This window comes from Leptodactylus fuscus, chromosome 1, assembly GCF_031893055.1.
Source record: "Leptodactylus fuscus isolate aLepFus1 chromosome 1, aLepFus1.hap2, whole genome shotgun sequence".
NCBI lineage: Eukaryota > Metazoa > Chordata > Amphibia > Anura > Leptodactylidae > Leptodactylus > Leptodactylus fuscus.
Genome location: NC_134265.1, coordinates 297342168 through 297486346, shown reverse-complemented (window position 1 = coordinate 297486346; position 144179 = coordinate 297342168). Strand labels below are relative to the sequence as shown.

General features: G+C 40.1%; 3 protein-coding genes across 3 annotated transcripts; 1 reads left to right on the top strand and 2 right to left on the bottom strand.

The window, feature by feature from the left end:
- Positions 1-20469: 20469 nt before the first annotated feature.
- Positions 20470-23083, top strand: HAND2 (heart and neural crest derivatives expressed 2). Its single transcript, XM_075265815.1, has 2 exons — positions 20470-21024; positions 22910-23083. Exons 1-2 carry the CDS (start codon positions 20491-20493, stop codon positions 23006-23008), a joined length of 633 nt encoding a protein of 210 aa, XP_075121916.1. The 5' UTR covers positions 20470-20490; the 3' UTR covers positions 23009-23083.
- Positions 23084-45516: 22433 nt separating this feature from the next.
- LOC142182736 (T-cell ecto-ADP-ribosyltransferase 1-like) lies at positions 45517-98030 on the bottom strand. The gene is made up of 3 exons (XM_075262703.1): positions 97947-98030; positions 93073-93757; positions 45517-45707 (listed from the first exon to the last, which is right to left on the bottom strand). Exons 1-3 carry the CDS (start codon positions 98010-98012, stop codon positions 45517-45519), a joined length of 942 nt encoding a protein of 313 aa, XP_075118804.1. The 5' UTR covers positions 98013-98030.
- Positions 98031-102557: 4527 nt separating this feature from the next.
- Positions 102558-111176, bottom strand: LOC142195774 (T-cell ecto-ADP-ribosyltransferase 1-like). Its single transcript, XM_075265803.1, has 4 exons — positions 111121-111176; positions 109593-109667; positions 104547-105228; positions 102558-102704 (listed from the first exon to the last, which is right to left on the bottom strand). The coding sequence occupies exons 2-4, from the start codon at positions 109656-109658 to the stop codon at positions 102691-102693; spliced, it is 762 nt and encodes a 253-aa protein (XP_075121904.1). The 5' UTR covers positions 109659-109667; positions 111121-111176; the 3' UTR covers positions 102558-102690.
- Positions 111177-144179: the final 33003 nt, after the last annotated feature.

Below are 144179 nucleotides of genomic sequence, written 5' to 3'. Positions count from 1 at the left end.
TTGAACTTCATAGCCAGATGTATCCAATCATGAGAAAAGGTATTTAAGGTGGCCAATTGCAAGTTGTTCTACTATTTGAATCTCCTCTGAAGAGTGGCATCATGGGCTACTCAAAACAACTCTCAAATGATCTGAAAACAAAGATTGTTCAACATAGTTGTTCAGGGGAAGGATACAAAAAGTTGTCTCAGAGATTTAACCTGTCAGTTTCCACTGTGAGGAACATAGTAAGGAAATGGAAGACCACAGGGACAGTTCTTGTTAAGCCCAGAAGTGGCAGGCCAAGAAAAATATCAGAAAGGCAGAGAAGAAGAATGGTGAAAACAGTCAAGGACAATCCACAGACCACCTCCAAAGAGCTGCAGCATCATCTTGCTGCAGATGGTGTCACTGTGCATCGGTCAACTATACAGCGCACTTTGCACAAATAGAAGCTGTATGGGAGAGTGATGAGAAAGAAGCCGTTTCTGCACGTACGCCACAAATAGAGTTGCCTGAGGTACGAAAAAGCACATTTGGACAAGGCAGCTTCATTTTGGAAACAAAAATTGAGTTGTTTGGTTATAAAAAAAAGGCGTTATGCATGGCGTCCAAAAAGAAACAGCATTCCAAGAAAAACACATGCTACCCACTGTAAAATTTGGTGGAGGTTCCATCATGCTTTGGGGCTGTGTGGCCAATGCCGGCATCGGGAATCTTGTTAAAGTTGAGGGTCGCATGGATTCCACTCAGTATCAGCAGATTCTTGAGAATAATGTTCAAGAATCAGTGACGAAGTTGAAGTTACGCCGGGGATGGATATTTCAGCAAGACAATGATCCAAAACACCGCTCCAAATCCTCAGGCATTCATGCAGAGGAACAATTACAATGTTCTGGAATGGCCATCCCAGTCCCCAGACCTGAATATCATTGAACATCTGTGGGATGATTTGAAGCGGGCTGTCCATGCTCGGCGACCATCTAACTTAACAGAACTTGAATTGTTTGTCCAAAATACCTTTATCCAGGAACTGATTAAAAGCTACAGGAAGCTCTTTGCAAAAGGAGGATGTACTAAATATTAATGTCACTTTTCTGTTGAGGTGCCCATACTTTTGCACCGGTCAAATTTTGGTTTAATGCATATTGCGCATTTTCTGTTAGTACAATAAACCTCATTTCAATCCTGAAATATTACTGTGTCCATCAGTTATTAGATATATCAAACTGAAATGGCTGTTGCAAATACCAAAATATTTAGAACTAAAAATGATTAAGATCAATAAGGGTGCCCAAACTTTTTCATAGGACTGTATAAAACACTTACCATTGATGCTGAGACTATGGGATGTGTTCTTAATGGAAAAACCTCTTTTCTAACTGTTGAATTCAATTATTATTCTACATTTAAAATTAGCAATTGACAGAAACTGAAAACGATGCCAAGCAGAGAAAGATTGTTTTATTTCCAAGAAATATGAAAATCATAACTCACGCACCCACTTATCGTATACCATTATTGCATTAGTTCATACTTCACACATCTGAATATCTGAAAGATAAATAGACAGACTCACATTCCTTTTTCCCATAATTGGTCAACTATCTCAAGTCTTCCAATGCTAAAATATGTTGCTTTAGGGAAAATCTTGAGATAACAAGTTTTGACCTCTCTGAACTCTTATTAGTTTACATTTTAGGTTTTCACATTAATGGCATTACAAAACAGTTAAAAAATATTTTTCAAACATTTTGTGTGAAATGCGTGAACCAAATGAGTCTGTTATTTAGTTCCCCACACATATCTACTATTCCTCTTATAGGCTTGTCATGTTTTGCATTATTAGGTTTATTATAACATAGGATATTACATGAAGACTTGTAACTTTAGTTTGCGCTCCTTTTGTGCAGTCCATTAAGTTCTGTATACAAAAATCTAATTTCACTCATGTTCTCCCTTAACAGTAATACTACATGTGCTAAGTACAGTACATTGCAGGCAACATCTTCTAAAACAGAGACTTGTGTGACGACAATAGGCAATGAGTACCCAGTATTGTAAAATGCACTCATGGGCATAACTACCAGGCTAGCAGAAATAGAAGCTGCTATGGGCCCTACAAGTAATCAGACCTAAGATGCAATTAGTCATAACTATGGATGATGTAAGGGGATGTGGAGAACACAGTGCACCTTAATTACTTTAGTGGAACATAATTCATAAAGTCCAAGAGAGAAAAAAAGTTTGGAGCTCACCGTGTGTGTTCTAATATTCCAACCGGGGTGCACGATCAGCCTTCCGGGCAAAAAGGCAAATTGAATGGAATATAAACAAGGATGAAGATCAGCATCACTCAGAGGAAGACGTAGAAAAATTCTTTATTCCATTTCCAGCGTAAAAAACATATAACAATGAAGAAAAAGTGATGACAAAAAACACATTAAAAAACGCCGACGCGTTTCGGAACACACAGTTCCTTAGTCATGGCTTTTTTAAACTGAGCACAACCATGCTAGTATATATATGCTAGAGACTAACAGCAAGATTCATTTCACATCGGTTAGCAATAAAGACAAATTAAGTACAAGTGTGTGTTGGTCTGATATTTATGCACCACCCACTATGCAAATCTCACATAATTATTTTTACAAAAAATACACGTACAAACATCCTATATCCATCTTATTCGTGTTGTATTCTTCCTCTTTTATGCACTTTTCCTTTTGAATCATCCTACATGTTCACAGACTCTAAAGTATAGGACATTGCTTCTTCGGACATTTCCCGGTCACGTGTTGTAAACGGACCAATTAGATCACAATTGTGAATCCATTCATAAAAAGAAAGGAGTAAGACAGAGAGGAACTGAATCACGTGATGTAAACGAGCCAATCAGCATTATATCTACAACACAAAGAAGAGAGTCACCATATATTACTACAAACATATTGGATAAAGAATAACACAAGTTTATTATCATGAACAAACTCCGATCACGTGTCACAAAAGGACCAATCGAACCCCTCTGTGTATAGGGAACTACTGCAATGTCTGGCTGCCTCCAAGGACGTGAATCCATCCAGACTATTGATATACCCATAAAAGACGATGGCCACAGGTAAGTATAACTCTCAGATGGTAAATATCTACATTAATATATAAATGTTAAGTCAGATTTCATATTCATACCTTGGGGGGCCCTGGAATTAAACTGTAAAATCCAAAACGCCTCCCTTAAAAGTAAATTTTTTCTCCAGTCACCACCCCTACGAGGTTTCTTAACCATTTCTACACCACAAAATTTCATAGAGTCTAAGACTCCTCCATGTGCCGTGGAAAAATGTTTCGAAGCCCCCGATGAGTTTTCTAGGCACTTATTACTGTCGGAAATGTGTTCCGAAATCCGTGTTTTGACTGATCTGATAGTGCAACCAATGTAATCCACCTGGCACATGGTACATTTTATACAATAGACTAAATGATGCGTATCGCAATTCATATGATTATTGATGTTAACTATGCAGTCTGATGCATAGCTTTTTATCTGTTTGGTTTTATAAACATATTTACACACCATGCAACGTTTCTTTCCACACATAAAAAAACCCTTTTGATCTAACCAATTATTTTTATCGCAAGTTGGATTAGATTGAAAAAAACTAGGGGACAACAAATCATTAAGAGATCTTCCTTTTTTGGCTACAAAGGAAACACCTTTTTCTAAGATCTTATCAGTAATGTCATCAGTGCATAATATAGGCATGTTTTTTTGAATGATTGTAACAATATCTTTATATTGGGTACTATAAGGTGTAGAAAAGACCACATCAGGAGTAACTTTTTGTTCACATCTAGATACCGCATTCAAAAGTGAACAACGATCTCTATCTGCCACTAAATTTTCCGCTCTATCTAACATCCATTGAGGATAATTTCTAGTTTTTAGTCTTTGGAAAGTCTCATTTTTAGTGACCTCATAATCTTCTGGATGAGAGCAAGATCTTTTAGCTCTTACAAGTTCACCAATAGGGATAGCCCTAGCTGTATGTGGGGGATGGCAACTATCTTTTCTCAAAATAGTATTACCTGCAGTTTTTTTACGAAATAATTTGGTCACAACCTTACCTGTATGAACATCCCCCCGCAAAGTAATATCTAAAAAATCAACAGAAACAAAATCAAAGGCGTGTGTGAACTTTAAATTAAACAAATTATCATTCAAATAAACCAAAAATTCTGGTATGGGCGCTACATCTCCATACCAAACGATTAGTATATCATCGATGTAGCGCCCATACCAGAAAAGGGAGGAATGAAAGGGGTTGGTAACTGAAAAAATAAACTGCTCCTCCCAAAATGCCATGTACAGGCACGCTAAAGAGGGGGAGAAAGGGGCACCCATAGGTGCCCCACAAATTTGTACAAAAAACTGGTTGTCAAACATAAAAAAATTATGTTCCAAAAGGTATTTTGTGACAGCAAGTATATATTCACAAACAGGTTCTGTAAAGTTACCGTATTTATATAGGTGGTATGCCAAGGCTTCTATCGCCTGATTGTGAGGAATACTGGGATATAACGCGACAACGTCGCATGTGATCCAAGACAAATTACTATTCCATGTAAAGTTATCAAAACATCTCACCACCTCCCTACTGTCCTTAATAAAACCAGGCAATCTAGAAACGAAGGGTTGGAGTATACTGTCAAGCCATATGGCCAATTTCTCGTTCATAGAATTATTGCCTGAAATTATAGGACGCAGGGGAGGTGGAACGATGCCTTTGTGTAGCTTAGGCAAGCCATATATAATGGGTATGTTAGGATTTTGATTCATTAAATGTCTAGATTCATGCTCAGTAAAAATTCCTAAAGCTACTCCTTCAGTTATTAAATTTTCTAACAATGGATAATAAGTAAGAGATGGATCACCAGGTAAACATTTGTAAGTTTTAGAGTCATTTAATATATCAAGAATACTTCTCTTATAATCCTCCTTGTTTAGTACCACAACCTTCCCCCCCTTGTCTGCTTTCTTTATCACAATATTTTTATTTCTTTTTAATTCATTCAATGCTGCCCTTTCTTTACGGGACAAATTGTCTTTGTTTCTCTTTGATTCTCTAGTTCTACTATCCAATTGTGCCAATTCCAATTCCACCTTGTGTTGAAACGCTGAAAAATTGTTACCTCTAGAACTAATAGGGTAAAAGGAAGGATTGGAAGTGGAGACATTAATTGTTTCTATAGATCTCTCTGGCACAATTTGTTGATATTCAAGTTCTTTCAACGTATTCAGTGCTACATGTTCACTAAATTTAAGGTCTAAAGATGACCCACCATCATCAAGAAATATAGAACTATTACTAGCTGTTTTACAAGAATCCCCAAAATCCTCCTTATAAAAATGTTTTTTTACCGTGACAGCACGCATAAATCTGTTTACATCAAGTAACGTCTGAAACAAGTTGAATTGTGAAGTAGGCACAAAATTCATTCCCTTTTCAAGAAGACTAATTTGATATTCATTCAAAGTTACAGAAGATAAATTCACAACACTGGAATTATGTTCTATGGTTCCTATTGTTTTCTCCTTGTCATGTATTGCGATTTCACCAATCTCTTGGATCTTCTTTCCATGCCGTCTACCGGCTCTTCTACCCCGTTTTTTGAGGATGGAAACTTTTTCTTATTATTCGGTGCTCCTATGTCCGAGTTCAAAGAAGTATCAAAATGTAGCGCCCATACCAGAATTTTTGGTTTATTTGAATGATAATTTGTTTAATTTAAAGTTCACACACGCCTTTGATTTTGTTTCTGTTGATTTTTTAGATATTACTTTGCGGGGGGATGTTCATACAGGTAAGGTTGTGACCAAATTATTTCGTAAAAAAACTGCAGGTAATACTATTTTGAGAAAAGATAGTTGCCATCCCCCACATACAGCTAGGGCTATCCCTATTGGTGAACTTGTAAGAGCTAAAAGATCTTGCTCTCATCCAGAAGATTATGAGGTCACTAAAAATGAGACTTTCCAAAGACTAAAAACTAGAAATTATCCTCAATGGATGTTAGATAGAGCGGAAAATTTAGTGGCAGATAGAGATCGTTGTTCACTTTTGAATGCGGTATCTAGATGTGAACAAAAAGTTACTCCTGATGTGGTCTTTTCTACACCTTATAGTACCCAATATAAAGATATTGTTACAATCATTCAAAAAAACATGCCTATATTATGCACTGATGACATTACTGATAAGATCTTAGAAAAAGGTGTTTCCTTTGTAGCCAAAAAAGGAAGATCTCTTAATGATTTGTTGTCCCCTAGTTTTTTTCAATCTAATCCAACTTGCGATAAAAATAATTGGTTAGATCAAAAGGGTTTTTTTATGTGTGGAAAGAAACGTTGCATGGTGTGTAAATATGTTTATAAAACCAAACAGATAAAAAGCTATGCATCAGACTGCATAGTTAACATCAATAATCATATGAATTGCGATACGCATCATTTAGTCTATTGTATAAAATGTACCATGTGCCAGGTGGATTACATTGGTTGCACTATCAGATCAGTCAAAACACGGATTTCGGAACACATTTCCGACAGTAATAAGTGCCTAGAAAACTCATCGGGGGCTTCGAAACATTTTTCCACGGCACATGGAGGAGTCTTAGACTCTATGAAATTTTGTGGTGTAGAAATGGTTAAGAAACCTCGTAGGGGTGGTGACTGGAGAAAAAATTTACTTTTAAGGGAGGCGTTTTGGATTTTACAGTTTAATTCCAGGGCCCCCCAAGGTATGAATATGAAATCTGACTTAACATTTATATATTAATGTAGATATTTACCATCTGAGAGTTATACTTACCTGTGGCCATCGTCTTTTATGGGTATATCAATAGTCTGGATGGATTCACGTCCTTGGAGGCAGCCAGACATTGCAGTAGTTCCCTATACACAGAGGGGTTCGATTGGTCCTTTTGTGACACGTGATCGGAGTTTGTTCATGATAATAAACTTGTGTTATTCTTTATCCAATATGTTTGTAGTAATATATGGTGACTCTCTTCTTTGTGTTGTAGATATAATGCTGATTGGCTCGTTTACATCACGTGATTCAGTTCCTCTCTGTCTTACTCCTTTCTTTTTATGAATGGATTCACAATTGTGATCTAATTGGTCCGTTTACAACACGTGACCGGGAAATGTCCGAAGAAGCAATGTCCTATACTTTAGAGTCTGTGAACATGTAGGATGATTCAAAAGGAAAAGTGCATAAAAGAGGAAGAATACAACACGAATAAGATGGATATAGGATGTTTGTACGTGTATTTTTTGTAAAAATAATTATGTGAGATTTGCATAGTGGGTGGTGCATAAATATCAGACCAACACACACTTGTACTTAATTTGTCTTTATTGTTAACCGATGTGAAATGAATCTTGCTGTTAGTCTCTAGCATATATATACTAGCATGGTTGTGCTCAGTTTAAAAAAGCCATGACTAAGGAACTGTGTGTTCCGAAACGCGTCGGCGTTTTTTAATGTGTTTTTTGTCATCACTTTTTCTTCATTGTTATATGTTTTTTACGCTGGAAATGGAATAAAGAACATAATTCATGTATGTGACATCATTATAACTCCTTTCTTCACAGTGTACACAGTGATCTCCTTGTGTGTGCTTTATCCCTCTGATATGATGTCATGGTTGGCATTAGCCCTGTACTATGACACTGATGTGTGCATTATCCCTGTACTGTGACATCACTGTGTATTTCATCCTAGTACTGTGACATCACTGTGTGCATTATCCCTGTACTGTGACATCACTATGTACATTATCCCTGTACTGTCACATCACTGTGTATTTCATCCTAGTACTGTGACATCACTGTGTGCATTATCCCTGTACTGTGACATCACTATGTACATTATCCTAGTACTGTGACATCACTGTGTATTTTATCCTTGTACTGTAATATCACTTTGTGCATTATCCCTATATTGTGACATCACTATGTACAATATCCCAGTACTGTGCCATCACTATGTGCATTATCCTAGTACTGTGACATCACTGTGTACAATATCGCAGTACTGTGCCATCACTATGTACATTATCCTAGTACTGTGACATCACTGTGTGCATTATCCTAGTACTGTGACATCACTGTGTGCATTATCCTAGTACTGTGACATCACTGTGTGCATTATCCTAGTACTGTGACATCACTGTGTGCATTAAACTAGTACTCTGACATCACTGTGTGCATTATCCTAGTATTGTGACATCACTATGTACATTATCCTAGTACTGTGACATCACTGTGTGCATTATCCTAGTACTGTGACATCACTGTGTACATTATCCTAGTACTGTGACATCACTGTGTGCATTAAACTAGTACTGTGACATCACTGTGTACATTATCCTAGTACTGTGACATCACTGTGTGCATTAAACTAGTACTGTGACATCACTGTGTGCATTATCCTAGTACTGTGACATCACTATGTACATTATCCTAGTACTGTGACAACACTGTGTGCATTATCCTAGTACTGTGACATCACTATGTACATTATCCTAGTACTGTGACAACACTGTGTGCATTAAACTAGTACCATGACATCACTGTGTATATTATTCTAGTACTGTGACAGCACTATGTGCATTTCCTTTGTACTGTGATATCACTGTGTTTATTATCTCTGTACTGTAACATAATTGTGTGCATTATCTAAGATAAGATAAGATAATCCTTTAATAGTCCCACAGTGGGGGAAATTTCAGCCATGTTACAGCAGCATAGCGTGTTTCCACAAAAATAAGACAGTGTCTTATATTAAATCTTTGTCCTAAATATAGGACCTGTCTTATTTTCGGGGGGGCTTATTACAATCGGCAGTCATGCCGACACTTCCTTAGCGGAGCGTCAGAATAACTGCCGGTTGTAGGTAGTGTAGGGGAGGGGGGGAAGGTATCCTACTTACCTTTCCCATCTTCCTAGCAGCGCTGGTGCTGCTGTTCATCCTGGAAGTGGTGGGTGGGGCTTAGCGGAGCTTTCGTGGGCGGGGCTTAGCGATCCCCACTTCACTGACACAGCAGCCGTGCTCTGTGCTCCGTGTGCACAGCAAAGCCGGCTGCTGCCTCTTCTGTATGCTAGCTGCTGCTTCTGGGATGAGCTGGGAGAGCTCATCCTACAGCAGCAGGGACAGTGGGCACAACAGCAGAGGCAGCGGCACAGCACAGCAGCCCTTGCTGCACACACTGAGATGCAGCAGAGCTGAGTGTGCAGCAGGGTTCAGCGCATCTCTGATGCAGCAGAGCTGAGTGTGCAGAAGGGTTCAGTGCATCTCTGAGGCAGCAGAGCTGAGTGTGCAGCAGGGATCACATCTCCTGTGCAGCAGTGCTGGCCGTGCGCTCAGCTCAGCTGCATCTCCGGTGTAGCCGAGCTGAGCGCACGGCCAGCACTGCTACATCTCCGCATAGGAATACATTGACCAGCATTGATTGGCTGAATGCCATACAGAGTACAGCATTTGGCCAATCAACGCTGGTTCCTGGGGTGTCATAGTGGACTTGGTGACCCTCCTGAGTCGAATAGTGGTTTCCCCCTAAACGAGTATTTTTTCCCCATAGACTTTAATGGGGTTCGATGTTCGATTGAACAGTCGAGTATTGAGCGGCTACTCGAATCGAACTTTGAACTTCGAACATTTCACTGTTCGCTCATCTCTATTCATAATCATAATCATTAGTTTTCTGTGCGGAGTGATCTTCGCTTGGACTTATGTAGATTATACAGTTTCATCGCGGTTGAAAGGAAGGACTTCCGATAGCGCTCCTTCTCACACTTGGGGTGAAGCAGACGGTCACTTACAGTGCTGCTAAGTCCCATCAAGGTCCCATACATGGGGTGGGATTTGTTCTCCCGCATGGAGGTCACCACGGACAGTATCCTGTCACCCACCACCTGTACTGGGTCTGTGTGGGCTCCCCAGGACAGAGCTGGCCCTTCTGATCAGCCTGTCAAGTCTATTTCTGTCCCTGGTTGATATACTGCTTCCCCAGCAGGCCACACCGAAAAAGATGGCTGAAGCAACCACAGAGTTGAAAAAGGCCCTAAGAAGTGTCCCCTGGACTCCGAAGGCCCTCAGCCTCCTGAGCAGGTAGAGTCTGCTGTGGCCCTTTCTGTGCAGCGCCTCCAGGTGATCAGCCCAGTCTAGTTTATTATTGAGCGGCACACCCAGATATTTATAGGTCCTGACTATCTCATTACATGTCCCTTTGCTCTCCACCAGGGTCAGAGGACTTCTCTGTTTACTAAAGTCCACCACCATCTCCTGGGTCTTCCCAGCATTAATCCTGAGGTGTTTCTGCTGGCACCATTCAACAAAGTCCCGGTTTAAGTCTCTGTATTTATCTCTGTATCTATACTGTAACATCACTGTGTGCTTTTCCCTGGTACAGTAGCATCACTGTGTGCATATCTGTACTGTAACATTGCTGTGTACATTATCTGTACTATAACATCACTGTGTGCATTTCCCTGTTACAGCGGCATCACTGTGTGCATTATCCACGTATGTAGGAGACCAAAATATTTCATACACTTTTCAAGTTGTAAATCTGCTGCTTAAAGCGACATGGTCCAGTGATGCCCCATTCCAAGTTTTGCTTGTTATACCCCCTGCACTCAGATTTCAGCCAGGAGTCCATCGGTAGTGTAGTGAAGTTTGGGGTTCAAATCGTTTATCTAAACTTTTAAACCTTTGTTCATAAACAGGTTTTTTATAGTTTTAATGTAATAGTTACAACTACGAACAAAACCTAACATGTATAGCAAGCTTGTGGCACAATGACAGCCGGTGATTTTTATAGCAAAGAGCACCAACACTTTTCCATTGGTTGTCTACACACAACACTACATCTAAAAGCAATTTTACCATATGGAATATGTAACAGTACAATATCAAATGGAATAATATGCCACAATTCTGTGAGGAAACACATGGTCTACAGTATAACAACCAAATCAATGTTTATCTATATAATATTTATCAGTATATATAACACAGAACAGCCAATGGCCATATGAGCTCAAGATCTTCATGTTAGGAAACATGAGCATTCCATGGAATCCATTCCTGGAATGGTGAGCAATGGAGTTGAATCTACTGCGATGAAACGTATATGTATGAAACGTATGAAACGTTTCACTAAAATCATAATCTGTAGATCTTCATAGCAGCTATCACCTCTACCAAAAAAATTCTTTAGCTGCAAATAAAATTTGCATTACTTTTAGGAAGAAATTTAGGACCATTCCTCCATGCAAATGTGTTTCTGGTCATCAATATTTCTGGGATAACTTGTGCGCTTTTCTTAGTGTGCATTGTATTCTCTAATTGTATCACCCGACATCTCTTCATCTTGAAGTCATGGGCTGTTGTCAGTACACTTCCTGTATGTTTTGATACACCCTAGAATTCATTGTTACCACAGTGATTGCAAAGGCACCCAGGCCTTGAGGAAGAGCAGCCCCAGATGATCCATCCACCAGGCTTAACAGTTGGCATAAGTTTTTGGATTTGATGTCTATTTTTCTGTTTCTTCCAAACGTAGCATAGTGAATTTTCACTAAAAAGTTATATTTTTTCTTTTCTGTCCATAGAACATTTTCCCAAAAGCAATGTGCAACATCCAAGTGACCTCAGAAAGAGCTGCAATGGTTTAAATGGACACAACAATAACTTCCTTTGTGGTGAACTATAAGTAACACCATTACTATTCAGCATTTATCTAATAGTAGATACATGAACAGAGGTTTTTGCAGTTTGTAGAATCTTTAGTAGGTCACTTGGTACTTTTGAATTCTTTCTCATCTATTTCAGTGTTGACCATTGTGGTCTTGGAGTAAATTTAAGAAAACACTGCTGCTTGCAGATGATTTGGTTTGTCATAGATTTGTGTACACTTATATAATGGGCAAAACACCTATGGAACCCACATTTCCATTCTCCCTAATCACCTTTGCCAATTAGCTCCTATAGAAATCATTAACATAGGCATTTACATTTTACTTGTAGATGTTTACTTAGATGGGTTTTCTGTAAATTTATTATTGATGACCTCTCCTTAGGATAGGTCAACAAAATCAGATCAGGTTCAACTTTGGGGACCCCCATTGATCAGCTGTTTGATGAGACCACAGGGTTTGGGCAAGTGCTGCACTCTGTACCCTGAGTACCAAGCACAGTGCTGTACATTGCATTGCTGCTGTGCTTGGTATTGCAGCTCACAGGCCTTATGATATTGTGAATGTGATGTCACTAGCCCATGAAGTGGAAGTGGTAGTCACCTAAGCATCAATGTAGCTTTAAGCAACTGATCTGCGGGGGCCACCGTATAAGATTCTGAAAGATATCTATTCTAAGGATAGATGACCAATATTTAGTTCCTGGAAAATCTTGTTAATGTGATCAATTAGCTTAGCTGAATTATTAATAATCAGATCACATTTGATCACCAATGAATGCAGAAATCCAGGTAATTCACAAGGGTTCACTTACTTGCAATTGTAAAAAGCAAATGAACAATAAAAAAAGACAGTGGCAAAGTGTCCATAGCCTTTAAGCCACATACAGACATTTAGAAAAACAAAGAGATCTGAATATATATAACCCAAGCATTGCTAAACCATATATTCAGACTACTGCTTAGGAAAGAGCGGGGTCAGTGAGAGACCCCAAGAAAGGACCATTAAATATTCTGAATTATTATTATGCAAACTACATGCTATTAATCAGCAATCAGCAATGCTGCCCATTCTCCTATCAGATATACTTCATAGAATAAACTAACCTCTATAGAAGTTGTGATCTCACTCTTTGGTTAAAAAGTTATGTATGTTATGAAGCCGAAATATTTTATATTGTGATCATCGGATGACGTGCTCTGAGTAGTCCACCTAAAAGATTAAGGATTGCCAACAGCATCATCAGATGCCTTACACACATACATAGCCTTAGTGAGATTGTACTAGATCAGCCTAAACAACATGCCACAATGCCTTAATGTTCTGCACTCCTAGTCCCATCACATACATTTGAGTGATATATCATCAGGCACAGACATAAACTAAACATATATGACCAGGAAACTGAAGTGAACAGCAATGTGGTTCTGAATTTATTTTTTCTTCCTTAAACAGTTTTTAAGAGGATTTAAACAAGAGAGAACAAGAAAAAGGCAGCTGTGGAAAAAGCAACAAATCATGGTAGTAGTCACACGCAGGGAAAATATGGCCGGGTACTTGGGCCTAATCATGCATTAAACTATGGTAATGGAGGTGCTTGAGCTGAAGTGTGTTAAAGTTAAGTCTGTAACTGCCACTAATACTGGGGATGAGGTAAATAAGAAACATGACTGCATTGGAAAGCTGCACTCCTATACATCACTGGAGAAAAATGTCGGATTTTCCCAAGCCTGTGCCATAGCTTGACCATAATGCTCAGGAGGAAAACAGCCAAGGCACTGTACAAATGGGAGACTTGCCCCCATGACTCTGCAGCCACAAGCCAACCTGTAATTACAAAGCAAACACGGATGAAATATTGGATTGGTTTCACTAGTGACAAGATCTACGGTTTTTGCCGCCAATTTGTTTGTGCAGCACTATTTAAGGGCACTTGATTGAGGAAATGTTGAAAATAGCAGTTAGGGTTTCCCTAATGAGACCTCTAGAGGAAACTAAGAAACATTGAAGGCTCAAGGAAGATGAAGAGCCAAAGAAGGGGGGTATTAACCCCTTCCACCCTTCAGGACTGCAGCACCAACCGTTCACCTTATAGCATATACACATATGTATTCCAGTATACATAATAATGTGCGACAACTAAAAGAAATAGAAATCCAATAATAATCATTATTATAATAATAGGTCAGTTTATTGCTTCTGTGTACAAAATAGACAATTCAGGTTTTATACTTAAAAAGCAAATTAAAATAGTTTAATATTAAAATGATCAGAAATAATAGTATTTAAGACACTTTTTATGGCATTATACATTGTAATAAAGAAATCACAAAGCATATACAAAAGGACCATCAAAAGTTAGTACAGTATACAACATAAATACAATGTAAAGCAAGAAGTAGAATCCTGTAAATAGAAGTATAGAATATAATGAAGTAGAGAAAGTATAGAAATGCACATTTTTAATGTTATATTGTATATGATCCCAAAATAATGCTGAAATGTAAATAGTGACTGCTTTATAACTTGTAACCTAAGGTTTTCCAGGAAAGTCAAGTTATTGAATTATTAGGAAGATAAATAAGTATATAGCTGTGCAACAGGGAGAGAGAGATAGATATGCAATACATAAATAGATAGATAGATATGCAATACATAGATAGATAGATAGATAGATAGATAGATAGATAGATAGATAGATATGCAATAGATAGATAGATATGCAATACATAGTAGATAGATAGATAGATAGATAGATAGATAGATAGATAGATAGATATGCTATAGATAGATAGATAGATAGATAGATAGATAGATAGATAGATAGATATGCTATAGATAGATAGATAGATAGATATGCGATAGATAGATAGATAGATAGATAGATAGATAGATAGATAGATAGATATGCAATACATAGACAGGTAGAAAAGCAATAGACAGATACACAGATATCTCCTTGTTTTGTTATATTTTGGAAGATACTCTTTACAGATTTTTTCTACTATTTTATCATATTTTACATTAGATTTACTATACTATTGATTGCAGTTTTCTGTGTCTCTCCTTCTAAGACTATCCATCTAAAGATAATATTTAGAATTTTCTCTTTTTATTCATAAGTTTGATGTTCAGCATTTTATATGTATCAGCAAATATTATATAAGTAGTATTCGTTTATGTACATAGAAGATATACAATGTATTGTGAAGGTGACAAACAAAACAGGTTGTATAAAGTCTTCATATATAATAAAGCCCAGACTATGAGGGAGGCAAAGATACAAATACAATATGGGAAAGGAAAATGTATAGTAAGTATAGAAGAGAATAAATGGTTGAGGTAACAAATAACCCAAGTATTATATTTAGTAAGGTTATAAAATATACATCGCAAAGTGAATCTTTCAGTCTGCACCTAATACAGTATGTGAGCAGCCAGATTGTACAGATACAAAGAACTTACATACTATGGAAATGTATTGCTGGATTTAGGCAATCCTGTCATATATTGACTGCAGTCTGTCTACAATCTTTAATATCACATTTGATTTAATATTTTATTATAGAAGTCAATAAAATTGCTATCAATCTCTGGTCTTTGTTACCCGAGCAGTCTCCTCTCATACAAGACTCTGGAGTGGAATACATCCTAGAGGGCGTTATTGGTACTGCAGTTTTCTGAAGTATACACAGCAGTCAAATAGTATATGGGCACAATTCTTTTAGATGCTTTAGTTGATTTTTTTTTAATTCGATCTGAATTATTATTTATCCAAATATATAAAAAAAAATGTAGTAAAACATTTATCTATCAATATTTCTCTGTAAACATTTCTTATAAAGTCACACAATATCAGAGCAGAACGGTAGGGACTACAATATATGATGAAACATTTACGTTCCAGGTAACTCATGAATATTATCACAATGATATGTGGCAATACTATTATTGTGGGATCAGTGGATGGCAAAAAAACAAAAGCAACAATTCCTAAGAATTTTCTATTCCAGCAACCCTCTGCTGACGACTTACATTACCCCGACAGATAGATGTGCAACTCTATGTTCTCTATTGACAGAGCAAGTCTATAAACTGGAAAAATATGTAAACACAAATGAGGATGCATGTGATGCCAGATGCTAAAATCTGCTCCTCTACCCATGTAATAAACTGCAAGGAGTACACTTAGACTTCCAGTAAGTATATTGTGTGTCCCCTGGTTATGTTCTAGTAGTCCTGTCCTCACTTGTTTTATTGCTGTGTATGGCACATAACAATACCCAGAGTGTGGCTGTTTGGTTCACAAAGACAACATGTATTTTTTGTAAGATTTTTGGTAATTTATAACATTGAAGCTGTGAAGCTGGCTGGCCCATTACCCCCATGCACTGGAGAACTTAGCCCTGTCTTACTTTATTTGTATGGCTGAAATGCAGCTTGAAAGGAGATCAGAGGGTGCAGGAGGCCTGGTAACAGGAGAGTGACCAAATGACCTATTGGCTGATTATATGTCATTAACTGGAGACTCCACATATCTAAATTACCAGGAGGACCTCACTCAGCCGGGTCAATTATCCTTCATACACCCAGCACAGGCCCTACTGCTAAAAATACTCTGTACTGCTCTAACTTACCATGTGGCACCCATGGCCAGCACCAGGGTCGGCTCTACTCTGATTTGTGGCAACAAGAAAGAAAAAATAGATGAATTGTAGAATCCTTGTCATATACACAGCACAACGACAAAGCCATTATCATCAATTCATTTCATATACAACCAGATAAAGTGTCTACTAAAATAATATAACAAACATTATAATATCATCAAATAAATAAAGGAAATCACTGACCAGAGACATTGATGGATAGATAGATAGATAGATAGATAGATAGATAGATAGATAGATCCGAGATGATAGATAGATAGATAGATAGATAGATAGATAGATAGATAGATAGGAGATTATAGATATGATAGAATAATATAGAGAGATAGATAGATAGACAGATAGATAAGAGGTGATAGATATATGTCTTGTATTATGCTTAGGAACACATTGTTTTTTCAAATTTTGGTTTCTTCATATTTTTTTTATTACTTTTGTTCTATTTAATGTATCCACCCTAATTTACCTAGAAAAACAGACAGTATGGAAAACATTAAAAAGGCATAAATTACGATGAATCTTTTGTCCTTTATATTAGGATATGTTTTTGCAAACAAACATTATAGCTTATAAATATATAATAGATATTAACAGCATGTTCTTGACATATTGTAGTATTAATATTGCAGCGCATAGATGTTGTAATTGTTATAATTAATAATAAAAACATAACTAATACCCAGTAGTACTAGTAGTAATAATCGAAGCAGTAATAGAAGTAGTAGTAATGGTGGTATGCTGGTAGTAAATGCTGGGGTATTGCGGCTTTGATACGTTTATTATAAAGTCTTATAGACAAGAGATTACACCTGGTCAGTAATAATGGCGGATGGTCACTATTCCACACCATAAAACCGACATGTAGCACCTGATGTGCACTTTATATGTCTATGGGAGCTGTGGAATAAATGAGATACATTAACTATATGAAATGTTTTGTATTAGTAGATAAAAATACATATGACGGACTGTAAGATATAAGAGCTGTATGAGATATATGGGATACCTACAAATATATGTGCTGCATTTCATATATGGGATGCCTGCAGTACATAGGATATACCGGGCTTTCACTGGCCTGCAGACCCATTTCTTTTCTTGTTCCTGGTGATATGTATGCACTGATATTGATGTTTCATTGATAAGGACTTGTCCTAGCAGACATAGGTGTATATATAATAAGTGTATATATAAGGCTCACAGCTTCAGCTGCAGGTTTCATGCCACAGATCTGCGTCTTTGAAGTATTGGCAGTGTACAGACTACAAAGTGACACATTTATCACTCAGACTGACGAGCTGACTGTCCATCAGAAATATATCACCTACAAGAAGATTTTATCCTCGGATAATACATTCACATGTTTGTAAACCTCAATGCCCTTAGCTTGGAAGATGTATGTATGTAATGTGGAATAACAAGAACTCTGCATTGAGATTGTCTGCTGGACACTCTAAATAAATGTGTGTGTGTGTATGTGTATATATATATATATATATATATATATATATATATATATATATATATACATATATATATATATACATTGTATGTGTTGTAAATTTCTAATGAATAGAACCACATTTGATAACATACTGTATACACTTATCCTTATCTAAAAGTAGGATTGATCAATAGATTGTTAAAGAGGTGGATAGTTCCATGTCCAGTCCAGGGGATACTTCTCATGATATGACAGGTTGCAGGATCGGCTGCCATTATTTTATAGGGGTGGATACAGCGTGACATAATATGTGAGTCCTATATAACATATAATGATTATAGCGGATAATGGAGAGGTTCCACTACTAAGGCTTTTATGGCCGGTTACAGGCGGCTGCTGTTCTCATTTCTCTCCTTGCAGTAGATCTTATCTGGACCTTGTGGTTTATTAGATAGAAAAGCTTTGCCGCAAGAAAGGAGAGAGCCCAGGTCTACATCTATACACTGAGGATATTCTGTTACCTGCCCTGCAGAAGCTTCTCTATACCAGATATTAATTCATGTATACACTGTACTCACTACAATAACTAATATCCAATAACTAAAGTGACCAGTGACAAGACATCCTTGTATTACACTATTCATATTCACATATCTAACATCTATTAATTTACTTATTATTCTATTACAGAAAAGAATCTAGATAGATAGATAGATAGATAGATAGATAGATAGATAGATAGATAGATAGGTGATTTTGTATAGTTTAATGTGTTGTCACTGGTAATCTAAGTTATCGGATATTGGCTATATAGTATATATGAATTAATATTTGGTATAGAAAAGCTTCTGCAGGGGTGACAGCAGAATATCCTCAATGTGTTGGATGTGAACCTGGACTCTCACCATTTTTGCGGCAAAGCTTTTCTTTCTAAGCAACTAAAAGCTCCACATAAAACCATTTGTTTTGCATATTGCTTCAGGATAGTTTTTTTGCAATTTGGGATTATTCCTATTTTATGATTACATTTCTTCTATTTACTCACTATTGTCAATTTCTTTTCTTCAAATATTTCTCCCTGTAATATCAAGTTGATCTTTGTTACAATTGTAATATTATTTTTATAAAATCCATAAAAGATATATTAACCGCAAATAGTCCCCGAGTCCTTGTTTGTGTGTTGTGATGGATAAATAATTCCTCTGCTTCCTCTTCTTGTTGTATTAAACATGATATTTCATAAGAGGCCAAAATACTGTTCACACAAATTGCTGCTATGCTTCAGGAATACACATAGAAAAACTGATAGATAAAATCTTTCCACATATGCATAAATATAATGTCTGCAATACCTATACATATATAAGACATAGATAAAGCAATTTATATAGATAGATAGATAGATAGATAGATAGATAGATAGATAGAATAAGTAGTAATACAGTGAGGCAATGGGATTTATAAAGAAATTGTATGACATGATATTAACATGTACACCAGAATATTGCATATACATATATATATATATATATATATATATATATATATATACACACACATATATATATATACATATATATATATATATATATATATATATATATAACAGATACACAATAATTTAAGTTAAGCTATATAAAAAAGTACTAGATACATTTTTTCCAAAAATAAGGTCCTGTCTACTGTATATGCTGTACATAGAGAGACTTACAACACAATTCCTGTGTCACTATAACAATACATTTATACATTGCCAATATCTCTGAACGAGTAGGCTCGAGTCATCTGATCATTCATGAAGTATTCATTCCATTATCTCTAGCCATATAATACAGTGAATCAACTATGACTGCTGCATTAAGCCCCCACCCATGCAGAATACTGTACCTTTCCTGCAGTGCTGTATACACATATATACATATACAGTGTAAAGCATGTGCAGCACTCTTGCATTAACCTCTGTGCCATGAAGGATTTTTTTCTTGTCCTAATGATATTATGGTTATGCTGGGACAGCCAATCCTGGGAGAGCAGGCTCACAATTAGCAAAGTGAACATCAAAAAGGTTCATTGCTGCCTATGAAAGAGCCCTCCCCCCTTGTGCCCGGATTGGCTGGGACAGCCTCTGACGACATATATTAACCCAAGCTTCCCTAAAGATGTAGCTGTACATGGAGATCCTACATGGAAATAGTGCCTGTATGCAGAGCTATGGAGTGCAGAGAGGATCCTTGGAGATATTTGGGGAGCAGATGCTGAGAGCCCTGGCACTGGCATGAGTATTGCCTCTGGATTGAGCAGGAAATGGATGCCAGCTCACAGTGAGAAGCCTGTATGCTGCTGCACCATCCCATTGGGGACTATGGACAAGATCTGCTGTAAGTAACACATGCAGCTGCTATATGGGAGGATTGCACTGAGCCTGGACAGCACCCATGACTTTCCCAATGCCCTATAATACTTGAAGGATCGTCCACCCTGAACATAGATTGTGTCTATTCTCATTACTGTGCATATGGAGAGCTGGAGCTAGACAATCCATACACCCCCTGTATAAACCTATTTATAGAGCCAGAACTGCTGTGATAGCAGCCCCCCAGGAGAAAGACTTGGACAAAGGTGCAGCTGCTATGAGCTTGGTTGGAGGCTTCCCCCACCACCCAGTGGTGCACCATGATGGTTACCCTTTTGCCGCTGCTGCAGCTGCCGCCGCTAGTCGCTGCCATGAAGAGAACCCCTACTTCCATGGCTGGCTTATCAGTCACCCCGAAATGTCTCCCCCCGACTACAGCATGGCACCGTCCTATAGTCCGGAGTACGCCAATGGTGCGGCTGGCCTGGACCACTCCCATTACGGGGGTGTCCCGGGAAGCGGGGCCGGAGGTTTAATGCAAAGGCCTGTGAAACGGAGGGGCACAGCAAACCGTAAGGAAAGGCGCAGGACTCAGAGTATCAACAGCGCCTTCGCCGAGCTGCGGGAGTGTATCCCCAATGTACCGGCAGACACCAAACTCTCCAAGATCAAGACATTGCGCCTGGCTACCAGCTACATCGCCTACCTCATGGACCTGCTGGCCAAAGACGACCAGAACGGGGAGACCGAGGCCTTCAAGGCGGAGATCAAGAAGACAGATGTCAAGGAGGAGAAGAGGAAGAAGGAACTGGTCAGTACAGACATGGCCTTCTGTATATCTGCCAGAAAAGAAGCGTGAGATAGATAGATAGATAGATAGATAGATAGATAGATAGATAGATAGATAGATAGATAGATAGATATGATACAAATAAATATGGCATAAATATAACATAAAAGATGAGAGCAGTAGATAAATAGGCAGATAGATAGATAGATAGATAGATAGATAGATAGATAGATAGATAAATAGATAGGAGATAGATAAACATAAGACAGGTTTTTTTTTTACAATCTGGGTTTAATAATATTTTATAAATTATGAAAGACAGATATAGATATCAGTTACACAGATAAATAATAGATAGATAGATAGATATGATATATATATTTATGTATCTCCTATATATATATATATATATATATATAGGAGATGCATAAATATTTCAAGCCTATTTTTCTAGTAGAGTACAGTAGACATATACACAGCTAAGGTAATAAAATAATATGTAGACATTTTATAGTAATGTGTGCAATAATAAGAATGTTACAACATTGCAAACCCCAATACACATATTAAAAGGTAAACAGTAATGTAACCAATATTTAGGTTTATTTCTAAACAAGAAACACCGGTATAAAATGTACAATTTTTCTCGAATGTCAAAATATAAGAAATAATGATAGGACATGTAAACATATTTAACAATGTATCTGACATAAGGTTCGGAATGCGATAATAATTCAGCATTAATACAAATGATACTGAGCTAAACGTATTTCTGATATGTTATATATATATATATATATATATATATATATATATATATATAACAATATGTACATTTTGATCAGCGAAATGTGACAGAAGAGAATAGATATTTAATACATTGCTATCGCTGGAGACTGTAGCAATAAAATATGACTTTGCTGAAAATGTAAAGAATATTTACTATAATTACAGTTTAGTTCTACAAATATTATAGCAAGGACAGGAATGTGTTTATTGGCAGAGTATATAGATTTATGTCCCAACAATCTCCTTATACATAAGTGTGTATACAATGTTTAACATAAATTGCTGATGCCATCCATCATATAGCGATATGAGTACTGAGTAACTACTCTGCTTATAGCATATACCCTTAGGTATATACAGTATATTGAACTGGGACTCCAGACCCTCCAAATATTTACAATATTTTATTCCACCTAGACTAAAATTAATTTTAAGCAGAATTTAAGAGGTCATATATTGTAGATAGATGGTTAGTGGTAGATAGATAGATAGATAGATAGATAGATAGATAGATAGATAGATAGATAGATCTATGATGATAGTTAGATAGATAGATAGATAGATAGATAGATAGATAGATAGATAGAGGAGATAGATAGAGGAGATAGATAGATGATAGATAGATAGATAGATAGATAGATAGATAGGAGATAGATAGATAGATAGATAGATAGATAGATAGATAGGAGATAGATAGATAGATAGATAGATAGATAGATAGATAGATAGATATGAATAAATAAATAAATGACATAGATACTGCTTTGTCTGCAGGTAGCTTTTATAGTACAATTCTGTGTATTAAATATTGTTCAAAATATAAGGAAAGAGTCAATTATTTTTATTGTATGATGATCATGATTATTATTACCATCATCATCATTATCCTTATTATTATTTTGTAGTTTTTAGATTAGACTGTAATGTTACTTTGACTATGGGTCATTCGATGTAATTTTGGTATAAGGCCAGGTGAGGCCCAGGATCACCACTCAAGCATAACATATAATATAACAACACAGTTTGATATTTTTCAGGAATACATTGTTACAGAAACCTATATAAATTTTTTTTTCTTTTTTCTTTTTCTTTTTTTTTTTGTCTAATCTCATAACAGAATGAACTCTTGAAAAACACAGTTAGTAGCAACGATAAGAAAACTAAAGGAAGGACTGGCTGGCCCCAGCATGTATGGGCCCTGGAACTTAAACAATGATCCTATGAACTGCAGGACTGAATGAAGACTCTATAAATAGACAATAAACTATGTATGGAATGGTCCAGTTTATTTATGTGCAATCCCCCTTCCCTCCTCAATGCAACCCTCATTGTGGATGTGTGCAGAAAAGCATTCCATTATATGAAGAGGAATAATCTACAGGTTGGTAATAGCAGGGGGCCCTGTAGCTCGTGTATTACGGTCTGTACATAGAACACATGACTCCCTGGCCATGGCTCCTATCTATGTTTGTCTGTGAAGTGTACTTGCCCCATGGAATTATTAGAAGTGAATATACCGACAGGATATTGGGTATATTAACCGTGTCAGTGCCAGGCCTGGCTGCAGTGCAGTGTGAGCTGTGGGCCCTCTGACAACAGGGAAGACACCATTGTAACGTTGTTGTCAGAGTTGTTCTTGTTGTTGTCCTTGTGCTTGTGTAACATTTGAAGGTGTTTCAACTATTTGTTATTGTGCACTTCTGTCCAGAAATGTGGAGTATAATTAATATTTGAAGGTGTAAAACATTGTAAGTGATCAATAAACCACTGAGTGTCTTTTTTGTATATCTTCTGTTAATTCATGTGTGTACATAGGCCTGGGAATAACGCATAGGTCAGTGTCCCGCATGTGTGGGTATATTCACATGTACTTGTATCTGCTCCTATATTTAAGAAGTAGCTGTAAATATAGCACACAAATATGTATATTCGTATTTATGTAGATGTATATACATATTTATATATATTTATATGTAATGTAACATATATTATATGTATACATGTTAATAATCACAATCTTCTAGCTGCACATGCAATACATTTACATCTGTACATGTAGTCTAGTAAATGCACATATGGATTTATTCACATGCAGCTTTAGATACGTGTTGGTAAATAGTATAAATAGTTCATCCAACCAATGCATATATGTAACTATTCATGTTTAGCTTTAGATCTAATATATAATATTCACATGTAGCTGTAACTGTATCATATGTACACATATTATTATTTATTTTACTATAGTTGTTCATACATGTCCATGTAAATATTCATCTATAGGTTTCTGTGGATATATTAAATATATTCATGTAACTATTCATATGAAGCTGTAGAGAAATATCTATATAATGCATATAGCAAATGCATATACGTAACTATATTTAGCTGTGAATCTGTTACATGTAGCGGTACAAATTTTGCATGTGCACTGGATATATTTGCGTGCAAAATAATTCTGTCCACATATATATCATGGACTTCTACAACACAAATGCTGTAATACAGATCAAATTAGAGAAGCAAAAATCATATATCATATAAAAAATAATATAAAATAAGTCTAAAACCAGCATCCCCTTATAGGAAGAGCCTGTGACACTTGGTTTGTTTACTTTCCTGGTCCTGGTAGTCTCCTTTTAAAGCTCGTGTGTAGATTTGCAGCAAGCCATAAAAAGATAAGAGGGGCCTAGCACCAGGTCCACATGTGTAGGTTGAAGGGTTAGAACAACTCCAGCAGTGAGCTGTGCCCTTTGCTGTCAGGGGTCAGGGGCCGGTGCTATGGACTTGTGTGCAGGGAGACACTTGCTTGTATGTACCAATGTTTTCTCTGTGTTTTCTCGCAGTGCTATTTGCATCTTGTGCAGGATATGTACATTGGATTCTGGCTATCTATAATAAACATACGGACAGAAATATAGATAGATATATAAGGAACAGATGATGGCTAAATATAAAAATGACATAGTTTTCTGTATATTTATGTACGTTATAATCGCCATATTTCACATAGTATTTCTTCCATGTCGGTGTCTAGATATTAGTTCCCACTTGTTTTTACAATGACTCATGTGTAGTTAGTGAGCAGCGCATCATTACTAATGAAGTGACCATTTATTTGGTCTTTTACCAGTATAACCAGCAATGTTATATGGAGCTTATGCTCCAGTCCCATGCTCTAGTATAGGATCCAGCTGTGGATAGGAATGAAAAGCTCAGGGTTGCTGTAGTAGTAGTTGCAGTGACTTTGGCAGCTGAGGAAATCTTTATAATTACTGGCTAAATGTGGATGTAGCCTTGTGTAGAGAGTAATCACTCTCAGAGCAAAATCTCAAGAGCCCTAGACAGGCCGGAGCCAACAAAAATGCAGCTTTTGACGTTAAAAGCTAAATGGTGCAGCAGCTCTGCATAGAGGGATTGATGGCTGGTGTGGTGTCAGTGCTGTGGCCTCTGCTAGCCTGCTAAAGCTGGCCCATAGCCTGATAAGAGGAAGCCCCACTATCTCACACTAATCCCTGCCTTCACTTCCACCACACTCGGGAGGCTTGTGCAATATACTATACACAGTATATACAATGTTTGGACTGTATTCACTCTGCTGCATAGGGAAATGTCAGGATTATCATAGAGGAATTTAACCAGAACTATTACAACATGTAAAAGTAGATAAACCAATAATAAAAAGAAATAAATGCAGGGTTTTGCCCAAAAATAAATAGTACAGTATATATAGAATAAGAATAAGATTTACCCTAGTTAACGCTATGTTGTTATTGTTATTCCGTTATTTTATTATACATCTATGCACTTTATAATTTATTTTATGTACTTTGATTAGATTGTTATGTTAAGTTAAACAGAAATTAATTTATTTCAGAACTACAAAATATCATATCAGGAAGGTTAGGTTAGCCTAAATTATTTCACAACTATATGATATGAATATATATTGATAAGTATATTTATATTTTATAAACTCTCTCTCTCTATAGATAGCTAGATAGATAGATAGATAGATAGATAGATAGATAGATCTATATCTCTATACATAATATAGGTGTATTTATATTGATAGATATATCTCTATCTAGCTATATACAAATCTATATCATAGATATATATATATATATATATATATAGAGAGAGAGAGAGAGAGAGAGAGAGAGAGAGAGAGAGAGAGCGATCTATCTATCTTTCTTTCTATATACCTATATTATATATACAGACGTAGATATCTATGTATATCTATACGCATAGATAGATTAAATATATAGAAATATCTCTCTCTCTCTCTCTCTCTCTCTCTCTCTATATATATATATATATATATATATTTATATATACAAATACATAGATAGATAGATAGATAGATAGATAGATAGATAGATAGATACATATAGAGAGATAGATAGAATGAACAACATACAACATGTAAATATATATACAGTATATATATATATATATATATATATATATATATATATATATATATATATATATACATATATAACCACTAAAACGTTCTGGGAAAGAAGTGTTTTGGGAAAATGAGGCAGGCATGACTGGAAAAGCATGATTTCATGAGTTTATTCTAGGGTGATAAGACATGTTATCGGCTTCCCTAAACAGAGCCTGTAATGTTATGTGAGCCCAGTTCCAGGCTGATAGAGCTCCGGGTCACTGGAGGAGTGACTGCTGCTCTCTCCTAAATGTGTCTTCTGCTAATAGCTGAGGTTGTCACGGGCCTCTTAAGATGAGGGCTGCAGCATACAGACTGAGAAACAAGGGAAGAACCGGTTTGTACATATTTCAGACTGCCCCATGCCCCCTGGAGTGGGTAATTATTGTTAATTTGTTATTATTGTCAAGATCAGGTCAAAGATAGATCTAATGAGTGTGTCCTATTAAAGAAGAACACAGGTAAAAGTCTCTTCTGTCCTGCGGGCTAGAAAAAAATACTTAAATATAATTGACCAAAAATGCAAAGAAAACAGAAGTCCAATCATCATAAGACACAGTTCAATACCGGGAACTCCAGATACTAATTGTATATGGAAGAGGAAACAGGGGAGAACTAGCCATTCCAGAAAAGCTTAGCCTTTATTTGCTCTGCAGATTGATACACTCTATTGTTCTCTGATATCTGATAAAAAGGATCCTTCACAGGAAGTGGAGAAAAAATGTATCCCCCCCCCCCCCATAGTGTTATTAATTCATCTCACATGTATACAGTACTGGCAATACCTTTAAGTACATGTGTGTGAACGATGGTAGTAAGTCCTTTATATACATTTGCACTATAAGTTTTATCTATATGTATTTATCTTTCTTTGTACCTACTGGGCTTATCCCATAACAATAACAATTAACGGTATTATACTTCTTAGTTACCTCATACTTACAACAGATGTAGCAGAGATGAATTTGTGGTTTGGACATACACCTTGTGCTTTCTGTGTTGTAGGCAACAACCATAACAGCCATAACCATGGTAAAAAAATAAAAAAAAAAAAAGATTCAGCCCTCAGAAGTGAAATACAAAGTTTGCTCCATCTGTATCAGGAAAAAATCACTGTCCTGTTATGGATGTATTTGTTCCTCTGATGTATGAAGCTGAATCAGTACAACACAGTTCATAGAATATTGGGGCTCAATGCTAAATATAAATAGATATAAATCAAAAACACTGTAAAACAGGACTAATAATAATAATAATAATAATAATAATAATAATAATAATAATATTATTATTATTATTATTATTATTATTATTATTATTATTATTATTATTATTATTATTCCACCACAGGCTTTCCTGGCATATCAATCAATTTATTCTGGATTCTTTTTTCCAGTCTTTTTATGATGCATAATAATATTTCCATTATTATGATGGAACTCTCTGTATGATATATATTTATATATAATATAAAATGTGATGTAGATCTTCCCACATATATACTGTGAGTGCCATATATATAAATATATATATATATATATATATATATATATATATATATGTACACACTTGTATAGTATGAGTGCCATCTGGGAGTGATTAGAGGCCACAGCCCTCCCCTCCTCCTCCTGTATCTGTAGTCAGGGCCTATAGACAAGCTGACGTCATATCAGACGGCCAGGAGCCATCCTGCTCTTGACTTGGTGTAATCATCAGCTCTCTGCTCTTGTCCATCCTATTCCTCCAGCTGGAATGCGGATACTGTGCCACCATATGTAACATAGGGTTCTGCTTTCACAGGTTTGCAGCCAACATATATACATTCCCCTCATCCCAGCATCAATCCCAGGGGAATACATCATTCCTTACTGTAGTGAAAATAAACAGTAAGCCTTGTATCTTACAGGCCCCCTCTTTATATAGATCCCAATGAGTGGCCAGGATCCAAGGTAAACACAGGGCCCTCTAATAACTAACTGCAAACTATTCAATAAAGAGAGACTTTTATGCTAATTCCTGTGTAGGGAAGATGTGTTTCTTATCATCACACAGCTAATCTCTACTGACAATAACCAAGCTGCAGATTTCATGGGAAGCTGCTGAGAAATGTGCAGTGTATTAGGGAGGCCACTCAGCTCAGTGCACCTGCTCCAGGTACATGTTACTGTCCACAAGCCCAAAAGGAAGCCATATAGGCAAAAATATAGAAACTAAGCAGTATAGTGAAATAGCAAGGTCCAGACCTTTAGATAAAAAATGGCCACTGACAGCATTAAGCAATCTCTGTGATCTATAGTAACCTTAAAATAAATATTACTTCCATATAAACATGTAAAAACCTTGGGAATTTTATGGTCATCTCTAAGACTGCAGGCACACAATGAGGCCAATGTATTATTTATTTATTTTGCATGCATATATAGCACCAACATGTTCCACATTGGTATTGCCATCTCTTACTGTCCCTAGTAGAGCTCAAAATCTAAACTACCTATTAGTATATATTTGCAGTGTGGAAAACCAACACAAAAATGAGGGGAACAGACAAACCCCAAGAAGATGTATTTACACATGTATTATTGGCCGTGAACACGGGACAAAACTCAAGAAATGTCCTAGTCCATGTAGGTATTATAGAAAGCTCTGCAAAATCACAATTGAAAACACAGTGGAAAAAATGCGCTTTTTGTGGCTGCGTCTCACTATGTGGAGCCTTTTTCCTAAGCTAAATGCTATTTTTTTGTTGTTGCAAATTTTGCAAAGTCATGAGTGGATTGAGCAGAAGGTAAAAATGTGAAAGCTTCCTATATATCTCCCATTCCTTTTGTACCCATTCTTGGTTTTGGCTAAAAATAAAAAAGCAGCAAAATCTGCAACAAAAAAAGCTGCTTTTCCGCAACATTCCCATATATGCTCCAGTGCATTTCTTTTTCCTCCAGAACAGTAGTGATTACTGTAATCACTGTATACATTATCCCTCTATAGTGACATCATAGTATACATAATCCTTCTATAGTGACATCACTGTATAAATTACCCCTCTATAGTGAAATCACTGTATACATTTTCCCTCTATAGTGACATCACTGTATACATTATCCCTATACTGTGATATCGGTGTGCACATTATTCTTGTACTGTGACATCTGTGCAAATTATCTCTGTTCTGTCACATCACTCACATAGTGTGTTATACCTATGTACATTATCCCTGTACACCATGCTCATTATTTCTATACTGTGATGTTAACATGTACTTTACGCCTATACTGCAATATCAGTGCATACATTATCCTTGCACTGTGACATCAATGTGTTCATTATCTCCATACTGGTATAAGGAAAAGGTAGGTAAGTTTTTTTTGTTTTTTTTTAATATCTCCATACTGTGATATTAACATGTACATTAGCTTTGTGCTGTAATATACATGTGTACATTATCTCTGTACTGTGACATCACTTATTAGATTATTTCTATACTGTGACATCACCATGTATATTATCTCTGTACTATGACATCACTTATTAGATTATTTCTATACTGTGACATCACCATGTATATTATATCTGTACTATGGCATCACTTATTAGATTATTTCTATGCTGTGACATCACCATGTATATTATCTCTGTACTATGACATCACTTATTAGATTATTTCTATACTGTGACATCACCATGTATATTATCACTGTACTATGACATCACTTATTAGATTATTTCTATACTGTGACATTACCATGTATATTATCTCTATACTGTGACATCACTTTGTATATTATCTCTGTACTGTGACATCACTTAGTACACTATTCTGTGACATCACTGAATTCTACATTATCTTTGCATTGTTACATCATTGTGTTCGTTATCACTCTAGTGTGACATTACTGTGCCCATTATCCTTGTATTGTGTCATCCCTTTACTGTGACATCAGGGGCATTATCCAGGTAATGCATAACAGTGTTTAAAGAAAACTAATGGACTCTAATGCAAGTCAGTCATTTTGTCTTTATTTGGACTGCAGGTGCCTGAGCAATGGTCACTTTGATAGTTCAGAAACATACTAGCCCAATATCGCCAGCAACACATACCTGCTTACCCAGAGAGGTGTGCTGCCAATGGTCGAGCATCTAAAAATCGACCAACAAACAAATTGCTCACTTTTTTGTCAACAGATTGGGAAAATTACACAAGACAGTTATTGGGTATGACTGTTCCTAGAAGAGGCCCCATAATAGGCCAGGGTAAGAGGACGTTACGTGATTCATCTTTTTTTGTGATATCACTCTTTGTATTATTACTATAATGTACAGTTACTTTCTGCTATCTCTGTACTCTGACTTCACAGTGTATATTATCCTTGTGTATTAAGAGGACCAAAATAATCAGAAATATTTTGTGTTCTGAAGTTGTTATGGTATGGTTGAGAGGGGCCAAAATCAAAGTTAACCATGAGGCCCCCTGTCCTAGCACAGGGACACTCAACTGGTGAACCACAGTCCAAACAGACTATGGCCGCCACTTGTCTGAATCCCTTTCACTATGACAGTAGCCAAGAGAAACATTCATCTGCCACCGGCTCTCTGCATCTCTTACAATAATAGCAGCATGGATCGGTAAGTTAGAGTTCCTTTACTAAAAGTAGCCCAGTCCTAGTATATTACACATAACTTTACATTTTAGATGGCCATGAACATGCTATTATCATACTAAGCTAGGTGGAAAATGATCCATATAAAGAAAAAAAAACCATTGTACACATAGGGGTTGGCTTACTGAGACCGGTGCTTTGTGCGCAGGTCTTAATCCATTTGTATGTACCAAGATTATTAAGGCTGAAACCCCACATTGTGAAAATGCAGCTTTTTTGTCGCAGGTTTTGCTGGGTTTCTGCAACTTGGGGCTTCAGCCTTAATATTTCCCATTCTTTTTGTAGTCATTCTTGGCTTTGGCTCACAAAAACACAGCAAAATCTACAACAAAAAAGCTGCATTTCTGCAACGTGGGGCCTCAACCTAAGAGGCAATGAAAATAATTTTGCTGTGTCTCATGAGATCCCGAGCAGCAAAAATGAAACCTACACCATCTGTGGGTGTCACCGTCCTGACCTGCCTTGATCCATACATCCTTTGACAATCTGACTACACATATCTGTACCCTGACAACCAATACCAGGATGCAGAACGTCATCTCACCAGTCCGCACTCCAATCTGATGATAATAATAATAGTCACAATAACAGAAGAACACTAGGGAGCTGTATAGCAGTGAACTGGATCCAGTGTATCCCAACGCAGAGTCCTCTAATCCTCAGTACTTAACAATATCCATGGATTTATTGAGTGAGAGATAAATCCCAATCTGAGACCTGCAGGAATATTAATGTCTCGGTTGCCAGGAACAAGTTTGTCATCAAATTTATAAACTGCAAACTACAAAGATGCAGATGGTAAAGTAAACTGATAGGTCATCTCACAGCAGCACAGAGCACACAGCATTCTGATGTACATTGTTACCTATATATTATCATACCACAAATTTCTGCATGTGATGTCCTTTGCTGTAGAGAAGACAACATGAGCGCTATTATAGTCTGCAATGCAGCGTATTGAGGCCTGTGGTACTCAACGCTAAAATATAGTTCACACTACTGAATAATGACTGATCACAATGGAGAACAATATAGGGAATCTGTCACCAAGAATATGCAGATTTGCACTTTGCATGTGTATATAGTGTATATGTGTATATAGTTTTGTGGGAATATATTTTATGCAGCTGAACAGTTTTTAACGTAAAACTCATTTTGGGTTTGGGAGTCCAGAGAGCGGATGTACCAGTAATCACCTATAGTGACAGCTATCTCTATAAGTACAGCCATAGAGGGAAGGCTGTCAATCACCAGTAGTAGGACCACCCACTGGACTCTTAAAGCCAGAATTAGTAGAGGTTTATTATATGACACTATATGACAAGTTATATATATCTTATGCTAACTAAGGGGTCCTAGTGTAAGGCAAAGGGATAAGTAGCAGGCTAATACGAAAGAAATAGGAGGCAGGTAATATTTTTCTTTAGCTATATAATGGGCCTCCAGACACACCAGTCCGGCAATGGAAGAAATAATCAATGTTTCCTGACAGGGCAGCACCATTTTTATGGATTCCTCAAAGACTTGAGTCTATAGTGAATTATGACAAACGTCAAAAATAGGACATGTCCTTTTTTGATGTTTAATCCAACAAATGTGTGAATCCACCTATAGATTTTCATTATTTTGATAATGACATGTGGGAATAAAGTTCTTAGGGGTTGGGGCTCATACTCATAGGATTTACAGCTTATTGCCGCCCTGCACTTGGGTTTGCCATTGTTTCAAGTTCCAAGTCCAGCAATTGGTGTGAAAGGGTTTGTCCAGTTTCAGCAAATAAATGTTATCGTTTGTATAAGGCATTTTATTATAAAACATATGTAAACAGACAATATGTGTGATACTTAGATTTATTTTGTTTACAAAAAAACTATATTCATCAATATATAGGGCTCCCTATGTCAGTATCTGACATAAAAAATATTGAGTGTAGAAACACAGACAGTTAGGCCGGGCCCCATTTTGTGAAAATGCATAGTTTTAACTGTGGCAGAAAGGCCACCGCAAAAAAACACTGTGTTTTACAGTACCTGCAAAATGGATGGGATTGTGGCTAATCCTATCCATACATTGCAGAAAAAAAAAAAAATCAACAGTGGAAAAGCTGCATTTTCAAAAACGTCCACATTTTTTGTAAATTGTCATGTTTACTAGAAACAAGAGTTCCTATGAAGCTTTGATCCTGATAATTGGCCCTATAATCGTTATACTTGTGCTCAGATTTACTATTGTGGTTATGACTAGACAACGGTGTAAACATGGCGCAGTGTGAAGCATCTCTGGTGAAAAGTGGCCACTCTCTGGTGCATCTTGGTTGGTGCATCTATTTTGGGCTAATTGGTATACTAGATAGGAGAGTGTGAAATCTCAGAAAAAGGGGATGTGGCTGAAATGTGCTACTATGTGCCAACATTGAGCCTAATAGTGTTGAAAATATTCAGCCAAAAAGTAAGTCAACTACAAGGTGGCAGACCAGACAGTCTAAAGATACGCCAGATTTATCACCCAGCGTCAGTCACTGATAAATCTGTTGTGTTTTTTCAGACTGCTTGTGTAAGTTTGCATTGCCTAAGTATTAGTAATTCTGGGCTTCTGTGTACACTCCATTGGCATCAGATGATGGGAACAGCTGATCAGAGGGGGCAAAGCCACATAAAGGACATAAACAAAGAGATGATTTGACCTAATATCACAAGGATAGCTCTTATATCACCTCTTGTTTTTATCATGTTGTACCCCCACCTATAGTACATACACACACATATACAGTATATGCACACACACAGTACATACACGTACACTGCATACACACACAGACATACAATACATAAACACACATACAATACATATATACATACACTCTTGTTGGTTCAGTGACTTTGTATTGCCATCGCTGTCTATATCTTGATAACATGTTCTAAAGGGATCATTATATTGTGTTGTTCTGCTGTTTTCCCCATATTTCTCTTTATCGCTCACTTATAGGGATATGTTTTTGGGGAGTGGTTGCTGACTTTTGCATCAGTATCTTTGTTTAGTACCAAGCATTATATTTCTTTTCAATAATTTTTCCTTGTCTTCTATTTTATTTCCTTTTACATACTATGGAAGAGTTCCCATTTGATAAAATCAAACACCGTTTAAGGGCCAGTTCACACGGCGTTAACGCGCCTCACATTCTGGCATGTATACACGTGTTAGAATGTGAGCACTCAAAACAGATCCCATTCATTTCAAGATTGCGTAACTTTGCGTAATTTTGCGTTATACGCCTGTAACGACCCATTGAAATGAATGGGATCTGTTTTGAGTGCTCACATTCTGACATGTGTATACGTGCCAGAATGCGAGCGCGTTAACTCCGTGTGAACTGGCCCTGACCATCAGAATATTGGTCATGTGAATAGCCCCCATTCACAGACATTGAAATCAATGTGGCCATGTGACGGCTATTGAAAAACAGCTGTCACACAACCAATTTTCACATCTTGTAAATATTGCTTGAGGCCGGGGCCCCACATTGAAAGAACATGGTGGTAAAAAATGTTGCAACTTACATTACCTGCAAAGTGGATAGGATTCTGGCTAATCCAGAACATTGCAGAAAAAAAATCTACAGCAGAAATGATGCAATTTCAAAAAAGGTTGCATTTTTGCTAATCGCAGCATATTGATTATACCTATGAAATGCTGGGGTTTCCCACATAGGTATAATAGAAGCAGAGAGTCTGCAGAGTTTTCTTCTGTGAAAAAAACCGCAATGTGTTTCTGCCGCGGTCTTTTCAGCAGCGTTTTTTTTTTTTTGCTGCTGCTCGCACCAGGGTTGATAAATCTCTCACACATACCCAGCACTTATGGCTATAAAATGTAATACAACAATGATACATTACAGATTTTGCAGCTGGATAGCCCCCTCATTTTATAAGGTATATATGTTACTATTAGGGAGCCTTCACACGGAGTAAACGCACGTGTATTTTTGCAAAATGAGACTCCCATTGACTTCAATTATATTTTTTACATGTGTAAAAATACGCCTGTAAAATGTCATTGAAGTCAATGGGAGTCTTATTTTTACACGTGTATTTTGCAAAAAATACACACGCGTTTACTCCATGTGAAGGCTCCCTCAGAAGGCAGTATCAGTGGTATATCTCCAACAGGCTGTTTGAGTAGACTTTGTATCATCGGGGGAGAGGGGGCACAGCAACTTCTAAATCAGTTCTCTCAAACTATGATAAAAGAAAAAAAAAATGATGCAAAACACATAAGCAGATCGTTCCCAACCCGTCCTCCATTGATCCATGGCCACCGTATGCAATTTTTTTTTTCTGGGGCAAAAAAAAAGAATTTGGCAATAAAAAAAAATTTTTTGTCACTTTTGCTTTAAAATACAATCATATTAAAAACAAGGGAATCTCTTTAGACATAAACCAAGAAGGAAATAAACCCAACCTAATCTAGCTACACATAGAATCAGAGGTCTGGTTAATTTATGGTCATGGTCAGTCTCATCTCACAACATACAGGCCATTATACCGTGTGGGGTATGGAAGCTTGTAGGCAATATACTGGGTGGGACCACAGGGGGGCGCGTTATACTGTGCATGAGGGTTCTAAGTGGGACATTATACTATGAGGAGAGCATTATAGCCCCATCCAGTCTGCAGTGTTCCACATCCCACACTACCACCAACACTAATTCTGTCCCTTTTACCACTGAGTGCATAAGATTTCTTATGTGCTTGTGCCTTTGAAGGTCTTTACACAAGGCTTGTCACAATGGTTATCTGTGGTAACACTTTACAAATCATTTACAATGTGCGCTTTACTGCACCCCAGTAAATAGGTAGCCAAAAATGCCAAACATATCAGTCAATGATGTAATTACAATCACAATTTTCATAAGGTGAATTTTAGTAAATAAGATGCATGGAATGCCAAGGCATAAAAAGAGTCCATACCAAAAAAAAGAGACGGAAACCCAGCAGTCAGTGTCCGCCCATGAGCATCTTCTGGTCTCCGCGGCGAAACAGTTTTTTTTTTTAACCGGACACAAAGTCCTGCATGTCCGACTTTCTGTCTGGTTAAAAAAAAAAAAAAAAGTGTTTCGCTGCGGAGAGACAGAATATGCTCATGGGCGGACACTTTTCAAAGACATTCAAGTGAATGGGTTTGAAAACTGACTGCCAGTTTCCGTCTCCTGTCCAGTTTCTCGGGCAGAAGACGGAAACCTGCAAAGCGGAGATCGGGCGAAGGTGTGAACCCGACCTAAGGCTGGGTTCACATCAACACGAGTGTCTCTTTTGGAGACCAAAAATCAACAAAAATCAGCAGAGAAAAGTCTTGCACAAAGCACATTATAGTCAATTGGGTCCACAAGGTGTTCACGTGTAACTGCTGCCTTAGTGGTCTGGCTGTCCATCTTTCGGATCCCGGATGGACCTGAATGATAGAGAGCCCGGCACAGATACAAACCTAGTGTGTGCACTAATTCAGCATTTAAAGTTGGATAGAAATACATTACATGCAATAATTTTATGTCTACCAATTTTGTATGTGTGATATAGTGAGCGGTGTATAATTACAATATAAGGCTCTGTTCACACTGGGGCCTAGATTTACTATTGTGGTTACAACTAGACACTGGCATAAACATGAGACAACTTTGAAGCAATCTAGTGACTCTTTGGTGCCATGTGGCCCAATGGTGAATCTAGAAATATACTAGAAATATGGGTGTGGATTCTCAGTAGGTGACATTGCGTAAATGGGTCATAATGCACCAAAAAAGCGCCAATATTGTTTTATCAAATGCTCTCAAACTAAGCCAACTAAAAGGTGGTATAAAAATAGACAAGACAGCCCAAAGATACACCAGATTTATCATACAGCATCAGCCACTGTGATAAATCAGACATATTTCCAGGCTGACTGTCAAATTTTCCACTGTCTATTATTAAATCTGGGCCTTTGTTTCTTGCTTATATCAGAAGATCAGGAATAATCCCCTACATATACCTCTCTAAGAGAAGTCTGGGGTATCTGGTGGATGTGTGATGCAGTAGACTGTGTGAGTAGTCAGGGTTCTTTAGGAGTACATAGTGGTGTAGTGTGAGTAGTGTATGTGTGATACTGCAGGTTGTGGTGTGAGTAGTGTATGTGTGATACTGCAGCCTGTGGTGTGCGCAGTGTATGTGTGATACTGCAGGCTGTGGTGTGAGTAGTGTATGTGTGATGCTGCAGGCTGTGATGTGAGTAGTGTATGTGTGATACTGCAGGCTGTGGTGTGAGTAGTGTATGTGTGATACTGCAGGCTGTGATGTGAGTAGTGTATGTGTGATACTGCAGGCTGTGGTGTGAGTAGTGTATGTGTGATACTGCAGGCTGTGGTGTGCGCAGTGTATGTGTGATGCTGCAGGTTGTGGTTTGAGTAGTGTATGTGTGATACCGCAGGCTGTGGTGTGAGTAGTGTATGTGTGATACTGCAGGCTGTGGTGTGAGTAGTGTATGTGTGATACTGCAGGCTGTGGTGTGAGTAGTGTATGTGTGATACTGCAGGCTGTGGTGTGAGTAGTGTATGTGTGATACTGCAGGCTGTGGTGTGAGTAGTGTATGTGTGATACTACAGGTTGTGGTGTGAGTAGTGTATGTGTGATACTGCAGGCTGTGGTGTGAGTAGTATATGTGTGATACTGCAGGCTGTGGTGTGAGTAGTGTATGTGTGATACTGAAGGCTGTTTGAGTAGTGTATGTGTGATGGTGCAGGCTGTGGTGTGAGTAGTGTATGTGTGATACTGCAGGCTGTGGTGTGAGTAGTATATGTGTGATACTGCAGGCTGTGGTGTGAGTAGTGTATGTGTGATACTGAAGGCTGTTTGAGTAGTGTATGTGTGATGGTGCAGGCTGTGGTGTGAGTAGTGTATGTGTGATACTGCAGGCTGTGGTGTGAGTAGTGTTTGTGTGATACTGCAGGCTGTGGTGTGAGCAGTGTATGTGTGATGCTGCAGGCTGTGGTTTGAGTAGTGTATGTGTGATGCTGCAGGCTGTGGTTTGAGTAGTGTATGTGTGATACTGCAGGCTGTGGTGTGCGCAGTGTATGTGTGATACTGCAGGCTGTGGTGTGAGTAGTGTATGTGTGATGCTGCAGGCTGTGGTTTGAGTAGTGTATGTGTGATACTGCAGGCTGTGGTGTGAGTAGTGTATGTGTGATACTGCAGGCTGTGGTGTGAGTAGTGTATGTGTGATACTGCATGCTGTATGAGTAGTTAGAGTTATTTAGTTGTACATAGTGTTGAGGTGTGAGCAGTGAATGTGTGATACTGCAGGTTGTGGTGTGAGCAGAATATGTGTAATGCTGCAAGCTGTGGTTTGAGTAGTGTATGTGTGATGCTGCAAGCTGTGGTTTGAGTAGTGTATGTGTGATGCTGCAAGCTGTGGTTTGAGTAGTGTATGTGTGATGTTGCAGGCTGTGGTGTGAGTAGTGTATGTGTGATGCTGCAGGCTGTATGAGTAGTCAGGGTTCTTTAGCTGTACATAGTGCTGTGTTGAAGATCCTGTCTGTGCCCTGTGGTGCTGTCAGGAGTGACAGATCCCAGATGGAACAGCTACTGTATGTGAGATTGAGTTTCTCAGCAGAAAAGTCTTTGCCTGCCTTCTAAACGTCTTCAAAAAGCTCCTCTAGATGCTCCTGATCACTGCTACACAATGATAACTCTGTAACACACTGCTTGTACAATTCCTCTATTAATAAAGCCATTTACTGGCTGAGCGATGTGAGGATCAACATGGAACCACCTGAAGTTCAGTCAATGAGACCTGGAGCTCCAAGATCCGAAAATAAGGAATCTTCCGGGAAGCTGGTAAGTCACTCAGTCTCCATATGAGTAATGAGCCCATTCAGGCTATTATTTTCTCATTGTCCATCCATAGTCCTCATCAATGCTAATAGCAGTATATAGTATACGGGATAGTACGATAGTATTCTCCACTGCGATTGGGCTCACAGAGGTTATATGAACTAGAATATATATTTCCTTATTAACAGAACTTATATAAATAGCATACATGTACATAATGATATATATATATATATATATATATATATATATATATATATATATATATACATGTTAAACAAAGCCACATAATCAATGACCACAGAAAAATTATATTTCTTTCCTATGTATACTTTCGTCTACTATATATATATATATATATATATATATATATATATATATATATATACATATATGAAGAGAGATAGTTTTATATATATATATATATATATATATATTTTATTTTATTTTATTTTTTTTACAGACACTTTTATATATTCTTCAGAGATACACACATACATAGACACAAACTTCACAACATGCATTCCCATACACTGTTACACATAAGCACATATCCACAGTCTTACCATACACACATACAATCCATGTACTCACATATACATGCAGAGACCAGACACACAGACTTGTACATGGAGCTGCCTGTAGCTGGGCCTGATGCTCTGCAGTGTTACTCACATCATTACTGCACATTTCCTTACAAGACATTTTTGTTTTGAGAAGCAACCACGTAAAAGTCCTTCCCATAATAAAGAACACACGAGGATCCAGTGATCCTGTGCCAGGCCAGTAGATCTAAGGTCAGCTTGTATGAGATGTGCTGTGCCCTCCTATAGTCTAGGACACGGTGACCCTGTGCCGCATGCAGGGACTTCTCCTGGCAGAGACCTCATTTATACAATGTGCTTGTTTCTAGCGCAGAGTCTGTGTGAACACTGGCCAGCCTCACAGGACATGGCAGCCTGTATGAGAGGCCTAATTATCAGCCTGCTGTGTGTGTATGGGGACAGACCTCCCAAGTGGCCGGGGTCTGAGGGTCGCAGGCAGGGGCTCTGTCTTCTGCCCTCTGCTCCATGGATTTACTGCGGATTATACACAATGCAACCCTTACTCATATATTCATTCATCTCATCATCAGCTTGTAAGATCAGACATTCTCCTCCAGGAACCATCGAAAGAAGCAAATCAGATGCAAAATGAAGACAATTCTTTCATGGAGATTTTTCTAACACAGAAATGCTAACTCCGAATAATGGATGAAACTATTTAGGTTACAAAAATGATACTTTATTTTCACGTATGAACATTTACTTCCGATATATATATATATATATATATATATATATATATTCCAGAGTGCTGTATATTTGTGAAGGGATTTACATAGTACAAGAAAACAAGTGCAATAAACACAAAACTAGCCAGATGACCAACAAGATCCAAGAAGGAAAGGAGCCCCAGCCCCAGATTTACCATTTATATAATTGAATTTTTGGGGCATCGAGACAATACACATACAATTGGATAATATACATATTCTCATCGATCATCATTACCATTAAAATTTCAATTCAGTAAATTCTTTATTATTATAGAACTGAAAATATTTATTCTTATTCGCAGATTACATTTATTGTTATAGGGCTGATATTTATTGTTATTGGCAGATTACATTTATTGTTATAGGACTGATAATATTTATTATTATTCTCAGATTAGATTTATTATAGAGCTGATAATATTTATTAGGAACTTATTTAATATGGTGACTATACTAAACATTTTAATTCCGATTATTTTCCACATTATATTGTGATGGTATAAGGATCGAATGTTTTCTTCCCGCTACAAATAATGTGAATTAGATGTAATTTTTTCTCAGGCTGAAAGTCATTTTAGATTTCTTAAATATTTGTAAATATCCTGTGTAATAACGCATGGTGTGAGCGGTGATGTCTACATGAGATAATATACATGCTAGTCACATAAACACAATGCAGGATATGACACCATGTAATAGCAAATTATAGAACAGGCTCCCTGGCTCCAGGTAATAACTATAATGGGCTGTTATTTTTGTTGATCGCTGAGGTCTGACATCCAGTGACCTCTGACTCAATTAAAATCATTTTGTATCATCCATGAAGGGGAGAATAAAGGGGAACTCTCCCCACCTATGTGATGGATGGTTTATCAGTGCAGATCGCACATATAGCACGGATACTTTATAGACAGAGCCCTGGACTCATCAGGTCATTGCTGCAATCCTAATCTATCCACATCTATCCATAGGATACAATAAGTACATTGTAGCTGTGTCATAATAAGACATAGACATTGCTGGCACCTAATAAAGCAACGACACCGGCTGGAGCACAAGATATGTTATTATACAGGGGCTGCAGACAGAAACCTGGCGACTGTGGGGGCAAAATCTACTCTACATATAGGAGCCTCATAGGAACTCACCTCCCTGATACTGTGCATAATATATAATGTATACCATCGACCAGTACTTTATATATTATTATTATTATTATTATTATTATTATTATTATTATTATTACATGATTAGCATTCCTACAACATAATACTTTGTTATTGCTAATGTGTATACTATATATTTCTAATTTAGGTTTCTGTTTATTGAACTGTACACACAGTAAGAGGTTATGATATATAACAAAATAATACCAAATAATAATAATAATAATAATAATAATAATAAATGAAATATACAATTCATATAAAGGCAAATAATTTAGACCGTAATATTAATATATCTACAAAAAGTCTTGTTTCCGCCATATATTAATCTACTTTGTAAATATAGTCTATATTTGTTAGTTTTATAATCGGATATAGAATGATTTCAGTGTAGAAAAGATTTATTATTATTATTATTATTATTTAATGACGAATGGATTTATTGCACTTGGTTGCATCTCTCTCTCTCTCTCTCTCTCTCTCTCTCTCTCTCTCTCTCTCTCTCTCTCTCTCTATATATATATATATATATATATATATATATTTGTGTGTGTCCAAAATGAAAATAAGAAACGCTAATGTAAATTAATATATATAATCTATCCATCTAATTATTCCATATCTGTCTAACATCGATCCAACTATACATAGATACATAATCGGAGAAGAAAGGAAGGACCGATAAACAGAAGGATAGATAAAAGGAAAGAGAAAAAAAATGAAAGAAAGAAAGAAAAAGAAAGGGAACAATATGAAGACAGATACAATGTCACACTTACGATAATAATAATAGCCTTTTTTGCCTTATTTGCTTTACATAAGGTAATTCTTCCATTGTCAATATTTCCAGCCTTTGCTGTTGTTTCCCAGTATAGGAATTCTTACCGCCTTATTTATCTACATAAATGCTGCCACATTACAGAATATTCCCCATTCTATCTTAAAACTTCCGAAACATTTCACCAAGCATAAATACATTTAAGAACATTTATGGAGATTTTGGTAATAATTGAAATGACATAATATAACTATATATATATATATATATATATATATATATATATATATATATATATTAACAATTGGCGTCTATAGCTTTTGCGTATGGAGGATTTCTTTCTGACCCAGATCCCCCTCCCCCACCAGAATATATCAGAATCTAGTAGAATATAATCCAGGTTTGCATTGGTAATGTAACCCCTGTATTATTGATCCAAACATATTAAAATGGTCTAATAAGATTAATTGTATATGGAATATGGGATTTGCACAGTGAGATGACAAAGCAGGACTGTAATCTGGGGTTTGAGATTAGGGTCTGTGTTGTTTGCCCCCACAATGTCGCCCATTCCTCCATTTCTCTGAGCCAGGTTCCTCTCTAGGGACATCACTTTGTGTAACCTAAAGCTGCACCCAGTAATGCCAGCAGCCTGCTAGGTGACACCATAATACACAGTCATGTCAGGGAATAATAGAGAAATATGTCCTCCTTCCATCCCCTTGTAATAGGATCATCACAGGCAACAAGTGCTCTATTCTCCTGCTAATAATTTACTAGCAGTTAATATTAATTCGCATAAAAGTTCAGCAGGGGAGTTAATCATAATAAACACTCTGGGGGATTAACAGTAACAAGACACGTGGAAATAAAAATATAGGAAAGAATTCGTGGCTGTGGAGAATTCTCATCTTCCTTAATATATAGCATTGCACACACAGGGCTCACACCGGTCACACTTATCTCCTGCCTGCACCGCTATACTGTGCGCTCTGGCGCCACCTGCCGGCTACTGGCGGGATAATGCTCAGGTTAAGGGCATTTCTAGGAAGGAAGCTGTAGGTTAGGGTGCAGGATTATCACAGAATTAGCCCTCTTTCATGAGAAACACATCCATGATACAGAAGAAGGACTGTTATTGGAAGTCTGTTACTACACTTGCATTTATTTACATGTAATATACAAAATAAAAACAGATACCTAAAAAAACCTAAACGGATCAGATGGCCAATGTGAACCAGATACAATCCCAATGAAGTGGGATACAAGTTCCTGATGACCAAAGCCAGTTAACCATCCTACAGTACAACCTTTGCCACAACTATCTCCTTGTGTAACAGAAAAGTGATGAATGTTGGCCAAATAATGAATTAATATATAGTAATAAATAATCTTAAAAGTATTAATGTTGGCTATTTTTAAATTTATTGCTAATGATAATAATACTAATACCACTAAAAATAATATCTATTATTATTATTATTATTATTATTATTATTATTATTATTATTATTATTATTGTTGTTGTTGTTGTTGTTGTTGTTGTTGCTAAAATATTAATATCTGCCAAACTGCCACATAAGATCCGATAGGAAAGTATACAAGTATAGAAGGTGTCGGTGATGTGTTATATATATTATAGAGGTAATATATTATAGCAATGCTATACCAGATCCATATACAGTCTACAACTATCCCTAACTATTCATATATTTGGTCTTTTAAAGATACAATGAACATGATCCCATGACATCCATCTATGTCTATAGGATTCCCAGCAGCAAGACAATAATATCCCTGCATATTGTCTCACAAAAAAACCTGTTCATCTGAGAAGAGACTTGAGACTGACATTGACCCCAGCAGTGTCACAATTAAGATAGTATAGGATCCATGAATAATATTGGTGTCTCAGGTCCCCTGTAGCCATATAGCCTGCAGCCAGCAAAGCACTGCTGCCTGTTACAGCTGACATACTAAGAGTTATAAATAATAATGTACACATGTATATGGATGTTTAACAGATTTGTCGTTTTCCATCTTTATAGTCACAACATGCTTAATAGATAATATATGTATAAAATAAATAATAATTATAATGACATAATAATGCATTAATGCCGGGATTAGGACATTTTTACCATATAAACTGGATTTCGGCTTGAAATGAGTGAAGAAACCTGCTTTTATCTGCTTTATATTCGTAGTTTTCTTGTATTCCTTCTATCTTGGAATAATGTTTTTGTAGAGATAACTCCCTGCACTTCCAGACATGCCTGGTAAATGGGCTCCTTATCCCGATATTCTTGGAGTCTTCCAGGGACCATCGATCAGCATTGACTACATCTGTACTGACTGGTCTGGAGATTACATCTTCTATTCTGCCCGATGACATAACATATGTGGACAGATATTGGTCGTGTTCACACTAGGGGCTGCTGAATGTTTCTTTCTAGGGGTGTATTTTACGGATATTGGGGAACTGACGCATAAAATATATCAGTCTTCATTTTTTTTATAATTTTTTTTATTTGTCGAACTGTTTAACTTGTCTGGGTACAAACATTTTTTTGGGACGTGAAAAGTCAGAGGAAGAATTATATATTATTAATTGTATATGTTTCTTCATCTCTAATGTATAGATCCATCTATCTCTCTCTCCTATCTATCTATTTATCTATCTATCTATCTCCTATCTATCTATCTGTTGTCTGTCTGTCTGTCTGTCTGTCTATCTATCTGTATATATGTAAAAATGTACAAAGAAATTTTTAGGACATTCAAGTGACCCTTTTCGGCTCCTTGCGGTTTTTGCAGTATGTTTCTGTGAATAAAAAGAGCCTATAATGACTTATCACCTTACATCTTCTATATATTCCTATGACAAAGTGCATCAGTTTGCTACAGCCAAATAACATATTGCAAAATACAATGGTCCCTATGCAGCAAGCTACACCTTTTGCGGTTTTGGTGCAATTTCAGGATTTGGATATATTGCGTACTCATCATTTATTATGTGAACGAAAAAGAATAATTCTTTATAGGAGTCACCTTGTGATGTCATGTTTGTGGACAAGGGATAGTTATGGGTACTGGTTATAGTATTCAGTATTTCTGTATGTTGTATATCCAATACTAAACCAAGAACACTTCACCTACTCCTATAACAAATGGAAGAAATGTAACAAATTGAATGTGACAGCAAAAGTAAACTGCAAGAAAAAAATCTTAAGACATAGACACATATATATGTATATATTTTATACATGTGGACAATATGTGTGTGAAAAATACATCACAATAAAAAAATGTGAATGGATTGAAGCTGATAGTATCCATGCACCAAATGTGCCATCAGTTTGTATCAATAAATAAGCACAAAAGTAACTAAGATGTGGCAGAAATCCCCTTGTGTCCCCCTTCCCTATATAGGGTGTATTTGCAGGGTCTCCTGGTAAACACATATAGTCCAGGCTTTGTTAATGATACTTAGGAATGTGCTGAAGATAAAGCTCTGACTGCAGCCGGGTAATGGCCTGTAAGGCTGCCCTGTTTATGATCCACTGATATAGAAAACAAGCCTGATATTTGCTGTTTGTTGATTTTAGGAATCACAAAGAAGTTTAACACTTGTAGATATTTCACATTCCAATTCTGATCTGTCATCTGTGGATCATGGTCTGTGGGAAGAAATAAAGAATATGATTATTGCGTGGGGCTGAACAAACACAGATTTCCAAGGTTCATGTAAGGTGAATTATTATCATAAGAATCCAAGATTCAAGATGCGTTCACATTTACAATTGTCTTCTGAGTATTAAATATATATATATAGAGAGAGAGAGAGAGAGAGAGAGAGAGAGAGAGAGAGAGATACTATATATATGTATATATATATATATATATATATATATATATATATATATATATAAATATAAATATACATAGATATTGATATACCTATAAAGAGACATAGATGGCCAAAAATAAAAATATTCAGTGGTTCATTTACCAATACCATTTTGTTTCTATAGGATGGAAAAATGGTCAAACATTCATTGTTATTTATCCAACCAATTCTGGGAGTATTACTCTTTTTTTTTTTTTTTTTTTTCTTTTTTTATTAAAGAAGACCTATCAACTCCTCTGTCTGTTCTAGTAAATATTTCTATCCTTTGTGTAATAATAATAATAATAATAATAATACATTCTATTTATATAGATACAACATATTCCGCAGTGCTGTACAATTTGTAGGGTTCATAATTCTGGAGCAGCTTATTTCTTAGCTCTGTATTGTGCCCTAACTCTTTTTTTAGGCTTAGTTCACACGTAAATTACGTGTGGCTTATTTTGGCACTGGAAAAAAACACTTTCTAATTAGGATGCCACGTTTTTTGGAGCTTTTTTTGGAGTGTTTTTTTGTAAAAACCACTTTAAAAAACGCTAGGCTTTTTTCCCCTCCCGTAAAGTGAATGGGCTGAAAAAAAAGTGTGTTTTTTGCCTCCCATTCACTTCTATTGCTTTCTTCAGGTGGAAAACGCCTGAAGAAAGGTCATGTAACTTTTTTTTTTTCTGCTAGCAGAAAAATCTGCTAGCAGAAAAAAAAAAGCTAGCAATCTACATAGACCACTATTGTAAAGGGGCAGAATATGAAGCAAAATCCGTTGTCAAAATAAGCCTCTTTGCCCCCGTGTGAAAAAGCCCTTAGGCTAAGGCCAACATTACAGATACGCAGCATTTTTGGCTGCTGTGGATAAAAAGGTGATGTGTTTTTTATTTAATTTTTTCCATAGCTTTTTTTTTAGCTGTGGTTCACTACGTGGGGCCTTAGGGTAAAGCCCCATGGTGTTGAAATGCAGCTTTTTTTTGTTGTAGATTTTATTTCATTTTTTGAGCCAAAGCCAATAGTGGATTGAGCAGCAGGTAGAAGTGTAAGATCTTCTTGTATATTTCCCATTTCTTTTGTAGCCATTCTTGGCTTTGGCTCAAAAAAAAAACCTGCAACAAAATAATCTGCATTTCTGCAACATGGGGTTTTAGCCTAAGGCTAAAGCCCCACATTGTAGAAACACAGCTTTTTTGTTGCAGATTTTGCTGCATTTTTTTTTTTAGTCAAAGCCAAGAGTGGATTGAGAAGAAGGGAGAAATATAAGAACTTCCTATATTTTTCCATTCCTTTTGAAGCCATTCTTTGTTTTTCTGTCTTAAAAAAAAACGCAACAAAATCTGCAACCAAAAAAGCTGTGTTTCCGCAATGTGGGGCTTTAACTTTATTCTTCCAGAATGTTCAGTACTTAATTGACAACCAGATATTACCATTTTCCTTGTCAGAGGCATTGTGTCCCCTCAGGGTCTGGCAGTGTCAGCACTGATTGGGGAGTCTTCGCCTCCACAGATACACCCCCCCCCCCCTCTGGCAAAACCCAGTTGTCAATTTGTTTATAAATGTATAGGAGGAATAATAAAGTGATGGTACAACATGGCACTATCAGAAAATATGGAATGCAATATTTTACTTAAGGAGACATGTCAGGAGAGCTGACAGGTCCTCTGTAACTGATAGCAATACAGATGTATAATGTGAGGTTTCGGGTTAGTTTTTGGGTTTAGTATTATTTTTAAGACCTAAAGTTGTAGCATTGGCTCTGTATACACAGAAATTTCTATTTCTAGTTTTGAACTGACTCACTTTGTCACCACTTTTAGTGTCACAGACATAGTGGGAGAACGTGTAGGATACTTTTGGAGGTCAGTTTTCCTGGATCAAGGTGTGATGCTGAATCACAAAAAAAAAAAAAAAAAAAGTTGATTTTTCTTAACTTTTTACACCAATTTTTTTGTACAAACTTTTTGAGACATATAAAAAAAATGGAATTCATAATTATGTTTATTTCCTGGCCAAGCAATGAGCCTTGCCCACTTTTCACTTTACTTTTACAAACTGGCATGTATGGCACATGTAGGGCCCATTATCACTCCATTTGTACCTGAACATGTTTTAATGTTTTAGTGACTTTTTTCTTCATTGCACCACATGTATCATATTTATGCACCAGTTTTATAGGTCTCTGTGCCTAAGGCGCCTTTTTTCAAAACTACCTGTAGTACTGGTACATAGATGATCATTATTATTATTATTTATACATATAGCACCATTAATTCCATGGTGCTTTGCATTTGAGGGTTTACATATGGTAATATTGTTATTATTATTATTATTATTTATTTATATAGCACCATTAATTCCATGGTGCTATACATTATTATATTAATTCCATGATGCTATACATTATTATATTAATTCTACGGCGCTGTACATTATTATGTTAATTCCATGGTGCTGTACATTATTATATTAATTCCATGGTGCTGTACATTATTATATTAATTCTATGGCTCTGTACATTATTATATTAATTCAATGGTGCTGTACATTATTATGTTAATTCCATGGTGCTGTACATTATTATATTAATTCTATGGCTCTGTACATTATTATATTAATTCAATGGTGCTGTACATTATTATGTTAATTCCATGGTGCTGTACATTATTATATTAATTCTATGGTTCTTTACATTTGAGGATTTACTTACGGTATACAAAATATAAAAAACAAATATAATACTAGCAGTGACCAACTGGCACAGAGGGAAGGAGGGCCTGTCCGCAAGGACTTACAGTCTATGAGATATAAGCCTAATTTATATATTTGTAACTTTTTAAAAAGTCCCAATTTTTTTGTGCAAACACACTTCATTTCTAACTATGCTTAAAAATGTAGCAGAAATCCTTACAGAACTCTGACACCCCTCTGAATTATTTAATCCAGACTTAGTATAAGAATGCTTAAAGGAAACGGATGACAAACATGTCCTATAGCTTCTTATGTGGTCAGATTTGTGTCTGGAGACATCAGGTTTGTCACCAGACATCTCCCTGAGCTGGACACAGAAGTGTATGCAATGATGATGATTGGTTAGTTTCAGAAATATATGCTCCAAAAATATAATAGATATTAAACATGATAATAATGATGATGATGATAATGAAGATGATGAAGATTGTAAAAATGTTTTCTATAAAATATAGCATGAGAATACCCAACTCTAATCCTTTGATGCTCTTTATTTCAGTTCAATATTTCCTCTCCTTATTTTGTTATATATTTCCTCCTTTACCCTGGTATATATTTCCTCTTTACCTTGGTATATAGTTCCTCCTTTACCTTGGTATATAGTTCCTCCTTTACCTTGGTATATATTTCCTCTTTACCTTGGTATATATTTCCTCCTTTACCTTGGTATATAGTTCCTCCTTTACCTTGGTATATAGTTCCTCCTTTACCTTGGTATATATTTCCTCTTTACCTTGGTATATATTTCCTCTTTACCTTGGTATATATTTCCTCTTTACCTTGGTATATATTTCCTCCTTTACCTTGGTGTATATTTCCTCCTTTACCTAGGTATATAGTTCCTCCTTTACCCTGGTGTACATTTCCTCTCCTTTACCCTTCTCCTTAGTCTAAGCATTGTTTATTCCAGTACTATAAATCATTATATTATACTATAGGGTAGGAATCTTTTCCTCTAGGAAATCCCATTCCTGTTCTCTTTGTACTACTGTTTCAATACTAGTGATTTTAGCATCAGGTCAAGACATTTTCCATTTCCCATTACTACTCTTTGATCCTGTTATATGGAAAATGAGAAACCGAAGATTCTTTAGCCTTTCCAAAAAATCTAAAATAAAAAAGTCCTGAATAGGTCACATGTTTTATATTGAGGAGCAAGCTTTGTACAATATTGGGGGGGTGTTACTATGTATGTGAATGTTATACAATGTCATGTATATGCAGCTTATATAGTGTATTGTAGGAGTTGTCACTTTATAAATATATAACAGACAATATTTCTGACAGTAAGTCCAGAAGCAGCCAATGGAGAGTGCTTGGAGGACCACTGACTGTAGGTTGTAGTAATGAATATATGGAGTAATCTGGGCTTATCTTTCTCATTTATTTGCAATTACCTTCCATGTAAAACATTATAGTTTAATAATATGGCTCAGGTTTACACTGGGGGTGGAAGTGCTGACTTTCATCAAGTTGTGTCCCATTGACCTTTATAGACTGGATGCAATGATGGGAAGGACACTTTCACTAAGAAGCTTACAGAATGGTGTCATTAAGTGAATATCAACAAAGGGATCTTTGTGTTAAGATATCAGGACAGGTTTTATGAGCTAACAGTTACAGACAGCAAACCAGTCTCACACTGTGCACACAACACTGCCAGCAATACACAGGAGGGGAGAACTTATATCAAGATAGACTTATAATAATACAACAAAGCAATATTATAATATCACCTCTAGAAGATTGGTCTTCTGTAGCCTACCCTACAATGAAAGCTTCTTTTAGGGAACAATATGAAATATTCATCAAATATTCAATTAAATACATCTGACAAGGCCTGGCATCTAGTCATTGATTTTATTGTAACCATTTTATTATTTTATTACACTCTAATAAGTTATCTTTACAGTTCTGAAAACGTGTCTACTATATATATATATATATATATATATATATATATATATATATGTATATGAAATGTAAAATCCAAACTTCTATATAGTGATCTAAGAGTAATTTACAATTTTGTAACACAATTTGCTGCAGGATTACAACAATTGTCACAATATGATTTTGGATGTAAATAAAAAGTAAATAATTAATAAAAAAAACTATATATTAATTTTTTTTCCCAAAACCCAAGCAATACAACATGATACATTTTTAATTAATATTAAGCATTATTGCAATATGAGACAGTTCTTTTTTTGTTTCTTTTTTTTTTTTGCACATCTATGGTGGTTTTCTTTCATTAAAAATTTTATTTAATTTGTCTATCTTTTACCTATTATTTAATTCATTCTTATTTTTTTTACTCTAGAAGTATTTTCAGGAAATGGTCTGTGGTTGTTTTTACATTAGAGTTTATTTTCCTTTTCGAAAAGGCCAATCAGAAGTGTTTATATAAAAAGATACTCAATATAATTTTTGCATGTTTAATTTTTTTTAGAGATAAAGCATATTCACACTAGCAACCTTTTTGTCACAGTGATGGCACATGAATAAGCGTTACAGTATCAGTTGTTCAAAGCCCTACAATGACCTTAATGTGAAATAAATGTGCATATTTCTCAAAATAAATAATTAGTGTTTTTTTTATTTTTTTTTTATTTATTCTGCTTAAAATACATCCACTGCTCAATACATTGAATATATAATTTTTTTTAACTTTTACTATAATTTTATAACAAAAGAAAATGGTTCTTGTAAATATAATTAATTTCCAGAATCAGAAAAATTGACAAAAAAATTATTATTTTGTCAATGCTTATCTGACTTGGTGTTTTAAACCATTCCAATTATTTTCTTGGCGTTTTTGTTATATATGTATATGTTATATATATATATGTTATATGTATATGAGATATATATATATATATATATATATATATATATATATATATATATAAAACTACTTATATATCAGTGTCAGAATAACAGAAAAATTAAATAAAATTTGTAAAAACAAACAAACAATGAAATTAAAATAAAAGGAAAATAACATCTTAAAATAAGTCAGGTGTTCCACATGCACAACTGTAATGAAGTGTTGACCAAAACATTGGCAAATAGGATATGAAATACAAATGGCTATTTTTATATTAAAATTAATATAAAGTAATGTATTATGCTACTATTTAATTTTTTTTAGTTTTTGAGTTGTTCATTCAGGTTGAAAAATGTCTATTTATATCTCTATTTTTCCCATATTGTTGATGCAAATATTGGATCATATTATATGGTCATGATATAATTACCTATTATGGTAATAGGAATACAGTTAATGGGTATGTGTCTGCCAGACACCCTGCATATTTAATGCAAGAAGTAACACATTTGACTGAACTCTTTATTTTCAGGTTTCTATGAACATTTTATTGAACACATAACAATACACCTTCTCATGTCTATAATTCCATAGTAAATATGCACAGTCTATAAACTGAAGGACAAGTATAAATAAAATGCATGGAATATTAAACAGGTCAATTGTTTATTGCTTTGTTTCCTATTTCAGGGTAAATCTTAGGCTACAAGTGTTTAGTATATAGTTTTTTTTTCAAGTTTTTCCTTCACCTTTAATAACTTATGAAGAAAGCCAACTGTACTGTAGAGAAAAAAAATATATTCTTAAGATTTTTCTTTAGGATTCAAATACTGAAGCAATTACATCATGGGTATCATAGATTGCTGCTTTGGTTCTGGTATCCCCTTATAAATATACCCCTCTTACCTATTGGCGGCCATGTGGTCATTACACATAAATAGTGGCCAGTCCTCCTGAGAAATTCAGTGTGTTATTGGTAGACTTGGCAATGTAAATGTGAGGCTATCTAATGTGTCTGATATCTATAAGAAGATTACGGATGTCACATTGATCTGCACTTCCCAGGATTCTCTGTCTATAAAGTTATTGAGTAATGACAAAAACATGTAAAAAAATATGGCCGACAATGGTAGCGGAGTAACATATGTATGACTCGGCTTATAGGGCATTGAATACATCTGCCATAAAAGAAGATATCTGGTAAAGTACTAACATAGATGTATAGTAAATAGGCTAGGGTAACCAAACCTCCAGCTCTGGGAGTACAACGGGAAAAAGTTACTAAATACGTCAGACCGTGTCTATTTGCAACAAAAACTGGCCTATATACTGTCCACCCCATTTATTACGTGTTTGTGGCAAAGGTCACACGTGGCGCAAAGGCTACAGTATAATAGCTGAGAAAAAGCAACAAAAAACACAGGCTAAAATCACACCAAAATTGCAGGTTTTGGTGTATGAGGTTTTAACATGGGGGCAAAACAGGCAACAGAAAAGCAGCTTGTCTACAGATAAAAGTAACATAATACTGTTATTTTCCGCAAGGTATGGAAGACGCAAAATCTCATGCTTTTTGGTGGGACTGTAAAATGCAACCTGAGGCCTTAATCTCATCCAGTTTATTTGCCTTGTGCCCGACAACAAGAGAGGGGCTAAGTGAAAAAGGGGACATGGCGATGTGACAACATGAGATCACATGTACCAGAAGTTTTAGTGTAAAAAGTAAAGCAACTAACTTATATAAGTCAGTCTAAGGCCTGGGACACATAGACAGTGCTCACATCATGTAAGTTGCCTCAAACTAACCAGGTCCGATATACATTAGCAGAATAATGACTGTGGCAAACTAACCCTGCCAATCCCTATGGCGATCCCTGCAATAGTGCAGTAATTTTTTTCTTTAGTTGCAGGGACTTTTATGGAATCAAAAAGTTTATCATGGAAATTCAGCCACGTGTATCCCCAGCCTAACACATCTGTCCTAAGATGCAATTGAATATAATATCTTTTATATTGTGGTAAAATCACTTGTTGCTAATATATTAGAGAGATTTCTGGGACGCTCCCAATTCAGATGAATAAGGCTTGCAAATATCCATGCACAAGCTGCAGAGCAACCCCGGTCAGATATATGGAATAGATTTTCAATTGCACAAATTGCTGCAACAAATATGTGTGAAAACATCTGTAACATTGCTACAGTATTATTATAAATTCCTACTATTATGGAACTGTTTTACTTGTCTTTACCACAAGGAGGTGCTATTGGTAATCTAGCAGCCAAAGAGTTAAATGCTCCATCCTTTCTCATTTCAATAAGTCTTAAGTTTTCCCTTTCATGACAAACACCTCATTACACGTACAACGCAGGGTGTCCCCCTCCTCTGTACACATTTCTCTGTTTATACAATGCTGCAGGTGGCTGGGGTTGAGTGATAATGTTAAATAAATCACACTATATTTTACCCAGAGTCAAAGATTTAACATACTCTTGTTACTTCATGTTAATATAAGGATCAAGTGCATGTAAATGTTTGCACCAGTTGGCCAAGCACCAAACATAATCCCTTGTCCCTTTGTTTTTTCACCCCAACATCAGGACATAGTGGGGGGAGATGCAAGAATAGTGTGTTGGGGGAGGGTGACGTGACTGTCGACATCTTGTATGTATTTTCAGAGCAGATATAGAAGATCATGTTACAAAATAATTCTGTCTAATGGACATAGAGTAAAAAAGATTCCAAATTTACATGACTATATGTTTGTATCTCCTTTTCTAGAAAAAGGTATTCACGTGTTTGTTGTCTGTTATTTGTATAGAGCTGACATATTGTGTGCACAGAGAATATATTCATTTACCCACAGTAAACAAACACTAACCCTCTTTCTTTCCCTCTCTCTGTCCCCTTCCTCTACCTAGTCTCTCTAAGCAGTGCTTAAATTGGGCTGGAACACGCAGGAACTCAGTTCCGGCAAAATTACAAAACATTTTCCAGCGTTCCAGTATAAATAAAAGTGTCTAACGTAGAACATAAAAAACACAGTTACTTACCTCTCCTGAGCTCCGGAAGACTTCAGGCCTACTTGGTGACTTCCCAGACGTCACATGGGCCATGCGTTGCGATGCAAGCTCCTTGCTCAAGTGACGTCCCACACATCATTGAAGATAGCCAATCCAGGGAGCAGTAAATAACAGTGTTTTTATGTTTGTATCTTCTCCTGGGTTTCCAATTATTATACTCTGGGGTCTGAAAAGACCTCAGAGTATAATAATTGTTCATGGGTATCCACAAAGGGGCATAATACTGTGTGCAAGGGCACTATGGGGGATAATACTGTGTGCAGGGGCCACTAAGGGACATAATACTGTGTGCAGGGGACACTATGGGGGATAATATTGTGTGCAGGGGCCACTATGGGGGATAATACTGTGTGCAGGGGCCACTAAGGGACATAATACTGTGTGCAGGGGACACTATGGGGCATAATACTGTGTGCAGGGGCCACTATGGGGCATTTCACTGTGTGCAGTGGCCAATATGGGGCCATAATACTGTGTGCAGGGGCCACTATGAAGCATAAAAGTGTGTGGGGAATGTGGGAGGGGGGAGATGGTTCATTGTCTTTGATAATTTAGGGATCTTCTTTATTTGCATGTACCTTACCATATGTTAATTGAATTACTACAATGGCCTATATGTATGTAACTCTGATGAGCCCTAGCAGGTACTTGTGCATATACTGGCAATTCATGCATAAGCCATACTAGGTCTACAGCACCTACTGTATGTGGACCTATGTATCTGTGACATTGAATTTAATGCTGTCTTATGACATCCATTATTGACTGTCATGTGCATATATCTTTATAGGAGATGGATGGAAATGTGTATGACTGCAGGTGCAGACTACACTGAATTTGCTTCTTGCATGTTATCATGAACAAATAGGGATGATTTATCAAGAACAGCGCTTTCTATATCAGTCTTGATATCCCCTGCACCAACAGAGGATGCTCTCAAATTCTAACAAGCCACATAAAGTCTATTTACTCTAGGTTCACTTGCATTGGGGTTTCCGTTCCTCGGGTCTTGTAGAGCTTTTCTCTCATTCAAGAGCAGGTGTGAAACTAGTCTTACACTAAGCACATCTTGAGGCTCGATTGAAATCAGCATTCGGGTTTCCATTCGGAGACTCGCCAAACATAAACCTATATGCATTAAAAAGCGGTTACCTTCAGGAAACCCACAGACCCCATAGACTATAATGGGGTCCGTGTGGTTTCTTCTCGGTGTCTGCATGAAACATACGGAGAGAAAAGGGCTGCCTGCAACCACTTTTTAATGCTTTTAGTTTTCTGTTCTGTTCTGGGGGTCCCCAACTGACTCCCCAAACGGAAACCCAAATGATGATGTGTACTGGGCCTTAAACAAGAAAACTCCCCTAAATGTTGATAAATGTGGGGGATAAATCCAGCCCACAGCACCTTCCCGTCACGCTCCCAATATAAGCATAGAAACACTTTTTAATGTCAGGGTTGCAGACTTTCTTGTCTTTACAATGCAGGTGCACTTAAGCAATAAACAACATAGCTGCATAGATGTTGATAAGTTTTAATGTTAAGTTTTGTTTCTAATGTTTGATAAATTAATTTGTGTAGTAGTCTGTAAAAATGATTCAGATTTTTCTCCTGCTCTGTTCCTCCTCTGATTTATGCTAATAGATAAGCAGCACAGTGTGGACCATATTACCTACAATGTGCCTAACTGGAATATACACTATGGTACTGTTTAATACCTCTATATACCAGTGTCAGCTAGCGTATTGTGTGTCAAAAAACAAAACAAAACAGTAGTTGTAAATGATATGTAATGGACTTTGCTAAATTAAAATCAGAAAATCTGACATTTAACCCATTTCTACATTTTCCAAGCCCTATCATCATTGGTGTTGTATTAACATCAGGGTCAATTATGTGACGGATAGAATTTTCCATTAAATCTATCCGGTTTCCATTTCCTTTGGATATAACACAGAACAATCAATCTACAGTGTGTGAAATCCATAAAAAGTGACTTAGTGACAATAGTTTTTTTGTATGTTTGTGTGTTTGTGTGTTTGTTACTGTTTAATGCAAAAATTAATGAAATGTCACATCTGTGACTATTTACAAGAGTAGACATAGCCTGACCATGCTGTCCAACAATTTTTGGATATTCAGTAGTGCACATGCATTTATAAATGTAGAAATACATTGTAATAGGTTTGAATGGAGTCTGTCAGCATGAAAATTGGTATTAGACTAATGATAGTGCCTTGTAGGGCGGCCTCTAAGCTTTCCAAATGTGCCTTTCCTATTCTGTATTGCTGCTCCATTTTCATTAAAAACAGCTTTTTATTCTTAGGAAAATTATCTGAAAGGGATTTAGGGGCATTTCTTCTCCTGCTTCAATGTGACTTGATTCCTTTGGAGAGTCAGGTCATTTGAAAATTTGACACATTATTTAAGCAGGTTTTTATTTATTTAAAAAAAAATCCAAAAAACCCCAAAGATTTACCAAAAAATAAACCTTTTGGGTGAAACAGACAAAAATATTAAATTAAAAATAGAAATTATTAGCATGTCCTATTACATGTCCAGAAGTCAATGCACAGGGAAGGATAGAAGGGAATAACAAACAGGGGCATAAGTTGAGGAGGTGCAGAGGGTACAGTTGCACCGGGCCCAGGAGCATCAGGGGGCCCATAAGCACTGGTATCATATTGAGATTGCAGCTTCCATCTGGTCCATAAGCCAAGGAGATCCACAGATTACCCTAAACACACTAAAGTTTATTAAACCTTCTCCTACCTTTTGTTGTCTTCTCCGCGCCGCCGTTCGCCTGATATCCAGGTTTTTGTCGGTATGCAAATTAGTTCTCTTGCAGCACTGGGGGCATCCCCAGTGCTGCAAGAGAACTCTACAGCGCTGCCTCCATCTTCGTCAGCAACGGCCTCTTCATCTTCTTCTTCTGGCGCGCAGTGGGTCAAAATTCAACGCATGCGCAAGTCGTCTCTGCCAGCGGGCCTCGGGCAGAGCTGACTTCACATGCGGGTGGCCATTTTTTTGTGGCCGCTTACGCGAGCAGGCACAGTACACTCCTGTAGTTCTATGGAGTTCTTACTGCACCTGCTCACGTAAGCGGCCACAAAATAATGTCCGCCTGCATGAGAAGTCGGCTCTGCCCGAGGCCTACAGGCAGAGCCAACTTGCGCATGTGTTGAATTTTGACCCACCGTGCACTGGAAGAAGAAGATGAAGAGGCTGTTGCTGACAAAGATGGAGGCGGCGCTGGAGAGAGTTCTCTCGCAGCATTGGGGGCGCACCCGGTGCTGTTTGAGTGCTGGGGCCCGCCCCCAGTGCTGCAAGAGAACTCATTTGCATATCGACAAAAAACGAGATTTCAGGCTAATGGCGTCGCGGAGAAAACAACGAAAGGTAGGAGAAGAATAGCCTTTCTTAAGGCTATTCCGACGTGTTAGTAATAAAAAAAATGCGTTTGAATGATAGGATCCCTTTAAATTCTTTAGTACCCGTAACCATCACTATCAAGAATTCACTGTAGGGAAGGAGCCCCGGACAAAAGATTGCACCGGGGCCCACAAGACTTTAGTTACACCACTGGAAACAAGTGTCCATTACCTATTGTCAATTGTGGATCCTATGTTATCTATGCACTGCTTTATAATAGAGATATAACTTTCCTTTGTGATCTTGCCCTTTGGTAGCAATAACATAACCACTGACCCTGCCCAGTGTACACAGCACAGGTTGGAAAGTTATCTATACAATACAGTCATGTTCAATTTTTTTTACGGTTTTATAGACCAATGAAGTGAAAATGTCTATTTATTTTTCATACTTATAATATTTAGGCAACGTGACTTTAAATATTTTTTAAGACTTAAAGCCATCCAAAGAACATACATTTCAATGTGTACTGAAAAAATATGAAGTAATCTCTCTATGCATGGGTCTGCTCCTTATGATACAATCTGTTTAGCGCAGGCCTTGAAATAACATACACATAATAACAGTGATTTTTGCTTCCTGTAACACATCCATGTAATATGGTACATTCATTTTATGTGGCTAGAGTGTTGATGGGACATTAAATGTAGTGTAGTGTGGATGTGAAATTGCTCAAACCATGTAAAAGTGCATTTTATTTGGCTATATAATCTCCCTTTTGGCAGGCTCACATCTCAGTCCAGCCTTTAGATCGCATATATTAAAGCCTATCCAAATTCTGTATGGCTCCCAAAAGCTACAGCTGGGGAAATCACAAACTAAACTTTTCACACCAGTTAGTCAGCGACCAATATCCTCAATATTGCTTGTCAAAAAGCCCTTTTAGTGCAGAATCGTGTTTGACTTGCTCTGGGTGTGAGGGAGGATAAACATAGCATTAAAAATGATGCTTTCCTCGCACTTGCATTAAATAGTGGCGAGCTCTTCTTTATTTATATGCTACATAAACACCATTTAGTGGCGTTTATTTTGCCTGGGCTTCTGCATGTTGGAGAGGTTTGCTAAATAAGGTTGGTAATTTAGTAATGTAAGAAGGTGGAGCAGGAGCTAAGAGCCCAAACAGAAATCTGTGTATACAGAGACGTGTTCTCCTGTAATGAATTTATATTTAAGGTCTATAAATAAATCCCCATGGTGAACTTAATATATATTGAATGTAGAAATGAAAAGAACAAGAAAAACAACTGGTTACTTGGATACAGGGAATGTGCGAGCTGCGTCTGACCCCGCTCACCTCCATCTCTTCCAGGCTGCAGTATTTGCCTTTAGAATAATTTACATGACCTGGACTGTAGGGTTTGCGGTTTTCCTGGATTAAAGATGCTAAAGCAGATGTGGAATCATTGCTATCACTGAGCATTCAACCCTGGAAGTAGTCATGAATTCTTACCAATATTTACACTGCTGGAATAGGGATGTTGAAGTCCCACCAATGGACGGTTTCTGGGGCTGCCCCGAACTGTATGGGACTGACCACTTTTTAGTGTAAGCTGCATCTTCTTCCAAATGCCTGACTGTGGCAGATTGTTTCTAAAAACTTGGGACTATCCCTACAAATTCAAGGAGAGATGGCATCTATGTACAAAATCTGCACCATCAGTAGGGATGTATTCACAATACTATAATATCATTCTTATATTCATGGTAGTAAAATCTGATAACAATGTGAGAAGTGTTATACCTGTCTAAGTATGGATCGCAGAGCTCAACGACGGAGCAAATATCTCAGTTAATATGGTCGGCACCTAAGACGTCATGTCTCAATGTCAAATTTTTAAAGGCCCTTTTTTCCCTTTTCCTGACTCAAAAAAAAAGTTTATGTGACAGATTTACTTTTTCTTCCTGGAATAGTGAAGGTGAACAAAATATTTTCTTCTTCATCATTTTGCTTTCCCTTTATGCTATTCTTCTAAATCTATATTTTCTTATTTTATATTCTTTTATTTCCCCTTTATGTACAATATGGACAATTTTTTCATTTCTTCACCCCCTCAGGGTGAAAAAAAAAAAAGAACCCAACTGTTCGTATTATAGTCAATGGGGTCCTTTGCGTTCATTTGTGTTCACCATTTCCCTATTCCATTGCTGATCTACAACAGACCGGAAGAACAGATAGGACTGCACAGATGTGAACATTACTACTATTTTGTAAATAGACTCCGGCCATCTTCAAGATTATCGATGCATTTTTAAAAGAAATTATCAATTTTTATTTATTTATTTTTTAATCTACTGCTATTTTTACATCTAGTCAAGGTAAGTTCTGCTCCACAATGATGTGGACCCTTTGGCAATAAAGTCACCGTGGGCCCCCTTATTCCTAAAGTTCTTCCATCCATCACATACAGAATATTATACACATTATACACCAACCATGGCATCATGTTTATTGTTGAAATTTATTTTTTGGTAAAATGACATAAATATCTATTCCTTTCATGTATAGCAAAGAACACTAAAACACAGAAGGTGTAAACTGAATGTATAAAGATAGCTGCAGACTATACAGTTTTACTTTTACTGGTGGACATTTAAGAGCTGTGCTTTTTCAGAAGGCCATAAAATAATTTTTGTTTTGGGCCTTTCCAAATTTATAGACATAACTTTTATTTTCACATCAACATATGGCTAAGGTTCCACATTGCAAGCTATGGAAAGGACAGCAGTGTTTTTGTAATCGCAGCATTGACGCTATGGATTTTTGCATGGCTGGGATTAACCAGAATCCCATCTACTTTGCAGGTACTGTAATATGTGGCATTTATTTCTACAGAATTCCACAGCAGCAAAAGTGCCACGTTTTTGCAACATGGTGCCTCGGCCTTCACGTTCTGTGGATAGTGGCTATAGGGCAATAATATATATTTTCAATATAATTCACATATAGGCAGAGTCTAAACGTAAACTAGCCATGCACATTAGAGTGAAGTTGCTCAAACCAAAGATTTTGGCTAGACTGGAAGAAAATATAATGTGTATTAGGCAGTCTGACAGTTGCCTGACATTTGCTGCTGGGATAGAAGGATTGCATATGCATCTTAGACTTCAAATCAAGTGGTTTTCTGAAGGTCATAAAGCTAAGAGTACTAGACTAGTTGACATATACACATAGAGATATTCCAGAGGTTACACAGCTGACGCAAGGCAATCCATGAAGGTATTAGCAATACACAATGGCTTTACTGCTTCGAATACAGAGATGCATAGCGCATTAATATTCAAAATAAGTGATGTCATGTTAAAAATCACAGCTGAACCCTCCCCGGGGAGAAAAGTTGTCTTTGGAGAACCAGCAAAACTTTTCCTTCCAAACAAGAACAATTGTTAGGAATCAAGTATTTACACATTCTAAGCATTTAATGCAGGTTTAAGGAAGGAATGTATCTACGGCCAAAGAGATCAAAGAATATTACATCTGATGTATGGATCACAGATGTTTTCAGTGTCTTTTCCTGCCAAAATCTGTTTTTATAGAAATGTTTATGCTTATAGTAGTGTGTTAAGTAGACGGCATGTAGCTCTAACTGTATCCTTTTACATGCTGGGGAGCTTTACTGGAATATGTTACAATGAAATATCTCAGTACGCAATTAGTAAAAAATAAAAATGAGAACAAACTTTAACTAGAGGATTACTAAGAGTGAGCTTGTGCCTAGACAGAGCTCTGAAGACCGCCGATCATCCAACCTAATGTGTAAAAGCTTTTTTATTTGATAAAAAGACTTGTCTGTTTCAGTAAATACTTATATCCTACTAATATTATAAGTGTGAAAGTTTGTGTGTTTGGATGTTTGGATGTTTGTGAGTTTGGATGTTTGTTCCTCAATCACGCTAAAACGCCTGGACGGATTTGCATGCAATTTTCCACAAACATAGTTTTCCCTTAGGATTGAGTCACAGGCTACTTTTGGTGCCACTAAACAACATGGCTTCCTAGCAGGAGACTCACAAAAGCAGGACTCCAAGCCCCAGCTATAGACTCACACACACTGCCTGGCATTTCCTGCCTCAACTTGCCTGCACACTCCTTACTGTCACCTCAGGAGTAGCCCTCACTCTACTCACTCACATTTACATATAGCTTTCCACTATATAACAGATCACATTGTCTGTATTACTACATACACAATATAACACATCACATTGTCTGTATTACTACATACACAATATAACACATCACATTGTATTACTACATACACAATATAACACATCACATTGTCTGTATTACTACATACACAATATAACACATCACATTGTCTGTATCACTACATACACAATATAACACATCACATTCACATTGTCTGTATCACATCAGCTATAGACTCACACACACTGCCTGGCATTTCCTGCCTCAACCTGCCTGCACACTCCTTACTGTCACCTCAGGAGTAGCCCTCACTCTACTCACTCACATCACAATATAACACATCACATTGTCTGTATCACTACATACGCAATATAACACATCACATTGTCTGTATCACTACATACACAATATAACACATCACATTGTCTGTATCACTACATACACAATATAACACATCATATTGTCTGTATCACTACATACACAATATAACACATCACATTGTCTGTATCACTACATACACAATATAACACATCACATTGTCTGTATCACTACATACACAATATAACACATCACATTTGCTATCCCACCAAACTTTTTAAAGCACTTTTACAGTTTCACACGTCTGTGTCCGCCCAATTCTCAAATCACCGCAGACGAAGTCGCGGGTAAAAGCTAGTTCCCCATAAAATAACAATTCTAGAATATTTTTTTTCCCATAACGCTACATTGTGCCTTTCTTCTGCCCTCATTTCTCCTAGAAATGTATAAAAAAAATTGACAACTTAATTGTTATCATTGTCCTTGTCAAAGGGTTGTGACCTTGTCCGGTCTGAACTGGTAGCACTGATAGGATAGCGTCATAATGTGTCGGGTCAGAACCCTAACTAGTCCCACCAATTTATACATTTCTCAGAGGGATAACAGATGAATGGCATACCTGCCCTTCATATATGATGGTACGTGGCTTTAATCCGCACCATTGTAAGGTTTAATCAAGTTTTATTAAAGGTTTTCAAATGTATAACATCAAGAACTAACAAAGGATGGAACAAAGTGTACACTAAGACAGAAAGCTGTGTAGTGCCATACTGCAAGGCTAACAAGGGCCCCACGCCCAAAAAACAAGACAGTCAGGAAGGTGTAGTTCAGGCTCTCGCAATAACATGATAAACAAAAGAGAGAAGGGGCTAGAGACTAGAAGGGGGGCTTTCTGAGAACTATTGCTCCCATGAGAGCAGAGATGAAGAGGATCAGGGAACAGAAAGACACATAGACGAGGGGGACAACAAAGGAGAGAAACGGAGGGAATAAGTGGTCACTAACTCTTCAAACAACTTAGGGCCCCTTCACACGGCGTATACGCTCACTGCTTTGGAGCGTGTAAACGTTCCGTAGCAGCGGCGTCTAAAGCACTTCCCATTGATTTCTATGGGAGCCGGCAGACGCGCGCTCCCCATAGAAATGAATGGAAAAAGCAGCCCATTCATTTCTATGGCGAGCGCGCGTATGCCGGCTCCCATAGAAATCAATGCGATCTGCTTTTAGACGCCGCTGCTACGGAACGTTTACACGCTCCAAAGCAGTGAGCGTATACGCCGTGTGAAGGGGCCCTTAGTCTTATTTAATATGCCATGTGATTCTTAACCAAAATTTAATATTTCTTCTTCTTCTTTTTTTTAAAATGTTTTCTGCCTGAAAAATTTCCCTAAAGTTGCCACCACTAGGTGTATCTCTTTAGTAATTTGCTGTTTACTCTATGTTAATTGGGAAAATCTGTGTTTAGAAAAATAGGGGCTTAGTCTCAAGAGAGAACAGCGGAAGTGGATGAGGGAGGGAGAGGTCTATTTTTACAGGCTGGCTCCAACTCAGAAGCCTCTGCATGTCTGTGCTCTCTTCCTCTGCACTGCTCAGAGAGAAGTCCGCCATGCCATAGCCTCAGCAGCTCTACAGTGGTGAGCATCTACTTGATATGGCAAATGACTGACTAGCTATTGTTGTGTTGTTGCTGATAGCTTACCTTATTGTGTTCAGATCTCTGTAAGGACCTGTGGCACATAGCCAGGTGTGCAATCTGAAGGGGCTTCTGTTCTGTTGATTATAGAGTAGGTCCTATTCTACTCTGTGACATCATAACAGAACCCCCATTGAAATCAATGTGGGACAGAAGGCACTCGAATGTCATCCAAGTGCCTTTCGCTATAAAATTGCCCCTTTGGCCTATGAAACCAATAATAGTAATAATGGTTTGGGAGGGGCTCATAAGAGCAGGAGACATTGTATAGAACAACAGAGAATACACACTTTTCTATGTATAAGAAGTGATTTATTTCTTTAGAGGGGCTGCAAAGCATCATGGGAAATTAGGAAGTGTGGAGCAGTAAACTTCTGGTAAGCTTCTCTGTAATGTACATGCTCCCTGCCTTAGAAAGAAATGGAAAATGTGTTGCTGCCATAATGGGACTATTAGAATCATAAAAACTCATAGGAAACCACTAGTGTAGCCTATTACACCCAGAGAACAGATTGCCAAGTAAGAACCTGTAGATCTTTCAAGTTTTGATGAAAACTTAGGGAATGTATCACTAGAAGCCGATTGTATAAACCAATTTTTAATATTACCTGTTGGTTTTTGTGCTTCCTAATAGGCTTTCTGTTCTGTAAAGATTAGTCTTCAGCAGTTGTTTCATTCTCACCATAGGCAGTAATACAAGGAGATGGAACACCGGTTTATTAACAGCTATATAACACCTAACATCTATAATAGGTGGTGTCTTATCGCTCCTCTCTTTGTCTGCGCTTATCAGAGTTCATGTCTAGAATGGCCTACCATCAGTTAGTCTTTTCCAGTAAACAGTTGTCTATAGCCCATATGCCGGATGTAAGACATACCTCTGAATGCTATTAACCATGGCAAAGGGAAAATGGCAGTCAACCCCAACAAAAATGTACAGAAAATAGAATAAAAAATTATAATAAGGTATTAACAGATTAGAAACATAAATATGTATCGCTATCTTTAATCATCAGTTAAAATATTGCAGATCCATTCGATACATAAATGATATTACAATGAGGTGGTATTGTCTGTGTATTTATTTCCTAGCTCATACAGAATGAGTCTTGTGTCACTGTATCATCATATTTCGTGATTAGATTAGTCACTTGTGGGTGTTAATAATGGCTTTGTACTTCAGCCTTCTGATGTAACCATCTATAAACAGAATGATAGGAGTTACTACAGGCTGAATCCAACATAATGAAACGCAACATAATTAAATCATTTTTGCATGTTGGTTGTGTAGTTTCTTCTCATGTTCTGCCAACATTTTTTTCCTATTTAAATTGCCATAAATTTACATCATGAACAGATTTGTGGTGTCTATAGCGTACCAGATTAACTGACATAAAAGTGTTTCCTACATTTGATGCAGACAAAAGGAGAATAAGGAAACCCAGATACTATGAACTGTATTTCTATGATTACTCAATCCGTGATTGGTCTCTTAAGATCACAGATAGAAACTTACACTGTAAAAGATGTTTCCGAAGCACAACAGCTAAATTACAGTATCATTAAGCAGCTTTAATGGTAAGCTCCAGGTTAATGGACCAATGGTGAACCAACAGTGATATGTTAATCTACCATATAAACAGCAATTCCATAGTTACAGCACTGTGCAAAGGTTAAGGCAGGTGTGGAAAAATACTAAAGAAAAGGAAATATAAATCAAATCAATATTTGGTGTGAATACCCTTAGGAAGAGGAGTCCTGGAAATGATACTATGGCCCCACAAAGCCCTGATCTCAACATCATCCAGTCTGTCTGGGATCACAAGAAGAAAACAGGAATGTGAACAAGACAAAAGAACTGTGCTTAGTTATCTAAGGCCCGATTAACATCTACATTCGGTATTCTGTATTGAGAGTCCACTTGGGGACCCCCGGAATGGAAACCTATACACATTAAAAAGTGGTTAGCTAAGACACCACAACGACCCCATAGACTATAATGGGATCCGTCTGGTTTCTGCTCGGTTTCCACACGAAACATGCGGAGAGAAAAGTGCCGCTAGTACTAGTAGTACTATGGAGACATATTGCCTAAAAAATATTTCTCCATAGAACTACTCAATTATGATTTCTACATAACAGGCATAAAAAAAATCAATCAATAAACACAACACTCTTTTCAGTACGGTATTTAATACTACATACTACAGTAAAATTCCTCTTATAAAAAAGTGAAAAAAAAAGTCATAATCTCCAGCCAATTGGTTGTTACACCACTATGTAGTACATAGATTCAGGGGCAGGGGCAGCACCCAGTAAACCCGGGCAGATACTAGGGCCCACTGCTCAGTGGCGAACTGAATACATCAGGTTATTAATATAACAGCCTTATAGTCTGTCTCTTCCCTTGATAATTGTGCTTTCATCCATCTGAAATCCCCCATGTGCTAAAGATTCTCTTCTATGATCCCTCTGTAGTTGATGTTTTTTTACAGGTAATGTATAGTACTGTAAAAGCTGGAATATGAGTGACCACTGATACAGTAAGTGATAGATAAGCAATGAAAGCTTTATTCATGTAAATTTGCTAAAACTTGTCAGCCCACTGTGCATTTGTTCTGGGACTTGTAGTACCTAACCCTTGTTACACAGCTTTCTAAAGTCAGTGATTTTGTATATCTGTAGTTGCAGTGAGGAATCATCACAATAAATGTCCAATGTAAAAAAACATAAAACGATTTTTTTATTCGAGTGTTTATTATGATATGTGTTACCTATTGTTTTTATTTTCATATATATACTTGTTTGTAATTTCTTGAAAAAACAATAAAAATCTCTTGAATAAAACCCCCCCCATAAAATGATGAAGCTTAACAGACCACCCTGCAAGTCAATGGGATCTGCTGGGTAGAGGTGGGGTCTGCCATGAGACAAAGTCAACATTATGTCATGTTTTGCATTTATAACAGAATCCATGTTAAAACTTTGAACAGAAACCTAATTTTTTAATTTATTTTTTACATTATACAGTAGGTTTGTTCAAAAGTGTAATGAGTCTACAATAATGTATGATAAATGCATATGTATACATCTGACCAGTGCTTACACTACTGAATGGTAAGACTATGTTCACACTTTTCAGTTTATTGTTCAGAGAGAATAATAGATGCAAATAGAGCACCTCCATTTTCATCCACTACCATTCACTGCAATATTGAAAAAAACATGCAAGCTTTCTTCAGTCTTGTTTGTTATTGTTTGAAACAGAAGATAAAGTGCATAGATAGATAGCAAGATAGATCGAGAGAGAGAGAGAGAGAGAGAGAGAGAGAGATAGATGATAGATTAGATAGATAGATAGATAGATAGAGAGATAGATACAGATAGATAGATAGATAGATAGATAGATACAGATAGATACATAGATAGATAGATAGATAGATAGATAGATAGATAGATAGATAGATCTGATAGATAGATAGATAGATAGATAGATAGATAAATAGAGCCAGATAGATAGATAGATAGATAGATACAGATAGATAGATAGATAGATAGAGCCAGATAGAGATAGATAGATATATAGATAGAGATAGATAGATATATAGATAGATAGATAGATAGATAGATAGATAGATAGATACAGATAGATAGATAAATAGATAGAGCTGATAGATAGATAGATAGATAGATAGATAGATAGATAGAACCAGATAGAGATAGATAGATAGAGATAGATAGATAGATAGATAGATAGATAGAGATAGAGAGCTAGACAGATAGATAGATAGAGAGAGAGAGAGAGATAGATAGATAGATAGATAGATAGATAGATAGATAGATAGATAGATAGATAGATATGATGTTCTGTATGTATTGCGTCACTCACTGGATATAATCAATAGTACCTCTGTCACCCAAGGGACCACCAAAACTATCAGAATCTCTAGTTCCCTCTCCCTAAATAGATGACATATTGTTTGCACCACCCTCTTGCGTCTGTAACATTCAGCCAGGGTATCGGCTGCTCCACAACAATCCTTCATCCACATCACATATAAAATAAAGGCCTATAATTTGGATAAATAGCTGAAATTGATCATTTTGGGCAACATTTATCTTGCGTCTATGACCAGGTTTAAGAAAACAGGAAAAGCAACAAATGTTATACTAATTCATGTCCAGTTCACAGACAGATCAATAAAAGACTCAGAAGGATCAAAACCATTGAAATCAATTGAAGCCGCCTGATTATACTGCAACACATCAATGGAAGGTCAATCAGGAAAGAGGAAAAGAAATCTATATTGTATACATTAGTAAATTTATTCCATTCCATTGTTATTATTTTATATCACTTAGCGGCTCATATGTGACCCATTTTCATTTCCTCATCTCTAAGACTAGTTGAGAGGGGACATGCTATCAGTCTTAAGACATACAGCATGTCTCGCACCACTTCAAACGCGCTCTGAAATCCCATTTATAATAGCAGACTGTGATCTCATTCAGTGCACCAACTGTTGAGGAGAAAGAGAATAAGCACATATGTTTTATGTCCTATGCTGTTGCTGAATGTAGCAGGGTGAGAGTAGATATGTAGTTGCATGCATTCTCTGTGAAGCATGGGATTTTTCAAAAAAACAATCAGGTCTTGAATGATGAAAAGAATCCAAGGAGTTTATTTCAGGAAGTCCAGTTTTAACAAAAAATAATAATTCTTCAGAAAATCTCCATAATGTATACAACAAACACCTTGTACCTCAGGCTGCTGTAGTCTCACAAACTATCCATCATGTGAACTTCACCAACACATACCCAGCTTTCTGGGAATTGGAATCATTTTATACCTTAGACATTTCCCATAATACTCTGCAGTTTTCCCTATAAAACCCTGGAGTTGCTGCAGACTTGCCTCTTATAAGATCAGGGCAGACACACCCAGTGCAACTCCACTCATGCAGGTAAATATGCAAAAACACTTTATAAATCCATGTTAATGTGAACAGTTCCTTAGTGTTAGTATATGGTTCCCAGATGGTAAGACAAGAAATAGTAGGAAAATAGAGCATTAGGTGGCCAGCCTAATGAGGAAAGAAAGAAATAAGAAGCAGTAATAGAACATTCACACAGAGATATTACCAGATCTGGGGACTTATGTACCACCACTAAGGTTACAAAGAAGAAATCACATGGAAACATAACACAAAACAGTTTACCTCTTCACATTCTCCACACTCTATCTCTGTATACTGCCATTGATATTATGCACATAGAACCCAAATAAAATGTATTAAAACTTGATAAAATTGTAATATGGCTCATAAAATATAAGCAAAAGCGCCTTTTACAACACTCACGACCAGGCCCATGGAAAGTTAACCCAACATTGGAGACTAGTTTTCATAACTAAGTCAACATGCATGTTATGTATGAATTCTACAGTCAGAAGTAGTGTAGGGAATGGGGGAGGGGAAGCTACACATAAAAAAAAAAAATCACCCCCCCTTCCAAAAAAAGCAGCCTTCAGACAAAGGGGGCTTAATTTGACCAAAATGTGGCTAACTGAAGCATGGGAACTTGATAAAGAACAGTGCTGCCCTGTCAATGACGGTACATACATGTAAATAAACCAAAATGAGGAACACATTCTCTTGCATGAAAGGAATTACGTAGAGCAGCTGAGCAGGGAAGAAAAATATGCGGTCGAAAATATGTAGAACTGTATTTTCCTGTAACAACATTTTGTTAAGAGAATAAGCCCTACTCATTTTTCATTATTATAGTGTCATGAATTTACATTAAATAATAAGATTTATTACATCAGCTGTAAAGGTTTGAAAACTTGAGGAAACAACAGTTTATGTATGTTCAGGATGTGTTTATACAGGGATATATTATGGGATAAGCTTGGGTGGGTGTCCTTTTTCAAACATGGTCATTTGGAAATGAAATATAAATATTCTCGGTCTTATCCTTCGTATAAATATTTAGCAGTTTGTTGAAATAATTAGACAACAAAGTAGCGAATAAAAATCATTATGTAATAACTTTATAAAGAGAGAAATCAGAAATGTTTTATTATTCTGGTTTGTTTTCATAGCAAAACGCAATAGTGAAATATGAGCTCTGAGAGGTTTTTTTTGGATATGTATGTACATATATTGTAAGAATATAATGTCAGATTTGTTATTCTGATATTTGTCATTATTTCTTTCCTTTTTTATATTTCAGTTACAAGAAAAAGTAAGGCTCAGTGGTTAGCCCTGTTGTCTTGCAGTGCTGGAGTCCTGGGTTCGAATCTGACCAAGGTCTGTAAGGGGTTTGCATGATCTCCCCATGCTGGCATGGGTTTCCTTCAGATACCCCAGTTTCTTCCCACACTCCAAAGACATACTGATAGAGAATTTAGATTGAGCTCTCAATGTATGTTGGATCTATACAAGTAAGGGGCCACCATTACTGTATGACAAACCACACTTTTTTGTCCCACAAAATAACAAAAAGTAACAGGTCCGTTTTTATTGCATATTGACTCTATGTAAATGGATGGTCGTGTTCCAGGCTCCAATAAAGTAAGGGTCCTTATTGCAGACTCTCATACAGTAAGAGCCCTTGTTACAGGCACTCCCATACAATAAAGACCACCGTGACAGTGAGGCATGCCTTGGAAACCTGCCAGGTGACCGCAAAACTGTGGTTAGGAAGATGACCGCATGCCTTCAAACAACATTATCTGCATCCTTAATATGTTTTTTTGTGTATTAGTAGTAATTATTTGGTAGGGGTGCCCTGAGGATTATTTTTTTCCAGGGGTGCCCTGAGTCTGAAAAGGTTGCAAAACACTGGCCTATACTATAGCAATTCTGGAGCAGCATGTCTTAGGATGCTATGTCATTGCTCTGTTATTTCTCTTAGAAATGCATTACTACACTGAAAAGTGTTTTGTCATCTTCAGATACACCCTGTCATCTTCAGATACACCCTGTCATCTTCTAACACCCATACCCTTATAATGGTGCAGGTTTAAAGCTCTGTACATTAACCGAATATAGTAAATAGGACATGTGTTATTCCTCCGAAAATGTATAAATTGAAACTTCTGTTCCCTGCTATGTAACTTACTAACCCCCCCTCTTACCTTACTCTCCCCTTCTCCCCCCCCCCCCCCCATATACCCCCTCCCTGTCTCTACAGCTATCCTGCCCTTGCCAACCTACTCAGCCCAACCCTCAACCCATATTACATACTTACCCTTCCCTCTTCCGGTGAGACAGCTCCTTCTCCTATACTACGTCTATGCGACAAGTCACCCCTACTGCGCATGCGAGGATGTGCAGTAGAGGTGATTTACCCGCAGCAGTGCGCACACTGCTTGGAGAAGAGAAGAAGAGCACATACCATGTCAGTACAGAGGGAGGAGCCGTCTCGCTGGAAGAAGCCATGGATGGTAAGTATAATGGAGTGGATGGGGGGAATAGTAGTGACAATCCGTTTCCAGAAATGGGGAAATGGATCATCACTGGATAATCAGAAAATTAAAACGAAGCTTTTCCGCTACAAATTTTTTTCTGCAGTTGTGAATGGGACTAGTCAGAATCTCATTCACTTTGCAGGTACTGTAAAACAGCATTTTTGCAATGTGGGGCTTCAGCCTAAAAGGATTTTTCCATGAGTATAACCATATTTATATTTATAGACAATTAATTGTTAAATATTTTTGCAAATATAAATAATTATAAATTTTGCAGATTTTTAAAGATTTTTTCTAACCATCTTAGTGGTGGCAGTCTTTTGTCTTGATAGGTTGCCAGTGGATATGATGATGAATGCAGGAACTTTCTAGAGTCTGGGACTTCTGTGAAACTCAGCCATGATTTCTTTATTATGGCTGGGTTATTTTGTTGCACATTATCAGGATATCATGGCTGGGTTCCTGGCTAGTGCTAGACCATAGAAAGTTCCTGCATTCATGGTTGGGTTCACTGGCATCCAATCTAGACTGTCACTGCTAAGATGGTTAGAGAAAATCTTACAAAATTCTGCAAATTTTTAATTATTTATATTTACAGAAAAGTCTAACTTTCAATTGTCTACAGACTTATAGGGATTGTCCGCAGAGTTGTAAATGACTTTCCTGGTGTGAGGATCATTGATGTTGGACCTGGAAGTTCTGGCCATGTTACGACTCCTGGGTTATGTAATAGCCATGTTGCTCTGACCCCTCGCAAAGCCAGTACCATAGCACAGGTAGTTTATCACAGTTAACAATTTTATTCTAGGCACGGACACATTTAATATTTAGTAAGGTTTGCCAGTGATTGCCCACACATTTTCTCGCTCCATCTTGAATGACTTTCTACTTTCTACATTATTATCACTGTGCTTGCCACAATGTTTCCACATGTTGCTGGGTCAATAAAATTCACAAAGTAAACAAAATCATGTGGCACATTAAAATAAAGTTGAATGTTTTTGTTTCCTCCTTCTATTTGTCAGATGCAATTTGCTAATTATATCTCAGTCTTTTTCCACATCATCTTAGAGGATTCTTTAAGCATATGAAGTTCATACATAATAATGTGTTTACGCAGATTAAGCAATTCTTCTGCCGGCAAGTAATTTAATTATGTGTCTTCCAAATGAGGAACAAGTTGTTATTTTACTGGGAAACAGATGAAGATTATATTTATTTTTACTGTTATGTGGAAGTGAGTTCTGAAGATAATATTGGTACATTGCTTATCTAATATACAATAATATTTACCCAACTCAGCATCTGCAATACTAATAATGTAATAAGAATGTATACAGGTGTTGTATGCTTCTAGATTATTTACTTCATTGTTAACTGTAATTGTTTTCTTTTCTATACATGTTTTTCCATGATGTAGATGTGTTTGCATGTAATGCAGGTTCATATCTGCATTTGGTATTCCGTTCGGGGAGTCCCCATGGGAACCCCCTAAATGGAATACCAAACATATTGACAAGTGGTGAGCAATGAAAGCACACAGATCCCAAAGACTATAATGGGGTCCATGTGTTTTCTGCAAGTCATGTGGAGAGGAAAGTAGTTCATGAAGTACAGACACCATGTGGAAAACACACGGACCCCCAATATAACCTATGGGGTCCATGTGTTTTCATAAGCTCACCACTTGTCAATGCGTTCGGTATTCCGTTGGTGGGGGTCTCCATATGGCCTCCCCGAACGGAATACCGAACGCAGCTGTGAACCAGGCCTCAGAAATATCCAGGCCACAAAGAATCTTCTTTGCCAAATAGTATCCAAGTTGAAATGGGTAAAGTTCTTCAACTGTTTTCCAAAAGGTGCTGTCAATGGTATGAGATGCTTAAACATTCAGACATTTGACATTAAAATAGTTATAGTATATCAATCTTCCTCCTAGGTCCCCCATAGCAGCTCCAAAAATGGCACAGTGACACCTGAGCTTAACTTAGGATAGCTGAATTTCGCTTACCTCAGTGTCTGTGTGAATTTGTTATCTTCTTTACAAAATGCAACTTTAACAAAAAGGGATATAGCCAGGAAAATGCTACCCATGTCAACCTGGGGAGAGGATACAAAGGGTAATGATCTGTCAGCTAAATTCTGACTCTAATACATTGAAGCCACACAACACATCTTGGATACATTTCATAAGAATATATATTTAATTTTGCCTAGTTCAGTCCCATTCTTGTTTGTAAAAATAGGGCTTACCTTAAGAAAAATATATTATTATGATATATACAATGTATAGTATAGCGGCAACCAAATGTAGTGTGGAAATGTTCCTGTGGAAAGCATTGCTGTTTACTTCACCTAATGTCGTTGAACATGTTTTACACAGTTTAGGGCTCATTCACATCTGCACCCGGTGTCCGTTCTGCAGGTTTCCATTTCCTGCACAAAACTGAGCAGGAGACGAAAACCTATCGGCATCTTTTCAAACCCATTCATTTGACAGGTTTCCATTTTCTGCATGCAGAAGACGGAAACCTGAGAACGGAGTGCCGAACGCTGGTGTGAACCCAGCTTTACTAGTATTTACACTGATTTTGCAAGGAGATGATTCCATTAAAATCTGTAAACCGGAGTGCCATTTCTTCTACACTTGGTTTATAACAGGATTGAAGCTATCATAATATGGGAACCTGGATCCTCAAGAAGGTGACCCATGCGATTACTATCATCCATGGTCATCTTCCTGAGGTTGCTGTGGTGAGAAAACGTCCTTATTCTAGCTGTCTTGAATTGCCCAGTGATGGCCTTTGATCGGCCTTATTGTGGGGACAATATCATGACGGTCACAAGGAAGACTTAGAAGGGAATCAGTATTGCTTATATACTGCTTATATATTAGGACTAAGCTGGGAGTCTGGTTTACAGTTTTATTCCAGTTGTTATTGACACCTTCAATAAAGGAAGTGACCAAAGTTATTTTTTTTAACCACCATCTTACATGTTGTGTTAGTTTCAAGCTCAACAAGAAAAATCAACCACACATTTGGAATAATAAAACATAATAAATCTTTATTAATATCCACTAAAGATGTACTATGTGCTGTACTGGTATCCTGGTACATTGAACTTTATATACCCCCATTGTTATTGTTGCCATAGTATTGTCTTGATCTACGTTTTACATTTTTAGTAGATATTAATAAAGATTTATTATGTTTTATTATTCCAAATGTGTGGTTGATTTTTCTTGTTGGGCTTGATGTTGATTTCCCACACAGATGTGTTCATATTTGCCTCTGTTGTGTTTATCATGTTGTGTTAGTTTATTTATGTTAAGGATAAAGTATAGGGTATGCGGTATGTTATGTTATTCCTTAAGTAGCCATCCTTTAGCTGGAGTAGGGCTGTAGTTCATCTAGTCCAGGCCACGTGGAGTCAGAGAGCAGTTGTGAATTCAACATTTCATGGCAGTAATTCCAGACTACCTGAGACAGGCATCCGCATACTACTAGGCCTCTGTAAACTGACAGAGAATCTCCTTTCTCAGAACCCCTTCACTGCTAAATAGTGAAGACCACGATCCATAGCAAAGGGTATCCGGATCACCCAGAAGGTAGGCTGAATTTCATAGCCCAAGTGAGTTAATAGGAAGAAACATGGATACTAACCTGTCTCCCCTCAATAGTCACAAGGAGGATCAAGGGAGGTGAAGTGTAAATACCACTCCAGCACTCACGCAGCATATTGGATCCATGTGGATCCTGAAATCAAGAGAAAGAGCCTCCATATTTGCTGGGAGTTGTAGCCATTACTAAAGTAAAAAAACAATACTGTAAGCTATGGCTGTTATTTGCCACAGGGTCTCCTACTTCTTCATTGCACTCAACACCAAGGGCACAGACAGTAACCAGGAGACAATCATTAGGATGTGCCAGGGGGAATTGTCATCTCCATCCTCTCCATCAGTGCATTCCCCATCATTACATTATCCCAGGGCCGGAGGGAGGATTGTCAGGAAAAGGCACAGTTGCCACCATGACAATACCAGAGAAGTGTAAGCAGAAATTGAGAAAACCATTTTGGGAACTACTCCCTCCCAGACCCCATAGGATGCACTGCACAGCCCTGTACAGATATTGCCGCCATTGGCATCGGATCAACAGGGTTCACAATGTAATATTCCTGTCTCAGACACATTCTAAGGAAATTGCATAGGGAACTAATTAAACTATGAGTATGTTCAGCAGCATGGATTGTATCTTCCATGTGATTTCACACTTCTGTAGTCTTATAAGGTTGAAAAAGTAGCTTTGGGCCCTAGAAAGTGTAAATCCAGGTCATGACCAATTTTTTATATCAACTAAGTATATTCATTCAACCATAAAACCAGTCTGGATCTTGAGTAAATTCTTTCCTCTGAGACTCAGAATATCTTTCGCTTCTCTAAAAACCAGAGAAGCAGGATTATGTGTATTACACAGATTACAGGCCTAAGTAGTTGACAAAAGCAAGATTTGTTAGAAGTCAAAGCAAACTCTCTGTAAAATAAGAATAAAACCGCAGGTCTAAGGACAACTTTAAACCAAATAATCTTTGATAAAAAAAAAATAATGTATTTTAACATAAGCAGTTAAGCTGCCGTTTTGTCTTGTAGCATTGGCAAATCCTTAAGTGATTTATTGGTATCTACTCTGTCATTGCTACAAGGCAGCTAACTTTCTCACTTTTGCCCATGTGTTCACATGTTAATTTATTTGCAAAGGACAGGCACCCAACAGATACCCAAAAGTGTACCATTTTGATAGTGTAGTCTTACCATATTGATGGTTAATCTTTATTGTCATTTTTCATTGTCCTCCCACGTGACGTCTACCTTCCCAGTACCCGCCCACACTCTCCTAACCCGCCCACACTCTCCTAACCTGGGAGGCAGGGGGCAGCGAGGCAAGAAGACTGCAGCGTGGAGCGGCAGCGAGGCGAAGAAGCACACCGGAGCAGCCATCTCTGTAGGTAAGTGGACACCAGGGGGGACTAAGTAGCCAGAGGATTAAAAAAAAATCCTCTGGCTACTTAGTGATTCACTACACAGCGTGGATTCTAACAATTAAAGCGTTCAATTGTTAGATTCCATGCTGTATAGTGAATAGGATTGCTTTTAAAATCCGATCTCCAATTAATAAAAAAATCCCATTGACTTGCATTGGGATCCGAATTGGGATCAAGATCGGGTTCGAATAAAAAATGATCGGAAAACGGATTTTAAAATCAATCCTGAAAAGTCAAGATCGGGTCAACCCTAGTTACATGGTTTCATGGCTTATCATGGACTTTCCCTTCCATGATAATTTACACCAGATGCGCTAGAAGATGTAATGCTATGAATTGTGTCAGCCTGTATTAAAAACCTGTACTACAAGATATGATCAGAGCTCCATGAAATATTACCAAATTAATATGAAATTACAACTTTGTATTGGGGATGAATCTTTATATACTATGGCATTATACAGTAACTCATAGCAATGTCATATTGTATAGACACACACCTCTTTGACAAAGACAATTAGAAGAATATAAGAAACTTTGTAATATATTTTATTAAAGTGATCTTTTCCTTCTCCTTATCTTCACTTAGACTGCATTGTTTACATAGAATCCATAGCTGTATTCACCTCACACACAGAACTCTATGGAGAGAGGGGGGAGAAGGAGGTGCCGATTAATTTATTGCCTCATTCTGTACACTAGTAGACTCTTGTGTTGAAACATAGAGTGCTAAAAGAGCTCCTTCACCCATATTGTATCATAGTATATTAGATGCAATTATTCAGTTGCAGAAAATAAATTCCAGCAGTCTTTTCCTTCCCCACCCCTCTCCTTAGACTAATATGTAAAAAGTAACTTTCTTGATAAATGGAGAAGGAATAATACCTGTATATATTAATTAAGCTATAGTAAAACGTTTCTTATAGTCATCTGTGCTATTAATTTATATAATGTTGGTTTATATGTGGAGTTATGCTTTAAAAATGTATTTAATACATTTCTGGGAGAAATAAGAGGGGGCAATGCAGGATTCTGAGTTGTTACAATCTTGAATGGTTTGTATTGACTATATGCTATCTTTGAATTTTTTTTGCCACAGAGTAACCATTGTAAATTGTAATCTATTCTTAATTTTCTTTTCTCCCTGAGATTTGCTGACATTCAATGATCAATTGTGTCAGAAACGCGGTAGCAGTTTATTGTAGGTATATGGCAACAAATATCTGACACCTAAATTATTAGTATCTGTCTCATTTTTACCCTTATATTATTAGAACTATTAGTACGAATTAAACCCCATAAATCAGGCAAAGCATATTTTTCTTCAATAAACAAGATCAGAACAAAAAAGAAGCTTACCAGTTAAGTTCCAGATAACAATGAAATTTAACAGCTGAATGTACTGGAAATGTTAGGGCTAGTTCACACGGGGATTCTGCGTGTGCAAATTCCATCGCGGCTGCCGCGACAGGATGCCGCTGCAGTGCATAGCATCCCGTCGGGGCTTTCAGCTCCGAATTCGGCCCAAATAAATAGGCCTACTATTGCGAGGCAGAAGTTGCGTCTGAATCCGCCGCGGAATCCCCCTGAAGAAAGGCCAGCTCACTTCTTTTTCCACTAGCAGGAACAAACCGCTAGTGGAAAAAAGGACCCTAGCAGTCTACATAGACCTCTATTGTGAGGTGGCAGATTTTGAGGAGGATTCTTCACCTAAATCCTTGCCCCGTGTGATCTAGCCCTTAATGGGTTCCATTGGTCTTATACATACTGGATGAGAAAATCTGATCAGTAACGGGAGGTGCATTCAGAGCTTTATCTTTGTGCAAAGTTTTGCCATCCTAACTCATCTTGGCCTTCAGCGAGACAGTAAGGCTGCTATTAAATCCCCACTGCTATTCAGTTCCAATCTACACAGCAAAGCTAACAAATTGTCTGCAGGTACTGTCCACTTATTGTGTGTGCTGCAATGACAACTGGGAAAAATCAATGTCAAAAAAATCTAAAGTTTTCTTTATATGTATACTCATAAAAAAATGACAACACAATACACAAAAAAAAAAAAAACTACCATTCTCTCTTGGTTGATATCTGTGGTTAGGTATCTGTATACGTCTGCTAAAAGCACCTGCTGTACCAATCCTTCTAGGTACTACTTACTGTCATGGGATTTTCGCGCCAAGGCTTCCATTTAATCTTTTTGGTTTGGTATTACTTTTTAAATAAAGTCTGACACAATGCGTGTTATCATTTGTGTGAGAACACACAGCAAGATCTGAGCCGTGACAAATAATCTTGTGCTTCTTGTCTTCACACGGCTGTCTCCACTTTCATTATAGAACAGAAATAAGTCGGAGCAGCAGAAATGTAATTACTTGTATCAGACTGATTCATAACGTTCAGTAAAACTAGGCCCGGAGAATGTGTTGACTCGATGCGTTTCAGCATTTATATTGTGTCAAGAAAACAAGCAGAGCACAATAAAGCCACATAGGATGCTATTGATTTACCACCTAGGAGAAATGAAACTTCCATGTGACATTAAGCTGTAAGAAGTAACAGCCGAATGAAGAGGAAATGTCGTCTGAGAAATGATAATAAAAAGTAAACAGCGATTTAATTGATGCCGAACATGAGGGTAAATTATGACCCACTAAGTGTTTTTCTTCCTTCTTTATATGCATTAAAGAGCAAACTATTTTCCTTGAGAGAGATGGAGAACTTTGATGCCATTTTTCTTGAGCACATAACATTTATGGCTTTGATTAATTGCCCTCATGGGGACCATTTTCCGGGCCGCCCAGGCAGAAACATGGAGCTACTTCAGTATGGGGATCAGTGGCAAGTAAAGGTGAGTCACAGCGCAGACAATAGGCGTCCCTTGCTTGTATTATGACTGAATTCTGCTGCCCACAAGGAATCAATCACTGTTAGCATATGTATAATTCATTACGCCGGAGCAATGACTTGCAGTCACAATTTTCCTTATAAGAGTATGCTATAGAATAGTGACATGAATATGTTATACAGCATCTCTATAATACATGAGGCTAATTCTCTATCGGACTTGGAGTAAACTAGAGAAACATAAATAACTTTAGACTACTTGGTTTAAAAAATGATGCCTCCATAGGCCAGGTGACAAAGTAAGCTTAGAACCTATTCACATGCAGAAAATTTACCACAATGCGGTTTGCATATCTGCTCTAATAGGTATTCTTGTGTTGTGCATAAAACTAAAGAGAAAACATAGAAAGGAGAGAGATATTGAGGCTATGTCTTTAAAGAAGTCTTCTCTGATAGATGTGACCTGGGACAAACACAGTGGCGTAACTAGTAGAGATGAGCGAACACTAAAATGTTCGAGGTTCGAAATTCGATTCGAACAGCCGCTCACTGTTCGAGTGTTCGAATGGGTTTCGAACCCCATTATAGTCTATGGGGAACATAAACTCGTTAAGGGGGAAACCCAAATTCGTGTCTGGAGGGTCACCAAGTCCACTATGACACCCCAGGAAATGATACCAACACCCTGGAATGACACTGGGACAGCAGGGGAAGCATGTCTGGGGGCATAAAAGTCACTTTATTTCATGGAAATCCCTGTCAGTTTGCGATTTTCGCAAGCTAACTTTTCCCCATAGAAATCATTGGCCAGTGCTGATTGGCCAGAGTACGGAACTCGACCAATCAGCGCTGGCTCTGCTGGAGGAGGCGGAGTCTAAGATCGCTCCACACCAGTCTCCATTCAGGTCCGACCTTAGACTCCGCCTCCTCCGGCAGAGCCAGCGCTGATTGGCCGAAGGCTGGCCAATGCATTCCTATGCGAATGCAGAGACTTAGCAGTGCTGAGTCAGTTTTGCTCAACTACACATCTGATGCACACTCGGCACTGCTACATCAGATGTAGCAATCTGATGTAGCAGAGCCGAGGGTGCACTAGAACCCCTGTGCAAACTCAGTTCACGCTAATAGAATGCATTGGCCAGCGCTGATTGGCCAATGCATTCTATTAGCCCGATGAAGTAGAGCTGAATGTGTGTGTTAAGCACACACATTCAGCACTGCTTCATCACGCCAATACAATGCATTAGCCAGTGCTGATTGGCCAGAGTACGGAATTCGGCCAATCAGCGCTGGCTCTGCTGGAGGAGGCGGAGTCTAAGGTCGGACCTGAATGGAGACTGGTGTGGAGCGATCTTAGACTCCGCCTCCTCCAGCAGAGCCAGCGCTGATTGGCCGAATTCCGTACTCTGGCCAATCAGCGCTGGCCAATGCATTCTATTAGCCCGATGAAGTAGAGCTGAATGTGTGTGCTAAGCACACACATTCAGCACTGCTTCATCACGCCAATACAATGCATTAGCCAGTGCTGATTGGCCAGAGTACGGAATTCGGCCAATCAGCGCTGGCTCTGCTGGAGGAGGCGGAGTCTAAGGTCGGACCTGAATGGAGACTGGTGTGGAGCGATCTTAGACTCCGCCTCCTCCAGCAGAGCCAGCGCTGATTGGCCGAATTCCGTACTCTGGCCAATCAGCGCTGGCCAATGCATTCTATTAGCCCGATGAAGTAGAGCTGAATGTGTGTGCTTAGCACACACATTCAGCTCTACTTCATCGGGCTAATAGAATGCATTGGCCAATCAGCGCTGGCCAATGCATTCTATTAGCTTGATGAAGCAGAGTGTGCACAAGGGTTCAAGCGCACCCTCGGCTCTGATGTAGCAGAGCCGAGGGTGCACAAGGGTTCAAGTGCACCCTCGGCTCTCCTACATCAGAGCCGAGGGTGCGCTTGAACCCTTGTGCAGCCTCAGCTCTGCTACATCAGAGCCGAGGGTGCGCTTGAACCCTTGTGCACACTCTGCTTCATCAAGCTAATAGAATGCATTGGCCAGCACTGATTGGCCAGAGTACGGAATTCGGCCAATCAGCGCTGGCCAATGCATCCCTATGGGAAAAAGTTTATCTCACAAAAATCACAATTACACACCCGATAGAGCCCCAAAAAGTTATTTTTAATAACATTCCCCCCTAAATAAAGGTTATCCCTAGCTATCCCTGCCTGTACAGCTATCCCTGTCTCATAGTCACAAAGTTCACATTCTCATATGACCCGGATTTGAAATCCACTATTCGTCTAAAATGGAGGTCACCTGATTTCGGCAGCCAATGACTTTTTCCAATTTTTTTCAATGCCCCCAGTGTCGTAGTTCCTGTCCCACCTCCCCTGCGCTGTTATTGGTGCAAAAAAGGCGCCAGGGAAGGTGGGAGGGGAATCGAATTTTGGCGCACTTTACCACGCGGTGTTCGATTCGATTCGAACATGGCGAACACCCTGATATCCGATCGAACATGTGTTCGATAGAACACTGTTCGCTCATCTCTAGTAACTAGGAATGGCGGGGCCCCGTGGCGAACTTTTGACATGGGGCCCCCCCTCCCCAAACCGATGCCGAAGACCTCGACTGACCCCCTCCTCCGCACTCTATTATGTCCCTTAGTAAGCCCTGCACACAGTATTATCCCCAATAGTGTCCCCTGCACACACAGTATTAACCCCTATAGTGTCCAATGCACACAGTATTAACCCGTATAGTGTCCCCTGCACACACAGTATTAACCCCTATAGTGTCCCCTGCACACACAGTATTAACCCCTATAGTGTCCCCTGCACACACAGTATTAACCCCTATAGTGTCCCCTGCACACACAGTATTAACCCCTATAGTATCCAATGCACACACAGTATTAACCCCTATAGTATCCAATGCACACACAGTATTAACCCCTATAGTGTCCAATGCACACACAGTATTAACCCCTATAGTGTCCAATGCACACACAGTATTAACCCCTATAGTGTCCAATGCACACAGTATTAACCCCTATAGTGTCCCCTGCACACACAGTATTATTAACCCCTATAGTGTCCAATGCACACACAGTATTAACCCCTATAGTGCCCCTGCACACACAGTATTATCTCCCATAGTGTCCCCATATGTCCCACTGTGGACACCTATAAACATTTATTATACTCTGGGGTCTGAAAAGACCCCAGAGTATAATAATCGGAGACCCGGGGGATTAAAACCATTAAAAGAACAGAGACAGTTGCTTACCTGTTCCTGTCGGCTATCCTGTCCGCTCTTGTCCAGCTTTAATGACGTCAGACGTCACATGACCCGGGAAGCTGGCCTGGGTCATGTGACGTCAGAGACGTCAGACACGAATGACGGAGGCCTGGCAGGATCGTGGAGAGGTAAGTAACACTGTTTTTTATGTTACCTTACCCCTCCCGGTGCGCCGATCATTATACTCGGGGGTCTGCAAAGACCCCCGAGTATAATGATAGCCTCTGTGGGCCCCACGGTGTCACTTGCCGATCCCGGCCCAGCCAGGATCGGCAAGTGAATAGGGCCCGTAACGGACTTTAAAAAAAAAAAACGCAGCGGTAGCGGCTGTCACCGGGCCCCCTAATGGCCCGGGCCCTGTGGCAGCTGCTACTGCTGCTACCACGGTAGTTACGCCCCTGGACAAACAGTTATCTCAAGAATATGGCCCCATTCGTGATTGCAGGTGATAAAAGAGGGCCACACATGCAAGTTTCTCTATTTACTTGTACTTGCCTGCTCAGCTATTTTCAGACATCAATTAGGTATTAATGGCATATTGTACAGACAGATGGGGATATCACTTTAAAGGGGTTATGTGGGGATAGAAACATGTTTTACAGTGTATTCACTGCACTGTATATACTTGCTTACTGTATATGAGATACTCCCCAATGATAACCTTTGCAGAGTGCAGCAGGGGGGTCAGAGTCTCCTTTCTCAGCCTCACCTGCTGCAACTCCTCTGCTCTACTCTGGCTGCAGGTCCATAGAGTAGAACGGAATCAGTCATGTGACCGAGAGTTGGAGAATCAGCTGTAGAGGATAAAGAATGAAACCTTCCCCCCTGCTGTGGTCTGCTAATCATCAGGGCACAGGGGAACCATCTTCTATCCAGTAAGCAACTTTATAAGTGCAGTGAATGCAATGTAAGAGATTTTCTGTACCCACCTAACACACCTTTAAGACTGGTGTGTAGTATGACATGAAATGAGCTTATAATAGGTGGATGCCTCCTAATAATTATTGTGCATCTCAGGTCGCTCCTAGGTTAGAGATCATGCCCACCAGGGGCGTAACTTGAGGGGGTGCAGAAGGTACAGGAGCCTTAGGGGGCCCATAAGCACTGGCATCAGCATTGAGATTGCAACTTACATCTGGCTCATACGCCAAGGAGAGCCACAAATTACCCTAACCATACTAAGGCTGATTAAACTTCTTAGCACCCGTAACCATCACTATCTAGAATTCTCTGTGGGCCCACAAGACCACTAATGCCCACACCTGCCCAGGGACATAGCCATAGGGAGTACTGAGACAGAAATTGCTACAGGGAACTGAAGCCTGAGGAGGACCAAGGAGTACTCTCTACAACATAAGATAGCACATGGTCATGACCCTTTCCTTCACCCAGGAAGTGTTGTGGTCCCCCCCCCCTCCCGAAAACCACATACCCCAATTAACCTCCCCTAGTTAAGCCCCAGATCAAGGGCATCAAGTCACACATTTGTACCTGTCCACTTTTTAAAAAGTGTGTAAACATAATAAACATAGTGTAAAGGTACAATTTTTGGCTCAAAATGTGTTCAATTAGACGTACTTCCCTACCTACTTCTGTCATCTATAGTAGTTGTTCCAAAATTGTGAGCTGCAACCTCCTGGAGGGTTGTGTGAAGTCTGCCAAAGCGGGGAGGGAGTCATGAGCAACCAGTGGTAATTAGGGTGTACAGCGCTGTGCTACAGTCCCAATATGACTGCCGATAAAGATCAGCAGTTGTATCTGTAGCAGAACACTGCACAGCCTTGTGTCCTGGAGATGTGAGTAAAAATACCAGAAGTTTCATGCTGGCTGACAATGCTGATGTCATATGACTGAGGGGTCACCGCTGAGGCCCAATCACAGATCTGAGCAGTGGCTCCCAGAGCAAGCGACGTCACAAGTGGCCTGAAGATGATGCGGGGTGACTATAGGATGCTACAAAGATGCCCAGGAGAGGTTAGGCTAAGTGAGTGTTATTTTTACTCAGCTCCCAAAAGTGGGTCCCGTCTTAAGAAAGGGAACCACTGATCTATAGAAAAGGTCTCTAATAATGACCTTGATCTTCCACTTTCAAACATAATGACAACAAAAAACATCCAAATAAAGGAAGGCTCAGATCATAATCCAGGAGATGCAACATGTGCATTGTAGGGTCCAGGGGAAAATGGCGTGAATGGTACATGGACATTACCTGTGTGCTGTCCGTGCACTCCATGAACCCATTCATTTCCAGCAGTGATTCAGGGGGCAACACAGACAGGAACAGGATTGTCCGGAGTTTTGCCCCAGCTTAGTGTAATAGCCAGGGAAAATACAGCTAGCACACTGACAGAGAACACGATCACGTACATAAGCCTAAACAAGAATATTTTATCTTATATAGAATATCTAAAATATAAAGGAAATCATCTGGGAATCTATGTCATGTCACACATAGGCAGGTTACAAATTGCAGGGGTGACTACACAGAGAGAAAAAGATTTTCCCAGACATTGTAGAAATATAAAAACAAGATAAAAGAAAAAAAAACACATACTGGATTACCCGCTACAATATTTGGCATTTTCTGCACAAATGTGCAAGACCTAACACTAAAGGAAGTCTTCTATGGGGATCTCATCTCATGTGTGACACCCAGTTCCAGCATGTGTGTCCAGGAATAATTGTGCTCTTAGATTAGTATACTACTGTTCACACTACAACTAACCTTCTACAAAGCATACACAACGCCAACTCCACACATTTTATGCTTCAGGCAGGTACATCATTCTCAAACATGTACAGTAAAGAAACTAAGGTTCTGAAATACTCAACACGGCTATGTGTGCACATTTAGGATTTTCCAGAGAGAAATCCAACATATATTTTCAAGGAATGATGTGTCACCAGATTTGCACATGGATTAGCCCCATTCAGTGTCAGACTGAGGTGTCTAGGACCCACCAGTAAAACTAATTTTGGGTGTTCATTTTACAGCTACATGCAAATATTACCTGACACTCATTCACAAGTTCCTAAAATATCAACGACATAATTTCTTTTTCAGTAGTAGCATGCTTTCTGGCTGTTGCCTTGAACTAGGGCCCACTTAGCTCTGTGATCCAGGGATATGAGCTCATACAGCAGCAAGACTCTACAAGAGGACCAGTGACTGGGGTAGTGCGAGTGAGAAAATGTTCTCCACAGAGAAAAGACACTGGTTGGCCTGATTCTGCTCCCAGATGTCATCTCAGCCACCCAATTAGTTTTTAAACCAATGTACTTTTAATTGTAGCAGACAATAATATTTGTAGAAAAATACAGTGCTGCTACTGTAAGTGACAAGTCTGGAGCAAAACTGTATAATGGCCTCCTTAGTGCCCACCCAAACAGAATAATAGTCCCCTCATATACCTATATACAGTATAATGGCCCCTGTAATATCCAACACTGTATAATGGCCTCCTTAGTGCCCACCCACACAGCATAATAGTCCCCTCATATACCTATATACAGTATAAGGGAGAGTTCACACGGAGTAACATGCCACGTGAAGTGGCCCGTATACGCCGTGTGAGACTTTGCGGGCCGTATACGCACCCATTGTTTTCAATGGGAGCGTGGATTGTATGTGCTGCGTTAATTTGCGGCCGTGATTTTGCGGCCACGTATATCACGCGGCACGTTACTCCGTGTGAACTCTCCCTTATAGCTGTATAATGTCCTCTTTATGCCCCACACACAGCATATTGGCCCAGTTCTGCCTTCACACAATATAATGCCCCCCTTCCCCCACACATAGTATAATGGCCCTCTTGATCCCCATACACAGTATAACGGACCCTTTTTGCCCAACCACACCACAGTGAAATGGCCCCATTCTTATACAGTATATTGGCCGCTTTTTGCCCCCACACTTTGCATAATAGCCCCGTTTTACAACATGTAGTTTAGGGACCACTTTTCATCCTCAACAGTACAATGGTTCCTAGGCCCTTGCAAGCCCCGGGGAGTGAGCGATTCAATAGGTTTCCTCATTACTTACCTCTGATAGCTCCCTCGACTCCCACCCTCCTCTCTGAACTCTGGTGCTGGCACAAATCATCATGTCAGTGATGGAGCAAGGAAGGGGTAGGCAGTCCGGATAGCGGCGAACTGTAAGTAAGGAGTGCTGCTCGATACCTGGACTTTTAGCAGACAATGGGTGTCTCCATCTCTTCTGATCAAAGCAATCATGGTAGTCCCTCAGTGGGTCAGCTCTAGGCTTCGTCATCTGTCTGGTTGGTTTGGCCAGGTACCATCATTGGTCCTGGATAAATATAGGAAGATAAATCTTGCACACAAAAGTAGTATTGAAGGAATATAGTGATTTATTTTACAATAGAACATACGCCATTGACACAAATGCAAAATAATAGTTTTGAAAGGCAAACTAGATCAATCAGTATTGACGTTTCAGTCGTTAGAGCACATGGCCAGCACTGCTACATCTCGGCATTGGAATGCATTGACCAGTGTTGACTGGCCGAATGCCATACAGAGTGTAGCATTTGGCCAATCAACGCTGGTTTTGCCGAAGGAGGCGGAGTCTAAGATTGGTCCACAGCAGTCTCCATTCTGGTCCGATCTTAGACTCCGCCTCCTTACAGACGAGCCTCCGGCAGAACCAGCATTGATTGGCCGAATGCTGTACTCTGTATGGCATTCGGCCATTCAACGCTGGTCAATGCATTCCTATGGGAAAAAGTCAGCTCGCGCATATCGCAAGCTGACAAGGATCCTGACATAATACAGTGACTTGGACATGTTAGATGCCCCCAGACATGCTCCCCCTGCTGTCCCAGTTGCATTCCAGGGTGTTGGCATCATTTCCTGGGGTGTCATAGTGGACTTGGTGACCCTCCTGAGTCGAATAGTGGTTTCCCCTAAACGAATATTTATTCCTCATAGACTATAATGGGGTTCGATGTTCGATCGAACAGTCGAGTATTGAGCGGCTACTCGAATCGAACTTCGAACATTTCACTGTTCGCTCATCTCTAAGTATATTGCATTCTTTTAAAGTTTATTATTTTTAAGATTTAATTCAATTGTATAGATTTTTGTAAATCTCTAAGCACCTCTAATATACCAAAAAATGGTGACTGTAATTCTGGGGTTCACTGTCTAACCTGTGATGGTTATGAAACCAGGTAAACTGTTTCTCTAAGGTAGTGGTCTCCAACCTGTGGCAGGTGCTGCAAGACTACAATTTTATAACATCTGGAGAATGATAGGATAGAAACAATGTCTTTAAGGAAACAGCACAAACTGTGGCCATAAAACCATATTGATGCATAGGTTCAATAACGTCTTCATTAAATGACCAACCTGATGCAATGGCCTCTTGCGCCTAATAGAAAATGTAGGATACATATTGTAGTAAAATATAAATGAACACATAGAATTTTAATAAAACTATAATTCATTCAGGATCTATAAAAAAAAATGTCTGTGTAAGACACATTGAATTCTATTTGTAAGCGAAGACATGGTGTAGAAATGATTCTTCTGCAATAATAAAGGTCTACACTAGAGGGAGACAAACATCACCTTTTATACTAAGATTACACTAAGGTAGAGAAGTCGCTGCACATCGGTAGATGGATTGTAACTGCAGAGATGTACAGTACTTAGTAGTGTCAAGTATGGTAATGGCAAACAGCGAATCACTGTGGGTAAAAAAGGATTAATTATTATTTTACTATTGTATGATATGATCCATTGTGCAGCTTTTGTGAGAGATACAAGGCTATATACAGATAGTGAATTTGAAAAGTATGTGCGCATATTGAGAAAGTATTAACTTGGGTCCATTGATTCATAATGTAGCAAGATATCTTCATGTCTTTGGCTCTTTCCTATTAAATACACCTCAGGGCTCGTTCACATCTGCGTCGCCCTCTCCGTACTGCAGGTTTCCGTTTCCTGCCTAAAACAGAGGCAGGAGACGGAAACCTGCAGGAGTCTCTCTCACCCATTCATTTGAATGGGTAAGAGAGATGTCCGGCCGTGAGCGGCAGTGAGCGTTTTGCGCTCTCCGCCGCGAAACCGGGTTTTATAATCCGGACACAGAGTCGGACATGCAGTACTCTGTGTCCGGATAAAAAAATCCGGTTTCGCGGCGGAGAGCCTAAAACGCTCACCGCCGCTCATGGCCGGACCCGGTCTATGGTATCCGTCTTCTGGCATGCAGAAGGCAGAAACCATAGAACGGAAAGAAGAACGCAGGTGTGAACCCAGCGTCACAGTATATGGCTTTTTAGTAAATGAAGCCTATGAGTGATCTGCATGATGTTTCAGAGGCAGAAATATATGACAGCAGTATTACGTAATTGTAGGACATGCACAGGGGACATCCTGGTAGGACAAAACCTTTGTTGTAGGTATTAGTGTTTGGACAAGCGCTGGCATCAGCAGTGATTCTTACTCATAGTCACTGGTTATGTTAGTAGTATTATTGGAATTATCCTTACAGTGGCATAATGAGGGAATTTATTAAGATTGGAGTTCTATATACCAGCCTTAATACATTATTCAGAAGGACCGGTCTTAAAAATTCAGGTGCACTCTTGTGCGGTAGAATTAGACATCTTCACCTAGCATAGATTTCAGGTTTAATTCAGGCTAACTTTCTGACATGAATTATAGTAAATTTGTCAAGCCGATGCATCCACTCTCTAGCCTGCCTTGGTCTCCATACAGCTCGGCTCACTTTTCTAAACGGTGTCGATAGGGTGCAGAAGGAACAATGTGACGTGAATAGGTTTATAAATTCCCCCTAATGTCCTTTTCATCCACCTACTTGTAGATGCTAGAAAGCTGTGTATTGCAAACTTTAGATTTTGTTGCCCCATAAGACATTACACATTCTTAGACTAATATTATGGTTTTATGTAAATACAGTTCATGCACACGGGATTCCATGGAGAGCCAGACCACTAAAACAGCAGTTACAGTGTTGGTCAAAAGTATTGGCACCCCTGCAATTCTGTCAGATAATACTCATTTTCTTCCAGAAAATGATTGCAAGCACAAACTCTTTGGTATTAATATCTTCATTTGTTTTGTTTGCAATGAAAAAACATAAAAGAGAATGCGAAAAAAGTCAAATCATTGATCATTTTACACAAAACTCCAAAAATGGGCCGGACAAAAGTATTGGCACCCTCAGCCTAATACTTGGTAGCACAACCTATAGACAAAATAACTGCGAACAACCGCTTTCGGTAACCATCAATGAGTTTCTTACAATGCTCTGCTGGAATTTTAGACCATTCTTCTTTGGCAAACTGCTCCAGGTCCCTGAGATGTGAAGGGGGCCTTCTCCAAACTGCCATTCTGAGATCTCTCCCCCACAGGTGTTCTATGGGATTCAGGTCTGGACTCATTGCTGGCCACTTTACAAGTCTCCAGTGCTTTCTCTCAAACCATTTTCTAGCGCTGACCTGAATGTACCTGCGAACACCCATAGACTATAATAGGGACTGCGGGTGTTCTTCAGGTTTGAGCCATTTTCCTACTGAAACTGACTGTGAGAAAAGTCCAGTGAACCTAGCCCTAGTAACTTTTAGAGGAAAATTCTGCAATTTTTAAAATATATTTTATGACTTACTAACTCACCATTGTAAAAACTCTGCTGTCAAAGAATTTTTTTTTTTATTGATGTAGAACCAACTTATTCTCCAACTCAATGATGAATTTCATGCAAGAAAAATGGCCGCTTACACAGTGTTGTAGGCGGCCATTTTCTTGTGGCTGGTGGGCAGGCACAATCGGCTTTGCCCCCAGTGCTGCGAGAGAACTCATTTGCATACCGTCGGAAAACGGGATTTTAACAGCGGGGCGGTGAAGACATCTAAAGGTAGGAGAAGAATAGCCTTTCTTAAGGCTATTCCAATGTGTTAGGGAAAAAAAATCAGTTTTTAATGGTAGAATCCCTTTAAAGAAGCCAGTTATTGTCAAGGAAGTGGCGGATTATATTGCCACAAAGGCATATGTTATATGATGGTAAAAAGTGAGGTTTGGAGATCCATATTATCAGCGATTGGAAGGACTGGTGTGTTCCCTCTACAGTTTATGATTATTGGGATGCAGGAGAGTGCTGGGGAAAAGGAAGACATGATGTGTTATATACTGTTATCATGAATAACAGCAATACAGAATAGAATAGATATATTTCCCCATCACCTTCTACTACCTGCTTCACTATACAATGCCATGTGTCAGCAGAGCGCCCCCTACACCTCCAGGCCCCATCACAGTTTTATTCATTCCAACTGAGCTCAGTATAAATGTATTCAGTCTTGACAATCCTCTGCCAGCTAAACAAACCTGATTCATTGTAGATTCACTGTAACAAGAAATAAAGATGTGATTTGTGTTACTGATGTGTTTATCCCATAGATCGCCTACTCTGTAGCAAAGTACCAGCTGTGTGAAGTAGAAGTTCTGTACCAGATATAATAAGAATATTCTTATTTACTGACATCAAACACAGATCTTACAAATAGTAAGGAATGGAAACATATAGTACGGTGAAAAGCAGAAAACCCCTTTATTGTATAGTTGGGCAAAGCATAATGGTATATAACATGTGCATTTAGAGCTTGTATAGCAAGGTTTCTTCTTGATTATTTTTCTTCAGTTTTTTTTGGCAAGCAAAAGCACAGAGGTAGACCATACCACTAGCAATATGAGGAAGGTTTAAGGGTGACTCTCATTCATTAAAGGCTGTGGATAAAAAATTTTGTTTATTAGTAATTGTCAATCTCATATATATATATATATATATATATATATATATATATATATGTATATATATATATATATATATATATATATATATATATATATATATAAAAAGAATCTCTCTCTGTCTGTCTGTCCTTCTGTTTGTCTGTCCTCTATGAACGACCAAACGACTGGACCAACCTTCACCAAATTTGGCACACAGATACATCAGGTGTCCAGGAAGGTTTTAGACCGGGTCACAACTTTCTTGGATGGACCGTTCCTGAGATACAGTTTTTCAAAAACAATGACCTGCATTATCCAATACAAACCTGCAAGTCTTTCACACATATTCCACCTGCCATACACACAGTCACTCCACATGCACACAGCATTACTCCAGAGGATTAGATACACAGCTCAGCACACAGTATCACCTGTCAGAGGATTAGATACACAGCTCAGCACACAGTATCACACATCAGATGACTAGATACATAGCTTAGCTCACAGTATCAAACGTTAGAAGATTAGATACACAGTTCAGCACACTGTATCACATGTCACCCGGTTAGATACACAGTGTAAAGGATTTTCAATAGGAGAACTTCCCCAGTAGCTGCTGGTGAACCCCTTGAGAGGGGCACAATAGACAGTGAGCCCTAAGCTGAAACACCCCAATGTCCTTTCCCGTTTGCTGGTCCTATCCTAAGCCATAGGTGACAACTGGTTGACGGGCCCTTCCTATATAAGGGACAACCCAGGACAAAGACAAGACAAACAACAACAAAGGGAGGTCAGCTAGCCATGGGTCCAGTAACAGTCGAGCCACGCAGTACAAAATCAAAATCCAAGAGAATAGTCAAAGGGTAAGCTAGAATTCAGAGGTCAGTAATACAATAGTAACAGAAGAGGAGCTTAGCAGGGACAAGGTCTAAGGCTTGGTTCACACATCAGTATGCCATCCGTCTGTTTGAATTCAGTTTGAGACTTTAAAATGTGATAAGTGTGATAAGTTACTTAGAGAGATAATTCTCTTCTTTCAGATCGTATACACTTCAAAAACCAAGTGCACATGTGTATGGGCAGGAAGGGAGCGATAGCTGTCGGTAGAAAAAGCACTTGTCTGACAACTCTTTAAAGTTTATGATTTGTTTTGACTGAATTTTCCTCGTCTGTTATATCTCTATGTAAACTAGTGTTCAGACAATGAGTATACTCTTACAAGAAACCCAAGTGTGAAAGGCATACTTCTATATAGATACATAAGTAAGAACTTTTACTTACATTACACTAATCCACCAATAGAGGGAATCAATTGGACCATTATATGCAATTTTATATGAAACTATCAATGATGTTATCAAGGCTCCACAAATGCCACACAGCAGGTGAACTGACATGTGCATAGGATTTCTAAGTATATCAGCCATTTGATCGATTGCATTTATTTTTTGAGTCTCAGTATTTCATGCTGACCACCATCTTACCTTTGAGATAGGCACAGTTAAAGCGACTCTTGGTGCGTCCTTTGCTGGTTAAGTTGAAGTGGTGAGTTTGTCTCTCAAATTCTGTTACTTTAAATAGCTCATATCCAGGGATTAATATCTCTTTTTCTGAGGAATACATTGAAAACTTTTGTATATCAGCCCCTAGACGAGTTTCTATTGTGAAGAATGATGTGTTGCCGAATTTCTTAGCTACTGCTGGATCTTCAGAGGTAGAGGTAAACTGGCCAAACCTGATAATTCGGGAATTTTTAGAAGGAGTGAACTGAATATTTCTCACTCCTCTATATACCAATCTTTTGGACTTGTTGGACAGCATTTGCAAAGCCATAGTCATGTAGTAGTGCATTGCTTTAAAATGGAATTGGTTCTTATATTTTTCTATTGAATTGCCCACATCTCTGGTTGCTTTGTTGAAAGCAGAATACAAGTTACTCGTGTAAGCAACCAGTGCGATCCCATGCTCATCACGAAAACGCTTGGGAAGATTATTTATGTATGGTTTGATTGAGCTCCAATAATATGTGGCCTGGTTCCAGGCATATCTGAATACATCATTGGAATTATTTTCACATTTTAGTATGCCTGGGATTATTTTATTCATCTTCAATCTGCAACCTTTATATTGATCATCATATATCTCAGGATTGTCACTCAGTTGTATCTCCTAGATAGAACAAAAAGTCCAGGTTATTTAACTTGTCATTGTAAATCTCTACCTCTACCGACAAGTCTTAGAAGTACATTAGGGTCCGTGCAAATCTATACTATTAGGGAGTATAAAAGTTATCATGTAAAAATATGAAAATGAAAAATAACATAAAAATTACATAACACCAACCTCATCAAAACTGACCCTCCTAGACTAACCAAACTAGGGCAACCCCTCCAAAGGCCATAATACTGTAGCTGCCACTAAGACCAATATGCCCCTGGTACAAGTGATTTCTCTCTGCATTGAAAGGTGAATTACCACGCATCTCATAGTTCTTAATTAATAGAAAATTTGGCTAATTAATTTCTAATTTTTGTTGCTGTATTTGAACGCTAAAGGAATTCTATTTTCTTTTCAATTTGGCAACCTATGTGTACATGAATCATGACATACAGTGAAGGAAATAAGTATTTGATCCCTTGCTGAAGTTTGTGCACTGTCAAAGACATGAACAGTCTATAATTTTAAGGGTAGGTTAATAACAGTGAGAGATAGAATATTAAAAATAAAATCCAGAAAATCACATTGTACAAATTTTATTAATTTATTTGCATTTAGCGTAGAGAAATAAGTAATTGATCCTTCTGACAAACAAGACTTAATACTTGGTGGAAAAATCCTTGTAGGCAAGCACAACAGTCAGACGTTTTTTGTAGTTGATGATGAGGTTTGCGCACGTCAGGAAGAATTTGCAAATCATCTTTAAATCATTAAGATTTTGAGGCTGTCACTTGGCAACTCAGACCTTCAGCTCCCTCCATAAGTTTTCTATGAGATTTAGGTCTGGAGACTGGCTAGACCAGGGGTCCTCAAACTGCGGCCCGAGGGCCACATGCGGCCCGCCAAGCACTTCTGTCTGGCCCCGCCGACAACACCGGCAGGCGTGCATTTATAATGAAGCTCCTGGGGAGCTCGGGCCAGGCCATGGAGTGCACTTCACTTTACCTATTGGAGGGCACCGCTCCCGATGTCTGTGCGACCTGCTCTGCCTCCAGCCCACTGTTTAAAAAGTTTGAGGACCCCTGGGCTAGACCCTCATGACCTTAATTAGTTTCTTTTTGAACCACTGCTTTGTTTACTTTATGTTTGGTGACTGTATGTTTTGGGTCATTGTCCTGCTGGAAGACCCAGCTACGACCTGTTTATTCCTATGCCCTTAGCAGAAAAACACCCCAAAACATAATGTTTCCATCTCCATGCTTGAAAGTGGGGACGGTGTTCTTTGGGTTATAGGCAGCATTTCTCTTCCAACAAACACGGTGAGTTGAGTTAATGCCAAAGAGCTGAATTTTTTGTCTCATCTGACCATAGCACCTTCTCTTAATCACTCTCAGAATCATCCAGATATTCATTGGCAAACTTCATATGGGCCTGCACATGTGCCTTCTTGAGCAGGGGGACCTTGCAGCCATGGCAGGATTTTAATCCTTTACAGCAGGGGTGGACAATTAATTTTCCCATGGGACCACATGAGAAATTGTAACGGTTCTAGAGGGCCATGCACACAGCGGCAAACTTAGCTCCACCCACTTCTCCACTGACTCCGCCCATTCTCAATCATTTTTCCACGTGCCCCACAAAGTAAAATCCTCCTACAGTCACCCTAACATTATATATCCCCATATTATAACGTTTCCCTCCAAATGTCCCACAGTATTAAGTCCCTCTCTTGGTGCCCCAGTATAAACCAGAAGAAACTAGAGGGGACATTAAACTGGGGAAGCTGGAGGGGGACATTAAACTGGTGGCAACTAGAGGCAGACTAATCCCATAAACACATTGCAGAAGGAATCCACAGCTGAAAAGCTGTGATTAAAAAAATGCACGCATTTTTGAAAATCGCAGCATATCATTAATATCTACAGAAACGCTGTATGTGTATAAAAGGGGCAGAAAGTCCACAGGGGAAACGGCACTGATATCTCCAGCCCTGGGGCACATAATGGGAAAGCAACAGTGCACTAAATTCAGCACAATGTCGGCTTTCTAGCGGTATATAAAACCACATGTGCAGAAGGACATGAAAGGTCCTCTTTAAATTTGTAGACCTACATGTAAGAGACGTTAACCTGGCCACAATAAAGAAATCATGGCTGGGTTTCTGACAAGTCTTAGGCCTGTGGTAGCGAACCTATGGCAAGTGTGCAGTAGGTGGTACTCAGAGCACTCTCTGTTGGCATGTGCACCATCACATATAATACTGTGTGGGGGGCCATTGTGGAGCATTATATTGTCTGGAGCCACTGTGGAGCATATAATATGTGGAGATCACTGTTGGCATATAATACGGTGTGGTGGCTACTGTGGAGCATATAATACTGTGTGGGGTCCCATTGTGGAGCATATAATACTGTGCAGATCCACTGTGGAGCATATAATACATTGTGGGGGCCCACTGTGGAGAACTGTACTGTGTGTGGGCCACTGTGGGGTATATAATAATGTGTGGAGGACCATTGTGGAGCATATAATACTGTGTGGGGGCCCACTGTGGAGCATTATAGTGTCTGAAGAGACACCCAAAAGTTTTATGTTGACAATTTCTGATTGAATCCTGTTCTATACAAATTGGTTTGCTCATCTATATTATTAAAGGGGTTTTCCAAGCAAAAAAATCATTTTTTATTTTTATTTTTTTAAAAAAAGGTCAGTTGGTGCTATTAATGAGTTAATAAGTGCACTCAAATACTTTTAGCAGTGTTTTGAGTGATTTCTGGGTTTCTCTGGGAACTCCGGGCATTCTATGCATTTGTTTATTTGGGTAGTTTCCTATTCATTTATCCTACAACTACCATAATGCATTGCTCTTCACTCAGATTCCCCTCTCACTCCCTCACACTCCTCCCTGTTTCCCTAGCTAGTAGTCCCTGCTAACTAACTAACTCAGGCCACCAACCAACACCATCGTATTAACCTGTCTTCTTGTTCTGGAGATCACTTTCTTCTGTACCATTAGCTCCTTCTTCTTTTCTGCCGGCGCTTGGGCAATAGAGACAGAATAGCAGCATGCCGGCACTGTAGCTATGTTGAGTATGTGTGGGACCCTGGCAGATGTAAGAGAAGAAGAGGAGCCGAACCCCCTGAAGGATGTTTCACGCCCAGAAGATCCAGACAGAAAGACAGGAAAGTATAATGGGCTGGGGACAGGTATTGGTGACATTTTGTTTCCGGAACGTGCCTGGGGCGGTCACATAACCACCCTGGCGATCTTGTATTTTTGGTAAAGTAAGTAGGGTGTTTAGCTCAGTGAAGCAACATAATTTTATCCCGGACAACCCTTTTAAGTATGTATCATGCATTAAGTATTGTATATCTACCATACATTATGTATCGTACATAATGAATACTATTTTTAATTACCACTTTAGAAGCTGTTTTCTAATAAAAATATTTTAGATATATTAGATAGGGGATAAGTGTCACATAACTAGGGTTCCAGCAATCAAGACAGTGGGTGACTTAAAGTCCCTTTGCATTCTCTCTGTGAATGAAGGGCCAGTGCACTTTAATCACACAAGCACAGTGGTGCAGGGGTTTTGTCGATTCCCCATTCTCTTGATCACTGGGGGCCCCCTGTGGATAAGGGGTAAGTGTCTTTAATGGTACAACCACTTTAATTATTGAATAAATATACACTTAAAGAGGACCTTTCACGCCCTCATTGATGTGCAGTATTATATACCACTAGAAAGCTGACAGTGCACTGAATTCAGCACACTGTCAGCTGTCTGCTTTCCTGGTATGTGCTGTTAATTTCGGCATAGATATCTCCCCACTGTCAGAAAGGCGGGTCTTACGGTATAGCATCATCGCTGTAAGATACACTCCCTCTGACATCACAAGGCTATGGAAGAGTACTGTCAAAGGGGGCATTCTTCACAGTTCTGCAATGACGCTAAGCTGTAAGGCTCATCCTTCTGACAGAGGAGAGATATTGGTGCTGAAATTAACAGTACCAATATCTCTGACACTGGGCTGCATACCAGGAACGTCAACAGCACTTTTGAATTGCTAGCAGCATATAATACTGCACATTAATGAGGGCATAAAAGGTCCTCTTTAAATAAATATTGTGTCTTAGCATATCCAACAGTCATCTTATTTATAGTGTTTTAAAGACCAGATAAAGCCATTTAGATACCTGTGCTAGATGCGTCTTCAAATGAAAGGTAAATAGGATGAGCACAAAAATGTTCCACTGATTCATTCTTTATATCTGCAAGGAAAAAAAATCATGGTCAGCAAATTATTTTTAATTTCTATCACATTCACAGTATTGTGTACATGGCTATGTTAAAGGGATCCTGTCATTCAATCACATTTTTTTCTAATTAACACGTCGGAATAGCCTTAAGAAAGGCTATTCTTCTCCTACCTTTCGTTGTCTTCTCCGCGCCGCACTGGGGGTCTCCCCCAATGCTGCCAGAGAACTCTCCAGCGCCGCCTCCATCTTCTTCTGGAACGAGGTCTTCACCGTGTCTTCTTCCGGTGGTGGCTTCTAACTTCTAGGCCTCGGGCCCAGGGCAAAGCCAACTGCGCATGCCTGCAGCCACAAGAAAAATGGACGCTTACACAGTATTTTAAGCAGTCATTTTCTCATGTCCAGCGGGCATGCTCAGAAGCCACCGGAAGAAGACGCGGTGAAGACCTTGTTCCAGAACAAGGTGGAGGCGGCGCTGGAGAGTTTTCTCATAGCATTGGGGACGCCACCAGTGCTGTTTGAGCGCTTGGGCCCGCCCCCCAATGCTGCGAGAGAACTCATTTACATACCAACAAAAACCAGGATTCCTACGGAATGGCGGTGCAGAGAAGACAATGAAAGGTAGGAGAAAAGTAGCCTTTCTTAAGGCTATTCCGATGTGTTAATGAGAAAAAAATGTGATTGAATGATAGGATCCCTTTAAAACTTAGAGGGGTAATTTGGAATGACACTGCCTTCCCTTCCTCTCGTTATATGGACAGAGGGATAGTAGGGGTACTGTGTTTCCTTAGGATGGGAGTAATATGGGCAGAGGACAAAGGGATATGGAGAATAATGCAGCTCTAATATTGCCTGTACTGTAAAAATACAATACCACAAATCAATGCTAAACAACATCACCATGGCCATTTACAACACATTGCATAAAGCATAATGGTGCCATACCAATAACTAATCCATCCCAAAAGAATCACTCACTTGTGTATATTTTCTAATTAAACATGTAATAGAGATCTGTAAGAGTTGCATTGTTACCAAACTGAGCTCATAAACTCTACTAAAAGAAGTTCTAAAGATAGTAGTAAACATTATCCATGTTCCCTGTGCTTGTGGTTACAGAAAATAAACTGAATGCACAAAGGGGGACTATCTACTATTCTGTATTTGATTTCCTTTTGTATAATAGGCACTATAAGTATGCAATACAAAACGTGTTCTATCATACTAAGTTGTCTGCTCAAATAATCCTTTTCTCAAAACTTTCAATTAAGGCTAAGTTCACACCTGCTTCTGAACTCCATTGGGGGATACCGCTCCCCATTCCACTTGAAAAATTCAGAGAGGAAAACAATGCAAGCAGCGCTTTTCACTCTGCATGTTTCAACTTTTTCACGCAGAAACCAAGTGGAAACCTGGAAGACCCTATTATAGTCCATGGGGTCTGCGGGTTTCTGCTTTTTTAAAGCAGGTGGACCCCCACAACGGAACCCTGAACGCAGGGGTGAACCTAGCGTAACATACATAATCACATTCATAATATATTACTCCACTAAATTATGATCATAGGCTCAAGATTTCAGTTTACACTTTATCATCAATGTACTCCACTGAATGTCAAAGGAGATGTCCAAAGAACATACGATTGAATTTCCCTGATGATAAGAATGTAGTATGCGACTCCAGACTTATTAACTCCTGTCAGAGAGGAGAAGGCAAACATTTACTATATATATATATATATACATATATATATATATATATATATATATATATATATATATATATATATTACTAATATTATCTGACATTATCTAAAATTATGTAACTAATCATTATATAGTTCATGCATATTTACGGACTGTTCCTACAGGTGCTCAGTTCCGAGAAGACTAGATAAAACATCTTACCTGAAGGGATCTCTGATACTCCGGTCCAGTCTCCGTATCTGGTACTTGAGTTTTTGAGGGTATTAATGTTCACTATTTAAATACTTTTTACTTCCTCATTGAGACACAGATTCACAAAACAAACCGTTATGGATTTCAGAAGAAGAGATTAAATTGTCAAAAAGCAACAGAGCAGATAAAGTGTTAGAATTTCCGTTTGAGATATATGACATCCGCTATTGGTATCTGCAGTTTGTATCGAAGGTAGACTATATAAAACAGAGGATAATTCCAGCACCGACCAGACAACAATGTATTAAAAAAATAAACTTTATTCTTTGTCTTTGTCTTTAAAAAACGTCATATCCATAGAGGATTCACAAAACATGCAGTCATAGCACACATTGCTACGCGTTTTGGAACTAATGTTGTTCCTTCTTCACGGCATGACAAAGACAAAGAATAAAGTTTATTTTTTTAATACATTGTTGCCTGGTCGGTGCTGGAATTATCCTTGGTTCCTTGGTGAATATTTCTGCAGGCACAAGTTCACCTGGCTCCGTGCACCACAGCAAGACGATCATTACTTAAGGGTGAGATGGATATAATAGTTTATTGTATATAAAACAGAATACTATGTTATGCTTATGTGGGAGATTAAAGATGTCCAAGCACATTACATGAATGGCATCCAAACCCACTGATATAAGGAGGGCCAATCAATCATCTGATATGTGGGTGTTGATCTTTCCTCATGGAAGATATTGAAGGAGGGAAGGTTTGGGTTGATGGATTTAAACCTGTCTGATTTGTTGTCAGGGCAAATAGAAACATCTTTCTTCCTTTTCCCCCTTCAGAACCCATGCACACTTGCCCAAGACCAGTATGCATTTATATAGCAGGAATCTTAAGGGTTAGCTGTTGGCCGAACAGCACTTAAAGGGGTTGTCCCATCTCAAGGATCCTATCTATACTGCTAGTTTATGTGGACTTAAGACTTTTCCTAAATACATTGCTTTATCAAAACTGCTTTGTTTGGCCACTATCTTAATTTATTCACTTCATTATTTCCCTGCTTTTCCATAACCACTGACCTGGGGATGATCTTATCTCCTCAGTAAGCAAGCCCTGTAGCTTTTTTTTTTTTTTTTTAATTTTTCATGAATGTAACTATATGAGGGCATGTTTTTTTTTTTTTTTTTTTTGCAGGACAAGGGAAAGTGTTTAATGGCATTATTTTGGGGTAGAAAACAGTCACTGCGTAACCAGCGCCCAAAAAGTTGTAACAGAGAAAAAATTAAACTTATATTTTAATTAGAACACCGAAAAATCCATACTAGGTACAGGTGTAACAACATCTTATGTGTTTCAGGGCGGTGTGCCCCGTAATCATAGCATAGCAGGGGTTCAGTGCTTACAGGAGGAAACTCCCTCCCTCCATAACCCTTTAGATGCAATGGTCACTACTGACCGTTCAGTCAGTCAGTTTCACTACTGTGAAACTGCAACTCCCAACATGCTCCATTCACTTCCATGGGAGTTCAATAACAGCAGAGCAAGTATGCATGCTGGGAGTTGTAGTTTTGCAACAGCTGGAGAGCCGTACGTTCCCTATCCCTGATCTAAGTGGTTGAATGCAACGGAATAAGGCCCATTAGGGACTGGCGTACAAAGTCACCAATGGGTTATGACTTTTATTAACATATATATATATATATATATATATATACATATATTTATATATATATATTCACAACTGCCTAAAATGTTTGCCCTTCAGCTATATGATAAGATATAAGCATTTCCTACTGTGCATGTTCTCCTGATTATACAGTTTTCAACATATGCAGAGGAGAACATATATACATTTTTACACTAAACATAAAAGGTGTCTTTAGTTTACCTGTGCAACTTTGATAAATTTGGATCAGGCATCTCAGTATGTGTCAGTATTACTGTATATGTCAGCGAATGAGCATTCACTAGGAAAATAATGTATTGCAAGACTCCCTGTAATAGAAATATATAGGGTCTACATCCCCTTCCCCGGATCTCTTTCAGCGATAGTAATCCACCGCAAAACGGCCGTGCCTGTATGTAGCTGTTTTCAAAATAGTCATCACAAAGCCATGTCTGTCCATGGGTCTATTCACACAGCTCTATCAATATCCTTTTGCCGGACAAAGATAAAGCGTGTCAGGTTTTTTACAGTCATTAAAAAATGTTCTGTCAAAAAAATGCAATACAGAATAGAATAGATATATTTCCCCATCACCTGCTACCGCCTGCTTCACTATACAATGCCATGTGTCAGCAGAGCGCCCCCTACACCTCCAGGCCCAGTCACAGTTGTATTTATTCCAACTGAGCTCAGTATACTGTAAATGTATTCAGTCTTGACAATCCTCTGCCAGCTAAACAAACCTGATTCATTGTAGATTCACTGTAACAAGAAATAAAGATGTGATTTGTGTTACTGATGTGTTTAGCCCATAGATCGCCTACCCTGTAGCAAAGTACCAGCTGTGTGAAGTAGAAGTTCTGTACCAGATATAATAAGAATATTCTTATTTACTGACATCAAACACAGATCTTAGAAATAGTAAGGAATGGAAACATATTTATGATGAAATGCAGAAAACCCTTTATTATATAGTTGGGCAAAGCATAATGGTATATAACGTGCATTGATAGCATGTATAGCAGTTTCTTCTTGCTTTTCTCTTCAGTTTCTCTTTGGTAAGCAGTAAGCGCAGAGGCAGACTATTAGCAATATGAGGAAGGTTTGAGGGTGACTCTCATTCATCAAAAGCTGTGGATAAAAAATATAAAGTTTATTAGTAATTGTCAATTTTACATAAGAAATAGCAATACTTAACTAACTTATCAAATATATGATGAAATTTAAAATATTATTTAACACTTAATGCTCTGAATGTCAAAGATTATTGAATGTAAAGTGTCCCACTAGGAGCACTGCCAAAAGTTTTACATTTTTATATATGCCACTGTGCTATTTAGGCTGAATTCACAGGGAGTAAACTGGCGCGCAATCTGGCATGTATAAGCGTGTCAGAGTTTGCACGCTCAAAAAAGATCCCATTGATTGCAATGGGGGTTAACGATGACGGGCGCAAAATTACGTGCCGTATACGATCGTTAACCCCCATTGAAATCAATGGGATCTTTTTTGAGCACGCAAACTCTGACACGCTTATACATGCCAGATTGCGCGCCAGTTTACTCCCTGTGAATTCAGCCTTATTGGGGTAAACCACTACAGAATAGGTGCTGAGTTGAAAATATGACCCAAAAAGAGAGAGGAGGAGGAAGGAAACAGAAAGTGTCTATCTGTCCTCTAATTGTGAACAACACATCACTACAGTCCTCAGAAGAAGGATGTTCTGTGAGGAGATGCTGAGACAGTGAATCTGTACAGTTCTGTGTCTTCCAGCAGTCAGGAGATGGGATTTATCCCTGCTCACTTTGCTATAGACAAAGTGTGCCTGATCAGGATATGGGGTTAAGAATTAGATGGGCCTCATACAATAATTACGACCCTGTCTGCAGCCACAGATCAGACAGGGCAACCTTGAGGATGTAACATTTTCAGTTATTAAAGAAAGTTGTGGACTTTGAGAGATTGTAGCACAATAGGTATAATGGAAGAGTCCTCAGCGTTGCACCAACCTAGAAAGGGCTAGAGGATTTGGTTGAGATTCTCGTCACTCTGACCACTGCAAGTACTACACTCAGCTTCCTGGCCTTACTTAAAGGGTTCCTGCACATGCAGCAAGCGATAGCCAAAGCCGTTTTATCAGAATAGGCCACCGATCTCGAGATGGTTTTCAGAATCTTTTCTGAAGGTGGCCAATGATGCTCCAGTGCCATCTACCCATTAAGGGTTGTGCTTCATAAATACAGTAGGGACTATACTGATATGTTGTGATTTGCCTCAAAGCTTGTTTTTTGTATGCAGTTGTATCCTAATGGTGTGAATTGAGCCATACGCTGGACATATACATTAGACTAATGACTACTTTGGTGGGATTGTACAACTAGCTAATGTTTATGGAGCGTTACAACTTTTTCCCAAAGGCAGATGCTGTGAGAGCTAGGGATTGGATTATTGGTTCTGCGTATGCCAGATCCTTTTGGTCCAAAGTGTGATAAGTTACTTAGAGAGATAGCTCTCTTCTTTCAGATCATATACACTTCAAAAACCAAGTGCACATGTGTATGGGCAGGAAGGGAGAGATAGCTGTCGGCAGAACAAGCATTTGACTGACAGTTCTTTAAAGTTTATGATTTGTTTTAATTGATTTTTTCTCGTCTGTTATATCTCTATGAAAACTAGTGTTCAGATTATGAGGAGACTCTTACAAGAAACCCAAGTGTGAAAGACATACTTCTATACAGATACATAAGTAAGAACTTTTACTTACATTATACTAATCCACCAATAGAGGGAATCGATTTGACCATTATATGCAATTTTATATGAAACTATCAATGATGTTATCAAGGCTCCACAAATGGAAATGCCACACAGCAGGTGAACTGACACGTGCATAGGAGTTTTTAGTATATCAGCCATTTGATCGATCGTGTTTATTTTTTCAGTCTCAGTATTTCATGCTGACCATCGTCTTACCTTTGAGATAGGCACAGTTAAAGCGACTCTTGGTGCGTCCTTCGCTGACTAACTTGAAGCGGTGATTTTGTCTCTGAAATGCTGTTACTTTGAATAGCTCATATCCAGGGATTAATATCTCTTTTTCTGAGGGAACCATTGAAAACCTTTGCATATCAACCCCTAGACGTGCTTCTATTGTGAAGAATGATGTGTTGCCGAATCTCATAGCTACTGCTGGATCTACAGAGGTAGAGGTAAACTGGCCAAATCGGATGATACCTCGTGAATTTTTAGAAGGAATGAACTGATTCCTATCTCCTCTATATACCAATCTTTTGGATTTGTTGGACAACATTTGCAAAGCCGTAGTCAAGTAGTAGTGCATCGCTTTAAAATGGAATTGGTTCTTGTATTTTTGAATTGAACTGCCCACATCTCTGGTTGCTTTGTTGAAAGCAGAATAGAAGTTACTTGTGTAAGCAACCAGTGCGATCCCATGCTCATCACGAAAAAATTGGGGAAGATTTTTTATGTTTGGTTTGATGTTTCTCCAATAATTTGTGGCCACGTTCCAGGCATATCTGAAATCACTGTAATTATTTTCATATTTTAGTATGCCTGGAATGATTTTATCCATCTTCTCTCTGCAACCTTCATATTGATCATCAAATATCTCAGGATTGTCACTCAGTTGTATCTCCTAGATAGAACAAAAAGCCCAGTTTCTTTAATTTGTCATTGTGAATCTGTACCTCAACCGACAAGTTTTAGAAGTACCTTATGGTCTGTGCATCTCTATGATATTAGGGAATCGAATTGTATAAAAATTGTGTTGTGTATAATATGAAAATGAAACATAACCTAATAAATAAAATACCATTAACCACACCAAAACTGGCCCGCCTAGTGCACCACTGGCCCTGGTTTTGCACCACATGTCTACTACGTACTCTATTATGCTGCATGACCAATAGGCAATGCACAGATTCACACCACCCATTAGACTAACCAAACCAGGACAACCCCTCCAAAGGTCATAATACAGTGGCTGCCACTAAGACCAATATGCCCCTGGCACAATTGAATCTGTAATGAGTTACCATATTCTGTGCATTGAAAAGCAAATTAACACGGATTTCCTAGAAAATTTGGCTGAATAAATGCAGATTTTTGTTGCTGTATTTGAACTCTAAACGGATTCTATCTTGTTTCCAATTTGGCAACCTATGTGTATATGAAATGTGACATACACACAGATTGGTCATGGCTTAAGGCACCAAAGCTGCGGCAAAAAACAGTACATTTTAAAGTACCTGCCAAGCGGATGGGATTTTGGCTAATCCTATCCACACATTGCAGAAAAAAAGTCCACAGTAGAAAAGCTGTGAAAATCGCATCATGGCAATTATACCTACTGAAGTCTGCTGAGGAAAACTCTGTGGATATTCTATGAAAAAAAAACACAATGTGTTTCCACTGCTGTCTTTATGACAGCGTTTTTTTGTTGCAGCTCGCTACCTGGGGGTTTTGCCTAAATGGGTTTTCCTATGAAAATGGACACTTCTATTATCTGGTATTTAGCAGAAACCCATCTAGTATTTCCTTATTGTGGGGAAGTTATTAGGCAGGAAGTGGTGTAACTAGGAATGGCGGGGCCCTAATGGCCAAGTTTTGACATGCCCCCCCCCCACCCAGCTGACCCCGAAGATCCTAACCGATCCCCCTCCCCCCACATTCTTGTGCACACAGTTATGCCTCATAGTGGCCCCTGCACACAGTATTATGCCCCATAGTGACCCCTGCACACAGTATTATGCCCCATAGTGGCCCCTGCATGCAGTATTATGTCCCCTAGTGGCCCCTGCACACAGTATTATGCCCCATAATGGCCCCTGGACACAGTATTATACCCCATAGTGGCCCCTGCACACAGTATTATGCCCCATAATGGCCCCTGGACACAGTATTATACCCCATAGTGGGCCCTGCACACAGTATTATACAGCATAGAGGCCCCTGCACACAGTATTATACCCTATAGTGGCCCCTGCACACAGTATTATACAGCATAGAGGCCCCTGCACACAGTATTATACCCTATAGTGGCCCCTGTACACAGTATTATACCCCATAGTGGCCCCTTCATCTGGTATTATGTTCCATTGTGGACACCCATGACCAATTATTATACTCTCGGGTCTTTTCAGGGGGGGATACAAACATAAAAAACACTGGAAGAATGGACTTCACACAAAAGTTGTGAATTTAATCACCATTTATTCACAAGTAGTGTATTCAAAAGTAGAGTGAGTTAACGTTTTCGGTCTATTCCGAGTGGCGTGTCACTCTATAGCTGAGCACAGCTTCTTGTCCTTTGCGCTGCACTACTGGATGGGCTACCACCCCACCAACGTTACCACTGGCATTTTTGCATCCTTCGGGCCCTTTTTGGATTTTCTGTGTAAGAGTCTCAAGAAGGTCGGAATAGACCAAAAACGGATGCTGGGTGCTCTGCTGCAGAGCGGTCGCCATAGCTACCGGGTAGCTGCTGTAATGTACAATGAATACCCAAAGCTAATGCCCACGATCAGTGTCCACTCTGATCACAGGCATTACTACTTGAAGCCCCTCCCTAAAATGTGAAAAATGCTCCCCCAGGGCCGGTCCCCACCGGTCCCATACCTTTCTTGTTGCAGGCCAGCTCCTACACAGCAAGATTGTAGGAGCTGACCTGTTTCTGTAACAGCCCGGAGCCAAATGAAGACTCCCAGACCTGTCATAAGAATATTACTATTGCAGCATATTTTTTCTGTACAGTGAACATCGTAGTAGGAAAGAAAATCAAAAGTGCTGAACTGACTTTTTTTTTTACAGTTTCACCTTTCATTTGAATAAAAAGTGATCTAAACAACAGGCATTCCCCGAAATGGTAAAACCAAAAAGTATCTTGCCCCACAAAAAAAGATGCCCTTTGCTTTCCCGTACAGCTGCAGAATCACCTGTCAATATGGCTTTGCAACTGTTGTAAAACTACAACTCCCATATATCAAATATTTTTTTCCCTATTTTCCTCCACTAAAACTAGGGTGCGTCTTATGGTCAGGTGAGTCTCATAGTCCGAAAAATACAGTAAATGTTTATTTTCCCTCAGCTTCCCTGGACCTCCACTCATTGTAACCTGCGGTCGGAGGAGACATTTAAAAGTTTCGTGCTGACAATTTTGGGTTGAATCCTTTTCTAAACAAATCAGTTCACCCATCTATATTATTATGTATGCATTGTACCGTAAGTATTGTACATGTATCATACATTAAGTCGTACATAATGAATACTGTTTTTTTAAGCACCACTTTAGAAGGTGTTTTCTAATAAAAATATATACAGGATAAGAGTCACATCACTGGGGGATCCAGCAAGCAACATAGTGGGTAACTTAAAGGGGTATTCCCATGAACACAATCATATCTATATTTGTAGATAAATAAAAGTTAAATATTTTTGCATATATAAGAAGTTAAAAATTCTGCAGAGTTTTAAAGATTTTTTTTCTACTATCTTAGTTGTGACATCTGTTGTTCTGATCGGTTGCCAATGGATGCAACCACAAATTCAGAAACTTTCTATGGTCCAGGACTTGTCAGGAACCCAGCCATGTTTTTATTATTGTAGCTGGGCTCAGACAGGAACACTACATGTATAGAATATATTTCAGCCACAATAATGAAAACATGGCTGATTTTCTGACCTTAGAAAGTTCCTGCATTTATGGTCATATCCACTGGCAACCAATCAAAACAACAGACAGATATTTAGAAAAGAATCTTTAAAACTCTGCAAAATCTTTAGTTACTTATGTGTGCTAAAATGTTCAACTTTTATCTACAATATATAATTGGTTATACTCGTAGGAATACCCCTTTAAAGTCCCTTTATATTTTCCCTGTCAATTAAGCGCCAGTGTACTTTCATGACCAGCATCACACAAGCACACTGGCGCATCATTCTCAGGAAGGATGTAGGGGGACTGTCGGTTCCCCTTTCTACTGATCACTGGGGTTCCCTGTGGATAAGCGATAAGTGTCTCTAATGGTGCAACTCCTTTAAATATGAAATAAATATACACTTCACATCCTCATAGATGTGTGGTTTTATATACCACTAGAAAGCCGACAATGTGCTGAATTCAGCACACTGTTGGCCTTCCCAGTATGTGCCTCGGTGCTGGAGATATTGGTGCTGTTAATTTTGAAATCAATATCTGTCACCACTGTCAGAAAGGTGGACCTTCTGACCTAGTGTCATCACTGGCCTCTAAGGAACGTCTCCTGACAGTACAAGGCTATGGAAGAGTACTGTCAGAGGGGGCATTCCTCACAGGTGATGATGCTAGGCCAGGGGTGCCCAATACGTCGATCACAATCTACTGGTAGATTGCAAAGCATGTTGGGTCGATCGCGGGATGCAGGGACCCCCAGTGTCTGCTTGTTCACAGTGCAGGCTGAGAGTCATCTACGGACACTGGCAGGCAGGGCTGCTGCAGCCGCAGCCTGCCAGTGTCCAGAGATAACTATCAGCCTGCGCTGTGAAGAAGAAGACAGCGGAGATCCCTGGGCAGCCACAGAACGCCGCTGTCTCCTGCTGTCACGATTCGCCTGGCCCCGCCCACATGCCCGACCCCACCCACAGACACGCCCACCCCGCCCATAGGTCCGCCTCGGCCCCACCCACAGGCCCGCCCCGCCCCGCCCTAGTAGATCTTTTGCCTTGGTCAGCTAATAAAGTAGCTCACGCTGAAAAAGTGTGAGCACCCCTGCGCTAGGCTGTAAGGCTTGCCCTTCTGACAGTGGGGAGATATCAGTGCTGAAAATTAGGGCACCATTATCTGTGGCACTGGATGAATACCAAGAAAACCAACAGTGTGCTGAATTTAGTGCACTCTCGGATTTCTAGCAGTATATAAAACCTCACGTGAAAGGTCCTCTTTAAATAAACATTGTGTCTTAGCATATCCAACAGTCATCTTACTTATAGTGTTTTAAAGACCAGATAAAGCTGTGTAGATACCTGTGCTAGATGCGTCTTCAAATGAAAGGTAAATAGGACGAGCACAAAAATGTTCCACTGATTCATTCTTTATATCTGCAAAGAAAAAAATTATGGTCAGCAATTTTTAGCTATATTTTTAGTTTGTATCACATTCACAGTATTATGTATTCATGCCTATGTTAAAACTTAGAGGAGTAATGTGGAGTGACACTGCCTTCCCTGCCTCTCGTTTTACGGACAGAGGGATATTAGGGGTACTGTGTGTCCTTAGGATGGGAGTAATATGGGCAGAGGACAGAGGGATATGGAGAATAATGCAGCTCTAATATTGCCCGTACTGTAAATATATAATACCACAATTCAGTGCCAAACAACATTACCATGGTCTTGTAAAAATACAGTAGACAAAAACCAGTGTCACACTGTATAACCAAACTCTATAAGAGTCCAAAAAGGTAAAGGTGCCATACCAATAGTTATAATCCATCACAAAAGGTTTACTGACTTGTATATGTTTGCTGATTGTACATATAATATCTGTATAAAAAACTAATCAAAAATCCTGGAGATCTATAAGAGTTGCAATATGTTACTAACCTGAGCTCATAAACTCTACTGAAAGTTCTAAAGATAGTAGTAAATATTATCCATGTTCCCTGTGCTTGTGGTTACAGAAATAAACTGAACACATAAAGGGAACTCTCTAATATTCTGTATTTCATTTATTGTTATATAATAGGCATTATGCCTCGTAAAATATACAGAACATGTCCTATTATACTAAGATGTCTGCTCAAATGAGTCTTTTCACGAAACTTTCCATTAACATACATAATCGCATTCATAATGTATTGCTCCACTTTATAGGAGCAACTTTTAATAGGATCATAGGCTAAAGCTTTCAGTTTACCCTTTATTGTAAAGATACAACACTGACTGCAAAAACGTCTTTCAGAAGAGCATACGTCTGAATTTCACTGATGCTAAGTATGTAGTATGCGTCTCCAGACCTACCATGCCATTGAGGAGAAGGTAAACAGTTGTAGAAAAATCAATGCAATACATATTAGGGCTCGTTCACATCTGTGCCCCGGTTCTCCGTTTTGCAGGTTTCCGTTTCCTACCTGAAACTGGGCAGGAGACGGAAACCTGCAGTCATTTTTCAAATCTATTTATTTGCATGGGTTTGAAAAGTGTCCGGCCGTGAGCGCTTTATGCTCTCTGTAGCAAATCCGTTTTTTTTTAACCGGACACAAAGTCGGACATGCAGGACTTTGTGTCCGGTTAAATAAAAAACGGTTTCGCCGCAGAGAGCACAAAACTCTCACCGGCGCTCACGGCCGGACCCGGTCTGACAGGTTTCCATCTTCTGCCGGCAGAAGACGGAAACCTGAAAACGTAGACCGGGCGCTGGTGTGAATCCAGTGTTACTAATATTATCTAACATTATCTAAACTTATCTTATTAATCATTATATAGTTCATGTATATGTGTAGACTGTTTCTACAAGTGCTGTGTTTCAAGAGGACTAGATAAAACATCTTACCTGAAGGGATCTCTGATACTCTGGTCCAGTCTCTGTATCTGGTAGTTGAGTTTTTGGGGGTATTAATGTTCACTATTTATATACTTTTTACTTCCTCATTCACACATACACTATTGCCAAGAACAAACCTTTGTAGATTTCAGAAGAAAAGTTGTCAAAACCCAACAAAGCAGATAAAGTGTTACAGTTTCCGCTTGAGGTATTTGACATCCACTATTGGTATCTGCAGTTTGTATTGAAGGTAGACTTTAGAGATGAATTAATGCTTTTACGTTTTTAGTCAAAATCATACAATGACGAACTGCTAAATAAAAGTCAGCAAAACAGAATATTATGTTAAGCTTATGTGGGAGCGTAAAGATGGCCAAATACATTGCGTTAATGCCAAAGCAGCTGATATCAGCAGGACCAGTCAACCATCTAATTTGGGGGTGTCTGCCTTCATGGAAGATATTGAAGGAGGGAAGGTTTGGGTTGATGGCTTTAAACCTGTCTGATTTGTTGTCAAGGCAAATAGAAACATCTTTCTTCATTTTTCCCAGTTAGAACCCATGCACACTTGCCCAAGACCAGCATGCATTTATATAGCAGGAATCTGAAGGGTTAGCTGTTGGCCGAACAACACTTACGTATATAGTACAGCTGATAAAATGGGTAAAAATGTCCAGTTCAGCAGCATCAACCAGTGACTGTATATTCATGGGAATTTTCTGGCACTCGATGGAATGAAGAGAAATCATGTATTTATTAAAGGCATCCAAACATAAACGTTTCGGTCAAAACATAAACGTTTCAGTCAAAACCTGACCTTCATCAGTACAACGGATGCAGAGAAAGGTGCACATCTGAGTGTATGAAGGAAACAAACTTTGCTTCCTTCATACACTCAGGTGTGCACCTTTCTCTGCATCCGTTGTACTGATGAAGGTTATGTTTTGACCGAAACGTTTGTTTGGATGCCTTTAATAAATACATGATTTCTCTTCATTCCATTGAGTGCCAGAAAATTTCTTCTATATGAATATGGCGGCGAGATGCCTTTTCTGAGCACCTGAAGCCTATTATACTACTTAGTGACAGATCATTACATTCTAGCTGTATATTCATGGGAGGTCTTGCAACTTTCCCAATGGTAGATAAGAGGGAAAATTTGGATCAGGAATGTTGGACTTGACAGTGTTCCACCAAAATGTATCAAACAGGGAATCCTATAAGACAAAGAAAAGAGATAATTCATTTTCTAAAAGTCCCTTCATTCAAGTGGTGCAACTCTGGACCACTGGCAAATGCTGGAGGAAGTGTACAGGCTGGGACTAGTTGTACTTGAAATTGAATTTTCCACAGTGGCTATGGACTTTCCTCCTGGGCTGGGGTAGGGCCAAGGAGGCCTGCAAGGTACCTAATAGTAATTGTAATCTCTTTCCTGGGGCACATCCTAGTTATGGTCAGCCTTCCTGGGCTTGATAGGAGTTGGAATGCCAATGATGGATGTAATAATAAGAATCAGGAGATATGTGGAAAACAGAGTAACTTGCCAATACTTGCACAATACTTCTGGAGTCACCACTGTAGGCTGGGGATGAACTGGTATAAAGTATGCCATTTTCACAAGCTGCATTTCCCTGATTGGAGCAGATATCCACTATACTCCATGAGCAGTACTCTACCTATAGGGCTGACAGGTAGGTGGCCTGATAAGCCTGATAAGAGGAGCAATAAGCATTTTTTTTTTCTGGTAAGGTATATTATACAGTTTCCTATATTGTGTCTTGTACTGTTATGTTTTGTACTATTTATGCAGTGACCATTTAAAGTCAGCTCTAAGCTTGGTTGTCTTCTTTTGATCATTAGTATGTCAAAGTTTGGACACTGGTTGATCCTTTGTTACTCTGATGGTCCAGTCAGATCCAGCAGAATGCAGACTGTTAAAGGAGTTAATCCAAGAAAAATGACCTAATCTTAGGAGTGTTATTGAGTGACAGAAGAAGCTGCGCACTACACAAACTCAACACTTAAAGAAAACATTGACGTTTGATGGCAACAAATGAATGGTTATTGTTGACTTTGCGTAATAAAGTTCATGGTGTGTCTATTGTAAATTTAACCCTGCCTCCCATCAAGAGCTATCAATCTAATTCACATACAGCCATTGCCATTTATTGTATTGTATAACAGTTTATGGAGTAAAATGTATGATACAAATTTTGGTGCATATTCAGGTACTAGTTGGCATAGATTTGAGATTTGAGTGCATGGATGGCAGGTGACGCGCCTAATTTATTACGAGGCATAAGCTTCTTATTAATACTTAAAGGGTTTTTCTGGGGAAAAAAATTGTTTTTTTTTAAAAGGTTTGTTAGTGCTATAAATGGGTTAAATAGTGCACCCACATACCTTTAGCAGTGTTTCGTGTGATTTCTGGCTTTCTCTGGGAGCTACTGGTGTCCTCTGCATTTGTTTACATGGGTAGCTTCCTTGGGTCTTAGCCTACAACTACCATGATGCCTTGAAGTTCACTCAGATTCCCCTCTCACTTTCTCCCTCACAACCCCTCCATTTCACTAGCTAGCCTGCGGACTACTAGCACTACTACCCAGCTAGCTAACTAACTCAGTCTCCCAACCCCTTCCCCACCCATCATACTTACTTGTCTTCTCATAGTTACATAGTAGATGAGGTTGGATAAAGACATTAGTCCATCAAGTCCTGGTTCCCGTCCTGGAGATGACTTTGAGGTTCTGCTGTGCAATAGAACGCCAGCTGAAGACACACCTACGCAATAGATCTCTGCTTATTTTTGTTTCTTTTTGTTCTATTGCTTATGTGGCGGCTCCAGGTCCCTTGTGAAATAAGCAACAACCAGCAGAAGAAGATAAGATAATCCTTTAATAGTCCCACAGTGGGGAAATTTCAGCATGTTACAGTAGCATAGTAATACAAATACAGGATAATACACAGTAATATATTACAGACGTAGACACACATATGCTAAGAAGAGAAGATATACTAGGAGTCCATAGCAGCTAAGGAAAAACAGAAGAGAAAGAAGGAAGACCTCATGGTCATCGTCATAATCATTAGTTTTCTGTGCGGAGTGATCTTCGCTTGGTCTGATGTAGATTATACAGCCTGGTCGCGATTGGAAGGAAGGACCTGCGATAGCGCTCCTTCTCACACTTGGGGTGAAGCAGACGGTCACTTACAGTGCTGCCAAGTGCCATCAAGGTCCCATACATGGGGAGGGATTTGTTCTCCTGCATGAAGCTCACCACGGACAGTATCCTTCTGTCACCCACCACCTGCACTGGGTCCAAGGGGCTCCCCAGGACAGAGCTGGCCCTCCTGATTAGCCTGTCAAGTCTATTTCTGTCCCTGGTTGATATACTGCTCCCCCAGCAGGCCACACCGAAAAAGATGGCTGAAGCAAACACAGAGTTGAAGAAGGCCCTAAGAAGTGGCCCCTGGACTCCAAAGGCCCTCAGCCTCCTGAGCAGAAGAAGAGGAAGTGAGCGTTGGTGAGTATGATGGGATGGGGCAAGAGAGGCGTAATAGTTGCTTTCTGTCTTCGGAAACAGAGAAACAGAATGCCACCAGGAAATGAGAAGATGTGCCTGGGGTGATCACATGACTGCCTTAGGCATATGGGTAAATATACATTTTTTTAACATGCGCACAGATCTACTTTCCTGTCCTCATAGCTCACGTGGAGACCGTTTGGAGAGCACAGAGACCCCATTATAGTCTATGGGATCCCTGTGCTTTCACTGCACATCACTTGCCAATGCTTTCGGTAGTTCGTTCAGGGGGGTTCTCATGCAGACTGCCCGAATGGATTACCGCCGCAGATGTGAACAAGGCCTTAGTTTTCCAGATGTTTAGAACAACCTCCGTGACAAGTTCCTTCAAAAACTGTGTACAAATGTACCTAGAGGAATTGATGGTGTTCTGAAGACAAAGAGTAGTCACAATTATTGATGTGATTCAGATTTTTCTTTTGTTCATTAATTTCATTTTGTTAATTAACAAGTAAACTATTAACCCTTTAGTGACTGAACCATTTTCACGTTTTTCCGTCATTACCAAGCCCTTTAACTTTTAAAATTTTTCATCAATGTAACTGTATCAGGGCATGTTTTTGGGGTTTTTTTGCAGTACAAGGGGAAGTGTTTAATAGCATTATTTTGGGGTAGATCTACTTACTTGACTACACCTATGTTTGAGTCTCCTTAGGAAATTCAGTCACAGTGTCTGCCTGAAACTGGTGGATTAAAAAGTCCTGTTTCATCTTCTGCTTTTAGTTAAAAAAAAAATGGACATCCAGTGGACCCCATCATAGTCAATGGTGTCTGTTGGATTCCATATGTATCTGCTATTTTGGTGGCCCATCTGTCCATTATTCTGATCCGTCGGAGGCAAGTCTATACAACAGGGCGTAATTTGAGGGGGTTCAGAGGGTGCAGTCGCATCGGGGCCCAGGAGATTTAGGGGGCCCATAAGCACTGGTATCAGTATTGAGATTGCAGCTTCCATCTGGTCCATAAGCCAAGGAGACCCACAGATTACTGTAACCACACTAAGGGTGCATTCACACGGAGTAACGTGCCGCGTGACCTGGCACGTATACGCCGTGTGAGATTTTGAGCGCCGTATACGCCCCCATTGATTTCAATGGGAGCCTGGATTGTATACGCCGCGTTATTTTGCAGCCGTGATTTTGCGGCCGCAAAATAACGCGGCGTTTACGATCCAGGCTCCCATTGAAATCAATGGGGGCGTATACGGCCCTCAAAATCTCACACGGCGTATACGTGCCAGGTCACGCAGCACGTTACTCCGTGTGAATGCACCCTAAGGCTGATTAAACTCCTTAGCACCCGTAACCATCACTATCAAGAATTTGCTGTAGGGATGAAGTAGGGGCCCCCGGACAATAGATTGCATCAGGGCCCACAAGACTTTAGTTATGCCACTGCCTGCACAGATGTAGACTTAGCCTCAAATAAATGTATTCACTGGGTCGACACAAATAAATTGATACCAAATTTGCATTTTTTTTTGTTACATTTTACTATTTTTGCTAAGTAAAAACATTTTTCTAATACTATTTCCCCCTACGCCCAACAGCAGCACAACTGGGGTATTCCTGCCCCTATGAGCTGTTAGGACAGGTGGAATATTTAATTACCTAACAGCTTTGACCCCTATAAGAGGTCGGAAGACCAACTCCCCTTTGTGTTTTTTTCTGTCCTGTGGGACAGGACAGGTGGACAGGGGAGAGGTGTTCCAGTCTCCTATAGGGGCCCCCTCTCCCCCTAAATCATACCTTATTGCACGGCTCCCTGTCAGTTGCTCAGGTTGACTTCATTTTAGTGACGGCGTCCTCTGTGCCTAGGCTGATCCCCCGCTGAGATGCTCGGCCTCCGCTTGCGGGCGTCGGCTCTCCTGCTGCGGCTAGGAACTTTCATCATCCGGCGGGGCCTGGGAACCAGTCTGCGGTTCCCAGGTTCCGCCCGAGCCGGGGACCGCTTCCGGGGAAGCCGCGCATGCGCAGTCCGCGCGTCCAGTCCTGCAGCCGCAGCTGCAGGCAGAGTTAAAGAAGGAGCCAGGTAAGACTGTTCCTGGTTGTTTTTCCCCCCTCCTATGTAGGAGGATCGGGGGGGGGGGTAGTTATATGTGCACACTGTGACAGGAAAGGTCGGGCCTGTCTAAGGGGCGTGGCCCCTTCTTTAAACCCCCTTGCACCACAGTAGAGCACCTGTCGCTCCGGTTACAGGTACTTCTGAGTGCTGCTGCCTCAGGATTGGAGTTACCAGCGTGTTTAAATCTCAAAGTTCTACTTTCATGGTTGGTGCAGGGGGTTGGGGCTGGGGCGGTAACTAAGGAGGTCCGAACCCTTATGTATATTTGTGCATGTCTCTCTTTCTCTACCTCCTTACAGAGAAATGTCCTCCTCATCCTCCTCTACCCTCCCTCGGAGGAAGACCACAGCTAAGAGGAGACATTTGGCTTGTGCCCGGTGTAAAATCCCTCTCCCTGATGCCTATGAATACAGGTACTGCCAGGGATGCAGAGCCCCCTCTTCCGAGGCTACTCCCATTAGGGAAATGGTCTCCTGGGTAAAGGACTTTGTGTCTCAGTCTATGAGGAAGATGGATGAGACCATCTCTCACCTTGCCAAGAGACCCCGGTTGGAAACATCTGAGCCCTCCCTCCCGCCCTTGGAAAGGCTTCACATCGGGGAGGTCGACTCCTCGGACGAGGACGTCGTGGAGGTGGAAAAGGAGGTATTTCCCCTTGATAAAATGAGCAGGCTCTTCAGGGTCATCAGACCGAGAGATCGGGAGGCTAGTGAGGGACCAAGCAGGAAGGCAAAGTCCTTCAAGGCCAATTCTGACCTGACCCAGGTAATGGAGGGAGAGTGGAGGCGTCCAGAGAGAGCATTCATACCGTCCGCAAGATTTAGGGCTCTCTTCCCGATGTCGGAGTCCCAGCAGGGTGCCTGGGGACCACCACCCAAAGTGGACGTGGCGGTGGCAAAATTATCCCGCCGAACTGTCCTTCCTGCCGAAGACGGGTCAAGCTTGGACCGCCGTGTAGAGAGGTCCTTGAGGCGGGCGTATTCCGCCGCCTCTTCTCAGGCCTCTGTGGCCATATCGGCAAACGAAGTGGTCGCTGGACTGCAGGCCGAACTATCAGCCCTTGCTAGGGATATTGACACGGGAGTCCACCGGGACGACCTCCTGTCGGCCATGACCGACATTAACTTGTTAACCTGGCTGAATCCTCCAGGACACAGTTGAAGCTCGCCTCTAAGTCTATGGCCCTTACTACCGTGGCCAGGCGACCACTGTGGATCAAACCATGGAGGGTGGACAACACTTCTAAACTGGGGCTTTGTACACTGCCCTTTTTTTTTTTTTTTAATGTAGATTGTGAGTCCCACATAGAGCTCACAATGCACATTTTTCCCTATCAGTATGTCTTTGGAATATGGGATGGAAATCCATGCAAACACGGGGAGAACATACAAACTCCTTGCAGATGGTTTTCTGCCCTTGGCGGGATTTGAACACCAGGACTCCAGTGCTGCAAGGCTGCAGTGCTAACCACTGAGCCACCGTGTGGCCCCAGTACACTGCCCTTTGAGCCAGGTAGGCTTTTTGGCAAGGCCCTGGATAAAATTATGGAGGATCTGGCGGACACCAAGTCTAAAAATCTGCCGCAGCCGCCACAAAGAAGAAGAACCGCCTTTCGGGGGCGAGGTTCCTCCTCCAGAGGCTTCAGGGGGCGTGGGCGCTCCGCTCCCCAAGGCAGAGGCAGGGGACGCGGTGCTTCCCGCGACCGGAAACGAGATCCCTGACCAATCTGGAATCTGCCAGCTTGGGAGAAGACGGACCTGCCTTCCATCTAGGCCCCCAGCGCAAAGGTCCCGGAGTCACTCAGCATGTCATCTAGACTCCACTGACCGAGACAACTTCATCTGTGAGTGCCCTTCCAGAAGGATCCTCCTCCAGTTTTCTTGGTACCCAAGACCTTGGGCGAGGGACTCAGCTCCATCGTCTCCTACCTAGACCATTCCCTCCCCAGGATGCGGTTTCTCTGAAGGACCTTCAGGCCAGGTATACTCGCAGGATCATCCGTAGCTCGGTTCAGGACCTTGTATTTAGGGGACAAATACCAAGAGGGAAAGCCTTGTCCTCAAGAGTCCACCCTCCCAGAAGGCAGAACTTCAGCCCCCCCTATCTTCGGGGAAGTAGTATCCTTGGGTCTTCTCCCAGACCTGTAGTAAGGCTGGGAAGCCCTTTAATTGGGCATAGGGGTTCTCAAACCCTAGACCAGGGAAGGCTACCTCAGATACATTTAGACTGTAGCCAAAGACCCGTTAGAATCACCTGTGGTTCCACCAGATCAGATCCAGTTCTGGGGATTCACCATAGACTCTCTCACCTGGAGGCACCTTCTCTATGTCAAGAAGCTGCGAGTCTGGAATCACTGTCCCTAGGGACTAAAAGAGCCTATCCAGTAAACCATCAGTGTCCGGCCTGTACAGGCCCGGCAGACCCATCTTCGCGATGGCAGGTTCACCTAGACCCTGTTGACCACAGATGTCTCCCCAACTGGGGGAGCTCATCTGGGGGAGACCTTGGTACAAGGCACCTGGTAGTACCTGAGCAGAACGCGCTTACCCAGCTGGCGAGAGTCTACAAAAGCTCGAGTGAGACATCAGACCCTGGCGCCACCTTTCCTGAGGGACAGGATCAAGATCCAAGTAGACGACCCGATGTCAGCTTACAGCCTTCATGGAAGAAAGAACAGAGCCTTTCCTATCTTACGCGGTGCCACAGAGATCCTTGTCTAGACGGGTCTTCTACTCTCCCAGCTACCGGCGGTTCAAATTCCAGGTTGCTGACACAGTCCGAGGGGCTAACTCGTAAGAGTTCGGGCGACCTTAGCCAGGTCGCCCCTAGACCAGGGTGCCTTCCACTATCGTACCAAAGGATGAGGTCTCCCCGAGGTGAATCTGATGGCCACCTCAAGCAGCACCGTAATAGAGGTACACCGCTCCCCTGTCCGGAAGGACAGTCCTCTGGTGCTGTATGCCCTGTCGATACCCGGAAGATTCAAACGAAAGAGCGTTTACCCTCCTCGACGAAAGATGCTGAAGGTATTGACGAAACGCAGGCAGGACCAGAGCTTGGCAAGGAGCGCGCCATTCTGGTCAAAAAGGGCATGGTTCACCGTCTTCACCCCCATGAGGCGGAGGAGCAACTGGAGGCTTCCACCAGTGCAAAATCTGGTAATCCGGAACAGTCGGCCTTATCAAGGTCTAGACAGATTCAACCTCACTGCCTGGAGGTCAGCCAGCCTGTAGCTGGCAAAAGAGGATTATCCCAAGGAGTGCTAAGAACGTTGGCGCACTCAAGAGCGGAGTCGACTAACCAGAGCTACCAGAGGGTCGCCCGAATTTTCCAGTACTGGTGTTCAAGTAACCAGCGTGACCCTAATAGAGATGCAGTCTTGGAGTTCCTACAAGATGGCCTGGAGAAGGGGCTGGCACCAGCTACCCTAAAGGTCCAAGTCTCAGCTCTGTTCGCTCTCTTGGAGACCAGGTTAGCACTAGATCCTCTGATTAAGCCATTTTTAAGAGGGGCTACTAGACTACGTCCTCAAGTGCAGCTGCCCGTCCCTAGTTGGGACTTAGCTGCAGTTCTACATGGGCTTTGTGCGCCTCCCTTCGAGCCCCTATCTGAGGTGGATCTGAAGTACCTAGCATACAAGATAACTTTCCTATTGGCAATAACCTCCGCCAAGAGGGTCGGTGAGCTTCAGGCCTTAGCTGCCTCTGAGCCATTTATAACCTTCTTTCCAGACAGGGTACAACTGAGGTTCGTCCCAGGATTTTTGCCAAAGGTACCCACTCCTCAGAATATCAACCAGGCAATTGTCTTACCAGCCATTTTTCCCTCTCCCACCTCGGAGTGGGAGGAGAGGATGCACAAGTTGAACTTGGTGAGAGCTTTACAGATTTATCTAGAGCGCACTGCATCCTTTCGGAAATCAGAGAATTTGCTGATCAACGTGTTCGGCCACACTAAAGGTACCAAAGCATCCAAACCAACTCTATCAAGATGGATTAGAGAAGCCATTATCTGCTCCCTACGTGCTCAGGATCTCCCAGTGCCAGACCTTATCCGTGTCCATGCTACCCGAGCAGTAGCAACATCATGGGCCGAAAGACGTTCTCTTTCCTTGGAGCAGATATGTGCAGTGGCTTCTTGGAGTTCTCAGCTAACTTTCGCCAAGCATTATAGACTGGAGTGGCGAACGATGGAGTCCACAGCATTTGGACACTCGGTGTTGGCATCAGCTTGCCAGAATCACCCGCCCTAGGGTAAAGCGATACTTGCTAAATCCCCAGTTGTGCTGCTGTTGGGCGTAGGGGGAACGAAAGATTGTGAATGACAATCTGTTTTCCCTTAGCCCAAACAGCAGCACAAGGCTCCCTCCCTATGCTGTATTTGTACTTTTTGTGTACTATGTCAGATTACTCCTGTAAAATATATGTCAAAACTGTACTTGTTACTAACACAAAGGGGAGTTGGTCTTCCGACCTCTTATAGGGGTCAAAGCTGTTAGGTAATTAAATATTCCACCTGTCCTAACAGCTCATAGGGGCAGGAATACCCCAGTTGTGCTGCTGTTTGGGCTAAGGGAAAACAGATTGTCATTCACAATCTTTCGTTTTCTTCCATTGCCACTTTCAAAGACTCATAATGAAATTATTTTTTGTTAACATATTTGTGCGAGGGCTTATTTTTTGTGGGAGAACCTTACATTTTTATTTTAATGCAATTTTGAGGAACATAATGCCTTTTAATCACTTTTTATAATGACAAAAACCTCAATTCTTGATTTTTTTGGGGTGTGTGGGTATAACAACATTATAGTTGTATTGCTTGTGTCCTTACACAATGTGTGTTCTGTTTTTATTTTTTATTTATTGAACATGTGTTAATGTCATTTAAACTGTATGTGCATTTTTTTAAAACTTTATTTCATTTTTTTTATACCATTTTGTGTCTTTAACCTGCAATTTTCTGATCGCTTTATATTGCCTATCATTTTTTGACAGGCATTCCATTACACCCTGTCTTTAGCACAACCTTTCTCGTTTGCAGGTGTTCAATGCCTACAGGAGCTCCCTCCCTCCCCCCATAGTCCTTTAAATGCAACGGTCACTATTGACTGGTAGCATCTAAATGGTTAAACGCAATGGAATAAGGCCCATTAGTGACTGAAGGTAGAAAGTCGTTAATGGGTTAACATTCTTTTATTTTTCTGCCTAAAACTTTTTCACATTACATCGTATATAAGTATTTTATAATCTATTTTCTACAGCAATGTAATTTACATAATTTGTCAGTTGGTATTGTGTGATAAGAACCTCAGACATATGATAAGATATACAGTATGATAAACTATAAGCATTTCCTATGTATGTGCTCCAGATGATTCGGTTCTAAACATATGTAGAAGAGAACGTACAGTATATATAAATGTTTACACTAAACATAAAAGGTGGTGTCTATCTTTAGATTACCTGTGCAACCTTAATAAATTTGGAGCAGGCATTTCAATATGTGTCAAGCTGAGTTCATATAAAGTTTTTTGTTGCGGATTTTGACACAGGAATACGCCTCAGAATCCACCCAAAAAAAATGCCTCCCGTGACTGGATGCCGGTGCAGTGCCCCGGAATCCAGTCATGGCATTCCACTCCGGATTAGGCCCAAATGAATGGGCCTTGTCAGGAGGGAGTGTTGCACCGTGGATGCCCGCGGCTGATTCAGCTGTAGAATCCACGGCAAGATAAGGCAGCTCTTTCTGAAGTCAATGGGAGGCATTTTTTGGAGCCAGCGTGGCTTCAGTATTATATGTCATCAAATATGATTTCATCTGAGCGTTCACTGGAGGAGTTGTGAGGTGAGCTGTGTATCTAATCATCTATGTGTGCTGAGCTGTGTATATAATCATGTAATGTGTGATACTGTGTGGTGACCTGTGTATCTAATCATGTGATGTATGATACTGTGTGCTGAGCTGTGTATCAAGTCCTCCGACGTGTGGTACTGTGTGCTGAGCTGTGTATCTAATCCTTCGACGTGTGATACTGGGTGCTGAGCTTTGTATCTAATCCTCCGATGGTTGGATATAAGTGTTGGATACACCTGGAGTAATTCTGTGTGCATGTGGAGTGACCGTGTGTATGGCAGTCAGAATATGAGTGAAAGATACCTGGAGTAAGGCTGTTTGAATGTGACCTTGTATATCAGTGTCATCCACAGCACCCTTTCCCTTTAAAGCTGATTTACAGCAGTGAAGGAAAATGGTTGGGTTGCTATGGAGTAAAGCTCTGATGTCCGGTACTGTGTGAAGAAGGGCGTATCTAATCCTCCAGCGTGTGGTACTGTGTGCAGAGGCGCATATCTAATCCTCCAGCGTGTGGTACTGTGTGCAGAGGCGCGTATCTAATCCTCTGCCGTGTGGTACTGTGTGCAGAGGCACGTACCTAATCCTCCGGCGTGTGGTACTGTGTGCAAAAGCGCGTGTATAATTCTCCGGTGTGTGGTACTGTGTGCAGAGGTGCGTATCTAATCCTCTGATGCATGTATCTCAGTTTAGATATCAGTGTTGGATTGTGCATGTTGAGTGACCGTGTGTATGGCAGTTGGAATAATGCCGGTCATTGTTTTGCGAATACTGTATCGCTGGTATGTGTGAGAAAGTTGAGGCCTGGTCTTAAACCTTCCCGGACACCTGATGTATCTGTATGCCAAATTTGGTGAAGGTCGGTCCAGTCATTTGGTCACGTAAGAAGAACAGCATGTGATACTGTGTGCTGACCTGTGTATCTAATCCTCTGGCGTGTGGTACTTTGTGTAGACGCGCGTATTTAATCCTCTGGCATGTGGAACTGTATGAAGACACGCGTATCTAATCCTTTGGCATGTGGAACTGTGTGCCTGAATCAGGGTTACATTTACCTATAAGTAGACCTCCATGTACATGAAGGCGCCCCGACGTGCGTTTCACCACTACCGTGGCTTCGTCAGGGGGAAAAAAGACGAAGCCACAGTAGTAGTGAAACGCGCGTCGGGGCGCGTTCATGTACATGGAGGTCTACTTATAGGTAAATGTAACCCTGCACGACCTTAATTCTATTTATGTGTATATACTCTATGTAAACCATGTTTAAACTAATGAAGTGCTGTTTAGACGCATAAGATATACCATGACATCTGATATATATATATATATATATATATATGTAACAAGAGTTATACCTATGCAGTATTACAACTTAACCTCCATGTATTATATGGTTTGTACTATCCCCTGTACATTTATTATTGTGTATTTTTAATGTGTTAAATTTAATAAAGTACAACATTTTTTCACAATTTTTGAGATGTTTATGGCAGTTCGCCTGATTCAGGCACAGTAGAAATATTCATATAGTTCTGCCTCTTTTTGTCCTAGTTTTTTGTGTATATTGTATGTGGAACTGTGTGCTGACGCCTGTATCTAATCCTCTGGCGTGTGATACTGTGTGCTGACCTGTGTATCAATCTTCCAGCATGTGGTACTTTGTGCATACGCGTGTATCTAATCCCATGGCATGTGGAACTGTGTCTAGATGTGCATATCTAATCCTGCGGTGTGTGTAACTTTGTGCATTGGCATGTATCCAATCCTCCGATGTGTGGTATTGTGTGAAGTGGCACGTATCTAATCCTGCAGCATGTGAAACTGTGTGCAGACGTGCGTATCTAATCCTCTGGCGTGTGGTATTGTGTTAAGATGTGCGTATCCGATCCTCCGGCTTGGGGTACTGTGTGCACACGTGCGTATCTCATCCTCCAACGTGTGGTGCTGTATGAAGATGCACGTATTTAATCCTCTGGCGTGTGATATTGTGTGAAGACTCACGTATCTAATCCTCTGGCATGTGGAATTGTGTGTAGATGCGCGTATCTAATCCTGTGGCATGTGTAACTGTGTGCATTAGTGCGTATCCAATCCTCCGGCATGTGGTATTGTGTGCAGTGGCACATATCTAATCTTGTGGTGTGTGGAGCTATGGGCAGACTTGCGTATCTAATCCTCTGGCGTGTGGTATTGTGTTAAGACGTGCGTAACTAATCCTCCGGCATTTGGTACTGTGTGAAGATGCGTGTATCTAATCCTCTGTTGTGTAATACTGTGTGCTGATCTGTGAATCTAATCCTCTTGCATGTGGTACTTTGTGCAGACGCACGTATCTAATCCTCTGGCATGTGGAACTGTGTGCAGATGCACGTATCTAATCCTTTGGCATGTAGAACTGTGTGCAGACGTGCATATCTAATCCTCTGGCATGTGGAACTGTGTGCAGATGCACGTATCTAATCCTCTGGCTTGTGGAACTGTGTGCAGACGCATCTATCTAATCCTGTGGCGTGTGTAACTGTGTGCATTGGCGTGTATCCAATCCTCCGGCGTGTGGTATTGTGTGCAGTAGCACATATCTAATCCTGTGGCATGTGGAACTGTGTGCAGATGTGCATATCTAATCCTCTGGTGTGTTATATTGTGTGAAGACTCACATATCTAATCCTCTGGCATGTGGATTTGTGTGTAGATGCGCGTATCTAATCCTGTGCCATGTGTATCTTTGTGCATTGCCATACATAGAATAGGTTACCTCACCTAGAATGACAGAAATCAAAAGCCAGTAGAGTCATTCAGGACACAGCTCCAAAAATATGACCTCTCTGTTTGGCACTCCAGTCAAGCTCTGCCCCAAAGTCTGCTGATGTAGCTGACTTCTTAAGCCTCCTTGATGAGGAGACTCTCAATCGCTGCCGGAACATCCCCAAAGTGTGGACTGGAGGGGGTGGAATAACGGGTCCCACTACCAACCTACCTGCCATTCCTAAAAATTCAGCCCAGTAACCGGAACTTTGAAATAACACTCAGCAGACAGAATTATCTGCTGAAAAACATTAATTCTGGAGTTTTCTCATCTCACCCACCTTAGTAGTCTGGGTGAGATGTACAACCCCTCCATTACCTGACCAGCCATCGGCTTACATATCCCCACCTCTTCTCCAGACCGGAGGGCTGGGCATTTGTTGCCCTCATACAATGGACCCTTGACAGGGCATCAGCATTTCCCAATAATTTCCCGGGTCTATGCTCCACACTGAAAGAATTTTGCAAGGATGGGAACTATCTGGTAACCCTAGCATTTGTGTCCTTATTCATTTTCATCCATGTAAGGGGAGCATGGTCAGTTATTAACTTACATTTTCTGCCCAGTAGGTAGTACCTTAGGGCATCCAGTACCCACTTAATGGCCAAGCATTCCCTTTCCACAATGGCGTAGTTTTTCTCTGCAGGGGACAGTTTCCTGCTCAGGTACATTACTGGATGCTCCTCACCATTTACAACCTGGGACAGCACTGCTCCTAGACCTGCATTTGCATTTGTCTGCACCAGGAACGCCTTCCTAAAATCAGGGGCTATCAGCACTGGCTGCTGGAATAGAGCTTTCTTTAACTTCTGGAATGCCTCCTCTGCCTCTGGTGTCCAGTGGATCATCACTGACTTCCCATCTTTCCTCAGGTCAGTGAGAGGAGCTTCAGTAGAGGCAAAGTTTGGCACAAACCTCCAGTAATAGCCAGCAATGCCAAGAAATGCCCTGACTTGCTTCTTGGTCAGTGGTCTTGGCCAATTTTGTATTGCCTCCACCTTATTGATTTGGAGCTTTATTACCTCTTTGCCAATGACATAGCCCAGGTACAGTTTCCTCCAGCCCTAAAGCACATTTCTCAGGGTTGATAGTAAGGCTTGCCTCCTGAGGAAGCCGTCAGGCGAAACGCGTTGAGGCGACCCTCCGGGTACCCGCATTTGTGGTGCATCTCTGTCAGGGCAGGTGTTGCAGATATGGCTACAGGTACTTAGTTCTTTCAGTACTTTGGATCTATGGTTTGTTATGTTGGCTCTTCATTGACTAGGTTTATATACTCTAACACGGCCTGTGGGCATGTTATTTAAATAGACACTGAGAGTACATGTATTAACAGAAGTACATTTTTATAATATATAGAGTTTAAACCCCAATAAACAAGGGTATAACTGGACACAGGAAACACACAGCTATGCAAATTCCAAATATGGTCAAAACTAGACTCTGTCTCAGGTTTGAAGGGTGCCTTTTCCAGACGGCATGTTTCAGCTCCTTCCAAAGATGCACAATAGGATTTAGATCAGGGCTTGTAGAAGGCCACTTCAGAATAGCCCAATGTTTTCCTCTTAGCTATTCTTAGGCTAAAGCCCCACATTGCGGAAACACTGCTTTTTTTGTTTCAGATTTTACTGTGTTTTTTTGAGCCAAAGCCAAGAATTGCTTCAAAAGGAATGGGAAATATATAGGAAGTTCTTATACTTCTACCTTATGCTAAATCCACTCCTGGCTTTGGCTCAAAAACCAGCAGCAAAATCTGCAACATAAAAAGCAGCATTCCGTGGGGCCTTAGTCTTGGGGTATTTTTAAGATAATCCTTTAATAGTCCCACAGTGGGGAAATTTCAGTATGTTACAGCAGCATAGTAATACGGATACAGGATAATACACAGTAATATATTACGGAAGCAGACACACATAAGCTGAGAGGAGAAGATATACTAGGAGTCCATAGCAGCTAAGGAACGAAAGAAGGAAGACTTCATAATCATAATCATTAGTTTTCTGTGCGGCGTGATCTTCGCTTGGTCTGATGTAGATTATACAGCCTGATCGCGGTTGGAAGGAAGGACTTGCGATGGTGCTCCTTCTCACAATTGGGGTGAAACAGACGGTCACTTACAGTGCTGCCAAGTGCCATCAAGGTCTCATACATGGGGTGGGATTTATTCTCCCGCATGGAGCTCACCACGGACAGTATCCTTCTGTCACCCACCACCTGTTCTGGGTCCAGGGGGCTCCCCAGGACAGAGCTGGCCCTTCTGATCAGCCTGTCAATTCTATTTCTGTCCCTGGTTGATATACTGCTCCCCCAGCAGGGCACACCGAAAAAGATGGCTGAAGCATCCACAGAGTTGAAAAAGGCCCTAAGAAGTGGCCCCTGGACTCCGAAGGCCCTCAGCCTCCTGAGCAGGTAGAGTCTGCTGTGACCCTTTCTGTGCAGCGCCTCCAGGTGATCAGACAAGTCTAGTTTATTGTTGAGGAGCACACCCAGATACTTATAGGTCCTGACTATCTCAATGCATGTTCCTTGGATCTCCACCAGGGTCGGAGCACTTCTCCGTTAACTAAAGTCCACCACCATCTCCTTGGTCTTCCTAGCATTAATCCTGAGGTGGTGCAGCTGGCACCATTCAACAAAATCCCGGTTTAAGTCTCTGTATTCCCTATTGTCACCATCAGTGATAAGGCCTACTATAGCAGAGTCATCGGAGTACTTCTGTAAGTAACAGCTGGATGAGTTGTGCCTAAAGTCAGCAGTGTACAGTGTGAAGAGAAATGGGGCAAGAACTGTACCTTGTGGTGCCCCCGTACTACAGATCACATCACAGTGTCAGACACACAGTCCCGGGCTCTCACATACTGAGGGCGGTTTGTGAGGTAGTCTAGTATCCAGTTAGACAGGTGATGGTCCACACCACCAATGTTCAGCTTCTCCCTCAATAGCCCTGGCTGGATGGTGTTGAACGCACTGTAGAAATCAAAGAACATTATCCTCACAGTGTTTCAGAGTTTCTCCAGGTGAGAGAGAGCTCTGTGAACGATGGCGTCATCTACCCCAATGCCCGGCCGATAGGCAAACTGGAGGGGGTCCAGAATGGGGCTCACTAGGGGGCATTGATGTGTCAGGACCAATCTCTCTAGGACCTTCATCAGGTGGGATGTCAGTGCTACAGGTCGGTAGTCATTGTAGCCCATCAGGTTGCGTTTCTTTGGGACTGTTACCACACAAGATGTTTTCCACAGTTGAGGTACCACTCCCAGCTTTACACTTTTAGCTGTGTGTCTTTCATTAAATGAGGGGTACCAATAACTTTTTCCATGTGTGTATATCTAGGGAGAGAGAGAGAAATTCATATTAGAAAAGAAGAAACACCTGTACAGGATGGACGCCGTCTACATTGTATTGCACATTGCGTGTTGTATGAGAAATAGTCATGTTACCACATGATGTGGCTAAAAACTGTTTCAAACATAAGCATATTCAATACAAAAAACATCCAAAGTCCCAAATGTTCTGAATATTGCAAGGTGAATGTCCATAGACATATATAGTAAATAAAGTGTTAGCAATAGTGGCAGAACTTGTGCAAAACACTATAATAACGTTACAAAGGTCCTTTAGCATGGTGAGAATAGGTGCATGGAAAAAATTGCAAATACTAAAGTACAGTGACCAATGTGAAATCATGAGAAGTGAAGGAACATTACACATATAATATTGCATACAAACACAAAAAAAGTGCAATGAATTTTTTTTGACAATAATCATATCCATAAGTTCCATTACACAATAGACAAACTATTCATGAAAAAGAATCCAACAAAGTGTATAAGGACAAATATAAATTGAGTCAAATGTGTATAGCACATAAAAATGAATACATATACATAATAATAGTAAATATGGTAATCAGAGGCATCCTAGATGTATGAGACGCTTCACTTGACTGAATGATCAGTATCACAGGTACAAGTGTCGACAACTACAATAGACTAAGAAAGAAGAAATTAAAAACAAAAACAACAAATACTTAATAAACAAAAATCATAAAAGGAATCCACCAAAAAATACATGATAAACACATGATCCGCAAATACAGTATATAATGTGACCAAAAAGGTATAGCAATAGGACATTTAGCCAAAACAATAAGCCAATAACCCTTTAGATGCAAGCGCACTATTGACCGCAGCATCTGAATGGTTAAACCCAACGGAATAAGGTTCATTACTTACTGGCATAGATAGTCATTAATGGGTTAATACTTTTATTTTTATTATTATTATTATTATTATTATTATTATTATTATTATTTTAAATCTTTCATTTTTCCCACAACTGCCTAAAACTTTTGCACATTACTGTATATAAGTATTCTATAGTCTATTTTCTACAGAAGTGTAATTTATATCATTTGTCAGTTGGAATTGTATGATAAGCCCTTCCGATATATGATAAGATATATGATAAGATAGAGGCATTTCCTACTAAGTATGTGCGCCAGATGATTCGGTTCTAAATATATTCAGAATAGAACATATATATAAACATAATCTATAGAGATGAGCGAACAGTGTTCTATCGAACTCATGTTCGATCGGATATTAGGCTGTTCGGCATGTTCGAATCGAATCGAACACCGCGTGGTAAAGTGCGCCATTACTCGATTCCCCTCCCACCTTCCCTGGCGCCTTTTTTGCTCCAATAACAGCGCAGGGTAGGTGGGACAGGAACTACGACACCGGTGACGTTGAAAAAAGTAGGCAAAACCCATTGGCTGCCGAAAACATGTGACCTCTAATTTAAAAGAACAGCGACGCCCAGGTTCGCGTCATTCTGAGCTTGCAATTCACCGGGGACGGAGGTTTCCGTCCAGCTAGCTAGGGCTTAGATTCTGGGTAGGCAGGGACAGGCTAGGATAGGAAGGAGAAGACAACCAACAGCTCTTATAAGAGCTAAATTCCAGGGAGAAGCTTGTCAGTGTAACGTGGCACTGACGGGCTCAATCGCCGCAACCCAGCTTTCCCAGGATCCTGAATGGAATACACTGTCAGTGTATTCCCGTATACCCGATATATACCCCCGATATCCGTTCCAACGGTGTGCCCCCCCACCTTCACCCCAGAAATACCCTGCAAGTCCCCTAGCAATAGAATTGGGGCTATATACACCCACAATTTTTGCTACTGGTATATCGTGCCATTGTCTCACTGGGAATTCAAAGAATATATTGGGCTTACATATAACTTCAATTCCAGGGAGAAGCTTGTCAGTGTAACGTGGCACTGACGGGCTCAATCGCCGCAACCCAGCTTTCCCAGGATCCTGAATGGAACACACTGACAGTGTATTCCCGTATACCCCATATATACACCCCAAATCCCCGTTCCAACGGTGTGCCCCCCCACCTTCACCTCAGAAATACCCTGCAAGTCCCCTAGCAATAGAATTGGGGCTATATACACCCACTATTTTTGCTACTGGTATATAGTGCCATTGTCTGACTGGGAATTCAAAGAATATATTGGGGTTACGTGCACCCACAATTTTTGCTACTGGTATATAGTGCCATTGTCTGACTGGGAATTCAAAGAATATATTGGGGTTACAAATACCCTCATTTCTTGCTACTGGTATATAGTGCCATTGTCTGACTGGGAATTCAAAGAATATATTGGGGTTACAAATACCCTCATTTCTTGCTACTGCCATATAGTGCCAGTTTCTGACTGGTAATTCAAAGAATATATTGGGGTTATAAATACCCTCATTTCTTGCTACTGGTATATAGTGCCATTGTCTGACTGGGAATTCAAAGAATATATTGGGGTTATAAATACCCTCATTTCTTGCTACTGGTATATAGTGCCATTGTCTGACTGGGAATTCAAAGAATATATTGGGGTTACAAATACCCTCATTTCTTGCTACTGCCATATAGTGCCAGTTTCTGACTGGTAATTCAAAGAATATATTGGGGTTACGTGCACCCACAATTTTTGCTACTGGTATATAGTGCCATTGTCTGACTGGGAATTCAAAGAATATATTGGGGTTACAAATACCCTCATTTCTTGCTACTGGTATATAGTGCCATTGTCTGACTGGGAATTCAAAGAATATATTGGGGTTACAAATACCCTCATTTCTTGCTACTGCCATATAGTGCCAGTGTCTGACTGGGAATTCAAAGAATATATTGGGGTTACGTGCACCCACAATTTTTGCTACTGGTATATAGTGCCATTGTCTGACTGGGAATTCAAAGAATATATTGGGGTTACAAATACCCTCATTTCTTGCTACTGGTATATAGTGCCATTGTCTGACTGGGAATTCAAAGAATATATTGGGGTTACAAATACCCTCATTTCTTGCTACTGCCATATAGTGCCAGTTTCTGACTGGTAATTCAAAGAATATATTGGGGTTATAAATACCCTCATTTCTTGCTACTGGTATATAGTGCCATTGTCTGACTGGGAATTCAAAGAATATATTGGGGTTATAAATACCCTCATTTCTTGCTACTGGTATATAGTGCCATTGTCTGACTGGGAATTCAAAGAATATATTGGGGTTACAAATACCCTCATTTCTTGCTACTGCCATATAGTGCCAGTTTCTGACTGGTAATTCAAAGAATATATTGGGGTTACGTGCACCCACAATTTTTGCTACTGGTATATAGTGCCATTGTCTGACTGGGAATTCAAAGAATATATTGGGGTTACAAATACCCTCATTTCTTGCTACTGCCATATAGTGCCAGTTTCTGACTGGTAATTCAAAGAATATATTGGGGTTACGTGCACCCACAATTTTTGCTACTGGTATATAGTGCCATTGTCTGACTGGGAATTCAAAGAATATATTGGGGTTACAAATACCCTCATTTCTTGCTACTGGTATATAGTGCCATTGTCTGACTGGGAATTCAAAGAATATATTGGGGTTACAAATACCCTCATTTCTTGCTACTGGTATATAGTGCCATTGTCTGACTGGGAATTCAAAGAATATATTGGGGTTACAAATACCCTCATTTCTTGCTACTGGTATATAGTGCCATTGTCTGACTGGGAATTCAAAGAATATATTGGGGTTACAAATACCCTCATTTCTTGCTACTGCCATATAGTGCCAGTTTCTGACTGGTAATTCAAAGAATATATTGGGGTTATAAATACCCTCATTTCTTGCTACTGGTATATAGTGCCATTGTCTGACTGGGAATTCAAAGAATATATTGGGGTTATGAATACCCTCATTTCTTGCTACTGGTATATAGTGCCATTGTCTGACTGGGAATTCAAAGAATATATTGGGGTTACAAATACCCTCATTTCTTGCTACTGCCATATAGTGCCAGTTTCTGACTGGTAATTCAAAGAATATATTGGGGTTACAAATACCCTCATTTCTTGCTACTAGTATATAGTGCCATTGTCTGACTGGGAATTCAAAGAATATATTGGGGTTACAAATACCCTCATTTCTTGCTACTGCCATATAGTGCCAGTTTCTGACTGGTAATTCAAAGAATATATTGGGGTTACGTGCACCCACAATTTTTGCTACTGGTATATAGTGCCATTGTCTGACTGGGAATTCAAAGAATATATTGGGGTTACAAATACCCTCATTTCTTGCTACTGGTATATAGTGCCATTGTCTGACTGGGAATTCAAAGAATATATTGGGGTTACAAATACCCTCATTTCTTGCTACTGCCATATAGTGCCAGTTTCTGACTGGTAATTCAAAGAATATATTGGGGTTATAAATACCCTCATTTCTTGCTACTGGTATATAGTGCCATTGTCTGACTGGGAATTCAAAGAATATATTGGGGTTATAAATACCCTCATTTCTTGCTACTGGTATATAGTGCCATTGTCTGACTGGGAATTCAAAGAATATATTGGGGTTACAAATACCCTCATTTCTTGCTACTGCCATATAGTGCCAGTTTCTGACTGGTAATTCAAAGAATATATTGGGGTTACGTGCACCCACAATTTTTGCTACTGGTATATAGTGCCATTGTCTGACTGGGAATTCAAAGAATATATTGGGGTTACAAATACCCTCATTTCTTGCTACTGGTATATAGTGCCATTGTCTGACTGGGAATTCAAAGAATATATTGGGGTTATAAATACCCTCATTTCTTGCTACTGGTATATAGTGCCATTGTCTGACTGGGAATTCAAAGAATATATTGGGGTTATAAATACCCTCATTTCTTGCTACTGGTATATAGTGCCATTGTCTGACTGGGAATTCAAAGAATATATTGGGGTTACAAATACCCTCATTTCTTGCTACTGCCATATAGTGCCAGTTTCTGACTGGTAATTCAAAGAATATATTGGGGTTACGTGCACCCACAATTTTTGCTACTGGTATATAGTGCCATTGTCTGACTGGGAATTCAAAGAATATATTGGGGTTACAAATACCCTCATTTCTTGCTACTGGTATATAGTGCCATTGTCTGACTGGGAATTCAAAGAATATATTGGGGTTATAAATACCCTCATTTCTTGCTACTGCCATATAGTGCCAGTTTCTGACTGGTAATTCAAAGAATATATTGGGGTTATAAATAACCTCATTTCTTGCTACTGGTATATAGTGCCATTGTCTGACTGGGAATTCAAAGAATATATTGGGGTTACAAATACCCTCATTTCTTGCTACTGGTATATAGTGCCAGTTTCTGACTGGTAATTCAAAGAATATATTGGGGTTACGTGCACCCACAATTTTTGCTACTGGTATATAGTGCCATTGTCTGACTGGGAATTCAAAGAATATATTGGGGTTACAAATACCCTCATTTCTTGCTACTGGTATACAGTGCCATTGTCTGACTGGGAATTCAAAGAATATATTGGGGTTACAAATACCCTCATTTCTTGCTACTGGTATATAGTGCCATTGTCTGACTGGGAATTCAAAGAATATATTGGGGTTATAAATACCCTCATTTCTTGCTACTGGTATATAGTGCCATTGTCTGACTGGGAATTCAAAGAATATATTGGGGTTACGTGCACCCACAATTTTTGCTACTGGTATATAGTGCCAATTTCTAACTGGGAATTCAAAATGCGCAAGGCTCCCGGAAAGGGACGTGGACGAGGCCGTGGGCGAGGTCGGGGGAATGGTTCTGGGGAGCAAGGTAGCAGTGAAGCCACAGGGCGTCCCGTGCCTACTCCTGTGGGGCAGCAAGCATTGCGCCACTCCACAGTGCCAGGGTTGCTTGCCACATTAACTAAACTGCAGGGTACAAACCTTAGTAGGCCCGAGAACCAGGAACAGGTCTTGCAATGGCTGTCAGAGAACGCTTACAGCACATTGTCCAGCAGCCAGTCAGACTCTGCCTCCTCTCCTCCTATTACCCAACAGTCTTGTCCTCCTTCCTCCCAAAATTCCCAAGCTTCACAGAACAATAACCCCAACTGTCCCTGCTCCCCAGAGCTGTTCTCCGCTCCTTTCATTGTCCCTCAACCTGCCTCTCCACGTCACGATTCCACGAACCTAACAGAGGAGCATCTGTGTCCAGATGCTCAAACACTAGAGTCTCCTCCATCTCCATTCGATTTGGTGGTGGATGACCAGCAACCCACCCTCATCGACGATGATGTGACGCAGTTGCCGTCAGGGCATCCAGTTGACTGGCGCATTGTGCGGGAGGAGGAGATGAGACAGGAGTTGGAAGAGGAAGTGGTGGATGATGAGGACACTGACCTGACCTGGACAGGGGGGATGTCAAGCGGGGAAAGTAGTGTGGATGTTGAGGCAGGTGCAGCACCAAAAAGGGTAGCTAGAGGCAGAGGCAGAGGTCAGCAGCTTAGGCGAAGCCAGGCCACACCCGGAATCTCCCAAGATGTTCCAGTTCGTACCCAGCCCCGAAAAACTCCCACCTCGAGGGCACGTTTCTCGAAGGTGTGGAGTTTTTTCAAGGAATGCGCCGAGGACAGATATAGTGTTGTCTGCACAATTTGCCTCTCGAAATTGATTAGGGGCTCTGAGAAGAGCAACCTGTCCTCCACTTCAATGCGCCGTCATTTGGAATCCAAGCACTGGAATCAGTGGCAGGCAGCAACGGCAGGACAAAGGCCGCCTGCCGTTCACGCCACTGCCACTGCCTCTGCCACTGCCTCTGCCTCTGCCACTGCCACTGCTGACTGTGCTGGCGATGCACTCCAGAGGACGAGCCAGGACACCACTTCATCTGCCTCCGCCACTTTGTTGACTTCTCCCTCATCCTCCCCTGTTCCTGTCTTATCTCCTTCTCCTGCACCATCAAAGGCACCATCAGGCGCTTCTTTACAACAACCCACCATCTCTCAGACATTGGAGCGGCGGCAAAAATACACTGCTAACCACCCACACGCGCAAGCCTTGAACGCCAACATCGCTAAACTGCTGGCCCAGGAGATGTTGGCGTTCTGGCTTGTTGAAACTCCCGCCTTCCTGGACCTGATGGCAACTGCGGCACCTCGCTATGTCGTCCCTAGCCGTCACTACTTCTCCTGGTGTGCCGTCCCCGCCTTGCACCAGCACGTGTCACTCAACATCAGGCGGGCCCTTAGTTCCGCGCTTTGCACAAAGGTCCACTTGACCACCGACGCGTGGACAAGTGCATGCGGACAGGGACGCTACATTTCACTGACGGCACACTGGGTGAATGTAGTTGAGGCTGGGACTGCTTCCCAAACTGGCCCGGTGTACCTTGTCTCCCCGCCTAACATTCCTGGCAGGGACACGAGAAGAACACCCCCCTCCTCCTCCTCCTCTACCGCCTCCTCCTCCGCCACCGCCTCCTCCTCATGGAGGCATGGTCGTTTGTGATAACGGCCGGAACCTGGTAGCAGCTCTGGAGCTTGCCGGACTCCAACATGTTCCATGCCTGGCCCACGTCTTCAACCTAGTGGTGCAACGTTTCCTAAAGAGCTACCCCAATGTTCCAGAGCTACTGGTGAAAGTGCGGCGCATGTGCGCCCACTTTCGCAAGTCGACAGTAGCCGCTGCTAGCTTAAAATCTCTCCAGCAACGCCTGCATGTGCCACAACACCGGCTTTTGTGCAACGTCCCCACACGCTGGAACTCAACGTTTCAGATGTTGAATAGAGTGGTTGAGCAGCAGAGACCTTTGATGGAATACCAGCTACAAAACCCTAGGGTGCCACAAAGTCAGCTGCCTCAGTTTCACATCCATGAGTGGCCATGGATGAGAGACCTTTGTGACATCCTACGGGTCTTTGAGGAGTCCACAAGGAGGGTGAGCTCTGAGGATGCGATGGTGAGCCTTACAATCCCGCTCTTGTGTGTTCTGAGAGAATCCCTGATTGACATCAGGGATAACTCAGATCACACAGAGGAGTTAGGGATAGCATCCGATCCGTCACAGCTGGAGACTAGGTCCACACATCTGTCCGCTTCACTGCGTTTAATGGAGGAGGAGGAGGAGGAGGAAGAAGAGTTGTCCGATGATGTGATGGTGATACAGGAGGCTTCCGGGCAACTTCGAATCGTCCCATTGTTGCAGCGCGGATGGGTAGACATGGAGGATGAGGAGGAAATGGAGATTGAACTTTCCGGTGGGGCCAGAGGAGTCATGCCAACTAACACTGTGGCAGACATGGCTGAGTTCATGTTGGGGTGCTTTACAACCGACAAGCGTATTGTCAAAATCATGGAGGACAACCAGTACTGGATCTTTGCTATCCTTGACCCCCGGTATAAAAACAACATCTCGTCTTTTATTCCGGTAGAGGGGAGGGCCAATCGCATCAATGCTTGCCACAGGCAATTGGTGCAGAATATGATGGAGATGTTTCCAGCATGTGACGTTGGCGGCAGGGAGGGCAGTTCCTCCAGTAGGCAACCAAGTTCTCACCGGTCCACACAAACGAGGGGCACACTGTCTAAGGTCTGGGACACCTTGATGGCACCCCCTCGCCAAAGTGCCGCCACGGAGGGTCCTAGTGTCACCAGGCGTGAGAAGTATAGGCGCATGTTGCGGGAATACCTTTCCGACCACAGCCCTGTCCTCTCCGACCCCTCTGCGCCCTACACGTATTGGGTGTCGAAGTTGGACCTGTGGCTTGAACTTGCCCTATATGCCTTGGAGGTGCTGTCCTGTCCTGCCACCAGCGTCCTATCTGAGAGGGTGTTCAGTGCAGCCGGTGGCATCATCACTGACAAGCGCACCCATCTGTCAGCTGAGAGTGCCGACCGGCTCACTTTGATAAAAATGAACCACCACTGGATAGAGCCTTCATTTTTGTGCCCACCTGTGTAAAGCACCCCAACATGAAACTCCATGTCTGTACTCAACCTCTCCAATTCCTCCGCATCCTCATACTCATCCACCATAAGCGTTGCACAATTCTGCTAATACTAGGCTCCCTCCACCCTGATTTCCCCCAACTCTGCTGGTTAGAGGCTCCCTCCACCCTGATTTCCCCCAACTCTGCTGGTTAGAGGCTCCCTCCACCCTGCTTTCCCACAACTCTGCTGGTTAGAGGCTCCCTCCACCCTGCTTTCCCACAACTCTGCTGGTTAGAGGCTCCCTCCACCCTGCTTTCCCACAACTCTGCTGGTTAGAGGCTCCCTCCACCCTGATTTCCACCAACTCTGCTGGTTAGAGGCTCCCTCCACCCTGCTTTCCCACAACTCTGCTGGTTAGAGGCTCCCTCCACCCTGATTTCCACCAACTCTGCTGGTTAGAGGCTCCCTCCACCATGAATTGGTCCAAACTGGGCTGTTTAGCGGCTCCCTCCACCATGAATTGGTCCAAACTGGGGTTTTTAGAGGCTCCCTCCACCATGAATTGGTCCAAACTGGGCTGTTTAGAGGCTCCCTCCACCATGAATTGGTCCAAACTGGGGTTTTTAGAGGCTCCTTTCACCATGAATTGGTCCAAACTGGGCTGGTTAGAGGCTCCCTCCACCATGAATTTGCCCAAACTGGGCTGTTTAGAGGCTCCCTCCACCATGAATTTGCCCAAACTGGCCTGTTTAGAGGCTCCCTCCACCATGAATTGGTCCAAACTGGGGTTTTTAGAGGCTCTCTCCACCATGAATTGGTCCAAACTGGGCTGTTTAGAGGCTCCCTCCATCATGAATTGGTCCAAACTGGGGTTTTTAGAGGCTCCCTCCACCATGAATTGGTCCAAACTGGGCTGGTTAGAGGCTCCCTCCACCATGAATTTGCCCAAACTGGGCTGTTTAGAGGCTCCCTCCACCATGAATTGGTCCAAACTGGGGTTTTTAGAGGCTCCCTCCACCATGAATTGGTCCAAACTGGGCTGTTTAGAGGCTCCCTCCACCATGAATTGGTCCAAACTGGGGTTTTTAGAGGCTCCCTCCACCATGAATTGGTCCAAACTGGGGTTTTTAGAGGCTCCCTCCACCATGAATTTGCCCAAACTGGGCTGTTTAGAGGCTCCCTCCACCATGAATTTGCCCAAACTGAGCTGTTTAGAGGCTCCCTCCACCATGAATTGGTCCAAACTGGGGTTTTTAGAGGCTCCCTCCACCATGAATTGGTCCAAACTGGGGTTTTTTAGAGGCGCCCTCCACCATGAATTTGCCCAAACTGGGCTGTTTAGAGGCTCCCTCCATCATGAATTGGTCCAAACTGGGGTTTTTAGAGGCTCCCTCCACCATGAATTGGTCCAAACTGGGGTTTTTAGAGGCTCCCTCCACCATGAATTTGCCCAAACTGGGCTGTTTAGAGGCTCCCTCCACCATGAATTGGTCCAAACTGGGGTTTTTAGAGGCTCCCTCCTCCATGAATTTGCCCAAACTGGGCTGTTTAGAGGCTCCCTCCACCATGAATTGGTCCAAACTGGGGTTTTTAGAGGCTCCCTCCACCATGAATTTGCCCAAACTGGGCTGTTTAGAGGCTCCCTCCACCATGAATTGGTCCAAACTGGGGTTTTTAGAGGCTCCCTCCACCATGAATTTGCCCAAACTGGGCTGTTTAGAGGCTCCCTCCACCATGAATTTGCCCAAACTGAGCTGTTTAGAGGCTCCCTCCACCATGAATTGGTCCAAACTGGGGTTTTTAGAGGCTCCCTCCACCATGAATTGGTCCAAACTGGGGGTTTTTAGAGGCTCCCTCCACCATGAATTTGCCCAAACTGGGCTGTTTAGAGGCTCCCTCCATCATGAATTGGTCCAAACTGGGGTTTTCAGAGGCTCCCTCCACCATGAATTGGTCCAAACTGGGGTTTTTAGAGGCTCCCTCCACCATAAATTGGTCCAAACTGGGGTTTTTAGAGGCTCCCTCCACCATGAATTTGCCCAAACTGGGCTGTTTAGATGCTCCCTCCACCATGAATTTGCCCAAACTGGGCTGTTTAGAGGCTCCCTCCACCATGAATTGGTCCAAACTGGGGTTTTTAGAGGCTCCCTCCACCATGAATTGGTCCAAACTGGGCTGTTTAGAGGCTCCCTCCACCATGAATTGGTCCAAACTGGGGTTTTTAGAGGCTCCCTCCACCATGAATTGGTCCAAACTGGGGTTTTTAGAGGCTCCCTCCACCATGAATTTGCCCAAACTGAGCTGTTTACAGGCTCCCTCCACCATGAATTGGTCCAAACTGGGGGTTTTTAGAGGCTCCCTCCACCATGAATTTGCCCAAACTGGGCTGTTTAGAGGCTCCCTCCATCATGAATTGGTCCAAACTGGGGTTTTTAGAGGCTCCCTCCACCATGAATTGGTCCAAACTGGGGTTTTTAGAGGCTCCCTCCACCATGAATTGGTCCAAACTGGGCTGTTTAGAGGCTCCTTCCACCATGAATTGGTCCAAACTGGGCTGTTTAGAGGCTCCCTCCATCATGAATTGGTCCAAACTGGGGTTTTTAGAGGCTCCCTCCACCATGAATTGGTCCAAACTGGGGTTTTTAGAGGCTCCCTCCACCATGAATTTGCCCAAACTCTGCTGGTTAGAGGCTCAATCCACCCTGATTTTCAAAACAAATGTTGGTGCCAACCTCAACTTACTACAAGGGCCAAATTCACTGCTGGTGACAAGCTCTCCTCACTGCAAGTGCCAAATACACATGTTTCAAGGTGTTTTCCTACTGTCAGAGAGGTGGTATTGAGTGTGTAAAGTGTGTAGTTGTTAGGCTGTGATGTTGGGGTAATAGAGGGTCTTTGGTGTGTTAGATGCCCCCAGACATGCTTCCCCTGCTGTCCCAGTGTCATTCCAGAGGTGTTGGCATCATTTCCTGGGTTGTCATAGTGGACTTGGTGACCCTCCAGACACGGATTTGGGTTTCCCCCTTAACGAGTATCTGTTCCCCATAGACTATAATGGGGTTCGAAACCCGTTCGAACACACGAACATTGAGCGGCTGTTCGAATCGAATTTCGAACCTCGAACATTTTAGTGTTCGCTCATCTCTAATAATCTATCTTTAGTTTACCTGTGCAATCTTAATAAATTTGGATCAGGAATTTCATATATGTCGGTATTATTTGTCAGCAAATATGATTTCATCTGAACGTCCATTGAAAGAATAATGTATTGCAATGTATAGTAAAATTCCTATACTTCTATTAAAGGGATTCTATCATTAGAAACCCTTTTTACAATAAATACAAGTACAAATCAGCCAAGGCCAAAACAGCAGGATGTTATTCTACTGATGTCAGAATACTCTCCCTGAATACAGCAGAATCACCATATACAATCTAAAAGCACTGATGTAATATAATTAAAACGTAACATTTATTAAATACCCCTAGAAAGTCCTTAGGACCACAAATAACAATACAATTCAGATAATAACATACAGATGAAGTTAAACATCAATCAGTATATTAAACTTGGATCACTCTCGTTTGTTCCAAGAGAAGAGTCCAATAATACTATCATTTAAGCCATGTGGTGTTATAAAATTCCATTTGAATATTCACCTTCATTCAGTTTGAGCAAGTTATCTCTTTCAATCCCCGCTGCGTGGACCAAATGTGTACTTGATCAATTGCCCGTATGTGTAACAAAGCTGGTTCAGAGTCATGGAGGAACCTAAAATATTTAGGAATGGTCTTTAAACCCTCAACATCAACAGCACCTTTAACCTTGCTAATACTTAAAACATTCTCTCTTACCCGGTGTTTAAATTCCCTGGTAGTCAGGCCCACATAAATTACGTTGCATGGACATGAGGCAAAATAGATGATGCCCATCGATTGGCAATTCAACAAGTGGCTGATTTTTATATATACAAGTATGGTCAGAGTTTCCAGATATCGGTGGCATTAGCCACATTAGGACAGGCAACAAATTGACCGCATGGTTCACATCCCACTTCTCCAGTAGTGCTGATGAGGCCCGAGCACCAGGAAGCTATACCAGGGTGGACAGCAGATATTGTGGACCCGCAACCAGCATGTCCCATCCACAGTACTGACGAGACACAGTTCCATGTGTCTGTGCCAGCACACAAGTTGCTCGTCCTCCTCCAACACCACCACCTTCACCGTAAATAAATAGTTTAAAAAAAAAAACATTAATATTTTAGGGCTCCCCCATGGGCCTGAAATCTAATTTTTTAGGGGTCAACCCAAGGGCCGAAAACTAAAACACTGCTGGTGCAATGCTCTACTCACCCCAAAGGCCAAAAAATAAAACACTGCTGGTTAAAGGTTCTAGTTACCCCAAGGGCCAAAAAATAAAACACCCCAAGAGCCAAAAACACTGCTGGTTAAAGGCTCAGTTCACTCCAAGGACCAAAACACTGCCATTTAAAGGCTCAGTTCTCTCCAAGGGCCAAAAACTAAATCTCTGCTGTTTAAAGGCTCAACTCACCCCAAGGGCCAAAAACACTGCTGGTTAAAGGCTCAGTTCACCCCAAGGGTCAAAAACACTGCTGTTTAAAGGCTCCGTTCACTCCAAGGGTCAAAAACACTGCTGTTTAAAGGCTCAGTTCACTCCAAGAGCCATAAACACTGCTGGATAAAGGCTCAACTCACCCCAAGGGGAAAAAAAACTCTGCTGGTGCAGAGTTTAACCCTTTCACTGCCAGGCACGTACACTGTACGTGCTCCCAAGGTGGCACTTCAGTAGACGAGACTGTAGCTACTACGTCCTTGCTACTGAAGCCCATAACTCTGTCAAAAATTGGGTTATCTTGACAGTTTTGGTGTCATTTTAAAGCCAAGAATCTTGATTTTAAAATGGTAAAACGTTCTGATGACCTAGAGGTCACCGCTCCCAAAACTGTTAACATAGGCAGATTCTGCTCCCTGTTTTTTCTATAGAAATGTAGGGGAGGCCCTATAAAAAGTAGTATAGTGAGCTGAAAATGGCAGCGAGCGCTGCCATTTTCAGCTTATATGAAAGCCAAGAGTCTGCCCTTTAAAATAAGCTAGCGATCAGCTGACCAGGGGGTCGCTGATCGCAGCTGTCAACTAAAAAACACAGCGGTACCGCTCCGTGACCGGACATTAGAAGGGGAGGGGGAGCGCTCACATACAGCTTTACAGTGAGATGAAAATTGCAAGCATAATTGCAATTTTCATATCATTTGAAAGCTAGGAACATGGGCTACAAAATATGCCAGTGATCAGCTGTCCAAGGGGTTGCTGATCGCATAAAAAAGACAGCGGTACTGCTCTGTCTCTCCATCCTTTGTCTGTACTGCTGAAGAACGGGCAGTGCTCGTACATACTAATACTGTGAGATGAATCTTGTGAATAGTGTCACAATTTTAATATCATTTGGAAGCTATGAACATGGGCTATAAAATAAGCCAATGGTCAGCTGTCCAAGGGGTTGCTGATCACAGCTGTCAACTAAAGAAGTCAGCGGTACTGCACAGTGTTGGCACTATTTAAGGGGATGAGAGAGAGCTCACATAAAGTGTTACAGTTAGATCAAAACTGCAAGTAGATTACAGTTTCCATCTCATCTGAAAGCTAGGAACATAGGCTATAAAATTAGATAAAATTGTGAATCTACTTGCAGTTTTATTCTCACTGTAACACTTTATGTGAGCTCTCTCTCATCCCCTTAAATAGTGCCGACACTGTGCAGTACCGCTGACTTCTTTAGTTGACAGCTGTGATCAGCAACCCCTTGGACAGCTGACCATTGGCTTATTTTATAGCCCATGTTCATAGCTTCCAAATGATATTAAAATTGTGACACTATTCCTAAGATTCACATCACAGTAGCACTATATACGATCCCTGCACGATCTCGGCACCATAGATAAGAGGCACATACTGCGTCTTTTTTATGTGATAGCTGTGATCAGGGACCTTTTGTTCAGCTTATCACTGGCCTATCTGAAAGCTAGAAACATGGGCTATAAAATAAACCAGCAATCAGCTGAACAAAAGGTCACTGACCACAGTGATCAGATAAAAAAGACAGCAGTACGCTCCCTCTGTTGCATCCTTGTCCATAGTGCTGAAGAAAGGGCAACCCTCATACAAACTACTACTGTGGAAATATCTGAGCTTCAATAGGTCACCAGATCGTTCCTATCTGCATAAAAACTGTCCTTACCTGTCTAAAGTGTGGAGCTCAGGAAGCAGTGGTGGAGACAGCATACACACAGGGAGCTGTCTATTCATGTGACAGCTCCCTGTGTGACTGTATCAGAGGAACAGCAGGGGTAACAAGTGCAGGGAGCACCCAGTGTATTGGGAGCTCCCTGCATTATAGTATTGAACAGTATTTGAAGAGACAAAGTCATGTCCCTGCATACCCTTTCCATGACCTCAGG

What these genes read in the sequence shown, in the direction of transcription:
- HAND2 (XM_075265815.1), top strand. Translation starts at nt 20,491, where the DNA reads ATGAGCTTGGTTGGAGGCTTCCCCCACCACCCAGTGGTGCACCATGAT. An exon ending in AGAAGAGGAAGAAGGAACTG is followed by an intron (nt 21,025 to 22,909) that starts GTCAGTACAGAC and finishes ATCTCATAACAG; the next exon opens with AATGAACTCTTGAAAAACAC.
- LOC142182736 (XM_075262703.1), bottom strand. Translation starts at nt 98,012, where the DNA reads ATGAATCAGTGGAACATTTTTGTGCTCATCCTATTTACCTTTCATTTG. An exon ending in TGAAGACGCATCTAGCACAG is followed by an intron (nt 93,758 to 97,946) that starts GTATCTAAATGG and finishes TGTTCTATCTAG; the next exon opens with GAGATACAACTGAGTGACAA. An exon ending in TAACTGTGCCTATCTCAAAG is followed by an intron (nt 45,708 to 93,072) that starts GTAAGATGGTGG and finishes TTCTTCCCACAG; the next exon opens with ACCATGATCCACAGATGACA.
- LOC142195774 (XM_075265803.1), bottom strand. Translation starts at nt 109,658, where the DNA reads ATGAATCAGTGGAACATTTTTGTGCTCGTCCTATTTACCTTTCATTTG. An exon ending in TGAAGACGCATCTAGCACAG is followed by an intron (nt 105,229 to 109,592) that starts GTATCTACACAG and finishes TGTTCTATCTAG; the next exon opens with GAGATACAACTGAGTGACAA.